The sequence below is a fragment of the Haliotis rufescens genome, unplaced genomic scaffold (genome assembly GCF_023055435.1).
Source record: "Haliotis rufescens isolate VD_foot unplaced genomic scaffold, xgHalRufe1.0.p SCAF_18, whole genome shotgun sequence".
Lineage (NCBI taxonomy): Eukaryota > Metazoa > Mollusca > Gastropoda > Lepetellida > Haliotidae > Haliotis > Haliotis rufescens.
In genome coordinates this window covers 18,627,893-18,750,992 of record NW_025963868.1, presented here as the reverse complement: position 1 = coordinate 18,750,992, position 123,100 = coordinate 18,627,893, and the positions used below count along the sequence as shown (strand labels likewise).

Below are 123,100 nucleotides of genomic sequence, written 5' to 3'. Positions count from 1 at the left end.
CCCGCCGTCATATTGATGGAATATTGCTGAAAGCGGTGTAAAACCATACTCACTCACTATTTTGGGATATCTCGACAGTCATCAATTAACATTTAAAATAAGAAATCTCACTTATGTTTAACTTTCATATATAAAGTACAAAGTCATACAGAACATTTACAGTTTCCATAAAAGAAGCAGTTATCACAATAGTGTGTGGTATTAAACAATAATTATGTATACTGAGTGATATACAAATGTCTCATGAGCTGAGAGATGACAAACAAACAATTACAAAAAACTATTGAAATCAGTCTGAAGATACTTATATTATGAACAAAGCTTACATAATCGAAAGTGACATTTATCTTCGGTTACTCCTAATTATGAATACGCCTTGTTAAATGGTACTGCCATGACATATACCGTATTCTTAATTATGTGTATACCTCGTTAAAGCCACTGTCTGCGTCAGGTGAACGCAGTTTTAAGTTTTAATAACAACATGCGTTGGCTGTAACTTTTTAGCATATATCATTTAGTTTTGACACTGGTATACCTTTTACTTTGAAACCTATGGGCCAGACGGCCATGTCTAAAATTTATCTAATTTATCTACCGTCGCAAATAAACTTTATCTCATAGCATCCATATATACTGTGTTAACGTGCCCATTAACAATGACCGTTCACATTACTGAATGGTATAATATATAGACACATGTACATTTTAGGCATTGCTCTTTAAGTACACATACGTGCTGAAGCTGTTTTACAAATGCATTGTGCTCAGAGCCTCAGACCTATGTGCGTACAAGAGATCTACTTTGTACATCGCTAACGGATTAACTAAATCTATACAAGAGTATAATGGTTGCTTTTACCTCTAGCTTAGTTGTGCTATTAGCATAAATATGTGGGATGTACATACATCATATATACTGAGTCAAATTAAAAACTTCACATCTTTAAAAGTAATCCCATATATGATATACAACGGACAGATGTATCAGAGAAGGTAATTTTTAATCATTAATGTCCAAAGAAGGATTTTAATTTACGGTGGTAACCATAAGTTGTTCCAAGCACCTACGGTATTTGGTAATGACATCAACAGTTTAAATCCTCAGTCCAAAGCCCGAGAATCTGATTGCACACGAGTTCAGTAGCGTATATGGCCACCATGTGCCTATACTATACAGCATAACATAATAAAGCATGTAAATAAAGCATATATACTACTATATTAATCGTTCTTATCGTTATTAAAGATAGAGGTGCCGTTTTCGCCCAATGAGGTGCCGTTTTCACTCAAGAAATCTGTGACGTTTTGCTGGGGTGCCGTTTTAGGCTGCACCCCTCCCAGATCATGGAGAATAAATTACAAAAGGAGTCTAACTCAAGTCTAGTGTTGAATTGACATGTCTATATTGCCCAAGTTCTATAGGTCCTGAAATTGAGAACTGTTCTTGCATGGCTTCTTTCGGATTATATCATTTTTATTTTGTAGTTATGTATTATAAATAGATCTAGATAACTCTATTCTGGGACTAAATGTCAGTCGAGTCAATTCATAACCATTAATCCTCTATTTTTTTAAATGATACTGTATCCGTTTTCGATATTGACGCCTTTTGTGAAAAGAACGTGATTGGCAACAAACTTCATGTCCTTGAAGGTCATGGGTATATATGTCAATTGGTTTATGGAGATAACTTGTTTCGTTCATTGGCTACATGAAACACACCCCCAAAGTTGCGCATGCGTAAAACTATTTACATTGCACGTTGCTTGAATTCGATGTCAACAGAGGAGCTGTACCGGTATTTGCAACAGCACTACTGTTTAACAACCCCTCATCCCAGTCATGAATAATATAGCTAGGAAATGTCTTGGTCTTGCAGGAAAACCATTGGCACTGGCATGTCAGAAATACGCGAGTCAGTTCTCCATAGCTCCCTTCAGTAATGCTAACAGTAGGTGCCCGTTGTGTGGAGATCGCCAGCACCACGATCGTTCTTGCCAGAACACACATGTCTACAAGAATTCCAGGAAATTGTCAGCATTCGCAGGAAAACACCAAGACTTCATATTTAGACAGGCAAGTTGTGAAATGATGTAAAGGACTTTCTTTCGTTACAAACTGGCACAATTCCGTTCCAACTTCTAGCCCCAAAAGTTAGTGTAAAACAAGAGCACTGTTTTTAAAGGGGCACTGACCTCTCACAATTCACCGGGACTGGTTGTTGCCAGAAATCTTGACTAGTTCGTGATTTGTGTTGCGCTAACCATAAGCGCATTTATAGCTTTTATTGATCAGTGACATTGACTAATGATAGAACCAAACAGCTGGAATGCCAATCAAACAGTGACTAATGATAGTTTATTGGCGTACCCAGCGAACAATTGCAAGTTATTACAATATCACAATGTTGTGTATATTACGTCCCTACAACGTTATTTGGTGGACTCCCATTTATGTTGTCACAATGTTGTGGGCTAATGTCATGATACATTATTTTTCATGTCGTCACAACGTTGTGATAACATTGCAGTTTACGTTGTGAGAACGTTGTATTTTAAGTTGTGGTAATGTTGTAATATTACATCCCTACAATGTTATTCTGTGGACTACCATGGGCCAAAGACGTATATATAATCTATATACGTCTTTGCATGGACACTGTCACAATGATGTGAAACAACTTTGTTTTAGAAGGATGAAATACGTTGTGACAATGTTATCACACGATCATACCCTGCGAAAATGTTGTAAAAACATCCCAAAAACATTTCATGACATGTTCCGGAAATGTTTTGGAATATGTTTGAGTCACGTGAATGGGTATGGCTTGAAATACATTTTACCAATGTTTTAAAAACAAACCAGGGCATAAAAAAAATAGCCCAGTTAACAGTTAGGTCGTGTTTTGCTGACAATGTTCAAAGCGTAAAATTTGGTAATAGTTTCATAAAAATCAAAGTTAGTAGATTAGTACATGTACAGTAAAATTTAAATAGTAATGATTTCAGAAATAAGATGGAAGAAAAGGTGATTAATGTCAGTGGATATTTATTTCGCTTGTTTACATCCACATTTATGTGTGACGACAGACGGTGAGTGCACGAGGAATGACGTAATACATTGTGCACCTCGGCATGCAGTTATCATATACACGGCGGAACAAGCCGATTAAACTCGGAATGTTTTACAAATTGCAGCGCCATCTGGCGTTCTTTATTGTCAACATCCTTTCGTGCTCACTGACGTTCTTTATTGAAAACATCCTTTCTGCTCACTGACGTTCTTTATTGAAAACGTCCTTTCATTCTCACTGACATTCTTTATTGAAAACGTCCTGTCGTGCTCACTGACGTTCTTTCGTACACATTGTTCTTTCTTTTCTTATGATGTCTTTTCGTAACATTTGACTATTAATATTGTATTTTGACCTTTAGTAGTAACATTTAGTTCTCTATTCGTAACATTTGGCCTTAATTGCATACTTTTGTCCTTTTTTTCAACTTTGTATTTTTTGACCGAATGGCCGCCCATAGAAAATCATAATGCTGAATAAAAAGGAAAGAAATGCATTACTGCCTTGGTATGCTGACAAAATCAAGTTGATTTTAATGAAGCAATTCTATTCCTAAATATGTCTATCAAGAAGCAAACTGTATAACATTTAATCGTTGTTTCAGAAGTGGTTTCTAAACGTTGGGTGATGTCTGATGCACAACATATTCACAATGTGTAATGTTATTACATAGTGAAAAGACATTACACAATAACGTAAAATCAACGATGTGAAAATGTTATATCATGCCGTTACCAATCCACAACATTAACACAACGTTGTGAAAACATAGTGTCTTAGCGGGGTATCGTCACATTGATCCTAAAATAATTATTCTATTGTGATGTTTTTAAGCCCTGTAACGAATCACATTTTGCACATTGACTGTAACGTAAACACGTCTACAAGCGAAAAGGCTTGCGAAAAAAATGACTTAAATCATTGTTTAGTGGTGGAGATGCTACCCTTCAGTTTGGAAGCTTTCTCTGATAAAGTTGGCATTTGTCACATAATCTGAAGTTTGTTACTGAAGCCACTGTTATGATTACATGGACCTATCCCAGGGTTGGATGTCAAGTAGGATGTACACCTTGGCTTGAAGCATGTTGTACAGAGGTAGGGTTTTGTTTGTTGCAGTTGCTTGACTACAAGTCATTTACTTACACATACTTGCTAGCAGACACTACTACCAAGGAGGCAGTCCTTATCGACCCTGTCATCGAGATGGTGGAAAGAGACTGTCAGATTGTCAGGGACCTGGGCCTCAATCTGGTGTATGCCGGTAAGCTGCCGTCAGATCTTGTGTGTCCAGGCAACCTTTTAATTGTTAGAGATTTTGTGTATCCAGCAAGCAAGAGCCTATCACAATGTCCGAGATCCTGTGCATCTAGACAGGCAATTGTCAAAATGTCAGGGATCTTGTGTATCTAGGCAGACAATTGTCACAATGTCAGAGATCTTGTGTATCTAGGCAGACAATTGTCACAATGTCAGAGACCTTGTGTATCTAGGCAGACAATTGTCACAATGTCAGGGATCCTGTGTATCTAGGCAGGCAATTGTCAAAATGTCAGGGATCTTGTGTATCTAGGCAGGCAATTGTCACAATGTCAGGGATCTTGTGTATCTAGGCAGACAATTGTCACAATGTCAGGGATCTTGTGTATCTAGGCAGACAATTGTCACAATGTCAGGGATCTTGTGTATCTAGGCAGGCAGTTGTCACAATGTCAGGGATCTTGTGTATCTAGGTAGACAATTGTCACAATGTCAGGGATCTTGTGTATCTAGGTAGACAATTGTCACAATAAACGATTGTCACATTGTCAGGGATCTGACCTCAACATAGATGGGCAGTTAAAGGGGTGAAGGCTCGTGTATACTGGCATTCCCAGAGGATCCTTGCCATTCCCAAAATCGTTTGTATGCAAAATGTGTTGTTTCAGTGAACACCCACATACATACTGACCACGTAGTGTTTCAGTGAACACACACGTACATACTGACCACATGTTGTTTCAGTAAACACCCATATACATACTGACCACGTAATGTTTCAGTGAACACACACATACATACTGACCACGTAATGTTTCAGTGAACACACACATACATACTGACCACATGTTGTTTCAGTAAACACCCACATACATACTGACCACGTAATGTTTCAGTGTACACCCACATACATACTGACCACATGTTGTTTCAGTGAACACACATGTACATACTGACCATACGTTGTTTCAGTGAACACCCACATACATACTGACCACGCATTGTTACAGTGAACACCCACGTACATAATGACCATGCATTGTTTCAGTGAACATGGTGAACACCCACATACATACTGACCACGCAATGTTTCAGTAAACATCCACATACTTACTGACCACGCAATGTTTCAGTGAACACCCACGTACATACTGACCACGCATTGTTTCAGTGAACACCCACATACATACTGACCACGCATTGTTTCAGTGAACACCCATGTACATACTGACCACGCATTGTTTCAGTGAACACCCACGTACATACTGACCATGCATTGTTTCAGTGAACACCCAAGTACATAATGACCATGCATTGTTTCAGTGAACACTCACATACATACTGACCACGCAATGTTTCAGTAAACATCCACATACTTACTGACCATGCTATGTTTCAGTGAACACCCACGTACATACTGACCACGTATTGTTTCAGTGAACAACCACGTACATACTGACCATGCATTGTTTCAGTGAACACCCATGTCCATGCTTACCACGCATTGTTTCAGTGAACACCCATGTCCATGCTGACCACGCATTGTTTCAGTGAACACCCACGTACATACTGACCATGCATTGTTTCAGTGAACACCCACATACATACTGACCACGCATTGTTTCAGTGAACACCCACATACATACTGACCACCCATTGTTTCAGTGAACACCCATGTCCATACTGACCAAGCATTGTTTCAGTGAACACCAACATATATACTGACCAGGCATTGTTTCAGTGAACACCCATGTCCATGCTGACCACATCACGGGAACAGGGGAGATCAGGAAACGACTGCCCACATGTAAGAGCATGATAGCGGAGATCAGCAAAGCTGCTGCTGATATCAAGCTGAGGGAGGGAGATCTGATTAAGTTTGGTGCCCATGAGTTGGAGGTCCGCAGCACACCCGGACACACAGACGGTGAGCTAATGAATATGTCGATACTGTCAACTCCAGAAGTAGTAGATGCCACAGAGTATGCCACATATACTAGACCTGGTTTCAGGACTTCAAAGCTTCAGTGACACTACTAAACAGCATTTTTGTGAACAATTTGAAGTTGAAATTAAGAAGGAAACTGGTCCTATACCATTAGCTGCAGCATTTGTAGCATTGTGTTCATCATTACTAAAAGTATTTTAAAAAAAGAACCCTATGTAGTGAGTAATCGGAAAAATAACTAAAATCTGGGATGAGCAAATGTGGTCCCTCACTATGGAGAACTGGAGTATTGCTGTCTACAGCATCAATCAGCCTTTGTTCATCACGTCATGAGCTAATTTTGCAAGAGGCTTGTTGTTGCTTGCATCAGAGACCGTTAGATAGATTGTCTCAGCTTGCATGTTTGCTCTTGATTTAATTAACAAGGCCCTGGACTCCCAGTTATGTGAATTCATATCTGTGCGGATGACTGGTCTGACATTTGTACTTCTGTCATAGGTGTGTACTGATTGATCAGACTATCAGTGCTTCTCAGTTGTACAGCACCCTGAAGATGCTCATCATACTGTTACAATACATTTGATCTAAATTGGAATGTGTGGGGGGCACGGGTGGCCCAGTCGTCTAAGGCGCCGCGATTTGCTGTGCAGAGTTGCGTCCCTTGGGCAAGCCGGAAACCTATGATTGTGGGTTCGAATCCCGGTTCTCCCCGATTATGTTTCTAGGTTTGTCAGCACCATACCCATGCTCGTGGGTTTCACCCAAGTGGTAAACATCTGAGACCTGCATCACTTCGGGCTTTCCTCCCACATTAAGCTGACACGCCGTGATATAACTGGAATACTGTTAAAAGCGGCGTTAAACCCTACTCACTAACACTGGAATGTGTGGTCCAGCTGAGTGGCTTGGTTGACTGCATGTCCTACTGTCAGTGGGGATGCTGTACATAATGTCAGCCTCTGGTTTGCCTGGCCCAGACTTTGTTGTTTACAGGCAGCTGTGTTGTAGCTGAAATATTGCTGACTGCAGCGTCCAACACAAAACAAATGTTGAACTACCTTGGGACTTCATTGTACATGTGTGTATTGACTGTGTTCTGACTGCTGCTTTGCAGGATGTGTGACCTATGTGTGGCAGCAGCAAGGCATGGCGTTTACAGGAGATGCTATTCTCGTGCGAGGCTGTGGACGGACAGACTTCCAGCAAGGTGACTGCCGTTATGACTGCTATCTTGTCACATCTCTTAGAAGCCAGTAACTCACTTGATGGGATCGCATTGATACCACAGATTCAGTTTCTTACATCAAATAAAATACATTTAATTATCACTGAAGGGGTTGTCAATAAGTCATGCGCCTATTTTAACAATGTTACCAGAAAATAGATTGTGCCGTTGCATTTTTCTTCTTGGTCCTGGTGAGGAGTCAATATTCCACAGAAAAATGTTTCTTGTCTCTTCATGGGCGGTGCAAGCACCAGAGAAGCACTGCACTCGAAGCTGTCAGCACAAGGTGGCATCATCTTCATGAAACTCTGTTATTGAAATAGCATTATACCTATTTATTCACTTAGTCCTTGACACATAGGATTTCAAAGCTTATTGTTTACGAAGCGTTACATATTATTTCAAGTGACAAGTGTTTAATCTCAGCTTGTTAGCATGGTCCTACAAGTGTCTTGTGTTCATATGTTGCAGGTGATTCCAGTGCACTGTATGATTCAGTACACAACAAGATCTTTACTCTTCCTGACAATTTCCGTCTCTTCCCAGCACACGACTATACAGGTTAGTGATGTTACGGTAGCATCCTTCTCACCAGGCCTCATTTCATTATGTTGTCTGTTGTGTTCTCAAGACTGTCTTACTGCCAAAACAGTAGGACCTATGCTAGGTAACAAAAGGGCAAGTAACCATGGTAACTGCAGACAGTCATAATAAGTCATAATTCACCATTTAAAGGGTTTGGCTCCAATAACCGCCCCTGATTCTAAACGAATGTGTACTGAATCTTTATAAGCATCCTCTTGTACGTCCGAAAATTTATGTGACCGTTCATATTTTTATGTGTATATTAAGACTTTTTCCAGAAAACAGCAACACAAATTGGTGACATAATAACCAAGTGACTGTTATTGAAAAACTTAAGTTTCATTGTCATTTGACTACTGCTCAATCTTTGACTTTTTGTCTATGGTTTTCATAAGCACACTTCCCTCCCCTTTGTGAGCATCCAGAGCACTTATTATGGTGAGTATTATGGTTTTATTACCCATGTGTTGAAAATACAGGTGGTAAGAAACTAAATCTGTACATCACACGTGTGTTGTAAAAGGTTGACCTCATTTTATTCATTTTCATTGGTTAACCGTGACCTCTGTCACACCGGAACTACTTTTTTTCATTCATAAAGAAATTGCTAGACGTCATTCTATTTGCAACTACAAGGCAGAACTGAAGCAATCTCATGAGAACGAGAGACATTTACGAACACTTTATTAAACCAAACAAGATAGTCACACACATAAAATTTGCTTAGTTATGCACAGAGCTACTACAGACATTATATAATGGAGCTATATCCATTTGCAATGTACTACTACCGATCGATAGATCGAGGGTCCCTATGAGCATGACACACCTAACCACTTTCGCATCTTTCAATTTGATTTAACATAAAAGGATAAGCGTGCTGAAATGAAGTCAATTTAAATCAGGATATATATCTGGACTTACGTTGGATGATCCGGTTGTGTCATCAGTGCCCCCTTGATGCATATTTTGGGGCACTGTTTCGGGAGGTGTTTGTTCATGAATGAACGTACATGACTGCACGACCAGATCACTAAAAGTGAACAGTTCCGATACAAATAATTCGAAAACGCAGTGGAAGAGTGCCTGACTTCTGATTTTGTGGCCCAAAACATCCCAAATGCGAACAATAACATTCCCTAGCATAAAACGCTGTGAGTAGATCACTGTTGCCTTTTCTTACTCTGATGGTGACCTTGCCATCCCTTCGTTGAGTTTGTTGATTTTAAAGTCTTTAGTATAGGGTCCTACAGTTAACATAAATGTCTTTGCCGAGCACTCTGTTTTCAGTCTACCAAAATTGTACAGACAGGATATAAATTCAACTGACAGATCAAGGATCTGAAAAAATTTGATTGCACAGCAGGGACTCCGGCAGTGCGAGTGACCGACTGTTTGTCCGATATTCAATGCGCGGCACTCTTTGACTTTATAGATTCTCTTATAGATGTCCTGCGTATTAACAACAATGTGCTTGAATTACCATAAATTAAAGAAATTCTTAATATAAGATCTTGTGCGTTGATGCTGTCATGTTTGCACACACAACAACAGGAACATGTTGTTAATGCATATGCATAGAAATGTCAACAATGCCCATATTTGGGCATATATGATTATTCATGTGCAACCAGATTTGCAACCGGTTTCAGTTTGGTCTGTCAAGGAAAGAAAGTTTTTATGTATTTAGACTAAAATACATATTTGATGTGGGTAATAAAAATAATACCACACTCATTCTTGTTAGATACCATTGTTACAAAACTGGTGAACTTTCGCTCGGTCAGATACCATAGAAAGTCCACTCATTTCGTAAAAATGGTATCTAACGAGAATAAGTGTAGTATTCTCTCTATATATATGCACAATAATACCAGACCTCTAGTATTATCATTGGCTTTATCCTGTATTTTAGGGGTGTGCGATATCACTGGTATACCGGTATACTGAAATAGAGACTTCAGCCCTATTGATATTTATCGATACAGTCACAGAAGAAATAAACCATGTTAACAGCTCACACTTCACGCTGTTAACATTAACATTCCATATTAATGACGTAACAACTCATTTATCCATACTACCCATCTTGCAATCTGAAGTCTGGATTATGGAATGAAGAACCATTTGAACAGTACAAATATGAATAATTTGGGCCCCAATACATTTTGCAATATATATCTCCACACAGCTCTCTGTATTGCAATATGTTGCAATGTGATTTATGTGCTAAAACGTGAACCTCAGTATTTTTTGCTGTAATCACACTATTACGAAATCTTCAGATTTTCAACAGAACTCCTCTTCACTGTCAACTGTACATGAGTACTATCATTCTAGGTAGTTTTCAGTATTTTCAAGTTGTAATTCAGCTGTTTTTTAAAAGTCATCCATTTTTATAGTTCTACTGTCACTGGGCGCCTTTTAAATCTTCAGAGGGTGAATATTACATAGCCATATGAGGACATAGCTGCCTGCAGCTTTTGCATGTGAAAGGCTGGGAAACACTTTGTTACTGTGTGTGCTAGAGGAAGCATCAACTTTTATTCTGAGTTTCTTTTCTCCAGCACTTTGGTTTTCATACTATCGTTCTAGGTAGTTTTCAGTATTTTCAAGTTGTAAGAATGTTGTAATTCAGCTGTTTTTTAAAAAGTCTTTTTCCAGTAACCTTGTTGTTTTGTTCCTCGTGTAAGTCTTGGTTGGGGGTTGTTGTGGGACTTGGGATGGCATCGTCGTCAGCCCAGTCAATATTACAGGAGGTGCTGTGCTGACAGTTTATGGCCTCACTCTTTGTTGGAAGTGCTGTGAAGTACGATGTACAGACAATAATAGATGTGAGCTGGTCTCATGTCCATGCTGACCACATCACGGGAACAGGGGAGATCAAGAAACGACTGCCCACATGTAAGAGCATGATAGCGGAGATCAGCAAAGCTGCTGCTGATATCAAGCTGAGGGAGGGAGATCTGATTAAGTTTGGTGCCCATGAGTTGGAGGTCTGCAGCACACCCGGACACACAGACGGTGAGCTAATGATTATGTCGAAACTGTCAACTCCAGAAGTAGTAGATGCCAGAGTATGCCACATATACTAGACCTGGGGTCAGGACTTCAAAGCTTCAGTGACACTACTAAACAGCATTTTTGTGAACAATTTGAAGTTGAAATTAAGAAGGAAACTGGTCCGATACCATTAGCTGCAGCATTTGTAGCATTGTGTTCATCATTACTAAAAGTATTTAAGAAAAAGAACCCTATGTAGTGAATAATCGGAAAAATAACTAAAATCTGGGATGAGCAAATGTGGTCCCTCACTATGGAGAACTGGAGTATTGCTGTCTACAGCATCAATCAGCCTTTGTTCATCACGTCAGGAGCTAATTTTGCAAGAGGCTTGTTGTTGCTTGCATCAGAGACCGTTAGATAGATTGTCTCAGCTTGCATGTTTGCCCTCTGATTTAATTAACAAGGCCCTGGACTCCCAGTTATGTGAATTCATATCTGTGCGGATGACTGGTCTGACATTTGTACTTGTGTCATAGGTGTGTACTGATTGATCAGACTATCAGTGCTTCTCAGTTGTCCAGCACCCTGAAGATGCTCATCATACTGTTACAATACATTTGATCTAAATTGGAATGTGTGGGGGGCACTGGTGGCCCAGTCGTCTAAGGCGCCGCGATTCGCTGTGCAGAGTTGCGTCCCTTGGGCACGCCAGAAACCTATGACTGTGGGTTCGAATCCAGGCTCTCCCCGATTATGTTTCTAGGTTTGTCAGCACCATACCCATGCTCGTGGGTTTCACCCAAGTGGTAAACATCTGAGACCTGCATCACTTCGGGCTTTCCTCCCACATTAAGCTGACACGCCGTGATTTAACTGGAATACTGTTAAAAGCGGCGTTAAACCCAACTCACTAACACGGGAATGTGTTGTCCAGCTGAGTGGCTTGGTTGACTGCATGTCCTACTGTCAGTGGGGATGCTGTACATAATGTCAGCCTCTGGTTTGCCTGGCCCAGACTTTGTTGTTTACAGGCAGCTGTGTTGTAGCTGAAATATTGCTGACTGCAGCGTCCAACACAAAACAAATGTTGAACTACCTTGGGACTTCATTGTACATGTGTGTACATATTGCAATATATATCTCCACACAGCTCTCTGTATTGCAATATGTTGCAATGTGATTTATGTGCTAAAACGTGAACCTCAGTATTTTTTGCTGTAATCACACTATTACAAAATCTTCAGATTTTCAACAGAACTCCTCTTCACTGTCAACTGTACATGAGTACTATCATTCTAGGTAGTTTTCAGTATTTTCAAGTTGTAATTCAGCTGTTTTTTAAAAGTCATCCATTTTTATAGTTCTACTGTCACTGGGCGCCTTTTAAAGGCTTCAGAGGGTGAATATTACATAGCCATATGAGGACATAGCTGCCTGCAGCTTTTGCATGTGAAAGGCTGGGAAACACTTTGTTACTGTGTGTGCTAGAGGAAGCATCAACTTTTATTCTGAGTTTCTTTTCTCCAGCACTTTGGTTTTCATACTATCGTTCTAGGTAGTTTTCAGTATTTTCAAGTTGTAAGAATGTTGTAATTCAGCTGTTTTTTAAAAAGTCTTTTTCCAGTAACCTTGTTGTTTTGTTCCTCGTGTAAGTCTTGGTTGGGGGTTGTTGTGGGACTTGGGATGGCATCGTCATCAGCCCAGTCAATATTACAGGAGGTGCTGTGCTGACAGTTTATGGCCTCACTCTTTGTTGGAAGTGCTGTGAAGTACGATGTACAGACAATAATAGATGTGAGCTGGTCTCTTCCCTTTCACTGTCGGCTTTTCTCAAGTTAGCTGAGTCGGTCAAGAAAGTCAAATGTAAGGAAGCAGCCAAAAGACTGTAGATGCACTAGTGTACAAAAAGACGTTAAAAGATGGTACTTGTTGTTTCCCTGTCTGGCTCTTGGCATTAAGGGGCTACAACAAGGACTGTTATTGTAAGACTGGAAGCTGGTGCACATGCAGACAAAACCGCCATCGCTTCCTAGTATGTCCTAAGGTAAAATGCAGTCCTGTGAAGAAGTAAGAATGATTTGTATTGGTTGTCCTTGTTGTGCAGTTGATTCCCATGTGGATCTGTCACGTGAACTTATGTCGTGAGCTTATGTCATGGCCTGTTTGTCCGGTGTCACGCATCCGTTGTAAACAGCTCCTCAGAAACCACTGAACCAGTGAAGCTGAAATTCCTCCAGTGATGTGTCCATGATGACATGTGAATATGGTCAAGAGTTGCGAATCAAATTTCAATATGGCCACCACACGTTCCTATTGAAAAATCTATTTATGGCAATCACTCCATGTTTGTAGTAAATGTAAGACTTAAAAAAATGATGCAAGTTAGTGCTTTTACACTATGAGGCAATGAAAGTGTTCTAGTGTATCTGGACTTATGGTTGTAATCCATTATATTACTTTTGTCCAAGATTTCAATTTTGTTTACACTAATTTAGGCAAAATGTGTACATACTGATCGGCAAATCACAATATTTGGTGGAATATTTACCGATTTATATTTTTTTTATAGAATGGAAATAAAACTGAAAAGTGCAATGAGGCATGGTGCCTGAGAACCAAGACTATTATTTCTTTTAGCCTTATAAAATATGGTTTGACCTTGTTATTACCAGGCTCTTGTATTTTCTCAAAATGCATGTTTTGGCTCTGTAAGCTTCTCTGAAATTATTAGTTGTAAATATGTTTATAATCCGAACTACCTTTTGTAAAATTTCACAATAAGCAATTGGCATTATGCAGTTGATAGAGTGGTAGACATGGTTGACTTTGAAACATGCATGCCCAGTTATGAAAAAAAAAAAAATCCATTTCAACAAAATTTTGAGTCAGCAAATCTGTAAAGCAAGTGTGGCCTTCCCAATGATATGTTTCATCAACATGAGATAGCAGATGTTTCAGGTTGATACATGTGTATGAGATTTTGAACTGGTGCAATAGGGGATATATATATATCATCCGAACACCTCAACAATGTCAGATGTATATCAGATTCAGAACTTACCATGGATGTTGCTAAATTTGCAGGTCAAACAGTGACCACAGTAGCTGAGGAGCGCCAGTACAACCCCCGCCTCACAAAACCCAAGCAGCAGTTCATCAACATAATGAAAGACCTCAAACTGCCCTACCCTAAACAGATAGGTGAGTGTCAGGTGCAAGCAGTGTCTCTCTAACTGAACAGATAGGTGAGTGTCCGGTGCTAGCAGTGTCTCTCTAACTAAACAGATGGGTAGGTGTCAGGTGCTAGCAGTGTCTCTCTAACTGAACAGATGGGTGAGTGTCAGGTGCTAGCAGTGTCTAACTAAACAGATAGGTGAGTGTCAGGTGCTAGCAGTGTCTCTCTAACTGAACAGATGGGTGAGTGTCAAGTGCTAGCAGTGTCTCTCTAACTGAACGGATGGGTGAGGCTCAGGTGCTAGCAGTGTCTCTCTAACTAAACAGATGGGTGAGTGTCAGGTGCTAGCAGTGTCTCTCTAACTGAACAGATGGGTGAGTGTCAGGTGCCAGCAGTGTTTCTCTAACAGAACAGATGGGTGAGTGTCAGGTGCTAGCAGTGTCTCTCTAACTGAACATATGGGTGAGTGTCAGGTGCTAGCAGTGTCTCTCTAACTGAACAGATGGGTGAGTGTCAGGTGCTAGCAGTGTCTCTCTAACTGAACAGATGGGTGAGTGTCAGGTGCAAGCAGTGTCTCTCTAACTGAACAGATGGGTGAGTGTCAGGTGCTAGCAGCGTCTCTCTAACTGAACAGATGGGTGAGTGTCAGGTGCTAGCAGTGTCTCTCTAACTGAACAGATAGGTGAGTGTCAGGTGCTAGCAGTGTCTCTCTAACTGAACAGATGGGTGAGTGTCGGGTGCCAGGAGTGTCTCTCTAACTGAACAGATGGGTGAGTGTCAGGTGCTAGCAGTGTCTCTCTTACTAAACAGATATGTGACTGTCAGGTGCTAGCAGTGTCTCTCTAACTAAACAGATGGGTGAGTTTCAGGTGCAAGCAGTGTCTGTATATAGAAAGAAGGAAAATGAACTTTTAGGGATGACCCACTTTAATATTTGCTGGTGGTTGGAAGTAATTTGAGTGCTTGTTGTTGCAGACCGAGCATTGCCAGCCAACATGGTGTGTGGGGTGTTTTGAGTGGATCCTCATACAATTTCCACCCAAACCATCGTCTCAGATCTACCACAGCCTGCAATCGTGTCTTCTTCATGGTCTTTACTTCTGTGTTGCAATTCCTGAGTTTGACTTCATTCTTTGACTTTTTCTTTATTGTATTCAGCTATACAGCTGCCAGGGTTACTTGATGCAGGCTGAATCAAACAGCAATAGCAGTCTATTTGTACTGTGCTTTTCCCATGCTAGTATGTTCATCTGTGAACGTTCAAGTTTTTCACATCTAAGAAACCTAAACTCATAATAAATCATCCCACAGAGGATTTTTAGAATAATTATGATATAAAATTTAATAAAGAAATCATATTGGAAATGCAATTATTACTCCACAATAAAATTATTTGTTTATAAAAATGTAAAACAAATGTGAGTCACAAAATATTTTGTCAAGGCATCTGTGTATATTAGATGACAATAGTACTGTTTTGATTTTTCAGTTTACATATTTGACCCACTGGAGTGAAAAACCAAGTTTAGTAGAAAATTTATCTTCCCGAGGCAAGAGAGTTAACTGGTAATAGCCACTGGTGACGCTACGGTCGAGCCCAGTAATTCCAGCCTAGTTCGGCTAGGGTGAAAACTGGACTTTTATTATCAGTTAACTCACTTGCCTCGGAAAGATGTAGAAAATATAGATACCTCACAGCTTTATCTTCATGATCTTTGATGAATTTAGAAAATAAAAATAATGAAAATTTCAACAAAAGGTAGTTGTTAACTTTTTAAATACTAATTGATCAAATGTTCTGTGTCATCATGTTCTCTGGACTTGACATTACTATGATGGAAACAAAGGCTATTTGCAGTCATAATTTCCCCTCTCAACTGACCAACCCTAACAGCTGAAATAGTAATGAAAGCAGTGAGTTACAGAAATTCTTTCTGGCTTCGACGTACATAGAGGTTATCACGCGAGTGTGTTTGGGGATGGTAAATATCCTGCATTAGGATTAAACATTGTATTTAGCGAGCCTTGGCGAGCTAAATACATAGTGTTTAACAATTCAAACCTTTTTCGGCCAAATCCATCTATTTTAATTAGTGGAAAAGGTTTCAACCCGCAGAGGTCTACAAGCACAGATATGGCTACTGATCCCGCTTGGCTAGGCCTAGTGCCCTCGCAAAATTGTTTCGAAATTTATATCCAAAAGTTGCCAAAACTTATAAAATGCCTTAGCTACGTCACAGTTAGACACTGATTTTCAGTACATTAGACTGTCCTTTTGATAATGATAGCAATTATCCCTGTAGTTTATCCAGATTCCCGATGGTTAATTCTGACTCGATTGCCAAATGACAAGGGCAACGCCATGTTTGTTTCTAAACACTGAAAGTAGTCCCTACTTGACCTTTGATATTTGCATCTCTATCCGCATATGACCCAAACGGATATCGTTTTTATCTGTTGGCTTTATCCTACCGAGAAACCTACACATTATATGTCATTATATGTGTAGGTTTCTCGGTAGGATAAAGCCAACAGATAAAAATGATATCCGTTTGAGTCATATGCGGATAGAGATGCAAATATCAAAGGTCAAGTAGGGACTACTTTCAGTGTTTAGAAACAAACATGGCGTTGCCCTCGTCATTCGGCAATCGAGTCAGATTTAACCATCGGGAATCTGGATAAACTACATAGACTCAAATCCCAAAACCAATACCTGCAAACAGTGTGTCCCGACAGTCAGATGTGACTCTTATGCAGAATGTTTGGTTGGACTATGTAATTATTCCAGGTATTCCTCATTGCTGCAGCTTGGACTTGGCAGATATGGTTAATGCCATCATGCAGTGTATTTCATATCACAGAGGTGCTGAGTCCAAACTGCAGCAATGAGGAATATCTGGAAAAATTATTATCTTGATTGTCTGATTTTTACAAAAATAAATACTCTTTGATATTGCATTTTAATCTCCCAAATTTTATATTCACAATGTTGCCTTATTATTTTTTCAATAAGAGTTAAAATTATTTCTTATCTTGATATAACCTATTGCAAATTCCTTGTCACTTTCATCCCACAGCCCAGAACCAATACATGCCTCTCCACCAGGTCACCAAGCAGAGTTACAACCCCTTAAAGCCCTTTCTCTCCCATCTTGCTTCAACAGACGTTTCGAAGCCCATTTCATTATTCTTTAACATTGGACGCACAATTTGTTGTTATTGTAACATGTTGGGCTATCCTTTCTTTGAAGGTTCATACATATGATGCTGCCTCGATTTGTTGTGTTGCTTTATGCATTTTTATGATTTTGTTCCCTTCTGGAGGGTGACACAATCGCTCGTTGATTACAGCGTTTTCAATGGGTTGGCATCGGACACGCCTTCAACTCATGTAATGTCTTTTCACCTTTACAGGGAGAATTCATGTGGATTTTGAGAGGCTGCTTCTGTGAGTGGCAGATGTTGTGAGCATCTCTTTTATCCCACACCTTGATCAACCTTCTTTATGGACAAGCAAATCTGAATACACATGCGATGGACCACATCTCAATGGAGTGTATGTTAAATACAATCCAAAGAGCCATTGTTGAGTGGTTTTCAGTAGGGAATGTCGCTCCTCATGTAGGCGGGGCAGACCTGTGAGTCTAGAATACACTCTGTTTTGGGTATCATATCAATATACGTCCATTAAAGACATCCACAATCCCAAAACCTTGTGATCTTGCCAGGGTTTTGCTCAATGAGCAGAGAAGTCTTGCACATCAACTATCTGGAATCTCACTGTGTATGTACTTTGTTTGGTCATATACTGAGGGAAACATTAAATGCTTGTCTCGACGAATGGTTGTCATTGAGTGGGGTGATATAAAAACTTGATCTAGCCGATATTGCAGTGGCAACAAGGACACCCAGCATAGGAGTAGGTTCCTAAGCAAGCCTAGACTGACCCGTCCTACAGGCATGTGGGACACTGACATGAGTGCAGAAGAACCATGCACGTGAACAGAGTTCACAATATTCTCACATGCAAAAACGCGGCAGATAAAGCAAGAGATTCAGTTCCCTCTCATCACCTGGTTGTTGACTCTACAGGGTTGGGAGGACTTCTACACCACAATGGCACACTACATCCACAAGATGGGATCAACCCACTCCAGTCCTATATTGGACAGGAAGTTCAAGTTTTACAGGTTGATCACCAGTTTGTCACTGGAGGCCAGAGCTTATCACATTCCAGGCATCAGCAGTGTGTTGACAGACGAGCTGTTAAGGCAAGGACTGTCCACTTCAAAGACAGACTGCATCCAGGCATCAGCAGTGTGTTGACAGACGAGCTGTTAAGGCAAGGACTGTCCACTTCAAAGACAGACTGCATCCAGGCATCAGCAGTGTGTTGACAGACAAGCTGTTAAGGCAAGGACTGTCCACTTCAAAGACAGACTGCATCCAGGCATCACCAGTGTGTTGACAGACAAGCTGTTAAGGCAAGGACTGTCCACTTCAAAGACAGACTGCATCCAGGCATCACCAGTGTGTTGACAGACAAGCTGTTAAGGCAAGGACTGTCAACTTCAAAGACAGACTGCATCCAGGCATCAGCAGTGTGTTGACAGACGAGCTGTTAAGGCAAGGACTGTCCTCTTCAAAGACAGACTGCATCCAGGCATCACCAGTGTGTTGACAGACGAGCTGTTAAGGCAAGGACTGTCCACTTCAAAGACAGACTGCATCCAGGCATCACCAGTGTGTTGACAGACAAGCTGTTAAGGCAAGGACTGTCCACTTCAAAGACAGACTGCATCCAGGCATCACCAGTGTGTTGACAGACGAGCTGTTAAGGCAAGGACTGTCCACTTCAAAGACAGACTGCATCCAGGCATCACCAGTGTGTTGACAGACGAGCTGTTAAGGCAAGGACTGTCCACTTCAAAGACAGACTGCATCCAGGCATCAGCAGTGTGTTGACAGACGAGCTGTTAAGGCAAGGACTGTCCACTTCAAAGACAGACTGCATCCAGGCATCACCAGTGTGTTGACAGACGAGCTGTTAAGGCAAGGACTGTCCACTTCAAAGACAGACTGCATCCAGGCATCACCAGTGTGTTGACAGACGAGCTGTTAAGGCAAGGACTGTCCACTTCAAAGACAGACTGCATCCAGGCATCAGCAGTGTGTTGACAGACGAGCTGTTAAGGCAAGGACTGTCCACTTCAAAGACAGACTGCATCCAGGCATCACCAGTGTGTTGACAGACGAGCTGTTAAGGCAAGGACTGTCCACTTCAAAGACAGACTGCATCCAGGCATCACCAGTGTGTTGACAGACGAGCTGTTAAGGCAAGGACTGTCCACTTCAAAGACAGACTGCATCCAGGCATCACCAGTGTGTTGACAGACAAGCTGTTAAGGCAAGGACTGTCCACTTCAAAGACAGACTGCATCCAGGCCTGTCTTTCTTGATGTGCCAAGAGAGTTGTCATGAGATTTAAACACTAGCTTCAAGTATTCGTGTCATCAGTCTCCGATCCACCACTAACTTGTATACCAACCATCTTACATGCAGGATTGGATCCACCTGGTGCTCATAATCTACATCAGACTTACTCTGATTAAACAAATATAAAGCATGCCCTGCCCTACCACCATCTCAACGTTTTTCAACTGACCGGGAGAGGATTTTGATATTTTGGACCCCTTCCCTTTTCAGAATGCTGAATCTGCCCTTGCTTTTAGTGGCTTTCAGATGAGAGGAAAGTTAGGGTTCAAGGGTAGGTAACTCTGATCTGTGAAATGGCAGAGAGACATGTTTGGGGTTCTGTGTTAACAGATCGAAGAGAAGAAATTTGCATTAGGCTCTATTACAAACATACTTATCTGCTCTTGATTTGCATGCGCTAAGCAGTATATTTTTAGGCAAACATAACGTTGGTGCGTAAACACTCCAGTTGCTTATAACTCTATTTTCACTGTTGGAATAGTGCAGATAAGCCTTGTTATCGTTCACAAAAACTTAAAATATCTCCATGCCATCTTCTTATCTTGAATATTTAGATTGTTTTACAAATAATGTCTTTTGACTAAGGTACAGAAATATGGCTATCTATTGCCAAATTAAACATGTTTCAATTTGCCAACACCCTCTGTCATATGCTCTCTTGCCGCCTTGCAATGATGTATTATTAAATGTTCATCTAGTGCCTTATTGATTTAGATAGTTTTATATTGCATATTTTTATCAGATTTCCCTTTCATGTGAAGAAAGGTATTGTTTCATGCTGTATGTACTAGTCTGGGGCTGTGTACATTTGTATGGTTATACCTGTTTATAATAGGGCTGTCCCTAATGTTAGACTTAAAGAACATCATTTCAAAATTACAGCTGAAAACAACAAATTGGTCAAGTACACAGCTAATCTCTTGCCACTTCTACTCAATGAATTTATTTTTTTTAATGTTTTGTTCTCATCTTAAAATCTTAACCATGTTCATTTAGAATCACACTGATGCAAAATACCCTTTTGGTGTGGCATGAGTGGCCAGTTGACAAAGTATTTAACATTTGTTGTAATTTGTGCAATTTGCAATCAAACCAACTTTACATTACAAATTGAGACGTAGTTTACAGCAACAAGATATTCTATTAATTATATTGTTATTTATGCACTTTGCTAGCAAATTACATATGAAATTGTCACCATCATCATACAATGGGGAAACATGCCAAGTGAGTTTCATTACAGTTACAGTTTTTTAACCACTGTGTTGACCTGAAAACATTTCCCACATTGATTAATTTAAAATCACAAACCCTAATGAAATCCTATCTAGATAGTCACACCAGGTGATTGTTAAGATCACACACACTATCACAGTCCAACATCTCAGATAATTTTGTGTATATTAATTAAATGTTAGGACTTTAGATAGAGGTATTACAGTTTGGTTAAATTAGTATATTAGCTTGGTGTTGTTGTTTGATACTGTCAGGTAATACTATGGGACGGGTTAGATATCAGCGAACTATGACTAGGTACAGCTGATAGCTGGGAGTTAATTGGTGTAACAATAGGTAGGTCAGGGCAGCTTGGTGTTGTTGTTTGATACTGTCAGGTAATACTATGGGACAGGTTAGATATCAGCGAACTATGACAAGGTACTGCTGATAGCTGGGAGTTAATTGGTGTAACAATAGGGAGGTCAGGGCAGCTTGGGTAATTGGGGGGTGGGGGGCAGTTTAAATACCAGGGCAAGGTAATAATTTTCAGTCAGCCAGAATTAGTAGGTTGTTCTGACAAGGCATGGACTGACATTGTGCAAGGTTTTCACCCTGGTTGGCGTAAGTCTTTTCATTTATTTGTTTCATGTAGGATTGTATATGTTGAGGATAGAATTTTAAATTATGTATTGGTTTTTTATGTGATTATATGCATATATTGATTGGAATAACGAGAAGCCACTCAAAAAACAACCCAAAACAACACAGTGAAATGTAAATGGGAGTATTGACGTATTGTTGTATGTATTGTAAGGTATTGACACGTGCCTCAGTGACTGTAGTTGCAGATATTATATTGTAGTGTCCTGGAACTGGGTGGTCGGTCATCCTTGCAATAACAAGGAGGAAGTTTATGTATATTCATTTTCATATTTAACAACTTTGTAGTTTCCCCCAGATGTATAATTAGTGGTACACATGTTGGAAGAACACCTTCTTAAAACATCCGGACTTCCCCACCAAACATCCTCTTTTTAATTCTTACAACAAATAAGAGTGGAGTGTGGGGCAAATACAAATTCACACTATTTTCAATCATTTGTCCCTCATCATGACAATATTTTAATTTTTGGACAGTCCTTAATCATGTTTTCATTTAATTATTGATCTGCATCCCTTGTGTTCTAAGAAATATTTATTGCCATTAGCTGTGATGCATAGCCTAAACAACTATAGACAATTGCTTTTCCATGATTGTGATAGTGTATCTCACATAACTCTTGACTACTTTCTTTACCATCATATGGTATGGCATATTTAGCATTGTAAATTTCACCATTTCGATGGAAATTATTTGCAATGAACTTTGTAAATTGAGAATACTAATATTGAACGAAACTTTGGTGGGTTATAACTGTTCGCCTCTCATGATTTTCTTAATATTATTTCATATAATACAGAAATCATATTTGCAATTGTAAGTTGTCTCTGTGAGTGGCTGGCTTTTTTTCTATGTATTTCGGTGGTTTCTTGAAGTTTCCTTCTTTACCAGTGATTGATGTAGTATGGAGACAGGATGGTCAGGATGTTGTATATTTCTACGTTAATCCAATCTCATGTGAACACATCAGCATGTATATATATTTACTCAATATGGGTCATCAAGAAAAGGGACCCTGAATTTGTTGATACAAAGGAAAATGCACTTGTCATCCATGAAAAAGTGTCACATATTCATCATCTGTCATGTTTTGTTTCTAATATAGCTAGCTAGGTCCTTGAAGTGGACATTTGTCTGGAAGACAACGCTGTCTAATGTCCCTGAGGGGTTTCTAATATACTCCAGGTGGTATCAGGTTAAGAATACCGATACAATAAATATTCTGATTTATATAATATCCCAAATGGGGCCTTTACACAGGATGGCGACCTTCGTGCCTCCAGTGTTCGACCATAAAATTTGCCAGGTCATCGTTGGAGGCTCAAAGGAGGCAGAATGGTTGCCTAGGTCGTTCAAAGGTGGTACACAGGATTTTCAGACATCACCATGGACGCCGTGAATTTTTGAACATGTTCAAAACAGTCGCACAAAGGTCGCCGAAGACATTGGTTGTTCAAAGGTGGCTCAAAGGAGGCACAAGCATTGCCGTTGTTGCAGAATGAAGGCACAGTGGTCGCCCAATTGTCGCCAGGTAATTTTCCCCGTCAATCTGGGTGATGCTTCTGCCTCCCTTGTGCCTCCTTTGGGCGACCAACAGCGTGCATTGAACGATGACTGTGGCGACAGCCGTGCCTCAATTCGGCGAGCACGGCAACCATTGAGACACCATGGCAATGCTTCTGCCTCTTTTCTGCCTCCTTTGGTTTACATGTAATGCCTCCTCAGCCTGCCTATAAATAGAGGGCTTGTATCTGCAGTGTTGCAGACGCTTAACAACTCCTGGAGCAGTTACATAGAATCAGAATTTTCTGGGTTTAGGCGACCATTGAACATCCCGGCCAGTTTTTGATTGCTCAAAGGTGGCACAAAGGTCGCAGCCCTGTGTAAAGGGGGCTTAAGTTGTTAACTTTATCATTGTGCATTGACAAGTGAAATTTGTTATCTGAGCAACATGTAGTGTTAATATGTTACTCTTTGCACTACATTCAGGATTTGTATTCTTACTGGATCTTTGCACTTACTTTGACCACAGCATTTTGCCAATAACAAGTGAAACTCTGCAAGTACTTGCAACAATAGAAGCAGTCACAAGGTCAAAGAATCATTACATATCGGAAGAACGCAGGAAGGTTTTAAGAACATCCAGGCGCCATTCATGTGCTGATGTAATGTCAAGATGAAAACTCCTGCTTGTTTTGCGATCTTAAATAGAACTCGCTTCACTGCATGACAGTACCATTCTGAACATTGTGTACAAATGCAAATAAATCATTCAATATATTCTGAACTTAAGGTTGAAGTTTTCATACCTCCAAGAATATTTAATAACTAGATATCAAGAGGTATTTGTGAAAACAGAAGCAGCTCTTCACTGCCATTTCTTCAAAGCTCACGAAATCCAGGAATCACCCAGGAATTATCCAAGTCCCAGGACCATACAGGTTAAGGTGCTACAGCAACTGAATGAATGGTAGGTACAACCATATTCCAAAGTAACCTAAAAGATGGTTTGTTTGTTGTTTAACGCTGCAAAATATTCCAGCTATATAACGCCAGTCTGTAAATAATCAAGCCTGGACCAGACAATCCAGTGATTGATATTGTGATCAAGGATCAACGCCTTCAAGGTACGCAGTTGGGATACAATGACATGCGTCAGCGAGCCTGACCACCTGATCCCTTTAGTCGCCTCTTACGACCAGCATAATTACAGCAAACATGGGTTGCTGAAGACCTGTTCTCACCCAGATGTTCACATGTCAGATGGGAATCAGTAACAAGCTCATCTTCCAAACCCAGGTTTTGAAATGGGTGACTTTTGAACAACATGGGCATTGATCTACTCAGTTGGGATACGATGATATGTGTCAGCGAGCCAGACCACCAGATCCCATTAGTCGCTTCATACCACAAGCTTCTTTTACAAGCATGGAATTATAGGAATGCTCACAGGATCTCATTATTGATCAGTTTGTGCAATACACAATCCTGGTACAGTGTAAGTAACGAGACGCAGAGCTCCAGATAACTTTTTGAGCAATTGAGGTTTTACTCTAGGGTTTCTATTTTAATTGGGTAATTACATTTTTCATTACTTTTTCTTTCATCTATTCATCACTCTCTTGAGTTTTTCCCAAAGTTAGGGAACATTTTAAGATTTTAAAAAATGAAATAATATTTTAGATGTACGAGGGGTGTTCATTAAAGATTTCCCCTAAACCACTTAGGGTTATCATATTTGGTTGAAATTTCACATGTGTAATGATACATGTATCTATGGGTTATGTCTGAATTTGCAGCACCGAACTATTAATCTTACCACTTTTACAGGTGTTATGATCGAGTAGGGTGTGACAATGGAGCCAGTAGAATACCGAGCAGTGATTAGGTTTTTATATTTGAAAGGTTGCACACCAAAAGAAACTTTCGATGAAATGAAAGCAACTTATGGGGAAGATGCCCCATCAAATGACGTCGTTAAACACTGGCATCGCCAGTTCAAGTATGGTCAGACATCTGTGGAAACAGCTGCCATTCCTGGTCGCCCCCATTCAGCCATTGATGAGGACACTATCCATCAAGTGGAGACCGCCATTTCGGCAGACCGACGTATAACTGTTCGCCAGTTAGCACAAGAGGTCAAGATCAGTGTAGAGTGTGGAAAAAATCATCCATGACTATTTTAACATGCATAAGGTGTCTGCACGATGGATTCCCAGGTTGCTCACACCTTTCCAAAAGCAGGAACGAGTCATTTGCTCAAAGGATCTTTTGGACATGTGCCAAAAAAACCAGGCAAACTTTTTTGACAGACTTATCACACAGGATGAAACATGGGTCCATCACTGTGATCCTGAGACTAAAGTTCAGTCGATGCAATGGAAGTCACCACCCCCAAAGAAGGCACGTGTCCAACCCTCTGCAGGCAAGGTCATGCTCACGGTGTTTTGGGACCAGCACGGAGGAGTGATGATGGATTTCTTGGCAAAGGGTACCACAATTACAGGAGGTTATTATGCTTCACTGCTGCGGAAATTGCGGGACGCTATCAAGCTTAAGAGCCATGGCATGCTGACCAAGGGTGTCCGTCTCCTGCAAGACAATGCTCCAGTACACAACTCTCATGTTGCCCAGACAGAAGCGCGGTCCTGTGGCTATGAAATCCTTCCACATCCTCCTTACTCTCCTGACCTTGCACCATCTGACTTCCACCTCTTTCCAACCATGAAGTCATTTTTGAAGGGAAAACGTTTCACAGATGATGAAACACTGATTTCTGAAGTCAAGTCCTGGTTTGAGATGCAAAATGAGGGCTTTTACAAGCGAGGTCTCCATAGTTGCATAAAACGATGGGAGAAGTGTGTAACTCTTGGTGGTTCCTATGTGGAGAAAGACTAATACCTATGCCAAGTTTCATTCCACTAGGTCCATCGGAAGTGGGTCAGGGGAAATCTTTAATGAACACCCCTCGTATATAACTGTTCTAAATATATAGGCTTGACTCAGAAAGTAAATTAGCTTGAATTGAGTTTCAGAAATTAGCTTCTTTGTACGCATGCTGAAAAAGCTTCACTGGGTATTTAGGCTAGCTGTTTTTTTTACATTTGAGTATTTCATTCAATGCATGCGTTCTGTACGCAAGTAGATTGAAAGTAATTGGGTTTTGGATATTTTTTTTTGGTATCTTACACACATACGCTGCTTATCTGTAGCTTTGGAGACGTCTCTAATACTCCACCGGGACTGTATTTTACTCTGACATATAATGAATTACTGTACACTCAGCCGACTTTATGACTGTTTGTTTTATGCTATTTTCGTTTTTCAAATTTGATTATGGTCAAGGGTTTGTGATTAAGTATGCCCTAAAGTATTACAATCTGAGAAGTTGCCATGTTAACTTTACTTGCCCATTAAAAGGTTAGGTGAAATGGCATATAACATTGCGTTCCAAGATTATTTCACATGTATAGTGACGTGCATGTGTGAGTCTGCTTGTACTTGTCCGGACTTACAGCCGGTTTTGTAGTTCTGACACAGATACCATGCCACAGTTTAACATGGATACCCCACTCAGACACAGTATACCGACTCCAAATGACCAGTCCTTGTTTCAAGACCCATAATGCAGAGTGCCAGGCAGGGTGAGCAAGGAGTACCAGCTTTTACAATATTTTGGTATGAAGCATCCAGGTGATCCAAACCACTGACCTGCTTACCAGGCTGATACTCTCTCTGATACCATTGACAGACTCCATTGTGAATATCTAAATGTACATATTTAAGAACTGACTGTCACTTTGTTTGAGTTCATTGGAGTATGAACCTTCATAGAGTGAGAGCTAAACTTTCGGAGTTTGTAACATACGTTTAGCCCTCACTCTATGAAGGTTCATACTCCAATGAACGTCAAATATTTGAAGTTTTTATATCACTGTCTTATAACTCGAAGGATGTATACACAATTTCATTTAGTACTTGGGACTTAATTTTAACACTGACAGCCATTAACTACACAACCAGCTGAATCACAGAATTAAATAGTTCCTCAAAAGGAGATGTATGCTCACATTGATCTACAATAACACCTGTTGTACAACAAATAGATTCATGTAATATCAGTAGATGAGAAAGGTCTGTTAGTAACTCAGTCACAGCACTTCGTAATACATTTACATCAAGTACAGGATGTTAAAATGACTTGACACAATAAACAAGAGGGGGAAAATTGAGTGCACCAGTGTTATTGATCATTTATATTTATATAAATGTGTCAAATATTAATCGAGTCATTTAGGGCTGGGACGAGTCCAAATTTACAACCCAGGTACCCACCCACCCTATTACCCGACTGTAGCCCTGGTAAAATGTGTTAAGATACACGCATAAAACGATCTGGTGTATACACTGAAGTTTTATTTTTATTCAAACATATAAAAGTCAGAAGGAATGGGCATAGTAGTCAGAAAGAACTGCGAACATTAGCGACTAAACATAGAGTTTAAGATATATTTTGTCATTAAACAATATATCACGAGACTAACCATGTGCCAAGATAGTCCTGTGGGGACCCGGGTCCCACCTGACTCCAGTTACCCGTCCCAGCCCTTGAGTCATTGTCAAAACCCAAAATGTTTCAAGTTAAGATACTGAGGGTCCAATACCCGGTAAGAATACAGGTCCTCAGCTTGTAAGAGTGACCAAATGCATCAGTGGTTAGGCCCTGTGGCTTGAAACATACAGAGAAGAATGGTTCTGTAAGTTAAGAAGAGATGTGTTTAATGTACAGTCAAGTTTTACAACAGAGCCTCGTTATTCTGATCACAATATGCTGCGCGATTTCCAAACTTTAAATGCTAATCCAAGACAAATAGTGCATCTCGAGTCAAATTTATGTCACATGAATATAAGTATTCATATATTAACCAGCAGGTATGTTATTCAAGTTTCTTTTGGTAGTGAGTATATAGTACATGGGGATGGAGCAAACGTTATTTCTTAAAAAATGCACCTCAAAGTAAACTTTTGTATGGTCTTATACTGAATACATTGTCTGTCATCCTCGATTATTCTCAATAATATTATGATAATAAAAATGAATTATGTTCTTATTTCTTTAGTGAGTTTGGTTTAACGCCGCTTTTAACAGTATTCCAGTTATATCGCGGCATCGCAGCTTAATGTGGGAGGAAAGCCCGAAGTGATGCAGGTCTCAGACGTTTACCACTTGGGTGAAACCCACGGGCACGGGTATGGTGCTGACAAACCTAGAAACATAATCGGGGCGAACCAGGATTCAAACCCACAATCATAGGTTTCTTGTGTGCCCAAGGGACACAACTCTTATTTCTTTAATGTAAACCATTGCAACCATACATTCATAGGGATATCAATGAATTTATCTTAACATTCAACACAAAAGGAAATGAAGTATCTATAAAATGTATTTATTTCATATTACAATTTAAAACATGAATGACATGTCACACAACGTTGACATTATGAAACTTTCAAATGAAACCAAACATAATGGAGTCTTTAGTTGACGAAGAACATGTAACATTATAAGATGACTTGTCACATTTCTGTGATTTACTCCATATATTTCACCACAGTAAGATGGTAAAAATTCATCCATTGCGCCTCAGTATCTTCCATGTCGGTCACGTGACCGTGACCTCCTGCGCTCACGACTACGTGACCTCCTTTCCTTGCTACGGGACCTGCGTCGTTCCCTGTCCCTACTGTTACTGCGATTTCGACGTGTGGGTGGTGACCTTGACCTTGACCTAAAAGAAGAAAATAAAGTCATGTGACAAACAATATAAATATATGGAAAACAATTTGATGAAGAGAATAAGTTTTCTAAAGAAGAGGTAATTAAACTTGATGTTCTAGATTAACTTGGTCATGATTAACATGGTTTCACTGCATCCAACTCCATAAATGATTCCCATTTCAGACTGATATCTTACAGAAACTGGACACGACAAAACGAACATTTCATTATGATACAAGCACTAGTGGCAGAGTGGCAAGTCACATTTTCAGTTAAAATTGGACCGCTATTCTTTGGGACACCATTGTTGGAGATTATAAAGCTGAAATCTGGTGTGTTTATGAACACAGAGGTTTCATGGCCATAAAACTAGATAAATGGGCATGATCACAGTTGAGGCCGTAGCAGCACCCAAAGTCAAAATAAGCAAACAAATGTATAAGTAAATCAAGTTTAAAAATAATATGTACGTATAGGACAAAATGGTTGCTGTCTAAAATCAGATCAGAATATGGGAGTAGCTTTTAGAAACACCATAACTAGGATCGTCCTTACAGCTTTATAGGCCTTGTAGTTTCTATCAAAAATGTAAAGTTTATAATAGAGAGAAGAAAGGACAACATCTAGACAGATCTCTGTGGGGTGTTTATTTGTGTGAAAGAACATGCACTACTGGTTTAATATAACAAACTCTGTCACAAGGTAGTGACCCGAAGTATGTCGCACTGGGAACCCAGGTATCAAGGTCATCAGCACCACAACACAACAAACTTTTAAACATGTATTAATCGGTTTATGAAAATGCATTGAAGTCTAAAACAATATTCCTCCAACTCACCTCTTCTTCCTGCGTCGACCATACAACTCTCGTCTCAGTTCCCGGGAAATAGGTTTCAGATGCATGAAGTTGCAGAATCCTCCACGTGTACACTCACTGAAACAAAATGAGAGATACATCAGGTCATGGGTTGTCTGTAGGACTTAAGAATGTACAAACCTTACTAATCACCCTACAGTTCTTATGCTTTGTGAAAGGAAAATATTACTAACAAACAATGATATCTATATACTCTTCAACATTGACATCAAGACATTGTACCGCAAACCGATTCCCCACTCACCCCATCTCATACTGCCGACAACAGGCCTCTCGGAAGTCTGTCACAGGCGACAGCTCAGCATGGATGGGCCGCCCATTAAACCAGCGATTGTTGAGGTCATTGACAGCCTTGTCAGCATCTTCCTCATACCGGAACTAAAGAACATGATCAACACATAAGTAGAGAAAGCTAAAGTACTGCAAAAATATTAATTTTGCTTCTGGTTCAATAACACTATGGAAGCATATTAGTGCCACAGTCTAAAAAACCATGTAGATGTAAGTATCGAAGTATCATCTACGTATATGTTAGTATCAAAGTATCATCTACATAAATGTAAGTATCAAAGTAGATGATACTTTGATACTTACATCTACGTAGATGATACTTTGATACTTACATCTACGTAGATGATACTTTGATACTTACATCTACGTAGATGATACTTTGATACTTACATCTACATTGATGATACTTTGATGGTAAAATAAACAAAAGGTGAGGTGAGGTGAAATTGGGTTTAACGTCTCCTCCAAGATTATCGCACCTATATAGCGACATGCATGCAGGTGTGTGTGGCTGCTTGTACTAGTCCGGACAGATGCCGATTTATAGCGCTAGCTCACTGAGATACCATGCCGCAGTTTAACATGAATACCCCACTCAGACACAGTATACTGACTCCGAGCCGACCAGTCCTTGTTTTATGCCGGACCTTAGCCCCTTTATCCAGGACCTTCCGCTCTCCGGCAGACGCCCTACCATTAGACCACGGAGGCGGTCCAAAGTAAACAAAAGTCAGGTTAAACAGAACACGTCGGTGTTGCCACATGTAAGTGTTTGGTACCCTTGAGCAGCGTTGTATCCCGGTAGAGGATTAAGGCAATATCATGTCAGACTGTGTTTTTGGGGTCATTTGGGTTACTGGGCACCTCTCCTGTCCAGGAATCCCCATGGGAACAAAGACTCATTACAAAACTAACACTGATAAGAACATATGAACTTACAGGCAAGTAAATCTGCCCTGCAGTCCAAAGGCTAAGTATTCAATGATTCATACCTTGACATAGACATTGCCGACCAGATGATCTCCCAGATTGTCACACACATTCATCTCCTCGATTTCGCCATACTGAAATAAAGACACATTTAACTATGCTGGGACAGTGTATTAGCAATAAACAACATTCTGTACCACTAATGGTTCCTCGACACACTCTATCCTACTTACAGTAATAGATTCATAAAAGTTCACGGCCAAGTGATACAAGGTGATAAATGAAAATTCAAAATTAGGAAATTCATATCACGTCTCCCTCCCTTTAGCATGTTTAAGTGCCACTGTCCCTAACTAACTTGTAACAGTAAACAGGTAACACACCAGGTTCCTATTTAACATGCTCCTGTATTTCAAACATCCAGTCATACACATAACATTCTGCGCTAATTTCAACATTTCCTTAAAAAATTAGGCTTAAAGGAAAGCAATATATGCATGTGTAAATCTTAAAAGTGTCAGGTCTGATTCCAGTTCTCTTGTTTCATTGGTCCAGTCTGACATTAGCTATAGATTAACCCAAAGGTCTACTGAAATGATGTCAAGTAACAGGTTCAGGAAAGTCGACTCAAATGCATTTGGCACAGACAGTTGGTCAAATCTAATTTACAATAACAGTGCAGATCCTGATAAATCGAAGGTTAACAAGGCAAAAAGTTAATTATTTCCCCGACTTCGACTTCGACTTAAACATACCAGTAGTTCAAAGTTCAAAACATGAAAAAAGTAATATTTTCTCAGAAAATCACTTTTGGAATTCTAACTTTGCACTGAACCTCTCTTATTGGTACAGGAACTGAAACCCCAGTTTTCAAGTTATAGGTCTAACAAATGTTGAGGTAAAAAATATATTCTAAGTTCAAAACATGAAAAAACAACAACATTATTTTCAGAAAATACACATATCAGAATCAAACTTTGCACTACATCTCTCCTTTACATATTACAAGCGTCCATAACTTTGAAAAGAATCCTTGAAGGAGTTTCTTAGGTTGTACAAATGTTTAAGTCTAGTAAAATTTTTTGTATTTGTATACTTATCCTGCATTACTCCTCAATGCATTTACTGCTTACTTTTGACAGAAATGTATCTGTGATTGGTCCTTCTGAAGAGAGGAAAAGATTGTTCCATTCCAGAAGTAGGACCCGCAATCACCAGCTTCCACATCAGACCAGAAGTGGTGGTGTCACAGACCTTTCATATTACTGTTGGTCACATGTAACGTGTCTGAAGTTATCTTGGGAAGGCAGGTCTGTGACGGGTGGGCCCTTAGAAATAGTAATGCAGGATAAGTTTACAAATATAAAAAATATCTAGATTTTACTAGATTTTTAAACTTATCCTGCATTACTCCTTAATGCATCTGTATCTGATGGTATGGAGGCGCGGATACCTTCAGATGTGTAAAACTCTCACGACTTGCAGTCTGGTCAGCCGCACTGCGCAAATCTTTTGTGCAGATCGGAAACTGATCAACCAATCGTGTCCACGGAAAGGTAACAAGAGTATGTGTACATGCGGGTAAACAAAACAGTAAGAGACAATAGCGCGCACGAGGGTCTAAAAAATGGATTACCAAGCCATGACTGTGTAAAAGCAGGAAACTGTACAAGAGTAATGAAACTGTACAAGTCTGGTTAGGCTGGCTCTGGAAACGATTAATTGTTTTTATGGTGTTGCTGGTTGGTCACCTGCTTGGTCCAGCCCTGCAGAGATGCAGTGTTGGACAACAATTGATGATGTTTTCTGGGGTAGAACCTTTCAAGTTGAGGCGATACCCGGGTATGAGAGCTTGGGTTGATAATTGCCCAACTTCCATGCACAATGGTCAAGGTTGTGGGATACATGTTTCAGAGCCTCGCATGTTGTCTCGTCTCGAGCTTTAAGACCCTGATATGTGTGTCAGTAATCTGGCCATTGAACAGTATTGTGGCTGACCACAGCCAGCGCTTAAACAAGGAGTCCCAGTTGGACAGTGATTTCGGCTAAAGCCGCCTTGAGGTGATCAATCCTGTTTCAGTGAGGTCTTGGTCCATAGCCTGAGGTGATGAGGCTACTGCCAACAAGGGTTTTAGGGACCACCTGATTTCCGTTTCTATGAAGGAGAAATGGTTGTCAGGGATCTTGAGCCTGTCATCCTATGGAGATCCTCATTCAAATAGTGAGCGTGGTCTGTTACCCCAAAGACGTGTATAGGAAAATCATCCCTTCTAAAGTTTGGTTCCTCAAATGCTGGTGTGACGGTTAATTGAAAAAGTCTTCATCAAGCGCCTTGACCATATCCTTCAACATTGGGTCAGGTGGGATCGAAATATAGTGTCCCTTTTGTCGACAAGGGGAAGGAGCCATCCAGTCTGACATCTGGGCAAGTGTATTACACTCCACAGGGTTGTCGAAGGACCCGGCTAACGACATCTCAGAGGGGTAAATAAGGCACAAGGCGCTGGATTAGCTAGCTGGTAGATAGGCGCCGGCGCCTGAACAAAGAGAGGCGTGTGCGCTTGTTGTAAATAACTGCATCGACATCAGGTCAATGAAGGGCGTCGGTAACACCCAACCTGAAGTAGAAGGTTGAATAGTATTTACCGGGGAGGTAAGCACCCTGGACTCCTGTGAGTCCGACATCCTCTTGAGATTGAGAGAGATTGTTGAGCCAGGGGCTTAGCTGACAACTGCTGATACCTGGTAAAACTTACGGGAGAAAGTGGAGAAAAAAATTACACTTGATTCCGAAGTGCAAAGCTGAGTGCAACTTAAACACAAAGTAAGGATCCCTGGAATCCCCAGCGATTAGTGCAATGCCCAAGCATATACTTGTCAAAACTATTTTGCAGACAAGAAAGGTTTTTTCTTCAATATAATGAATTTATGTTATAATATACACAACGTAACACACCACAGTAATCGAAGGAACTATTTATATGTATGCAACTAGGGTAAAATAAGTATCCAATAAAGAGAACAAACAAAGTTTAAAGTTCACGATAATGGATTCATAACGTTTAAGACATGTATTATAATATAAATGTCAATAGAGAGCTAAAGGTATTTATACGCAATGCTAATACCTAGCTGAACATGAAATACAGAACAACAATTGCGACGGATTGTGACACACAGGAAGTGTGGAAGACCACAGGAAAGCAAAACAGGAAAAAACTGGGGACTAATTTAGCAGCAAATGTCATCTGTTTGGTGACCAACAGTGATATGAAAATTCTGTGACGTCATGAGTTCTGGTATGACGTGGAAGCTGGTGATTGGGGGTCCTACTTCTGGAATGGAACAACCTTTTCCTCTCTTCATTTCTGTCAAAAGTAAGCAGTGAAAGCATTAAGGAGTAATGCTGGATAAGTTAAAAAATTCGAAGTAAAAAAATGAAAAATAACATATTGCACTGCATCCTTCCTGTTGGTATAGAAAGTGTTCACCAAGTTTGAAAAGAATCTAGGCAGTAGTTTTCAAGTTCTAGGTTGCACATAAAAATGCCCGTGGAATAACAGAGGGAATTCCTTGGTATAACTATATATCCACGCCCTTTTAGGTCGGGCGTATAACAAAGTAGGAATATCTAGTGGCACATAACCCATAGGCAAGCTTAATCATTTTAGCAACAATCCGTGAATGAATATGTCCAGATTTCTTTTATGATATATAATTTCTAACATATATTTACAATACAAAAACACTGTTAACAATCTGTTCAATAATCTATCATATATTGTCATTCATAAACATGTTAAACTTAAAGTAATTTATGTTTTAAGCATAATTTCATACAATGAAGTAACTTAGAAACCAGATATAAATACAATGTTAGAGTGAACTGCCCCATTTATCATACAGTGGCATATTCTGCAACCAGGTTTGTCTACAGAAGCACACATGGGGAATCCTTCATCTAAATTATGGGGCAAAGTTAGTCAACAGATTATTGAGCAAGCAGATATTGCACCCATGCATGGAGCTTGAAACCATTTCCCGCTAGGTGACCTCAATTCTATAAATCAGGTTGTACTACCAAGTTCATCAAATTGGCTTACTGCATCGAGAACACTTACATCATATGACAGAACTATTCATTCACAAACATTAAGTCAGGTGTGTTCTTTGTTTGGATACTCCAATACATGTAACAAGGACATATTTAACAATACAGTGACACCAAAGACCTTTTCTTTTATAATACGCATCCTTCAGCCTTATAAACCAATCACCATATTACCATACATTGCATAGGTTCCTGACACCCTCATCTAAACCCAGATAGGAGGTTTTGTTTGTTGTTTAACACTGCACTCAGCAATATTCCAGCTGTATGACACCGGTCTGTAAATAATCGAGTCTGGACCAGACAATCCAGTGATTGATATCGTCATCCAGGATCAACGCCTTCAAGGTATGCAATTTGGATACAATAACATGCATCAGCCAAGTCAGCGAGCCTGACCACCCCATCCCGTTAGTCGCCTCTTACGGCCAGCATAGTTACAGCATAGATGGGTTGCTGAAGACCTGTTCTTACCCAGATGTTCACAGGTCAGATCGGAAGTAAATCAGTAACAAGCTCATCTTCCAAACCCAAGTTTAGAAATTGGCGACTTCTAAACCTGCTTTGAGATTTTACATTTCAATTTTAAGACTTTGGTTTTACAACTGACATGTTTTCAACTGGCCTTTTGATATATTGATTTTTGATTGGTTAAAAGTCACAATTTTTTTAGCAAGAAAATTCCATAACCCACTGAGCCACCAGGGCAGGTAATGAAAAGCTGTTAAATTTTACACATCATGACTCCAGTTGGTCCATGCTGCATGTTTTTTCTCTCGCACGCCTTGATCGAATTCCTTTTATACAGCGACATACTATTTTGTTTTGCTAAGGTATCTTGATGTTTTCTTATTTTTTCTGTTATTTCTTGCATTTAGATGGTTCATAAGTTGGATAAAACACTCCTCCTTGGTTTTGGTTGAAAATGTTAAAACCTGGAGCTCGGGAAAGCCAGAGGGCCGTACATGCAAGTCATCACATTCCTCCCACACCTCTGGCTGGAGGCTGGAATGCATTACCTCCACCTGCAACTCTTGGGTACTACCTCAACAACTTACACTTCATTTATCTGTGAAAGACTAAAAGTGAACGGCCCAAGCACATGTGATGAATGAAGTACACACTCATGCCATGTCTCACTATTCATGCTAAGATAGGCCAACATGGAGTCAACAGCATACCAGGGCCACCACCGCAGTCGACTTACTCACTGAATGCCACAACATAATATGCCCCTCCCACACAACTGAATGAAGTGTAATACAATCAAAATACAACTGACAATTCAGGACTCTACGTCAACTTCTGCATTTTTCATCTTTTTCATTACTGTTTGACTAAAATGAGATCTTAAGTGGGTCATGTGGCAAATAAGTGCTTCATGGTTTGAATCAAAGGTCAATGATGGCCAGTCTTTTTTTCATGTCATACTATAATATAAGAGATGGACCTGAAGCATGTGAAAGTCCTGTCATATCCTGTATATATGTGAACCAGCTGCCTCTACTGAGCTAGAAGCACCTCTCTTATACATGTGACAAAACCTTGGCAAAGCAAATATCTATGGTCACAATACCCCACAGTGCAATAACATATTGCACTATTGCACTCTCATAACATATTTGCCATAGTGTTAAGTGTGTTAAAGATCCTGTAAGTAGTAGTTAGTGCAATATGCCAGCCCTTTGCTGGCCAGCAAGATTGACATGCAGTGGCAGGGAGTCACAATGTTAATAATGTAAGTTGCTGAGGGTAGGGGACGAGCTGCAGCCTACCTTTTCCATTTCAACATAAACTTCTTCAAAAAACTCGTCATAGTGCTGCTGAATCTCAAACTCGTCCATTTGGACTAAAATAGAGCGGGAAAAACAAAAATGGTGGCCATTAATTCACATATGATGACAATGAAATTACTTAGCTATAATCATAACAATACCCTCCGCTGGCTACAAACAGAAACAAAGTGGGTGTTACTGGACGATGACATGGGGTGATGTGTGTGTGACTTGTAGATGACCCCACACAAGGAGGACAGGCTTTGTCCCTCCACAATTTCTTAGATAAGAATTGTGTTTATCCTATGTTTACCGCTTAAGAAAACATGACCTGGATCTCCTACATTGCCTGTCCTCCCATGTGTGGTCACAGACACACAAGACACTACACACAGTACATGAGGCCTGTACTTCTCATGTCAACGATGATGGTGAAAAAACTGTGGGTGGGTCTGGCAGCACTGAAATCAGATGACATATATGAATTACCTTGTCCTCTAATTCAGTAAATACCTCCTCAAAAAAATCGTCAAACTCCTGTTGTGCTTCCACTTCGTCGACAGTTACTGAAACAAAAATGTACATGAATGTCTGGTGTAGCATTGTGTACAAGACACCATGCTTCCATAATGTACCTGCATCAAGTCACTCAACACATACACAACATACATACAGTGACATCTTACACACTGACACAACATACATACAGTGACATCTTACACACTGACACAACATACATACAGTGACATCTTACACACTGACACAACATACACACAGTGACATCTCACACACTGACACAACATACACACAGTGACAACTTACACACTGACACAACATACACACAGTGACAACTTACACACTGACACAACATACATACAATGACAACTTACACACTGACACAACATACACACAGTGACAACTTACACACTGACACAACATACACACAGTGACAACTTACTCACTGACACAACAGACAGTGACAATTTACTCACTGACACAATATACACACAGCGACAACTTACACACTGACACAACATACACAGTGACAACATACAGTGACAACATACACATCTCACACACTGACAACTTACACACTGATACAACATATACACAGTGACAACATACAGTGACAACATACACACCTCACATAGTGATAACATACACACCTCACACACAGTGATAACATACACACCTCACTATCACAACATACACACAGTGACAACATACACACCTCACACACAGTAATAACATACACACCTCACACACAGTGACAACATACACACCTCACACAGTGATAACATACACACCTCACTATCACAACATACACACAGTGACAACATGCCATGTCACCATACACACCTCACATAGTGATAATATAGACACCTCACACAGGGATAACATACACACCTCACTATCACAACATACCATGTCACCATACACACATCACACACAGTGATAACATACACACCTCACACACAGTGATAACATTCACACCTCACACACAGTGATAACATACACACCTCACACACAGTGATAACATACACACCTCACACACAGTGATAACAGACACACCTCACTACCACAACATACGCACAGTGAAATTTACACACCTCACACACAGTGATAACATAGACACCTCACTATCACAACATACCATGTCACCATACACACAGTGATAACATACACACCTCACATACCGTGTCACCATACACACCTAACACACAGTGATAACATACACACCTCACACACAGTGATAACAGGCACACCTCACTACCACAACATACGCACAGTGAAATTTACACACCTCACACACAGTGATAACATACCCACCTCACATACAGTGATAACAGACACACCTCACATACAGTGATAACAGACACACCTCACTACCACAACATACGCACAGTGAAATTTACACACCTCACACAGTGATAACATACCGTGTCACCATACACACCTCACACACAGTGATTACATACACACTTCACACACAGTGATAACATACACACCTCACTACAACATGCCATGTCACCATACACACCTCACATAGTGATAACATACACACCTCACACACAGTGATAACAAACACACCTCACATAGTGATAACATACACACCTCTCATAGTGATAACTTACACATCTCACACAATATCAGAACATATACACAGTGACAACATACACACCTCCCAAACTAACACAACATACACACAATGACACAACATACACACCTCACACACTATCACAACATATACATAGTGACACAACATACACACAATGACTACATACACACCTCACACACTGACACAACATACACACAATGACAACATACACACCTCACACACTATCACAACATATACATAGTGACACAACATACACACAATGACAACATACACACAATGACTACATACACAGTGACAACACACTATCACAACATATACATAGTGACAATTTACACACCTCACACACGATCAGAACATTTTACACAGGAACAACACATACAATTACAACATACACACTAACAGAACATACACACCTCACACACTATCACAACATATACATAGTGACAAAGCATACACACCCTACAGTTACACAGAGTCGACACTGAGAAAGCATCCACAACTGTCAGTGAAAACACACTGACACAACATTCACACCTAACACAGACACAACACATGCAACAGTGACACAACACACACACTGACACATAACAGAATTAACACACAGCGACACAACATACACACAATGACACAACATATACAGTGACAATGTACACACCTGACACAACATTCACACCTCACACAGTGCCACCAAACACACACAGCATCCACACCTCACACACTGACACAACACAGTGACAACATACACAACACACACAATGACACAACATCACACACATCACACACTGACACATTACACGCACTCAATGAATATGCTTTTTCATTTCTCTGGGCTGGGTCCTAGTAAGAAATAATATTTACTGAATCAGGTTTCATTTGAAGAAGTGCTTGACTTATTACTGCACAATCACACAACATGTACACAGAGCTGAGTTACAATCATAAAATTACTACAGTATTCAATTGCAATTCTATCTGTGTCCTCAAAGCAGATGCCTTGTCTTAGAAGTGTATACTATGCATTATCAATCATGTCGACAACCACAGTTCATGTTGTATTTACAACACAGCCCAGTTTACACTAAATCACCATTTCATTATGTTATCATGTCACACAGTGGAGGGATCTCTTCACAAGTGTGTGTGTCTCTGTAATGGAGATGCAGGAGAAAACAGAACTGTTCATGAAAATTACCATGATTACAAGGTTCAGCAATAGCAACATGCAACCTTAGGATCACAGGAAGCATTCATCAATTTTCAAGGTTGGAACCGATGAAGTACTTATTTCAAAATGATTACCTGCAAGCAGTTGTTACAAACAGCAACTGTTTTTTACAGAGTAGAGACGACATGGACAAGGCTACAACACTTATACATATCACACACAACACCAATAGTGACAATAGCAACATGCAAAGTGACAATAGTTACAAAAACAAAACAAAATTCAAGAAAAACACTGGCACTGAAACAAAATGTGAATACTGTTAATAACAGACTGGCTGTAGCAGAATAATGTAATATAATTATCATTTAACAGTACAATTGTCTTGTCAAAAGTAACCAGAAGCAGCCCCTTCACCACCATTTCCTGAAGGCCCCAGAAACCAATACATATCAACAACACACATTACCATGCATTTCCAGACTGATGCCATTACCCTTGGTTTGGGGAAACACTACAACTGCAACTAGTCTAATATAAAGAGTAACCTAACTACATCTCCAGTCTAGTGACATTACTTGTGGAACAAAGAAGACCTGACAACACAAAAACAAAGAAGAAAAACTTCATAACGACTAACAATTGCTGTGACCTTCATGTCAGAGCACGATGAGGCCACTCAAAACTTTACTTCAATGCCCTTTCCTTAGGATGATAATTACTAAATTTCTTCTGACTACAACAAACATGTCTTGACTGAACATGAATATAATACATTTGTGTGTAGTGACTGAGAGATGGAATTTTCACTGTCATTGATAAGGATGTCAAGAAAATTCAGGGCCTTATGAACTAAAAATAATGTCCCTAGGTTGAATTGAAAGTAACAATGAGGTGAGGTGAAATGAGGTGAAATGGGGTTTAACGTCGCGTCCAAGATTATTGCACTTATATAGCGACATGCATGCCGATTTATAGTGTTAGCACACTGAGATACCATGCCACAATTAAACATGAATACCCCACTTGGACAAAGTATACTGACTCCGAGCCGACCTATCCTTGTTTTAGCCTCTTAATGCCGAGCGGCAGACAACATGTACCGTCTTTAAACGTCTTTTGGTATGACATGGCCAAGGATCGAACCCCACAAGGATCGGACACTCTACAACTAGACCACAGAGGCGGTTGAAAGTAACAATGAAACTTTAAAATCATTACAATACCCAGTAGGTCACTGTACCTACTTCTGCTTTAAGATTTCATCACTTACCATCAGCAATCCCCCCATGTAACACAATTACTGTGCAACATGAAAACATCACTTTAACACTTCTGATGGGAAAAACATTTAGTGAAAAAATGCAAACATGTTTTAAGAATGGCCTTCAGATAGTACCTTATACCTGGTTTACTTGTGATGACATGTACCAAGTTTCATTGACCTACACTAACACCACAATCAAATGTTTGAGTTATCATTAAAGGGCAAGTTCACACGGAAATGAACCTATTTTTCTTGTACTTTTTCCACATTAAAAGTGTTAACCTAGTAGTGTCATAGACGAAAATATAAAAATATCCCAATTAATTAACATATTTTTTGTATTAAACCGATTTATATTTTTCACATTTACCAAGTGTTCTATTTCCAGAACAAAAAACACCATGGCTGATGCCCCTTGCAAAATGACGTCATTGGTGCCAATTGATAAACATTATGACGTCATCATGCTTTGTTAGAGCCGCTTCACGTGGTGTAGGTACAGGTGTGTGATTCTAGCGTCTCAGATGCCAGCCAGCATAGTGTTATGCTGAGTCACCACTGCGCCGGAGTGTGTCATAGGCCATGTTGTTTTACCGCAAACCGGTACTTGATATCTTTTGCGTTGAGAATAGACAGGGACCCAGTTGAATTGGCACCAATTACGTCATAATCTAAGGGGGATAACTCAGGCCTGTTTAGCTCGAAAAACTAGGGCTCATAACGACATAGCATTTTCACACTATTGTGAGCTTCCTACTTTCACTGTGAAAAAAATGAGTTTATATTTTCAAACACAGATACTAACTAATTCTAAAATTGCGTTTTGTTTAGAAAAAGAAAGAAAGTGATTTTTGCATGTACACTTCCCCTTTAAACTATTGAGCTATTCAGACTTATGTGTAAAATGACTTCCTAGGGCTACAAACATGATCCAGGAGATGTACACATGATAGGAAGATGTACCGAGATGAACATGCCCTGTGCTATTTCAAAAACACACTGTGGTGGGGGCAGTCAAATTACGATAAAACCTTCAAGCCCTCCCATTTACATGTCCTGATTGGGCTGGTGGATTATCTAAGAAGCATCTGTAATGTACATCTATAATCAGTGATACAACCAAGAAATTTTACATGAAATGAAATGGACTTCTTAGGCCAGAGAACTCTTTGGTAAAACAACATTTTGAAGATAATAGCTGCAGGTCTCCTTCCAAATGTAATAAGAAAGATACAAAATTACAATACTCAAGATATGATCTAACATACAAGTAAAGATGAAAAGGTGCAGAACGTTAACTTATACAATATACCAACAATTCTAAATGGCATGGTATGCTGTGGTCAGGGCGTCACAGGTTGTCCTGAACAAGGAAAGAACAATATAACATGTCACATTCAGAAAGAAAACCATCATCATAAATCACATTACCAACTGACATACTGTCTTCATTCATGCCTACATCATGATGACAACCAATTGTATCTACTGAGGGTGTGCAGTATTACCAGTATATTGGTAATTAAGGTTCATTCTTTCCACTATACATATCACAATATCACTTTTTAATGCTTGGTATATCAGATGATTTCATATAAAGTTTATGTGTTTAATGCTATACACTTGCCTAATACCCAGAGTGTGCATCGGTGCGTATTTATTGAATGAGTAAACATTATATGTTGTACCAGCATCTTGCCTTGTTCCATTTATCAACTTCAATTCATACACTGCTGTTTTTATTTAAATTGTTTCTGAATTCAAAATTTAGATACAATATATCATGATACATATCGCAATATGGCCTTGTGCATGGTAACATATTGTGATACACTTTAAAGGTCCAGTACCCATCCCTAACATCTGCAGTCTGGGAAGAGGCAGTGTAAAGACATCAAGGAAGCAGTCAGACAGATATACAGAGTTAACTGAAGAGGCAACAATTCCAAGTAGAAAAGGAAAGAATGTAACTGCACATTACCATTCAATAAAAAGATGTCTACATAAAAATAAACATAGGATAAAAATCAACTTGAAAACACAAAAATGGCGCCAAGACACTGTAGCCTGAACACCTCTAGTTCCAGGCTAATCCAGAGCCTGGTTGGAAACAGTGGAAATGGCTAACATCCCAGTGTGGTGTAAATTGTTTATGAAGGGATCCTTCTCTGAGGAGAATCAGTAATCATCTCACAGGTCAGGTTGGGGGATCAGTTCATGTCAGAGTTCAGCCAGTACATAACACAGGCTTAATTGAAATTATGTCAAAGTCCAATTTTTTAATGATGCAATTACACAGTTATTAAATGTTATTGCTTTATTTCAGAATGGACATATTTTGGCCTCAAGGGACTGGGTGCTCAAAGGGCCAGTGCCTTAACCTTGGTACAATAATCATCACAACATAAGAACTTGCTTACAAAAGAAGACATGAAGCAAGTGAGCCGCCACCATCAAGACAGACTATGCACAACACAGAGTAGGGGAAACAGGTGGTAGGTACTCACTGTGAGAGCCATCGGCTGTGAGAGCTGCATTCTGGGGGTTCAGGTACAGATTTTGCAGGAGGACCGTCTACATACAGAGATGAGAGCAATGTATATAATACAAGTGTATATTTACAGACGTACTAAAGATAATGTATGATTACTGGCATAAAGATGTACTATCACTGAGGACAATGTATAACTACTGGCATAAAGATGTACTGTCACTAAGGACAATGTATAACTACTGGCATAAAGATGTACTATCACTGAGGACAATGTATAACTACTGGCATAAAGATGTACTATCACTAAGGACAATGTATAATTACTGGCATAAAGATGCACTGTCACTAAGGACAATGTATAATTACTGGCATAAAGATGTACTATCACTGAGGACAATGTATGATTACTGGCATAAAGATGTACTGTCACTGAGGACAATGTATAACTACTGGCATAAAGATGTACTATCACTGAGGACAATGTATGATTACTGGCATAAAGATGTACTGTCACTAAGGACAATGTATAATTACTGTTGTGTCATCGTGTGAAGTGATGTGTGGATGTTGTGTCAGTGTGTGATGTGTGGATGTTGTGTCAGTGTGTGAGGTGATGTGTGGATGTTGTGTCAGTGTGTGAGGTGATGTGTGGATGTTGTGTCAGTGTGTGAGGTGATGTGTGGATGTTGTATCAGTGTGTGAGGTGAGGTGTGGATGTTGTATCAGTGTGTGTGGTGATGTGTGGATGTTGTGTCAGAGTGTGATGTGTGGATGTTGTGTCAGTGTGTGATGTGTGGATGTTGTGTCAGTGTGTGAGGTGATGTGTGGATGTTGTGTCAGTGTGTGATGTGATGTGTGGATGTTGTATCAGTGTGTGAGGTGAGGTGTGGATGTTGTATCAGTGTGTGAGGTGATGTGTGGATGTTGTGTCAGTGTGTGAGGTGATGTGTGGATGTTGTGTCAGTGTGTGAGGTGATGTGTGGATGTTGTGTCAGTGTGTGAGGTGATGTGTGGATGTTGTGTCAGTGTGTGATGTGATGTGTGGATGTTGTATCAGTGTGTGAGGTGAGGTGTGGATGTTGTATCAGTGTGTGAGGTGATGTGTGGATGTTGTGTCAGAGTGTGATGTGTGGATGTTGTGTCAGTGTGTGAGGTGATGTGTGGATGTTGTGTCAGAGTGTGATGTGTGGATGTTGTATCAGTGTGTGAGGTGAGGTGTGGATGTTGTATCAGTGTGATGTGTGGATGTTGTATCAGTGTGATGTGTGGATGTTGTATCAGTGTGGATGTTGTATCAGTGTGTGATGTGTGGATGTTGTGTCAGTGTGTGATGTGTGGATGTTGTGTCAGTGTGTGAGGTGATGTGTGGATGTTGTATCAGTGTGTGAGGTGAGGTGTGGATGTTGTATCAGTGTGTGAGGTGATGTGTGGATGTTGTGTCAGTGTGTGAGGTGATGTGTGGATGTTGTGTCAGTGTGTGAGGTGATGTGTGGATGTTGTGTCAGTGTGTGAGGTGATGTGTGGATGTTGTGTCAGTGTGTGATGTGATGTGTGGATGTTGTATCAGTGTGTGAGGTGAGGTGTGGATGTTGTATCAGTGTGTGAGGTGATGTGTGGATGTTGTGTCAGAGTGTGATGTGTGGATGTTGTGTCAGTGTGTGAGGTGATGTGTGGATGTTGTGTCAGAGTGTGATGTGTGGATGTTGTATCAGTGTGTGAGGTGAGGTGTGGATGTTGTATCAGTGTGATGTGTGGATGTTGTATCAGTGTGATGTGTGGATGTTGTATCAGTGTGGATGTTGTATCAGTGTGTGATGTGTGGATGTTGTGTCAGTGTGTGATGTGTGGATGTTGTGTCAGTGTGTGAGGTGATGTGTGGATGTTGTGTCAGTGTGTGAGGTGATGTGTGGATGTTGTGTCAGTGTGTGATGTGATGTGTGGATGGTGTATCAGTGTGTGAGGTGAGGTGTGGATGTTGTATCAGTGTGTGAGGTGATGTGTGGATGTTGTGTCAGAGTGTGATGTGTGGATGTTGTGTCAGTGTGTGAGGTGATGTGTGGATGTTGTGTCGGTGTGTGAGGTGATGTGTGGATGTTGTGTCAGAGTGTGATGTGTGGATGTTGTATCAGTGTGTGAGGTGAGGTGTGGATGTTGTATCAGTGTGATGTGTGGATGTTGTATCAGTGTGTGAGGTGAGGTGTGGATGTTGTGTCAGTGTGTGAGGTGATGTGTGGATGTTGTATCAGTGTGTGAGGTGAGGTGTGGATGTTGTATCAGTGTGGATGTTGTATCAGTGTGTGATGTGTGGATGTTGTATCAGTGTGTGATGTGTGGATGTTGTATCAGTGTGTGATGTGTGGATGTTGTGTCAGTGTGTGATGTGTGGATGTTGTATCAGTGTGGATGTTGTATCAGTGTGTGATGTGTGGATGTTGTATCAGTGTGGATGTTGTATCAGTGTGTGATGTGTGGATGTTGTATCAGTGTGTGAGGTGATGTGTGGATGTTGTGTCAGTGTGTGATGTGATGTGTGGATGTTGTATCAGTGTGTGATGTGATGTGTGGATGTTGTGTCAGTGTGTGATGTGATGTGTGGATGTTGAGTCAGTGTGTGATGTGTGGATGTTGTATCAGTGTGTGATGTGTGGATGTTGTATCAGTGTGTGAGGTGATGTGTGGATGTTGTGTCAGTGTGTGATGTGATGTGTGGATGTTGTATCAGTGTGTGAGGTGATGTGTGGATGTTGTATCAGTGTGTGATGTGTGGATGTTGTATCAGTGTGTGAGGTGTGGATGTTGTATCAGTGTGTGATGTGTGGATGTTGTATCAGTGTGTGAGGTGTTGATGCAGCATATCTTGCACCTTCATTTACATATTTTATTTTTCAAATGTTCTCTAGTTTGTAAGTCACCTTACCTGGCTAAATGTTGGTTTGTTATGCAGTCTGGAGCATCTCTCACCATGGCGACAAGCTCCAATTTTAAAGTAAAAAGAACAGTTGACTCTGTAAAGGAAATAAACATAAATGTTACATTGTTATATGTATGTTGATACATGGATTGTGATTCTTATATCATAGGCAACCCACCAGGCTCATAGAAATGGTTCAACTTGCAGGAGCTGATCACTGTAATCATGTGACAAGAAACATAACATTTTCAAAGCATTTTGGGCCTTTGGGCCTTTGGGCAAGATGCTGTAAATATTAAAGTTAACGCAAGCATGAATTAAATGCGAAAAATGTGTGTGGTCTTTGCTCGCATTAACTAAACTTCGCATTTATATCAAGTCATTTTTGGCTAGGGGTCATATTTATTTGGAGACACATTAATTTTACGATTTTTAGTTTCTGTTTTGTACCTTGATGCATATACTCATATAAAAAATGGATGGTTAACATGATACATTCAGATATTCTCTGAACACTGGCAACCTAATACACTGAATGAGCGTTTCAGCAGGGGGGTGAACTGTCGTTTTATGTGTCTGTACAACATATTTTGTTTCAACCAAATTAACTACATCTCAAGTCCCAGTGTTTTGGCATGATGTATCGAACACAAGAAATAGTTATATTCATACTGTTAGAATCTACACATTCTTCCTCTGTACATAAAATGTTTACCTGCCTCCAAAATACCATTAAAAGTGTCATTTAATGTCAGCATCTGACATTTGGTTATGTTTGACGATGAGCTGGAGTAAACTTCGGAAATGTTAAGATCACACTTTTTTTCCATATAATTATGGGCTGGGGAAAAAGATAAGCTGGGTACATTAAATGTGTCAACAAAAAGACATTTTCTATTGTACTGTGGCAAACTGAAAGTGATAATGACTACAGTGTAAACTTGTACGCACAGCCTTACTCACCAACTACATACCTGCATACTACAAACATCCATGACATGTTTCTGAACAAGGTGAAGGTGATGCTGGATGACATGTTTTTGTATCCACCATCACAATTTCAGGTGACAACCTAAACTTAACCTATCAGTGATCCCTCTTGTAGAGGTACGATGTATTACCACTATACCACAATATAAATTACCATTAACAGGCCTCAAAGTTACTACTAAAATAGCCAAATGACTACCTTGAAAAATATCTTGTGGCGACTAACTTCTATTGCTACACATATGTAGACATAAAAATAAACATTTGTGCTACAAATTGTACTCGCAAATTCCTCCAACAATCAATACATAAATACAAAAATATTAATGTAATTAGTACTTTATTTTAGTTGATAGTTTATTGGATAAGCAAAGATATACCTATGTAATCTAGTAATATAAATTGCATCATTGTTTGAGTCACAAATAACATACTCAAGTACAGTTTCCACTAATATACAATTCCAAAAGTAGTGCTATGACTTGTACATGAAATAGTTATTTGATAAAAGATAATTACAATTGCTTTTGGCTTCCTACAATATTGGCTTGACTTCTTGATTTTACCACTGGCTACCTGGAAAAAAATCCTTGTTTGGTTACTTGGTTAAAATTAAACTTTGAGGCCTGAATAAATATGTATCACAAGATGCTTGGAAAATACTGGTATATTAGTTTTTCAAAATCATGCATATTTCATCTTGTTGGCAAAGGTTATATAACTATAAGTGAACAGTTGAACAGAAATTATGAAATTCAGAAATTTGCAAGTGATTTCAGTGATCGAAAAAGTATAATCGTGGCCAGCTTTCTTTATAATGTGTGTCTATTGTGGCCATATAGCAAATTCCAACAACATGGTTGACAACTACATTGCAAATATGGGTAATATTTGACAACTTACAGATGAAAGAACGCATGCAATACATGGTGGTATGTAGGGCTGCAACGAATACACTGTGAGACGAATATGATTCGTATCACGAATATAGGGTAACGAATATGAATAGCAATTCACAAATACAATAACAAGTCAGCAGTTGATGTATTATTTGTTGTAATCAGTGAAACAATAACAACATAAATTATTTGACATGGTTTGTTAATTATTAATATATTAAACATTTATATACTGCACTTATCCAGGAACTAGTATCTGCACAAATGCGACAATGACCAGTGACCACAATACTGTCAAATTAAACATGTTAAATATTATGAGAGTGTTGTCTTGTGAAGACATCTATGCATATAATATGTTCTTATGGAAATTTTTAGGTACAGGGTATGTAAATGCCCATGACTGCATATTCATAAATATTAGATTCTAGTGGCCACAAATAACGAGTTCAATTCATGAATGGATACGGTTTGATTCACCGAATACGCGAGTGAATAACAGCCCTAGTGGTATGTATCGCATTTATTAAGAACATAAACGCACAGTGCACATGATTTATTTGTGGTATTGTTATTGTTTGGGGAAACTAAACTAGGCCAACTAGACTACTAAAGTACTGTTGGAAATGCTAGAAAAATGCTTTTCTGGCTTCATTTAAAAAATATGAATCATAGCGCTATGAAAACAAGAGTTTGCCACTAACGTGGCTATATCCCCAGCCCCTGTTGCAGAATTTATGACATAATTAAATCTAAACAAACCCTTACCTTTTTTAACCGAGGTGGAACTTGTCATGGAAATTGTAGAAAAAAAAAGAGAGTTGGAACCTAACTCCATCTTGTTGCCATGGAAACGTAAAAAACAAAAATTTCTAAAATTTCTAAATAGCAAAAGGCACCAGTTCAGCATGTACCTGACAAACCTGCAAAGTTTCATGAAAAAAAATTGAACGGTTTCTGAGTGATGCTCTGGAAACAAAACGTGACGGACGGACGGACGGACGGAGCCCGTTTCTACATCCCCCGCCAGCTTTGTTGGGCGGGGGATAATAACAGATATCAAAAGATTGCAAATCTACCTCATCTAGTCTGCTCTAACTGACACTGTGATTAGCCTAAAAAGGTACTTTTATGGGTAAAATGATGATAAACGTAGAAAAAATGTGTGTTGTCATGCACCTATGAAACAGCTGAGGTAATTACCTGACACCTGTTCCGAGGTAATGACCTTACACAGTCCCATGCATTCTAACAGGTGCAATGACATCTGAATTTGGGCTGGCCTCAATATATTGCTGTTCTTGTACATGTTTTGGATATGTGATGACGGGGTTAACAATTAGAATATGTCCTGCATTATATTTGCTTGGGAAAATGGTGAAACAGTTAAGAGCTATGAAACAGGAGGGGTATTGGATGGTTGCAGTTTTTGAATCAAGAAGTATTTGTTGTACTCCAGAAGATGACATCTCTGAATCTGTACTATCACCCAAAGGTATGATAACTGGTACAAGGTTGATATCTACTCCGCCATGTTAGCGGTACTACCGTTCTATGTCCAGAACATGACCACCCCTATATCAAACACGTATATGCACTTTCAGTTCTGTCATTTCTTGCAATCTGTCATTTCTTCCCCAAAATACAATTTTGAAACCTATTTGATCTATATTTCTGAAAATGCATAACCTGTATATATCACGAAATCCATAGTACATAGTGTTATGGATAAGCATGTGTAGATTGAATTTGGTAAATATTGTTTTTTGTCAGTTTGCAGACTACAAATTGATATTAGCATTTCTTAGTAATTTTGATGAATAAAACAAGAGGCCCAAAGAGGGTGTTTCACTCAGCTGGATATTTATGTAATCATTACAAAAAGATTATTTGCATTGTACATGTATATAATACTTCGTAATTTTGACTCTGTAAGCATTTAAAATGGGTGGATGGCAAATCTGACAGCATGAACGTGTAGATACAAATGTAACAAAGATCTGAACCGTTTCCATGTTATGATCCAGGATAAATCATATTAAAGGTATTATTCTCTTCAAACATAGACAAATGTATACAATGTACCTGTTTATTATAGGGTGGGGATAATATCGGTTTGCATGTTATGGTCAAGATTCTAACTCCTTTGGGAGTGCTGTACAGATGAACAGAAGGGCCAGTTCTGGTAGCATATGTGCATTCCTCTCATTATACTCTCAATTGTACATATGGTTATGTAGTGGGAATCTTAACTGTGTTCAAGTTATAAACTCTTTTCAGCCCCGCCCCTTAGTCCCCGGGGGTGGGGGTGGGGGTAGGGTTCAGCCCCTCCATTTCTCCAATTTGAATCCCCACCACTGGAGATTGCTTCCAATCAAATATGGTTGATAGCTATCTCTTAGTTCCAGAGTAAAAGTCATTTGAAGCAATATAGCCAAATTACCCCTATTTGGCCCTGCCCTCAGCCCCACCATTTGTACAATTTTGAATCCCCACCACCTAGGCATGCTTCCAGTCAAATGTCGTTAATTTCCTATTAGTGGTTCAGAAGAAGAACTCGTTTGAATAAATTATTGACGTACGGACAATGGACGCCACGGTATGGCATAAGCTTATCTTGGTCCTTCGGACCCGGTGAGCTAAACATTAAGTGCGATACCCAAGATACAAAAAAATGTAATTTGTATAACTGAAGCGGTGCGCATGATCACATGGCACATGCTGTAAAGATAATGGCGATAACTGGTACAGTAAGTCGACGGGAAAGTTCTATTTCCACTGTTTTGATTCCCGACCGTAGCTTCATGACAGAAATCAACTAATCTAAATCTTATCCCACGGACAAAAATAAGCGCATTTGCTTATAGTTTCACAAAAATTAAAGTTGGTACCGTCAACTTTGTACATGGAATATGTCAGAAATAACATGAAAAAAAAGGCGATATATTTGGATAACTGGTCGGTGACCATCCCATTATTGTTATTACAACCCAGTCACATGTGCCAATTTCTAGCCTTTTTTAAACTCAGGGTTAGAAATTGGCACTAGTCCTATAGTCCTTGCCAAACTACCCAATAGTAAAGGTATCCTAAGGACTAGTAGAAATTTGCCATTTTTAAAGGTTTTGCTATTTGTTATCATTATAAGGACTAGTGGACTGAAACTGTTAGTTTCTACCGCTGAAACCTCCCTCATTTGGCTAAATAAGTCAGAACTTGCTGTTTCCGTTCGAATTTTTCGCTAGTAAATTTGTCGTTAGGACTCATTGTGATGGAAAGACTTTAAACCACAGGTAGGTAGATCGGTAGTTACTCAATATTACAAAAGCAACAGTCTGTGAAACATTCTATGTTGTTTTAACAGGCAAAAAGCATTTTTCTAGTACTTCTGACAGTACTTTACTGTATTAGTCTACTACTCCAACGGTAGCAAGAACAACAAACTGATAGGATGCTAATTGTTTTATCGATAGCCTGTTACCCTTGAAATTGTGGGTTGCGTTTTAGACCGTGAGCCTGCTATCCAGCAAAATTATGGGGTGGGCTAGTGATGGATGATGGGCTACAGTGGTAAGACTTCCGCCAGTATTGCCCCTCAATATATATATACATATATAGTTGGAAGAAAAACGCTATACGTAAATATATATAACTTTTGGAGTGGGGATACGGGCGGAAGTCTTTCCTATATTTCTAGTGTGACATAATGAGATTCATTTGGTCTTTCTAGCTCACTTGTTTCTGGACGAGCATTGCCTTCAGCTCTCCTACAGTCACGCGTTGCCGAAATATACACGTGGAGGAGTCTGCTTTCACGTGAATCCCAAAACGGCAGGGTAAAGAATGTAAATATTCATCAAACTAAAAACAAAAACAAAAGGACCCTTACTTATCTTTCTCTGTTCCAAAAATTGACGCCAAATACTCAGCCATGTTGAACCTCAGCCAGTATTACTCCTTACAGTGCTCTTAGCCTCGTTTGGCCTTTGTCCAATCCTACAGAAAGGTTTCGCTTCTATACAAAAGTAGAGGGGAGAGTTTTGGAATCGTCCAATGGACGTTTATTATTTTTATTTATATCTATAATAAAACCCATGACTCACGTATAGCGTTATATATGGCTTTAATAGAATATTAAAATAACGAGAACATACTTATTGCTATTCTCAAAATTTTCAAGTTCACGTCAAACTGTATCTTTCTATAAATTGCGCAAGTGGTTCCGGGCGCTAAAACAGTGACGTTTAGCACACGTTACGGTGACATCACTTGGTAAATACGACGGAAGTTGTGAATCAGTCTTTTCAATGCAAAGTTAATGAAGAGAGAGAGCAATTCTAGTTAATATTTGCATTCTGTTGGTAAGTATGTGTAAATTTCGTACTGAATTAATTTGACAGAAAAACTGATGTCTGCAGATTTTGTGTGAATTGTCTGAACGCGGAAGTTCGATGACAAGCTTCCCATGTTGAATTGTAGTCAGTATTAGTCAGTCAACTGCCCAATGTAGGGACTGTGCCCCATGTAGGAGAGTGAAAGTACCCTTGAAACTGCCGGAGAACATAATATATTCTACATTCAAAAATGGCTTCAGACAATTTGGAGAAAATGGTCACTAATTTTAGTGAAAATGGCTACCAATTTAGGAGAAAATGGACCCAAATTTTGGGTAAACAAGACAAACATAGACATTGATTTATTTCAGTAATGTAAGGCCACAGGCACATAATAGATTTCAAGAGGTTGTTTTTATTCCAAGTGTAGCCCGGGTGGTGGTGCTAACTCTGAATGAGTTAGCCACATAAGTATACTTGGACCCCATGGTACCGCAGCATTCATCGTATCGCGACATTTGTGATTTCCGATAGTTCACGCGGGACACGCCTCTTAGCGGCTGTCTATTGATGCAAATCGGTAACCAGGAAATGCTCACTTCGTAAACAATTTCAATTTCCTCGGAATGTTCCATCTGCTGTAAGTAAGGAGTTATTAATGCGTTGATACATATTTCTGGCATCTGTTGTAATATTGCCTTACCCCCATCTGTCAATGGCCAACGATATAACCCGCAGTTCCCCAAGTAAACTTTCTATATCGACCTGAACTAGATCATCTGCATATTCATGGCGACTAATGAGGTAACGGAAGTTACGTAGTCCGCACATTTTTTCCCGCTCTGTGCCCAGAATTTATTGGGAGATCATAAGGGCCATAATGCCAAACTTAGAAATACGTTCTTCACTAGTAACCAAAAGATAAATACATACTTTGGGCATACTGGGAGTGCTTTTTATATATTTATTGTTTACTTTTAACATTTTTCCATTTTGTGACAAATTATTGTCATCCAATTTTTTTTAAACAATCTTAAAATATCATTTCTGATATTTTGTTGTTGACTTGTAAAAATATTTTTCTCTTACTTTTCGGTAAAAATGCATTGAATACCTATTGCTGATGGCACATTTAGAATTTTGCTTGTGCTGTCTTTGCACTTGTCTTGACAAATCACTGATGTCTGGCATGATCATACCAAGTGGTTGGTAGAATTATGCCCTCTTTTTGTCCAATTCAGACCTCCATTCACAACTTTTCTCTGTACCGCGATACGATGGAGTTCTCTCCCTTGTCAAACAGAGTGCGAGACCCGGCTTTTACTCGGAGCTACTAATGTAAATAATGAACTTTTATCAGTAAAATATGCATTGTTTGATAATATGAATGATATGTGATACAGAGAACACGAATAATCATAAAGGTTAGTGAGTGCATTTTGTTTTGTTCAGCGTACATGACAAGTACCGCGATACCCCGAGGTTGCAGGATACCATTATATATATCCTCGTGTCATGGAAGTTCGATCACTTACGAAAAGTCACTGAATATTCTTAGTAATATTCATCTAATCTATTTTTAAAGTATATTACCTCTAAACTTGTTTATTCATGTCAAACATTTACAAAATCCAGGTATTTCCACAGAAATTGACACTCGCAGCTTCACATGGCTTCCCTCTCACTGTCAACAGAAGTGACCCAGAAAGCTACTTCACACAAGTTCGATCATTTGATTGGCTGACATGTCGCATAACCGGGATGACATGTATGGATGGTCTCTTGTGTCAAAATCCGAATTAGTACAGTCCACAGTTGTTTTATGATATCTTTGTCCATGAAACGTTCATTTTATGTTTTAATATTGAAAAAAAACGTTGAAAAGTCACAAATATCCAGTTTATTTACAAGGTTCATGGAGGGAGTTATTCTTCAGGCTCATCAACACAGGGGCACCAAAACTCAGAATGTCGATGCACAACACGAACTGGTGTGCAGAAATGTGAATGTGTCCAATGCTGACATGTTGGGTGGGTACATTGTGCCCAGGTTGTAATTATCAATGAGACACTAGCACGAACCTCATCAGGTACAAATTGGTTACATTTGCAGCAGAGTTCGCCATCACTTGTCCCACCACTATCGTACGAATCAAAACTAGTGTCCTGATGCGCGTTGACGGTGAAGTTCAAGAAGTACTTGCATTCGTCGCAGTGACAGTAGGTTTTTTTCGAAGATTTACATGGTTTAGGTGCTTGCTTTCTTTTTTGGGTGCCGATTTCACAGTCTGGTGGGAAATAATTTTATTCAGAATGACATCTTCGGTGATGGCCTTGCTCCCGACAACAGCACTCAAAACGTTTCTCTTTTTAGTAGGCACAGCTTTCTTGAAAAGTACAGTCGTCTTGTCTTTAAAGAATCCAGCTACATCATTGCCCTCAGTTATGTGAAGTGACAACCTTGTCTCCAACTGGCACACTTGAACCAATAAGACCAGTATCAGGATGCAGCGTTTGTTCAATCAACTTAAAAACTGTTGATGGCACAAACTTTATATTGGAGGTAGTAGACTTGTCCATTTGGTAGACTCCGAATTTCCTGAAAGAGGATTGCAAATTTTTTGGTGTCAGCAACAGGTTATAAGCTCTACAGCCAAGTTCACAAACTGAATGTTTACCAACTGAACTTGTGGCATTTTCCGCATATACATATGACGGAGGTTGTTGTAAATTTTAGCTAAAGGTCCAAAGCAACCAACATCCATTGGCTGTAAAACATGGGACGTGTGTGCAGGCAGTATATACAAAATAATGCGATGCAGACGTGCCCATTTGATCAGGGGAATAGATCTGTGGGATCTATGACCATCGTACACAATAAGAAGTACACTATCTGCAGACATGGCTACAGCATGCTTCAGGAAATGCTCTGTCAGATAGTGTTGAAAAATCTCCATGTTTGACCAGCCAGAGTCACTTACAGTGCCTACTGTTCCAGGGGTACTTCCTGAAAGGAGTTCTTCCTGCATCCTCTTGCCCTTGAATACAAGATACGGTGGTATAGAACTACCAGACGCATTGCCGCAACCTATAACAGTTGTAGTACTTGATCTTGATGTCACTGCAGCTGGAGTACTCTCACTCAAGGTGACTACTGATGGTGAGGTATGATTCTCCATAAGTCCCGTTTCATCATCATTATAAATTCGATGAGGGCGTGTCTTCAGGTTGTACTTATCCACTTATTAAAGGTCATTAAAATAATTAGTGACAGTCTCCCCTGAGGTAGGTTTCGCTCTCTGTATCTCAAGGGATCGTGGCTTCTTCACTGATAGATCAGGTCATCGTTTCATAAATCCATAGAACCACTGAAGTGATAGGGGTTGTTCATCCTTTGACTTCTTTCCAAGATGAATTGCTAGATCTGTGGCTATAAGAGTAACCTCAGCCCTAGTATAGCCATACCATGGCATCAGTATTTGAAACAAGTCACTGTTCTTCTTCTATGTACAATAGTGGTTCTCTACCAGTGGTTATGCATTCAATAGAAATTTTCACACTAATCCTGTCATGAAGTGTAGCAAACGGAACAGCAAAGGTAGTGGCAGCTTTCCTAATTGCAATTCCATCCAAAACAGCATCATGTGCCTTGTCTAGGGCAGCAGACAAATATTGCCTATATTGGCCTCTTCTGGTTGGTTCACCATTGGTCCAAACCTGTAAAAATGAAGCTTTATTTTTAATATCGTCAAAACTACAGAGACAGAAGTTCTCAAAAAGCATTTAGTTTTCAATAAGAAATTACCCTTACTTGTTTGTTTCCATAGTTTTAAAGTTTTACGTGGACATCACGTGTCTGGTCACGTAACATTTACACCAGGAAAGTAAACAAGCAGACAATAGGTGTGCCGTCAATTTACATGTGAATTTATTACAATTGACATTGAGCTTATAAAGTTACATTAATGATCTAGGGTTAAAACGCAGTTGTTTGCTGAATATGAGCTATAATTTACGTTTGGTAACATGACACGAAGCATTTTCCGGTCCAAGCGAACTAAAGCGGTGTTGCCAGAAGATCAAAGCTGCAGGTAATGTAATTTCTCGTTACATATCGCGAGAATTATCATGATAGAACTATTTGTGCATTATTGTGTGGTTGGATTTTGGTTTACGCATGAATTAGTCACATGACACCACCTGCATGTCTTTTTATCCCCCGCCGCGCGAAAGCGCGAAGCGGGGGATATAGTATTCACGACCGTCCGTACGTCCGTCCGTACATCCGTCCGTATGTCCGTCCGTACGTCCCACCTGTTTGTTGCCGCGATATCTCAAGAACTAAACACTGGATTGTCTTCATATTTGGAACTATGGTGTATATACAGACTCCGCAGACACCAGTCGGTTTTGGTGACCTTGATCCCATTTTCAAGGTCACAGCAGACAAATCTGCTTTTAGATCTCGAAAACGGTGTTGCCGCGATATCTCAAGAACTAAACACTGGATTGTCTTCATATTTGGAACTATGGTGTATATACAGACACCGCAGACACCAGTCGGTTTTGGTGACCTTGACCCCATTTTCAAGGTCACAGCAGGCAAATCTGCTTTTGGAGTTGGAAAACGGTTTTGCCGCGATATCTCAAGAACTAAACACTGGATTGTCTTCATATTTGGAACTATAGTGTATATACAGACTCCGCAGACACCAGTCGGTTTTGGTGACCTTGATCCCATTTTCAAGGTCACAGCAGGCAAATCTGCTTTTAGAGTTGGAAAACGGTGTTGCCGCGATATCTCAAGAACTAAACCTCTCGATTGTCTTCATATTTGGAACTATGGTGTATATACAGACACCGCAGACACCAGTCGGTTTTGGTGACCTTGACCCCATTTTCAAGGTCACAGCAGGCAAATCTGCTTTTGGAGTTAGAAAACGGTGTTGCCGCGATATCTCAAGAACTAATAGCTGGATTGTCTTCATATTTGGAACTATAGTGTATATACAGACACCACATACACCTGTCAGATTTGGTGACCTTGACCCCATTTTCAAGGTCACAGCAGGCAAATCTGTTTTTGGAGTTGGAAAACGGTGTTGCCACAATATCTCAAGAACTAATCGCTGGATTGTCTTCATATTTGGTACTATGGTGTATATGGCGGGGGATATTTCGTCACTCTGTGACAAATACTTGTCTAAAGTTGTCTCTGAGCAAGGTGCTTATATGGTGTTTTTTTAATGTTCCGAACAAGAGTCAGTTTTGTTTATCTTTTTTTTGATAAATAATTATCTCTTCTAGTGAAAACGAGATGCGATGATTCGCTCACTATGAGGGGGTGTTGGCGATGTGCTCCTTAGCAATAACTTGTCTTTAACCAGTATACATCTTTAAGGAATCATTGACAATATCACCAAATTTGTCTTTTTCACAACATGTATATTAAAAAAACACTAGCATATCTATCTATATATGAAGAATTATTTAATCTGAAGTTAACACGATATACAGCGTTTCCATTGGATGAGAGGTCAGTCACATGAAATTGAAATTCATAAGTGTATGAACGACACATTTGACATTCATACGGTTTTTTTTACGAGACCGTGTTCTTGAAATGATGTAAACACTGATGGACTACTTCCACATTCCTGGGAATTTGGACCCTTTAATCATGAACTCAGCATTTTAGTATACATTGAGAAATGTCAGAGAGGTTGACTGCATGATCGTTCACAAATATCCTTGGTACGACCCATCCAAGTGAACATTGTGACTGACATACGGAGGTAGCTCTTAACAGACCTTTCTCTTCTACTGGTGATATTATTTTCATTACATGTGTTGTGTGAGATGTTTCTGTAGAGCAAGTTGTGCATACATACGCTCACGTCACCTCTCTTTTTGGGGAACTATTTTATTCCACGATACAGCTGGGTGTTGTATGGCCGTCAGTTTAAACACGAAGTCACAAGTACTAAACAAAATTGTGTATAGATCTCGGCCTACATCCTGACTCGCGAGGGCCAAACTCTACAAGTCACTCTCTAAAGTCTCATACTCCAATGAACTCACACAAAGTGAAAGTCAATTCTTAATTGTTCATTTGTATGGGAGAGATCTTCATAATACACTTGTTTTACACCAATTTCTTTATTAAATAAATTTGGTTCAAGCCATTATCCTCAGTAATCCTCACTTCTCCCAAAGCTCTCCTTAAGTATGGTTACTGTAAACAAAAACCTAAATAACAATTAATACATGGGACCAATTCTCCAGTACCGGTATGTGTCACACATCTTCGAGGTGGAAATCATATGCATTCCTTCACTGATGTAGGTAAATGGTGTAATCTTCAGTTATAGTGTGAAATTGACTAGTGTTGTTTCTAAGGAAGTTGGAGGTGACCCTCTCTGGCATATCTGGCTTTTTAGTGACAATGGTTACTACTGCTAATTCAAAAACAAACAATAAGTTTTATTTGGGTCCATTTTCAGTTCCATTTTCTAAAAAAATTGGGGCCATTTTCTCCAAATTGCTGGGGCCATTTTCTTCTGCACCTATCTGTGTACGCACTGTTCCTCTCTGAGACTTCACTCTATAGTAAGACATAGTTGTCATCATGTATATCAAGTACAAAGTATATTTATGATTGGCATTGATCGTTTTCCCTATTTTTGAAAGGTTTAGACATCTGACGACATTGCTGAAATTTTAAGGTATGAGTGAATCAAATTTGTGTTCGTACCAGTAGGAGATGTCTTCATCCATAGAATTCGGCATCTAAATAAAGTTCCTTGATACAAGGTGTGATCTCCATTGCCTGGTCTGTAAGTTTGAGCTGCGCCATGTGCCCTTGTGTGGCGTCACCTGTTTTCAAACACCTGATTGTCTTTGTACTTTTGCAGAGTTTCCATGAATGAACAGCTGTGGTACACAGTTCTCAACACAGTTCTCAACACAGTTCCTGCAGATCAGCATTAAAACTCCAGAATTAATTGAATGTTTGAAACCTATTCCCAAAGTATGAATTTTTTGTCAAATTGTAGTGGTCACACTATTTTACTCTTTTCATCATGACATACAATGCTGAATGAACTGTTCTGACAGGTGTACAGTACGAACACGAACCCATTGACAGGCCAGGTGTGTGCAGCTTTAATTACACCTCTCATTATGATGAGACAAAATCAATATCAATATAGCTGATATATACTCTTAAAAAACAAGTAGGGGGTCATGAATATATATGTTAATACCAAGTATTAGCACAAAGATAAGTGTTGACGACAAACATGCTATGCAAGAACATTTATATCTGTAAAACTGAACACCAAAACACACCCAATGGTTTGCACATACCTCACGCAGTAGCGGTACATACGTGAGAAGGGTGTCATTCCTGATTTTCACACGTTCAAGGAAGGTCAGTTAATCTCTGTGGACCATTATTTCTGTCATCTTATTTATTTTCCTTATCATACAGTTGTGATTTACTTGATTTCTATCATTGTTTGAAACTGGCGATGAATACAGGATTGATAACCCAAACCAGGCAGTATCTTGGTTGTTGTGATGTCAAATGCTTCCACTGTTTTCATTGTTGTATAGACTCCAGGTTTCATCCATAGCCTGAAATCATTATAAGAACCTTTGTGGATGATCTTCAGACAGAGCCAGATTATCTTGAGACATGTTGTGCCTGGTTCGTATTTGACCAGATGTCAGAAGCTTTGGAACCTATCCTATCTGAAACTGGTACAAAGTTTCTATAATGATGGAATGTACTCTCACCTGGGAATTACCTACAGAACTGGCAATATGACACTCAGCTATTCCCTGGTCAGTCATCATATCGTGGATTCTCTGTATCATTTCTGGTGTTGCGGATGTCACAGGCCTTCCAGACGGGGGTCGTCTTACAAGGTCTGCCTGCCACACTTAAACGCTGCTGCCGACCTCTTGACAGTGGCAAGGGAAGGGGCATTCTTCCCTTTTGTCTTCATGAATGATTTATGGTGATAAGCCCTTATTCTGCAAGTACTTGTTCATGGCATGTTCATCATGTTTGTCCATTTCCCAAAGGTCACATACCTGTGCTTATTTTATTGACTTGTTACAACAAAACAATTTGTTCAGTTGTCAATGACATCTCTGACATCATGTAATGTCCACAACAAAAGATTTCACTATCACACAATTCCTTTTATGTAAGGCCCAGAATTTGTCAATGAACCCTCGTATGGTTTTTCAACCTGTTTTCCGACCACCTCCGTGGTCTAGTGGTAGAGCGTCTGCCCGGAGAGTGAAAGGTCTGGGGTTTGATCTATGGTTGCATCATACCAAAAGATGTTAAAAGATGGTACTTGTTGTTACCCTGTCTGGCACTCGGCATTTAGGGGGTAAAACAAGAACTGGGTGGCTTGGAGTCAGTATACTGTGTCTGGATGGGGTCTTCATGTTAAACTGAAGCATGGTATCTCAGTGGGCTATCACTATTAAATCGGCATCAGTTCAGAGTAGCACACGCACGCACGCACGCACGCACGCGCACTTACACACGTGTGCATGCACGTCACTATAGAAGTATAATAATCTTGGATGCAACTTTGAACCTCATTTCACCTCACCTCACTACAACCAGTTCTCTGCTGGTCTGTTCTATGCTGTGTTGATCAGATATACTGGGATATACAGTAAACTTCATTTATAACGCACACACTTATAAGGTACTGATGGATATAACAAACTTATTTTTTGGTCCCAGCTATTTGCTGTATATATGCTTATAACAACCAGTTGTTATAACAAACTAAAATTAGTGGTCCCTTTGAGTTCAATATAACCATAGTTTTCTATATGCAAATGAGATGACAGGTGCACCGCTTGGGGTCAGTTTTTATCTTGGGACTAGCGCACAGTTTAACCCTTGGGATCTGGTGGTCAACAACATCAATGGGGATGGGGCTATGCCTTGTGGGTTTCAGCATCAGCCTCCACCCTTTTTTTCCAGAATCAGGGTGACAATTGGATTTACAACCTGGTTCCTTTGGTCTTATGGTTTAGGTGGATGTTGACCGAGACTGCTGTACCATGGACGTTATCTACACCGGTCGTACTGTCTTTCCAGTACCTGGTGTGCCATTGGTAGTTCTATCATTTTGGAGGAATCGAACATAGAGGAATGGAGGCCTACTTCGGCATGGGACACAGCTCTATGGCGTATGATTCTCAGTCTAACCATTCTTCTCTGGCTTGCTACCAACCAGGGCTACTGTACAATTACACTGTGTTGTGTCAGTATTCCAATATCATGTAATGTTCTTGTTGGTGAGAAGCACCTTTTTACAGGAAATAAACTACCCATGAAAAAATATGTAGAAACTCAATTTATGATGTTTTTGAAAGACTGAAGGTGTCAGTAATTAGAATCATTACTACATTCCCTACACCATTCAAAAGAATGCTGAAATCACTTATGCTTTGTATGAAATTAAAAGGTTTTAAGTGGACCGCATCTCGCCGAACAACGTCAAAAGATGATACTTGTTGTTACCCTGCCTGGTGCTTGGCATTGAGGGGCTAAAGCAAGGACTGGTCATCTTGGAGTCAGTATACTGTGTCTGAGTGGGGTATTCCTGTTGAACTGTGGAAGGCATGGTATCCCAGTGGGGTAGCACTAGAGCTGGGACGCTACAGTAACAGCAACTGTGTGATCTGATACGTATCACGATACCTTGCTCACAATCCAATACGTATCACGATACTTCCATGTGCTCTTATCTGTGGTGCGTAAGCCATCTTACACTGACAATTTAAAGTTGGCAGTGTCAAGTATGGCACAATTGATGAAAATATTTACGTCTTCACTACTAATTATACCAAGTATATAGCTATACTAAGGTTCCGTCTGTCCGTCAGAACTTTGTCCGTGCGATTTCTCTTAAACTATTCAGTGGATTCATCTCAAACTTAGTACATATAATCTGTGTCATATGGAGGGATGCAGTCAAAAGAAAAAATTGTTTTTATTATTATTCCATTTTTTTATGAATTTTTCAAACCCTAACCCTATCCATTTTCTAATGATACAGAGTGACTTCCATCAGGCATCTCACACAGGGCAAGTTGAGCGGTTATATTAGTACTGTGAAAATAGCTTGCATGACTAAAGCAGAGTTGACACTGAAAAGGTTGAAGTTGGAAGTATTAGTAAGCTCTGCTTACTTTTTCACTTTTTCCATGTTTTCAGTTATTTCACTGAAACTTGGTATTTCCAGGTGGGCTACAGGGCCACGCATGGCACTATTTTTAAGCTATTTAATTTGAAACTAGTGACACACTAGGCGGGTCGGGGGTATTAGTGAGCCATGCTCACTTTTGCCCTTGTTACTGTTTGATGCAACAGTTATTAAAGCCAACGTTTGAGGTAAGAATCAATATTATTTATGTGCGACTGTGTTCGATACTTGTATTGAGAAGTAAAAACACGCAATCCACTGATACATTGGTGTGTCGCCCACTACAGGCTAGCACTATAAAATTGACATTAATCCGGACTAGTACAAGTAGCCACATACACACACATACGCATGCATACGATAGTGCAATAATCTTGGAACCTCATCTTTCTTACAGTCAATTTATTGTAATGCATCTCTTTGGATTTATTTAACATATGTTAGTATTGCTTGAAAGCCAAAGAAAATTGTTTCTGATATGAATAATGAAGCCTTGGTTTCATGTCAGAATTGCACACAGAAGAACATCAGCTTGATCAGTCATGTTTTCAGCATCATATCTCACAGCCTCTCTTTTCAAACCACCCTGACAATCCATGGAGGTATCACAAGTTTCTCAGGGACCTCACACATCAGTGAAAGATTGTTGTATCATATCAAAGTGTTGGGATGTATGCTGTGAAGTCAGTTTTGCTAGCCTTAGGCAATCTTTGGAAAGAAAAACCCCCAATGTCAACCCAGCTGAGATCAATTGTGCATTGTCAAAAACGTGATTTGACCTTTCCTTTTCTCTGTTTTGGAAATAATGATGCCTGTTTTTTTAGATCAGGGATTTTAACAAGATTGATACTTTTTCCTCAGCATGTCATAACATAATGTTATACAATGTATTTTGTGTCACAGGTTGGAAGTTCCCACTATGGATTTGCGGAGAGTGAAGAATGAGGATAAACTAGACTTGTGTAGAAAGTACTACCATGGTGAGTTCTGACACTTGATAGTGAGAGGGGTAGACTAGAATTGTGTACAAAGTACAGCCTACCTTTAGAATACAGTACCACAAACCTTTCGAACATGTCACAATACCCTATTACGTAATTTATAGTATTTTGTTGCCTGTCAGTGTCACACTGGCGACACAATGCCCTGTGACGTCAGGGGTCATCAAGTGTGCATAAGCTCCTCCCAGTGATCTATGTCATTGAAGAAGCCCAGCAATGTTGAGTTTTTATATTTGTTTACTAAATATAGCCTGCCGCGGTGCATTTTACAGCAAGCGCTAGTTTATGAAAGCACTTTTATATTCTTTATTTCATTTTTTTTGTAATTCAATTGGCTAAAATGATTATAAATGGGAACTAATATACATATATTATTTTTTTCTGATTCATTAATTTTCATTATCATGCACAGGAATACAGTTTATTAGGTATGTTATATTGGCACTGAACACATCCAAATGTCTCCAGTCTCCCATTTAAGATCAATCGCCCCTTTACGATCCATTAGGGTTAGGTACCCATTTAGTGGCTATTAGATTACCCGAACTCTATTCTTAGCCCTTGGATTCCCTTTACGGTTTATCAACCCGAGTTTTATGATCATTAGGATTAGGTATCCATTTAGTGGCTAGTATAGATTCTATAGCGACTCCTAATATTCGTCACACAAAAAGCCGAGAAAGCAGGGTGAAATGGTTTAGTGTCGAATATTTTGTCTACTGGAAACTGTCCTGGAACTTTCACCCGTTACATTTTTTCAGTACTGATTCAAATGTGAGCTCACCCTTGTGTCGTCACGAGCCATGCTTCTGCCTTCCTCATTCCTAACAATTATCCACATGATCCTTACAGTGTTCGCTACCAAACTTATCTGTCACAGAAATCACCCTACAAATGATTAAATACCATGCATTACCACTCGGTTTCTTGAAGATTTTGGACGAGTGTGCCAAATAGCATCGGGATCACTTTTAAGTGTCCATTGACTACAGTCACAAGACACCATGCCTACCCGTAACCTTCGTAAGTGTCTGTCACCTATTCGACCCTTTTTCATTCAGTACCGAAAAGGCATAGCTGTCCAGCTAACAATCCAAACATTCGCCTCTGACAGATTCTCACAAAAACTAGTTGCTTGTCTTTGAGACACGGTACCTACGGCAGAGATCGTTCTCACAAGAAGTTGTGGCACTGTATTCTTAAGGTGCTCCCAAATATTACATGGTGAGTTCTGACACTTGATGTGGGACTAGGAGTGTGGAGCAAGGGTAGACTATACTTGTGTACAAAGGACTACCATGGTGAGTTCTGACACTTGATGTGGGACTAGGAGTGTGGAGCAAGGGTAGACTATACTTGTGTACAAAGGACTACCATGGTGAGTTCTGACACTTGATGTGGAACTAGGAGTGTGGAGCAAGGGTAGACTATACTTGTGTACAAAGGACTACCATGGTGAGTTCTGACACTTGATGTTGGACTAGGAGTGTGGAGCAAGGGTAGACTATACTTGTGTACAAAGGACTACCATGGTGAGTTCTGACACTTGATGTGGAACTAGGAGTGTGGAGCAAGGGTAGACTATACTTGTGTACAAAGGACTACCATGGTGAGTTCTGACACTTGATGTGGGACTAGGAGTAGGAGTGTGGAGCAAGGGTAGACTATACTTGTGTACAAAGGACTACCATGGTGAGTTCTGACACTTGATGTGGAACTAGGAGTGTGGAGCAAGGGTAGACTATACTTGTGTACAAAGGACTACCATGGTGAGTTCTGACACTTGATGTGGGACTAGGAGTGTGGAGCAAGGGTAGACTATACTTGTGTACAAAGGACTACCATGGTGAGTTCTGACACTTGATGTGGGACTAGGAGTGTGGAGCAAGGGTAGACTATACTTGTGTACAAAGGACTACCATGGTGAGTTCTGACACTTGATGTGGGACTAGGAGTAGGAGTGTGGAGCAAGGGTAGACTATACTTGTGTACAAAGGACTACCATGGTGAGTTCTGACACTTGATGTGGGACTAGGAGTAGGAGTGTGGAGCAAGGGTAGACTATACTTGTGTACAAAGGACTACCATGGTGAGTTCTGACACTTTATGTGGAACTAGGAGTAGGAGTGTGGAGCAAGGGTAGACTATACTTGTGTACAAAGGACTACCATGGTGAGTTCTGACACTTGATGTTGGACTAGGAGTGTGGAGCAAGGGTAGACTATACTTGTGTACAAAGGACTACCATGGTGAGTTCTGACACTTGATGTGGGACTAGGAGTGTGGAGCAAGGGTAGACTATACTTGTGTACAAAGGACTACCATGGTGAGTTCTGACACTTGATGTGGGACTAGGAGTAGGAGTGTGGAGCAAGGGTAGACTATACTTGTGTACAAAGGACTACCATGGTGAGTTCTGACACTTGATGTGGAACTAGGAGTGTGGAGCAAGGGTAGACTATACTTGTGTACAAAGGACTACCATGGTGAGTTCTGACACTTGATGTGGGACTAGGAGTGTGGAGCAAGGGTAGACTATACTTGTGTACAAAGGACTACCATAGTGAGTTCTGACACTTGATGTGGGACTACGAGTGTGGAGCAAGGATAGACTCTGATCAAGGTCTTACCTCGTAAAGTGCATCAAATTTCATGAGCACCTTGATTAATAACATTAAAAGATTTGGAGATATGTCGATGCCCAGTTGATGGTACACGGACATAGCCTTGCAGGTCCTGCAGTCAGACAACATCTGCACTGCAGTCGCCGTATTGTTTACGAACCGGATGTTGATTTCATTAAGCTAGTTTGTTGGGCCTATGCAAGACTAATAGTCGAACCAAAATATTACTTCAAAATCGTAGCCTAGTTTGGCAAGGGTAGAAACTGGAATACATGGAAAATACATGGAACCTTGACTTACTTTTTGTGTGCAGATTCATCTGTCACTAAGCAATATGTCAATGATTTCAAACCGTATTGAACTATCACGTTCATAATCCTTGGTAAGTTGGAAAGTACTGTATTTGTATATATTTCTGCTTATTTTACTAAAATATACTGCAGTAGAATATACAAGTAGAAAATGTCAACATGAACATTGAAATGCAGGTACATGTGGTCTTTCACCCAGATCATGGTGTGCAATGTGTTGTTTTCTTCAGGAGGTTTTGCATTGCTGCCATTTCTCTGGTTCATCAACTTCTTTTGGTTCTTCAACGAAGCCTTCAGGAAGCCCCCATATGAGGAACAGAAGCAAATCAGAACATGTAGGTGTAATTTGACAGTGTCATTTAGTAAGATGTCATTCAGATTGTTCATAAATTCAGTGCCTGTTTCTTACACCCATAAACACCCACCTTGAACACTAATAATGAACACACTTATAATGAACTGACGGATAGCAAACTCATGTTGTGGTCCAGTGTGTACCCTGTACAGTGACAATGTTTATGTTTAGGACAAACTGTCAATCCCTGAGCTGCTCACGTATCACCAATCAGCCGATCATTGATGTGTCTGTTCAAAGCAGTCCTAAACAATTGAAGGCAACTGGAATACACCCTCAATTGACAATAGTAAAACAGTGATTAGTCTGTGGCCTTTGAAATGGATATATTCTGTCTTTGCTGAGAAGCTGGGACATTATGACTTTAGTGCCAATACCGGCTGGCTGGAGAGATTTAACAAGAGCTGTGGCATTTATTCTAAACAAATCATGGCAAGAGTGTATCAGTTGACCACGAGCTTAGGGGTATAATGTTACGAGATTAGATTATTTTTCTTACAGTGTTTACAGGCATCAAATCAACAAGTATGACAGTTACAAATATAACTGAATGATTGTGTTGTGTCATATGTTCCAGATGTGATCCGGTCCCTGATAGGGACGGTAATATGGACGGCCGCCCTCATCACGTGGGTAGTCATCTTTCAGTTGAACCGGGCATCATGGGGAGCAACGGCTGATTACATGTCCTTCATCATCCCGAAAGGGGAGCCGTAGTAGGCCCTGTTGCAGGATACGCTGTGGTGGTGGATACACTGAAGGTTGCTGCAGGTACAGTGGAGAAGACTTGCTCCTGATGTGATGAGTGGGACAGTCAATTCCTGTAGATGTTCCATGTCAGACATCATGAAGCGATTGACGCAACTGTATATAGATCTATCATCTAAGGAATGAATGTGAGGAATGATACACTGAGAGTTATATATATGTATATATATGTGACCATATCGACAAGAGCAATGTTTGGCCTGTGAACTTTGTATCCTGGTATATTACTTGGCCACATGTGTCTTTTAAAGCACAATAGTTTGAACTGAACATTTTCAAGAGGTTACCAACGTATATAGTTTGATTATTAATGTCTTCACCACATTGTGTCTCACGAGTTAGACTGTTGTAGTTTAGAGTCACAAGTATAGGCCCCTGAGGCCTATCTGATTCATTTATCCAACATTTGGGGATGGGCTATTTCCCCCTGAGTGGACCTAATGCTGTTATCACAAAGTTTGGAAGGCAAGATATTCTCTGTTATTACCATAAAATAATAATTAGTGTGTGTATATATAAAATATTACATACAGTAGCAATTGCAATAATATTGCTATGTTTAGGTACCACCATACTCAAATATAATGTTGAAAGACCATTTTATCAATGAGAGTCACGAACAGAGATAGTTTAATACTTGTCCTATCATTTCTTGCATTTAACTTTATGCAAATTATTACCCAGGTATAAATATCATTGGTTGAATTTGACCTTTTTTGGGTATGATGAATCCTTGCGAACTCCAGACACAGAGGGAATGGGTGAACTATTTTTGAATGCTAAGCAATTGCCTACAGCGGGTATTTAGTTTTGAAATTTTTCGACATCACAATACAATTCTTAGTGTTCCATATTGTTGCCAGCTGACTCATGTTTGCCTGATCACACACGGAATAATGTAGCCTCATATTGACAATTTACTTCTAAAATTACGATACAGATTTACATATTCTCACCACCGAAAGAACCACGAACCATAGAAACATATAGAGAAGAGATCTTTCCAGTGTGTACCAATTAATGACAAAACTAACTACCGTATTTTCTTGAGTATAGTGCGCACCCATGTATAATGCGCACCCCCTCTAGCGGGTTCAATATTTTGGAAAAAAAGAAATTTGAATATTATGCGCAGAAAAAATTTACACCGTACCCTTTCAGGGAAGTCCGGCAAACGAACGGGTGCTGAGAAACTTCGTCAGTACAAATTCGAAATTTGAGATAAAAAATCACCAGTCATGTTTATTTACTGTTTATATAGTATTTATTGTTCTGCTAGGCATTGTTTTATATCTAGGGATTAAGATTACCTTGTGTATTTTCTCGTAAACTATGCCGGAAACAGCAATCAGCTGTACACACGTTTTCTTGGAATCGACCGGTGATTTGGTCAAGACACACCCAATGATATAACTTTATAGGATTTTTAATGCAAGGATCGGCAACAATTGTATCTGAAACTATTTTTTTTTTTTTATCAGGAATAATATATTCCATTATTTTCTTAATTACATGAGGGGTGGTCGGGTAGCCTAGTGGTTAAAGCGTTCGCTCGTCACGCCGAAGACCCGGGTTCGATTCCCGACATGGGCACAATGTGTGAAGCCCATTTCTGGTGTCCCCCGCCGTGATATTGCTGGAATATTGCTAAAAGCGGCGTAAAACCATACTCACTCACTCACTTAATTACATGCAGCCTTTACTTAACATATTTAAAATAATAATAACCCTAAGCGAAGCAGCTGATCGCTATTGCCGGGTATTATTTTTTACATGGAACCAGTCTGACCAGTCACCGTCAAGGCTCACGCGCACGTGATCGAGAGAATTTCATGTTGACATAGAATCGTCAAACAAAAACAAATATGACTTTTAACGAGTCAAAGTATGTCATTTATGATATATGTATCCATTCTCTGTCAACTAAAGTTCGTTTCAAGGCGTCAATAGCGGTATTCTGACCGTGGTTGCTGTTAATAACGGTGAGTTGTGCGATCTTCCGATCGCTTCACAAACGATTTCGCCGAAATTAATAAAAACAATATTATAAGAATTTTGAATAAAATTAATGAAATAAGTTACAAACATAAGTCCTGATATACAAAGAACACTTTTTATAGCCAGACAGTGTAATTACATGATTATTTTGCGTACTTCAGTATGGATTTGTTGACATGGTATTTCCGGTGTTTCGTGCTCACGGTAATGTCTTTGCATGGGGGAAAAAAACATCCAAACTCATAATTCAGGTATAATGCGCACCCCCTTCTACACAGCTGTGTTTTTTCGAAAAAAAGTGCGCACTATACTCAAGAAAATACGGTATCAGTCAAGTTTTACTTCAGAGTGTCTTTATTCTCATCACGATATGCTGCACATCCTGCACGAGATCTTGAATATGAGTAATACTTCATATATTAACCAGCATGTATGAGTGGTGAGTATTTTTATGAATAATCGATACGATTACCCAACAGGTGTCATTCATATGTGATAGATTTGGTTGATTGCCCTTCCTGAATTGTCTCGGTTATTTGAGACTGCTAAAGTATCGAAGTGACTATGTTGACTACATGTCCAAGTGAGCTGCAGTGCTGTGGCACTATTTTCATAAAGCCAGAATATGTTTTCAGGCACTGCTTTAAGATATATATATTTTTTTTTTTTTATATAGACCGACGTTGACTTCATGTATATATATGTATGTACATACACTTTCATAGCTGGAATATGGCTGAGTAAGATGTATTATATATTTATGTCAGAATATTATATATTGTTTTAACCTTATGTGAAGCAGTTACTTTTTCCCTATAGTATATATTACCACACTTGCTATAAATAATCTACGACTCACAACAGTGTTTCACAGTGCAACATCAGCATTCTAACTTGCCCATCAGTGGATTGGAGAAAGAAGTGCTTCCAATCAAATACTTTCATCTGTGGTGATGTCGTCTTCTTGATTCAATACTGCTGGCAGGACAATGACTGATTCTTAATTGTCATGGTAGAATATGTGCAAGATTTACCTCCCTTTTCCCCTACTTTCACCCTTTACAATTCTTTCTATATACTTGTTTAGGTTCTATTTTGCATTATGATGTGTCTTCTTGATATCACTTTCAATGTCTTGCAGTTGCTTTCAATCACAGAATAAATATTGTAAGTTGTACTCAGCCGGACGGATGTTTTTCATGTTTTAGAGTAGAGGTTCCATTGCTAAATATTCTCATTGCTATTGTCTTTTTTTATCACAATTTCGTCATCAAGAAATAAACATGTTTGTATATAAATACTATGTGTTTGGTGTTTAATAAACTTTATAGTGCTGCTAGGTGTAGACCTGTAGAAGTGGTACAAAAGCACAGCGTAAGGCCGACGTCTGGCGTGTGGTTATAGTGCAAATGGTTATAGATCTATAAAATTGGTACAAAAGCACAGCCTATGGCTGACGTCTGGTGTGTGGTTATAGTGCAGATGGTTGTAAAAGTGGTACAAAACACAGCGTATGGCCGACGTCTGGTGTGTGGTTATAGTGCAGATGGTTGTAGACCTGTAGAAGTGGTACAAAAGCACAGCGTATGGCCGACGTCTGGCGTGTTGTTATAGCACAGATGGTTGTAAACCTGTAGAAGTGATACAAAAGCACAGCGTATGGCCGACGTCTGGTGTGTGGTTATAGTGCAGATGGTTGTAGACCTGTAGAAGTGGTACAAAAGAACAGCGTATGGCCGACGTCTGGTGTGTGGTTATAGTGCAGATGGTTGTAGACCTGTAGAATTGGTACAAAAGCACAGCGTATGGCCGACGTCTGGTGTGTGGTTATAGTGCAGATGGTTGTAGAAGTGGTACAAAACCACAGCGTATGGCCGACGTCTGGTGTGTGGTTATAGTGCAGATGGTTGTGGACCTGTTGAAGTGGTACAAAAGCACAGCGTATGGCTGACGTCTGGCGTGTGGTTATAGTGCAGATGGTTGTATAACTGGTACAAAAGCACAGCGTATGGCCAACGTCTGGTGTGTGGTTATAGTTCAGATGGTTGTAAAAGTGGTACAAAAGCACAGCATATGGCCGACGTCTGGTGTGTGGTTATAGTGCAGATGGTTGTAGACCTGTAGAAGTGGTACAAAAGCACAGCATATGGCCGACGTCTGGTGTGTGGTTATAGTGCAGATGGTTGTAGACCTGTAGAATTGGTACAAAAGCACAGCGTATGGCCGACGTCTGGTGTGTGGTTATAGTGCAGATGGTTGTAGAAGTGGTACAAAACCACAGCGTATGGCCGACGTCTGGTGTGTGGTTATAGTGCAGATGGTTGTGGACCTGTTGAAGTGGTACAAAAGCACAGCGTATGGCCGACGTCTGGCGTGTGGTTATAGTGCAGATGGTTGTATAACTGGTACAAAAGCACAGCGTATGGCCAACGTCTGGTGTGTGGTTATAGTTCAGGTGGTTGTAAAAGTGGTACAAAAGCACAGCATATGGCCGACGTCTGGTGTGTGGTTATAGTGCAGATGGTTGTAGACCTGTAGAAGTGGTACAAAAGCACAGCATATGGCCGACGTCTGGTGTGTGGTTATAGTGCAGATGGTTGTAGACCTGTAGAATTGTACAAAAGCACAGCGTATGGCCGACGTCTGGTGTGTGGTTATAGTGCAGATGGTTGTAGAAGTGGTACAAAACCACAGTGTATGGCTGACGTCTGGTGTGTGGTTATAGTGCAGATGGTTGTGGACCTGTTGAAGTGGTACAAAAGCACAGCGTATGGCCGACGTCTGGCGTGTGGTTATAGTGCAGATGGTTGTATAACTGGTACAAAAGCACAGCGTATGGCCAACGTCTGGTGTGTGGTTATAGTTCAGATGGTTGTAAAAGTGGTACAAAAGCACAGCATATGGCCGACGTCTGGTGTGTGGTTATAGTGCAGATGGTTGTAGACCTGTAGAAGTGGTACAAAAGCACAGCGTATGGCCGACATCTGGTGTGTGGTTATAGTGCAGATGGTTGAAGAAGTGCTACAAAAGCACAGCGTATGGCCGACGTCTGGTGTGTGGTTATAGAGCAGATGGTTGTAGACCTGTAGAAGTGGTACAAAAGCACAGCGTATGGCCGACGTCTGGTGTGTTGTTATAGTGCAGATGGTTGTAAAAGTGGTACAAAAGCACAGCGTATGGCCGACGTCTTGTGTGTGGTTATAGTGCAGATGGTTGTAGACCTGTAGAAGTGGTACAAAAGCACAGCGTATGGCTGACGTCTGGTGTGTGGTTATAGTGCATATGGTTATAAAAGTGGTACAAAAGCACAGCGTATGGCCAACGTTTGGTGTGTGGTTATAGTGCAGATGGTTGAAATAGTGGTACAAAAGCACAGCGTATGGCCGACGTCTGGTGTGTGGTTATAATGCAGATGGTTGTAGACCTGTAGAAGTGGTACAAAAGCACGGCGTATGGCCGACGTCTTGTGTGTTGTTATAGTGCAGATGGTTGTAAAAGTGGTACAAAAGCACAGCGTATGGCCGACGTCTGGTGTGTGGTTATAGTGCAGATGGTTGTAGACCTGTAGAAGTGGTACAAAAGCACAGCGTATGGCCAACGTCTGGTGTGTGGTTATAGTGCAGATGGTTGTAAAAGTGGTACAAAAGCACAGCGTATGGCCGACGTCTGGTGTGTGGTTATAGTGCAGATGGTTGTAGAAGTGGTACAAAAGCACAGCGTATGGCCGACGTCTGGTGTGTGGTTATAGTGCAGATGGTTGTAGAAGTGGTACAAAAGCACAGCGTATGGCCGACGTCTGGTGTGTGGTTATAGTGCAGATGGTTGTAGACCTGTAGAAGTGGTACAAAAGCACAGCGTATGGCCGACGTCTGGTGTGTGGTTATAGTGCAGATGGTTGTAGAAGTGGTACAAAAGCACAGCGTATGGCCGACGTCTGGTGTGTGGTTATAGTGCAGATGGTTGTAGACCTGTAGAAGTGGTACAAAAGCACGGCGTATGGCCGACGTCTTGTGTGTTGTTATAGTGCAGATGGTTGTAAAAGTGGTACAAAAGCACAGCGTATGGCCGACGTCTGGTGTGTGGTTATAGTGCAGATGGTTGTAGAAGTGGTACAAAAGCACAGCGTATGGCCGACGTCTGGTGTGTGGTTATAGTGCAGATGGTTGTAGACCTGTAGAAGTGGTACAAAAGCACAGCGTATGGCCGACGTCTGGTGTGTGGTTATAGTGCAGATGGTTGTAGAAGTGGTACAAAAGCACAGCGTATGGCCGACGTCTGGTGTGTGGTTATAGTGCAGATGGTTGTAGACCTGTAGAAGTGGTACAAAAGCACGGCGTATGGCCGACGTCTGGTGTGTGGTTATAGTGCAGATGGTTGCAAAAGTGGTACAAAAGCACAGCGTATGGCCAACGTTTGGTGTGTGGTTATAGTGCAGATGGTTGAAATAGTGGTACAAAAGCACAGCGTATGGCCGACGTCTGGTTTGTGGTTATAGTGCAGATGGTTGTAGAAGTGGTACAAAATCACAGCGTATGGCCAACGTCTGGTGTGTGGTTATAGTGCAGATGGTTGTAGACCTGTAGAATTGGTACAAAAGCACAGCGTATGGCCGACGTCTGGTGTGTGGTTATAGTGCAGATGGTTGTAGAAGTGGGACAAAATCACAGCGTATGGCCGACGTCTGGTGTGTTGTTATAGTGCAGATGGTTGTAGACCTGTAGAAGTGGTACAAAAGCACAGCGTATGGCCAACGTCTTGTGTGTTGTTATAGTGCAGATGGTTGTAGAAGTGGTACAAAAGCACAGTGTATGGCCGACGTCTTGTGTGTTGTTATAGTGCAGATGGTTGTAAAAGTGGTACAAAAGCACAGTGTATGGCCGACGTCTGGTGTGTTGTTATAGTGCAGATGGTTGTAGAAGTGGTACAAAAGCACAGTGTATGGCCGACGTCTGGCGTGTGGTTATAGTGCAGATGGTTGTAAACCTGTAGAAGTGATACAAAAGCACAGCGTATGGCCGACGTCTGGCGTGTGGTTATAGTGCCGATGGTTGTAGACCTGTAGAAGTGATACAAAAGCACAGCGTATGGCCGACGTCTGGCGTGTGGTTATAGTGCCGATGGTTGTAGACCTGTAGAAGTGATACAAAAGCACAGCGTATGGCCGACGTCTGGCGTGTGGTTATAGTGCAGATGGTTGTAGACATTCAGAGCTCGCACAAAGGCACAGGTTTTATCAGAACAAAATATTTTCTTCCCAACAGTATCCAACAAACTATTTACTGACTATCAACACACGATTTTTTACGTTTGTGTATTTTCCACTAAAGAAACTATTAATTTGATTCACCTCTGCCAACAAGCTATCATTTGGGGCATATTTCACCCCTCAGACTTTGTTCAGAGTAAGTGCAACTGTATACTCGCACACCTACCTTCTTTGACTCAAAGTCAAAATAACACTAACACACACACACACAATTTATATATATATATATATATATATATATATATATATATATATATATATACAGCAAAAGTTCCTGTGACATTGAATAAGATTTAATGCAAAGTTATGTTTTTTTGACCAAATCTGAAACAATTTCCCATACTGACTTCAGAAAATGAGAAAATGAGCATGAAAACATGAACATGCATTCGTCTGTTGCCAACGTTGCCATAAACACGAAATGGTGTTTCTGTGGACGTTAAATTGTCTTGCAACATCACGTTGACTCGATCCTGCTTCAAGCATACCAATGGCTCGCAGATCCTCATTTACGGACAGGCGTGGCATTTCGTAATGTTGAATAATTTCGTAGTTTTGTTGTTTTTATGAGCGGTTGTTGTCAGCACGATGCTAAACAATGCATATGGAATCCCGTTAACGCACATGTTTTTATACCCATTCTTGCATAAAAGTCAACCTTTGCATGCATGCTTTTCTGTAGCAGTTGCGTTTTTGTGCCTTGATTCCATACATGTACTACAATATTGAAAACCAAACTTTACTAGTTTGAAAAATACACCAAAATATTGGTGTCACAGGAATTTTTGTTGTTGGGCGCGCACGCGCGCACGCACGCACGCACACACGCACACGCACACCATTGTCTGGTTTGCTGACGTTGGTGCCAACAAGACAATAATGTGATGCTGGAAACCACCAACAGTTACTCAAGTCAGGTACATATAACAACAAACCAACAGCACCAACAACGTTTATTTATTGTAAAATAAAAAAAAATACTAAGAAGAAACAGGTCCAGTGTGACATTACTGAACAACACGGCTTTGCAAGTGATAGTAAACTTTCACCCATGCACCGATCGTCTGTATTATTCAGACATTTGCGTGTACAGATACATTCGATGAAACACCAAGAGGTATCATTTTAATACAACACCCCCCATGAACTTCAATATTCCCTGCAAAGTCAACCCATGAGAAATGCATATTTCTTCGACGAAATTAATAGTGAATTTGTAACAATGGTAACACGCTCGTGAATTGCGTACATGATCAGTTGAATAACCTGAATATGTTTTCATGAGTCAACATATAAAACAAATCATAAAAAACATATTCACTGAATAAAGCATCGAACTTATCACAGAACTGTTTTGAAACTGTACCGATATAACCAGCACTCATGGCAGGTACATATTGCCGGCATGACTGGGGCGGGCCCTCGCGTCTGCTTCTCCTGCCGCTACTTGTAAGCAAATAAATCTTTAACAAAACTTGAATACGAGGAAATGAAAAGTGTGTACTTTAGGCAGTTACATATGTTACAACAAAAACATCCAGGACAGACGACATCATTCGCCTTGATGTAAGAACATATGCGGTATTGCTGTTGTGCGCCTTCAACATGAGTAAACACTTGTAGAAGAAAGAATGTGTCTATCACAGTAGTTGTCATGCATTGCTGTACGTCTGCTGCTATAGGAGTGAAGCTGGAGTAAATGGAACTCAAAAGCGGAAGAAAAAGTGGATCCGGATATTCCACATCGTTTTGTATGGTGGCCACAGGCTTGCGCACTTGGCTTCTGACACGAGCTGTTGTGGTCTGGAGACACGCAGACACCTGCTGCAACAAAAACACGGCGGTATTCAGGCTGATTTCATGATTATTTACCGATCTATTCATATCATTCTTTTCACCATATTGGTAGTTGTTTTCATTACATCATGACAAGAATTAATGATATGCTATCTAGGTGCTAATATCGTTTACTTACAGTAGTAACAGCTATCGTACATAGAATTACTGATGTACTCTCCATGAGGTAGGGGATCATGGAATATAGACGTTCAGATCAGTCGTCAAAAGAAATGACAGCTCGAGATAGAATTTGGTTCTGAAACCGTACTAACGCACCAACACCGTGCATGTTGGTTGGTTGGTTTGTTGCTTAACGCCGCACTCAGCAATATTCCAGCTTTATGACGGCGGTCTGTAAATAATCGAGTCTGGACCACACAATCCAGTGATTAGTATTATGAGCATCGATCTACGCAATTGGGATACGATACCGTGCATGTGGGATGGGGGTCATTCTTGATTTTGATACTTCAGTGAAAGTTCGTCCAACTCCGCGAGATGTAGCCAATATGTTCTATGTTTCTCAGTTTTAGATCATGTTTCCTCACACACACAGTTTTAATGATCGGCCCCACACAGGCGCCCTAGGTCAACAGCAATAGTCTAAGATCGATTTCGCAGAAACCAGGCTGGAATAAATCCAACCCAAACAACCAATCAAAGCGCTGTTCATTTGTTTAGGTTACAGACCAAACGATTAGATCGTCAGCATGGAACTGATAGGCAAGGTCGGCGACCAAGTGTTGTACTATCGACAACAAATCGACACATCGTTGTGAGACGCCAATAGTGTTTATATAGGAATGACATCAACCAAGTCAACGAGTCTGACCACCCGATCCCGACAGTCGCCCCTTTCGACAAGCATGGGTTGCTGAAGACCAATTCTAACCCGGATCTTCTCAGGTTCACTGAACTACTACCGCGGGTATTCTCCCAAAACGCCTACATGCCAAAAGGCCTACATGCCAAAACACCTACAGGTATAACAACAAAGTTCACAGTTGAATTCACACCTAATCCCCTGCCTGTTACCTTGGTCATTTTAACGGAATAACCCCAAGGACACTTATATACATTTTATTTTACTAATCAGTCAGATGATAATCACAATAAGTCACTAGCCAGGTTTCAAAAGATGACCAACAACATCCAAGTGTTCTCCTGGGTCAAACCTTCTTTTAAGCGGCACAAGCGATCCTCTACCTCTCGGTAGACTCGTTTTCTACACCTGAGGGCAGCACCAAATTCGACCTGCGAAATCTTGGCCCGATCTTCATGTTCTACCTTCTTGATGACTTCACTGAAGCAGTAGATGTTGGGATGTCGATGAAGTAGTCCACGGTTCAGTCTGCTGTGGAATCGTTCCAGACTTTTTGTTTGTTCTCGGACCTATCGCTGAGTGATGGTTCCACAATGGCAGCGGGAATCGCGCTCCTTCGTCAACCAAGTCCTAATACAAGTCTGTCTGTCTACGTTCTTGGTGTGACGATATCCATTAAAGAAAAGTTGCTGTGCAGAGTCGCGTCCCTTGGGCGCGCCAGAAACCTATGTTTGTGGGTTCGAATCCCGGTTCGCCCCGATTATGTTTCTAGGTTTGTCAGCACCATACCCGTGCTCGTGGGTTTCATCGAAGTGGTAAACGTCTGAGACCTGCAACACTTCGGACTTTCCTCCCACATTAAGCTGACACGCCGTGATATAACTTGAATACTGTTAAAAGCGGCGTTAAAAACAACTCACTCACTCAATATTTCGGTTCGTGTTATCATTGATTCAGTCATGATATAAGACTTTCTGTTCATGATATCCCACATTGCTTTTGCATTACTTATATCAATAAATACATCCGTTGAAACTGATTGATATGAACTACTCCCGTTTTACCATGATTGTGAATATATGGACATAATTAGACAGGTATATATGGTTGTTGACAGATACAACTTGAATGTGACTATCTTGTCAACATTAGGTATGTGACAATTTGTTTATTGATATCAGAAACTCAATTACTGATATCAGTATTTCATTTACTGATAAGATCAACTGATTTGATGACAGTAATGGATATCTAGGATATCAGTATTCATTGTGTATGGAAATAGAACAGTTTTTTACTGATATAATTAATTCGCTGCAATACAGTACTAATTCATTTCATGACATCTTTAATTTCTTTGACCTCATTAATTATTTCCCCGGCATCAGTATACGATTAATGATATTCAAAACATTTTAATTATATCACAGAGAATGCTGATCAGGAAAAGAAAAAATACCAGTAATAAATGTGAAAATGGCACCACCCGCCCCCACATAGGTACCGTGGCGGCATATTTCTAAAACAAGCGAAACTTACACAAGGTCCAACCCTGTATAAGCAAACCTACCTGGGGTTTCGTTGTTTGGACAGAAATCGTCTGATAATGTCAATAGTCGGGTTCTCAATCGCTGCGTCGTGCACTCTGTAATCCAGGGCGGACCTTGTAAAGGGAGGTAGAGCGTCCCGCCCTACAGAGCCACTATCGCGTGTCTGCCAGTCCGTGCTGTGCTGCAGCCGGTGTTTCAGTAAAGGTGGCGCTGTTGCTAATTGTACGGTTGTGCTTGAAGTCAGGCTGGGTGGAGGACAGCCACTTGTTCCATTCACGACGTTGGCGTGGGCAGATGCTGCAACATTCCCCCGAGATGTTCTTATGGAACCATGTACGTGTATAGTTTATATGTTTAAAAAGTTCTGCTGATGTTAAAGGCCTGCACAGAACACTTCCATGTGACGTAGTGCGTCTTAGAAGAAAGCTATGACACATGGAACACTCCCTTACACCACTGTGACCCCTGGAGAAGATACCGGGTACAGTTTCAAACGGTTGAAAGCGTGCATAATATATGCTTAATTTCAGGCTGAGTCTAGTTATACTGCCTGGAAAACCATTTATATCTTCATATGACCAGGTAAGGTACACTTAAGGTAAGGTAAATCATAATTTGCAATTAAGGTTGACGGAATAACAGTTATTTATTACCTTCATATCATCACTACAGTGTTCTGTCCCTTAGCAGAACCTGTTTGAGAAGATTTGCTCTGGTGGTCAGTGGAGCTGTTGTGTTGGCATGTGCTCCCTTGTGTTCAGTGTATCTTGACGCAACCGACTGCCTCGCTGCAACGTGCTCGCCTTCCATCACGATGTAGATGAGCACGCACTCACACGTCATCATGACGAGAAGGAACACTGCTAGACGCCATTGATCACGACGACAGTGGGACATCCTGTAACATCAAGGCACGCCAATCTTGTCACGTCCATAATACACACACAAGTACACACTGCAAAGCAAATCTTACATTTCGTGACAATAAAACAATACATACATACACCAGTACAGACTGTTATGATCTCTACTGTCATGGTTGATAAATGATTTGTAATGACAAAATAGATTGACTAAAAGAGTAATAGTGTACCAGAAAAAAACACTTTTATTGTACTGTATATGAACATATTTGATACTGTTCTCTGTATGCATAGATTTAATACAGTAACTCATATGGAAATATTTGATACTGTACTGTGTAGGAATTGCTCTCCTACATGTTTCAGTTTTATCTTCTGTGTAGTGTTTCAACTCGAGGCTCAAACATCAGACCAGACATTCGCCATTGCCGAACACATCCAGAACCAAGACCATTCCATCCTATATGGGAAGCTACCCGTCCAGTCCACCACCACCAGCTGGTGTCAAAGGAATCTACAAGAGGCTAATTACCCATTGCCTACTACCAATCAGTGCTTAATGACCCCTGTCTTCCATTTATCCATTGTTTATCACCATTCAGTGCTGCTTTAACTCTAGTTTTCATTTGTCCATTGCTAATCACCAATCATCACCAGTTAAACGTTGCCTCCCTTGTTCACTTTCCGCCTTTGCTCTTATTACTTTTGTGGTTTTACATGTACATATATACTGAACCGCAAAAGAAATGTCACCACTAGTAACATTGCATGAAAAGTTGTCATTTAAATATCTGGGTGATTTTTGTCAAAGTTTCTAAAATTTAACATTACCTTGTCCGGTAAAATGAAATTTGATGATAAAAAAACCAAGCAGATGACAATAAAACCGATCGCCCAAACGCATCACGGCAACGGCCATGGTAACCCGATGCACGTGAGTTCCGTGCAAATTGAAATGCACATGCGTTCCCCAATTTCTTGCCCTATAAAAATCCACCCAGATCGGATAACATTCATTCGTTATTGAATTGCTACATGCGAAGATTGACAAGAAATCAGTGACGCCAAGCCCTTGGGCGATTTCAAGCTGGACAAACCGCCCGGCAAGTAGCAAATGCATTTCACGTTCATGTAAGGACCATATACAGGCTCCAGCAACGGTACAAGACCACCAACACTACAGATGACCGACCACGTAGTGGAAGACTAAGGGTCACTAGCCGACGTCAGGATCGTCAGATTGTGCAACAGTATCTTCAAGATCGCTTTGTTACTGCTGCGGAAACTGCTCGACAGAGCATGGGGACACACAAGCGACACATTAGTGCGGATACCATGCGTCCATGTTTGACGAGCAGACACATCCACTGTCACAGGACACACCGAAGACCCATTCTGACACCACGTCATCCCCGGGACCGTCTCCAGTGGGCAACACAGCACCAGCATTGGCTCCAACAGCAGTGGAGAAGAATCCTCTTCTCAGACGAGAGCCGTTACTGTATCTCAACAGCAGATGGCAGAGTCTGATTCATTTGGGAACGTTATTCGGATGCTTGTGTTGTTGAGAGAGACTCGTGGGGTGGTTCGAGCATCACGGTGTGGGGGTGGAATTGGTTTTGCACAGACGGTCGGCCCTGTGATCTTCCAGAACATCGGTCCAGGGAGAGGCAATGGTGTCACAGCAGCTCGGTACATTGATCAAGTCTTGAGACCACAGGCCATACCTCATTTGGCACGTCGCCGCAACCACGAGTTTCAGCATAACGCCCGTACCCACACTGCGAGAGCAACAAGAGACTACTTCCAGCAGGATGGCATCAGAACCATGCAGTGGCCTGCCCCAGTCCCGATTTAAATCCCATTTGGACGGGATTCCTAGACGGCTGAATGATGTCCGACCAAAGCCGACAACTTCAGCTGAACTGCGTCAGACGTTCCTCTGAGTGTGGGCTCAAGTGCCTATGGCCTTCATCAACCGCCTCATCCATTCCATGTATCGACGATGCCTGGCAGTCATCAATGCATATGGCGGACACGAGATACTGACTTGTGATGCCATTTTCTCAGAGACTAGTGTTGTGTTTCACTTTAAGAACATTTGACACTTTAATTGATGATCAGTTTTGCCAAGTTTCATCTTTTTAATGTCTCAAAGTATGTTTACAGTGTTTGGACAAATAAGGTTTCTCATACATCTATCCATGGTGACGTTTCTTTTGCGGTTCAGTATATATGCTGTCTGCATCCTTGCATTCATTCACCTGATGAAGGAGTAAGCATATACTCCGAAACGTTGTGTGTGTACCTCATAATAAGGGGCGGTCGTGTAGCCTAATGGTTAAAGCGTTCGTCACGCCGAAGACCCGGGAACGATTCCCGACATGGGTATAATGTGTGAAGCCCATTTCTGGTGTCCCCTGTCGTGATATTCCTGGAATATTGATAAATATAAAACCAAACTCACTCACTGACTCCTCATAATAAAGAAGATGACATCTAAAAAGACTCTTATGTGTAACACATCTAAATGTCATTCAATGGCTGTAGATCATGTGTTAGAATAGGTCTTCAGCAACCCATGCTTGTCGTAAGAGGCGACTAACGGGGTCGGGCGGTCAGGCTCGCTGACTTAATTGATGCATGTCAGCGTATCAAGTTGCGTGGATCGACGCTCACGATGTCAATCACTGGATTGTCTGGTCCAGACGCGATTATTTACAGATCCCTGTCACACAGCTGGAATATTGCTTAGACAACAAACAAACAACCTGTGGTGACTTAGCTACGTGTTTTCTGGCTTACAACAACAGTTTTGTAATATTCCTTATTAAACAGTTGTTTTCAAGTGAGGATCAGATTTACAAAATGTAGGCGATTTCATACTTGCATCATATCGCGTTAAGATTTTGAATGTAAAAACACACGAAGAACTGCAGCGTCATTTACCGACTTAGGATCGCATCCACTAAGTGTTTTGTTCCCTGTCACAACATGGAGACACCCAATACACTTCTTCAGTGAATGAACCATGTACGTCTTTGACTTACTCCTGTAGTTCATATCGCGACGATGACAGTTCAAACATGTAGACACAGCTCAGTATTCCTCAATACAGGCATCGAGTCAGTATCTGCGTGTAATATTAACATACAACTCAGTCTCTAAGCTCTCTATCTGTAGTTTATGTACTTCCTATGTCGTTTCGGTTCATTTAGTTCACATGTAATGTTGGTTTGTTGTTTAACGCCGCACTCAGCAATATTCGAGCTGTACGACGGCGGTCTGTAGATAATCGAGACTGGACCAGACAACCCAGTGATTTACATTATGAGCATCTGTCTACGCAATTGGAATACGATGACATGCATCAACCAAGTCAGCGAGCCTGACTACCCGATCCCATTAGTCGTCTCTGACGGCAAGCACGGCTTACTGAAGACCAGTTCTAGCCCAGATCTTCACGGGTCTCACATGTCACTGTACTCGGAGCAATCCGGTCGATAACCCCTTAAATGAATAACCCATTACACCCCAGAGAATTACTACACTTCCCTCCTCGTTCTCAACACGCCGATATCAATGACGCTGCTCTGTAGACTCTCTGTGGCAACAAGAAGTATACGTCTCAATCAACACATAGGATACAATAAGCAGAAGCAAGATAACACCCATCTAGACGGCAGCGACACAGGCCGGCCAGTCAACTACCGCTGGACACAGTTCGATAAGATAACATACCAGTCTCGAAGATGGCGGCTGACGCTTGGTTGTGTGGGACACCCTGTCTCAGTCTGGCGGAGAAGTGTTCCCTTCCCGCCTGGAGGAAGACGTGGCGGCCGGTGTGATGCACATTGATCCGCTTATCGATCACTGCAGGCTGGGCACGTTCTTCGCGTGCAGATACAGCGAGGCGTGCAGAAGGAGAGTTAACGAAATTCTCATCACGCCAATGCTTGCTATGCTGAGCTGACACAGCTGTTGGAAATGTAGCGTGGTATTGTGTCACATTAACGACGTGTATATTGGGGGACATGTATATAACCACTTGTGCGGCGAATCTACGTGGCTAGTAATGTATTTAAGATACCTTCATTAATTCAGACAACATGGCGTTCTTGCCGTTACAACAGACGGAAACGGTCTCTGACGGATGCAACCTGTCTGATTTGGTGTAACGTCGACGCAGCAGAGTGTACTCTCACTGTCGACCGCAGGCCATGACTGTGTGGGTCGCTGTAGGGGTCCGTATTCATACTTACATGATACCTGCCATCGATGAATTTGTTTTCTCACAATTTTTTCTTGTGATGTCATCATATTGGTCTGTGTGTGTGTGTGTGTGTGTGTGTGTGTGTGAGAGAGAGAGAGAGAGAGAGACCTTCATAAAACTCTGCACGAGGCAAAGTTGTGGTAGGTGCGCACGTGCAACTGTTGCGCGGAGCAAAGGGCCACAGGTTGCGTATTAAGCGTGAATCCAATAACTGTTGTAATAGTTATGTCAGAAAGACGACGAAAGCATGTGTTCGTGAACATAACACGAGAACGCGAACTGCCCGAATGCATTAACTTCACGAATACAAGATTTCGAGGTCTTCCTCGTGCCATCCAGACGTCAGTGAAGTATTTATGTTAAACCACACTGTTTGGGTATACAAAGACAAACATACACGTAGTGAAGATGATTGTAACTGATCACAGAACTCGACCAGTCAACCCACCGATAACGATTCACACTACGTCCAGCTCTTACCAAAGCGTTTATTCATTTTGTAAATTTTGCTCATTGTTTAATTAAGAGTATTTATAAATATTTAAACTTTACTCTAACGCGTGCGGTTTCCAAACACCTTAACTGGAAATACAGCAGGTTCATCATCTTAATGACATCATCATTACGTCATAGGGTAATTACCCGAGACCCTTGAACAAAATCGGTGTCGTCAGGATGCCGCGAGTGGGTGAATGCTTAATGTTCTGTCCTCACCAGGGCAGTGTTCTGTGCAGTACAGCGACGAGATGTTTCTCCCCACCAGGGCAGTGTTCTGTACAGTGTAAGGTCGACATGTTTCTCCTCACCAGGGCAATGTTCTGTACAGTGTAAGGTCGACATGTTTCTCCTCACCAGGGCAGTGTTCTGTACAGTGTAAGGACGACATGTGTCTCCCCACCAGGGCAGTGTTCTCTACAGTGTTAGGACGACATGTTTCTCCTCACCAGGGCAGTGTTCAGTACAGTGTTAGGACGACATGTTTCTTCCTACCGAGGCAGTGTTCACTACAGTGTAAGGTCGACATGTTTCTCCCCACCAGGGCAGTGTTCTGTACAGTGTTAGGACGACATGTTCCTCTTCACCAGGGCAGTGTTCTGTACAGTGTTAGGACGACATGTTTCTCCTCACCAGGGCAGAGTTCACTACAGTGTTAGGACGACATGTTTCTCCCCACCAGGGCAGTGTTCACTACAGTGTAAGGTCGACATGTTTCTCCCCACCAGGGCAGTGTTCTGTACAGTGTTAGGACGACATGTTCCTCCTCACCAGGGCAGTGTTCTGTACAGTGTAAGGTCGACATGTTTCTCCCCACCAGGGCAGTGTTCAGTACAGTGTTAGGACGTCATGTTTCTTCCTACCGAGGTAGTGTTCTGTACAGTGTAAGGACGACATGTTTTCCCTCACCAGGGCAGTGTTCTGTACAGTGTTAGGACGACATGTTTCTCCGCACCAGGGCAGTGTTCTGTACAGTGTAAGGTCGACATGTTTCTCCCCACCAGGGCACTGTTCTGTACAGTATAGCGACGAGATGTTCCTCCCCACCAGGGCACTGTTCTGTACAGTACAGAGACGAGATGTTTCTCCCCACCAGGGGAGTGTTCAGTACGGTATAAGGACGAGATGTTTCTCCCCACCAGGGCAGTGTTCACTACAGTGTTAGGACGACATGTTTCTCCCCACCAGGGCAGTGTTCTGTACAGTGTTAGTAAGGCATGTTCCTCCTCACCAGGGCAATGTTCTGCATAGTACAGTGACGAGATGTTTCTCCCCATCAGGGGAGTGTTCCGTACGGTGTAAGGACGACATGTTTCTCCCCATCAGGGCAGTGTTCTGTACAGTGTTCGGACAACATGTTTCTCCCCACCAGGGCAATGTTCACTACAGTGTTAGGATGACATGTTTCTCCTCACCAGGGCAGTGTTCACTACAGTGTAAGGACGACATGTTTCTTCCCACCAGGGCAGTGTTCTGTACAGTGTTAGGACGACATGTTTCTCCCCACCAGGGCAGTGTTCACTACAGTGTTAGGACGACATGTTTCTCCCCACCAGGGCAGTGTTCTGTACAGTGTTAGGACAACATGTTTCTCCCCACCAGGGCAGTGTTCACTACAGTGTTATGACAACATATTTCTCCCCACCAGGGCAGTGTTCTGTACAGTGTTAGGACGACATGTTTCTCCCCACCAGGGCAGTGTTCACTACAGTGTTATGACAACATATTTCTCCCCACCAGGGCAGTGTTCTGTACAGTGTTAGGACGACATGTTTCTCCCCACCAGGGCAGTGTTCACTACAGTGTTATGACAACATGTTTCTCCCCACCAGGGCAGTGTTCACTACAGTGTTAGGACGACATGTTTCTCCTCACCAGGGCAGTGTTCACTACAGTGTAAGGACGACATGTTTCTCCCCACCAGGGCACTGTTCTGTACAGTGTGAGGACAACATGTTTCTCCCAACCAGGGCAGTGTTCACTACAGTGTTAGGACGACATGTTTCTCCTCACCAGGGCAGTGTTCACTACAGTGTAAGGACGACATGTTTCTCCCCACCAGGGCACTGTTCTGTACAGTGTGAGGACAACATGTTTCTCCCAACCAGGGCAGTGTTCACTACAGTGTTAGGACGACATGTTTCTCCTCACCAGGGCAGTGTTCACTACAGTGTAAGGACGACATGTTTCTCCCCACCAGGGCAGTGTTCACTACAGTGTAAGGACGACATGTTTCTCCCCACCAGGGCAGTGTTCTGTACAGTGTTAGGACGACATGTTTCTACCCACCAGGGCAGTGGTCACTACAGTGTTAGGACGACATGTTTCTCCCCACCAGGGCAGTGTTCACTACAGTGTTAGGACGACATGTTTCTCCCCACCAGGGCAGTTTTACTCTGTACAGTGTTAGGACGACATGTTTCTCCTCACCAGGGCAGTGTTCACTACAGTGTAAGGACGACATGTTTCTCCCCACCAGGGCAGTGTTCTGTACAGTGTGAGGACAACATGTTTCTCCCCACCAGGGCAGTGTTCACTACAGTGTTAGGACGACATGTTTCTCCCCACCAGGGCACTGTTCTGTACATTGTGAGGACGACATGTTTCTCCTCACCAGGGCAGTGTTCACTACAGTGTAAGGATGACATGTTTCTCCCCACGAGGGCAGTGTTCTGTACAGTGTAAGGACGACATGTTTCTCCTCACCAGGGCAGTGTTCACTACAGTGTTATGACGACATGTTTCTCCCCACCAGGGCAGTGTTCAGTACAGTGTTATGACAACATGTTTCTCCCCACCAGGGCAGTGTTCTGTACAGTGTTAGGACGACATGTTTCTCCTCACCAGGGCAGTGTTCTGTACAGTGTTAGGACGACATGTTTCTCCTCACCAGGGCAGTGTTCACTACAGTGTAAGGACGACATGTTTCTCCCAACCAGGGCAGTGTTCTGTACAGTGTTAGGACGACATGTTTCTCCTCACCAGGGCAGTGTTCACTACAGTGTTATGACAACATGTTTCTCCCCACCAGGGCAGTGTTCTGTACAGTGTAAGGACGACATGTTTCTCCCCACCAGGGCAGTGTTCTGTACAGTATGAGGACGACATGTTTCTCCTCACCAGGGCAGTGTTCTCTACAGTGTTAGGACGACATGTTTCTCCTCACCAGGGCAGTGTTCACTACAGTGTAAGGACGACATGTTTCTCCCCACCAGGGCAGTGTTCTGTACAGTGTGAGGACGACATGTTTCTCCCCACCAGGGCAGTGTTCTGTACAGTGTGAGGACGACATGTTTCTCCCCACCAGGGCAGTGTTCTGTACAGTGTGAGGACGACATGTTTCTCCTCACCAGGGCAGTGTTCTCTACAGTGTTAGGACGACATGTTTCTCCTCACCAGGGCAGTGTTCACTACAGTGTGAGGACAACATGTTTCTCCCCACCAGGGCAGTGTTCACTACAGTGTGAGGACAACATGTTTCTCCCCACCAGGGCAGTGTTCTGTACAGTGTAAGGACGACATGTTTCTCCCCACCAGGGCAGTGTTCTGTACAGTGTGAGGACGACATGTTTCTCCCCACCAGGGCAGTGTTCTGTACAGTGTGAGGACGACATGTTTCTCCTCACCAGGGCAGTGTTCTCTACAGTGTTAGGACGACATGTTTCTCCTCACCAGGGCAGTGTTCACTACAGTGTGAGGACAACATGTTTCTCCCCACCAGGGCAGTGTTCACTACAGTGTTAGGACGACATGTTTCTCCTCACCAGAGCAGTGTTCAGTACAGTGTAAGGATGACATGTTTCTCCTCACCAGGGCAGTGTTCACTACAGTGTTTTGACAACATGTTTCTCCCCACCAGGGCACTCTTCTGTACAGTATAAGGACGACATGTTTCTCCCCACCAGGGCAGTGTTCACTACAGTGTTATGACGACATGTTTCTCCCCACCAGGGCAGTGTTCACTACAGTGTTATGACAACATGTTTCTCCCCACCAGGGCAGTGTTCTGTACAGTGTTAGGACGACATGTTTCTCCTCACCAGGGCAGTGTTCTGTACAGTGTTAGGACGACATGTTTCTCCTCACCAGGGCAGTGTTCTGTACAGTGTTAGGACGACATGTTTCTCCTCACCAGGGCAGTGTTCTCTACAGTGTTAGGACGACATGTTTCTCCCCACCAGGGCAGTGTTCTCTACAGTGTAAGGACGACATGTTTCTCCCCACCAGGGCAGTGTTCACTACAGTGTAAGGACGACATGTTCTCCCCACCAGGGCAGTGTTCACTACAGTGTTAGGACGACATGTTTCTCCTCACCAGGGCAGTGTTCACTACAGTGTAAGGATGACATGTTTCTCCCCACCAGGGCAGTGTTCTGTACAGTGTGAGGACGACATGTTTCTCCTCACCAGGGCAGTGTTCACTACAGTGTTTTGACAACATGTTTCTCCCCACCAGGGCACTGTTCTGTACAGTGTAAGGACGTCATGTTTCTCCCCACCAGGGCAGTGTTCACTACAGTGTTATGACGACATGTTTCTCCCCACCAGGGCAGTGTTCACTACAGTGTTATGACAACATGTTTCTCCCCACCAGGGCAGTGTTCTGTACAGTGTTAGGACGAGATGTTTCTCCCCACCAGGGCAGTGTTCTGTACAGTGTAAGTACGACATGTTTCTCCCCACCAGGGCAGTGTTCTGTACAGTGTTAGGACGACATGTTTCTCCTCACCAGGGCAGTGTTCTCTACAGTGTTAGGACGACATGTTTCTCCTCACCAGGGCAGTGTTCACTACAGTGTAAGGACGACATGTTTCTCCCCACCAGGGCACTGTTCTGTACAGTGTGAGGACAACATGTTTCTCCCCACCAGGGCAGTGTTCACTACAGTGTTAGGACGACATGTTTCTCCTCACCAGGGCAGTGTTCACTACAGTGTAAGGATGACATGTTTCTCCCCACCAGGGCAGTGTTCTGTACAGTGTGAGGACGACATGTTTCTCCTCACCAGGGCAGTGTTCACTACAGTGTTTTGACAACATGTTTCTCCCCACCAGGGCAGTGTTCTGTACAGTGTAAGGACGACATGTTTCTCCCCACCAGGGCAGTGTTCACTACAGTGTTATGACGACATGTTTCTCCCCACCAGGGCAGTGTTCACTACAGTGTTATGACAACATGTTTCTCCCCACCAGGGCAGTGTTCTGTACAGTGTTAGGACGACATGTTTCTCCTCACCAGGGCAGTGTTCTGTACAGTGTAAGGACGACATGTTTCTCCTCACCAGGGCAGTGTTCTGTACAGTGTTAGGACGACATGTTTCTCCTCACCAGGGCAGTGTTCTCTACAGTGTTAGGACGACATGTTTCTCCCCACCAGGGCAGTGTTCTGTACAGTGTTATGACAACATGTTTCTCCCCACCAGGGCAGTGGTCACTACAGTGTTATGACATCATATTTCTCCCCACCAGGGCAGTGTTCACTACAGTGTAAGGACGTCATGTTTCTCCCCACCAGGGCAGTGTTCACTACAGTGTAAGGACGACATGTTTCTCCCCACCAGGGCAGTGTTCACTACAGTGAAAGATCGACATGTTTCTCCCCACCAGGGCAGTGTTCTGTAAAGTGTAAGGACGACATGTTTCTCCCCACCAGGGCAGTGTTCACTACAGTGTTAGGACGACATGTTTCTCCGCACCAGGGCAGTGTTCACTACAGTATAAGGTCGACATGTTTCTCCCCTCCAGGGCAGTGTTCTGTACAGTGTGAGGACGACATGTTTCTCCTCACCAGGGCAGTGTTCACTACAGTGTTAGGACGACATGTTTCTCCCCACCAGGGCAGTGTTCTGTACAGTGTTAGGACGACATGTTTCTCCCCACCAGGGCAGTGTTCACTACAGTGTTATGACAACATGTTTCTCCCCACCAGGGCAGTGTTCTGTACAGTATAAGGACAACATGTTTCTCCCCGCCAGGGCAGTGTTCACTACAGTGTTAGGACGACATGTTTCTCCGCACCAGGGCAGTGTTCACTACAGTGTTAGGACGACATGTTTCTCCTCACCAGGACAGTGTTCACTTCAGTGTTAGGACGACATGTTTCTCCCCGCCAGGGCAGTGTTCACTACAGTGTTAGGACGACATGTTTCTCCGCACCAGGGCAGTGTTCACTTCAGTGTTAGGAAGGCATGTTCCTCCTCACCAGGGCAGTGTTCACTACAGGGTAAGGTCTACATGTTTCTCCCTACCGAGACAGTGTTCTGTACAGTGTGAGGACGACATGTTTGTTCCTACCGAGGTAGTGTTCAGTACAGTGTTAGGACGATATGTTTTTCCTACCGAGGCAGTGTTAAGTAGAGTGTTAGGGCGACATGTTTTTTCGTACCGAGTCAGTGTTCACTACAGTGTTAGGACAACATGTTTCTCCTCACCAGGGCAGTGTTCACTACAGTGTAAGGTCGACATGTTTCTCCCCTCCAGGGCAGTGTTCTGTACAGTGTTAGGACGACATGTTTCTCCCCACCAGGGCAGTGTTCTGTACAGTGTTAGGACGACATGTTTCTACCCACCAGGGCAGTGTTCACTACAGTGTAAGGTCGACATGTTTCTCCTCACCAGGGCAGTGTTCACTACAGTGTAAGGTCGACATGTTTCTCCCCACCAGGGCAGTGTTCAGTACAGTGTTAGGACGACATGTTTATACCCACCAGGGCAGTGTTCACTACCGTGTTAGGACGACATGTTTCTCCCCACCAGGGCAGTGTTCACTACAGTGTTAGGACGACATGTTTCTCCCCACCAGGGCAGTGTTCACAACAGTGTTAGGACGACATGTTTCTCCGCACCAGGGCAGTATTCACTACAGTGTTAGGACGACATGTTTCTCCGCACCAGGGCAGTGTCTACTACAGTGTAAGGACGACATGTTTCTCCGCACCAGGGCAGTGTCTACTACAGTGTTAGGACGACATGTTTCTCCTCACCAGGGCAGTGTCTACTACAGTGTTAGGACGACATGTTTCTCCGCACCAGGGCAGTGTCTACTACAGTGTAAGGACGACATGTTTCTCTCCACCAGGGCAGTGTTCACTACAGTGTAAGGACGACATGTTTCTCCGCACCAGGGCAGTGTTCACTACAGTGTTTTGACAACATGTTTCTCCCCACCAGGGCACTGTCCTGTACAGTGTAAGGACGTCATGTTTCTCCCCACCAGGGCAGTGTTCACTACAGTGTTATGACGACATGTTTCTCCCCACCAGGGCAGTGTTCACTACAGTGTTATGACAACATGTTTCTCCCCACCAGGGCAGTGTTCTGTACAGTGTTAGGACGAGATGTTTCTCCCCACCAGGGCAGTGTTCTGTACAGTGTAAGTACGACATGTTTCTCCCCACCAGGGCAGTGTTCTGTACAGTGTTAGGACGACATGTTTCTCCTCACCAGGGCAGTGTTCTCTACAGTGTTAGGACGACATGTTTCTCCTCACCAGGGCAGTGTTCACTACAGTGTAAGGAGGACATGTTTCTCCCCACCAGGGCACTGTTCTGTACAGTGTGAGGACAACATGTTTCTCCCCACCAGGGCAGTGTTCACTACAGTGTTAGGACGACATGTTTCTCCTCACCAGGGCAGTGTTCACTACAGTGTAAGGATGACATGTTTCTCCCCACCAGGGCAGTGTTCTGTACAGTGTGAGGACGACATGTTTCTCCTCACCAGGGCAGTGTTCACTACAGTGTTTTGACAACATGTTTCTCCCCACCAGGGCAGTGTTCTGTACAGTGTAAGGACGACATGTTTCTCCCCACCAGGGCAGTGTTCACTACAGTGTTATGACGACATGTTTCTCCCCACCAGGGCAGTGTTCAGTACAGTGTTATGACAACATGTTTCTCCCCACCAGGGCAGTGTTCTGTACAGTGTTAGGACGACATGTTTCTCCTCACCAGGGCAGTGTTCTGTACAGTGTAAGGACGACATGTTTCTCCTCACCAGGGCAGTGTTCTGTTCAGTGTTAGGACGACATGTTTCTCCTCACCAGGGCAGTGTTCTCTACAGTGTTAGGACGACATGTTTCTCCCCACCAGGGCAGTGTTCTGTACAGTGTTATGACAACATGTTTCTCCCCACCAGGGCAGTGGTCACTACAGTGTTATGACATCATATTTCTCCCCACCAGGGCAGTGTTCACTACAGTGTAAGGACGTCATGTTTCTCCCCACCAGGGCAGTGTTCACTACAGTGTAAGGACGACATGTTTCTCCCCACCAGGGCAGTGTTCACTACAGTGAAAGATCGACATGTTTCTCCCCACCAGGGCAGTGTTCTGTAAAGTGTAAGGACGACATGTTTCTCCCCACCAGGGCAGTGTTCACTACAGTGTTAGGACGACATGTTTCTCCGCACCAGGGCAGTGTTCACTACAGTATAAGGTCGACATGTTTCTCCCCTCCAGGGCAGTGTTCTGTACAGTGTGAGGACGACATGTTTCTCCTCACCAGGGCAGTGTTCACTACAGTGTTAGGACGACATGTTTCTCCCCACCAGGGCAGTGTTCTGTACAGTGTTAGGACGACATGTTTCTCCCCACCAGGGCAGTGTTCACTACAGTGTTATGACAACATGTTTCTCCCCACCAGGGCAGTGTTCTGTACAGTATAAGGACAACATGTTTCTCCCCGCCAGGGCAGTGTTCACTACAGTGTTAGGACGACATGTTTCTCCGCACCAGGGCAGTGTTCACTACAGTGTTAGGACGACATGTTTCTCCTCACCAGGACAGTGTTCACTTCAGTGTTAGGACGACATGTTTCTCCCCGCCAGGGCAGTGTTCACTACAGTGTTAGGACGACATGTTTCTCCGCACCAGGGCAGTGTTCACTTCAGTGTTAGGAAGGCATGTTCCTCCTCACCAGGGCAGTGTTCACTACAGGGTAAGGTCGACATGTTTCTCCCTACCGAGACAGTGTTCTGTACAGTGTGAGGACGACATGTTTGTTCCTACCGAGGTAGTGTTCAGTACAGTGTTAGGACGATATGTTTTTCCTACCGAGGCAGTGTTAAGTAGAGTGTTAGGGCGACATGTTTTTTCGTACCGAGTCAGTGTTCACTACAGTGTTAGGACAACATGTTTCTCCTCACCAGGGCAGTGTTCACTACAGTGTAAGGTCGACATGTTTCTCCCCTCCAGGGCAGTGTTCTGTACAGTGTTAGGACGACATGTTTCTCCCCACCAGGGCAGTGTTCTGTACAGTGTTAGGACGACATGTTTCTACCCACCAGGGCAGTGTTCACTACAGTGTAAGGTCGACATGTTTCTCCTCACCAGGGCAGTGTTCACTACAGTGTAAGGTCGACATGTTTCTCCCCACCAGGGCAGTGTTCAGTACAGTGTTAGGACGACATGTTTCTACCCACCAGGGCAGTGTTCACTACCGTGTTAGGACGACATGTTTCTCCCCACCAGGGCAGTGTTCACTACAGTGTTAGGACGACATGTTTCTCCCCACCAGGGCAGTGTTCACAACAGTGTTAGGACGACATGTTTCTCCGCACCAGGGCAGTATTCACTACAGTGTTAGGACGACATGTTTCTCCTCACCAGGGCAGTGTCTACTACAGTGTAAGGACGACATGTTTCTCCGCACCAGGGCAGTGTCTACTACAGTGTTAGGACGACATGTTTCTCCTCACCAGGGCAGTGTCTACTACAGTGTTAGGACGACATGTTTCTCCGCACCAGGGCAGTGTCTACTACAGTGTAAGGACGACATGTTTCTCTCCACCAGGGCAGTGTTCACTACAGTGTAAGGACGACATGTTTCTCCGCACCAGGGCAGTGTTCAGTACAGTGTTAGGACGACATGTTTCTCCGCACCAGGGCAGTGTTCTGTACAGTGTAAGGACGACATGTTTCTCCGCACCAGGGCAGTGTTCAGTACAATGTTAGGACGACATGTTTCTCCGCACCAGGGCAGTGTTCACTACAGTGTAAGGACGACATGTTTCTCCGCACCAGGGCAGTGTTCAGAACAGTGTTAGGACGACATGTTTCTCCTCACCAGGGCAGTGTTCACTACAGTGTAAGGACGACATGTTTCTCCTCACCAGGGCAGTGTTCACTACAGTGTAAGGACGACATGTTTCTACCTACCGAGGCAGTGTTAAGTAGAGTGTAAGGACGACATGTTTCTTCCTACCAGGGCAGTGTTCACTACAGTGTTATTACAACATATTTCTCCCCACCAGGGCAGTGTTCACTACAGTGTTAGGACGACATGTTTCTCTCTACCCAGGCAGTGTTCAGTACAGTGTTAAGACGACATGTTTCTTTCTACCGAGGCAGTGTTCAGTACAGTGTTATGAGAACATATTTCTCCCCACCAGGGCAGTGTTCACTACAGTGTTAGGACGACATGTTTCTTCCTACCGAGGCAGTGTTCAGTACAGTGTTATGAGAACATATTTCTCCCCACCAGGGCAGTGTTCACTACAGTGTTAGGACGACATGTTTCTCCCCACCAGGGCAGTGTTCACTACAGTGTAAGGACGACATGTTTCTCCTAACCAGGGCACTGTTCTGTACAGTGTTAGGATGACAGGTTTCTCTCTAACGAGGCAGTGTTCACTACAGTGTTAGGACGATATGTTTCTCCTCACCAGGGCAGTGTTAAATAGAGTGTTAGGACGACATGTTTCTCCTCACCAGGGCAGTGTTCACTACAATGTAAGGACGACATGTTTCTCCCCGCCAGGGCAGTGTTCAGAGAGAGAGAGAAGGGGAAAGGTCCATAGATTCAAGTAGGAATTGCAAAAAATAAATAATTCTTTTATTGAATGGGACACTGTGGCCTTGACATATCAATGAAACACATTTGGAAGAGTTAGGTCAGTGTGCAGACGAGGCGTCCATGTGCGTCATACACTCTGTCGGGATGACATGCAACAATTTATGTCAATGTCACCAAGGGAAATTACAACATGTGATTAGCACTGATATATAGAACGGTAACGCAATAGAAGCTGTATGAATACTGTGTGGACACCCTGGTGACTGATGTAAAATATATAAATTAAATTTGATCATAAAGGTAAAGCCAAGCAACATAATTAAACGGGAGAAATGTCCGCCAGTGGCCTTCAGTCTTGAGTTTACCAGAGCATTCTAAGCTGACTGATATGTCCTACATCGCCACTGAGAAAATTGGAATATCAATAACAGCCTATCTGAGACAACAATTATTCACCTATTACATTTGATAGGAGGAAAACCCAGTGGCGCATGATAAATGACGTGCCGTATGTTTCATGTGTTGACACACTTATTCCCATCAGACGCTGTACAGCACAGACAGAAGCACATGATTGACTCCATTATCTGTAACATGAAACCAGGAGACGTCGGGTGGGGCACAGTGGGGACAACAGCTCCTGACAGCTAGACGTACTTGTCACTGCTCCGACACATGCACATGGACAACACGATGACCAGCAGCTGAAACACAGGCGAGGACGTTCAAGCGGAGATACACGTGTACATAACAACAGTGCCAAGATATAAGTGTGACACGTGCATCTATAGTGTGACAAGGGTATATTAAAGTGTGACAAGGGTATATTAAAGTGTGACACACGTATATATAGATGTGACATATGTGTATATAGGTGATACGCGTACATATAGAGGTGTGACATCTGTACGTATAGATGTGATATCTATAGAGAGGTGTGACATGTGTACGTATAGATGTGATATGTATATAGAGAGGTGTGACATGTGTACGTATAAATGTGATATGTATATATAGAGGTGTGACATGTGTACGTATAGATGTGATATGTATATAGAGAGGTGTGACATCTGTACGTATAGATGTGATATGTATATAGAGAGGTGTGACATGTGTACGTATAAATGTGATATGTATATAGAGAGGTGTGACATGTGTACGTATAGATGTGATATGTATATAGAGAGGTGTGACATGTGTACGTATAGATGTGATATGTATGAAGAGAGGTGTGACAAGTAGAGATGCGCTTTACTGGGGATGGTCACACACCATAAGTAGAGATGAGCTACACCAGGGATGGTCACACACCACAAGTAGAGATGCGCTATACTAGGGATGGTCACATACCACAATTAGATATGCGCTATACTAGGGATGGTCACATACCACAATTAGATATGCGCTATACTGAGGATGGTCACACACCACAAGTAGAGATGAGCTACACCAGGGATGGTCACACACCACAAGTAGAGATGCGCTACACCAGGGATGGTCACATACCACAAGTAGAGATGCGCTATACTGGGGATGGTCACACACCACAAGTAGAGATGAGCTACACCAGGGATGGTCACACACCACAAGTAGAGATGAGCTACACCAGGGATGGTCACACACCACAAGTAGAGATGCGTTATACTGGGGATGGTCACACACCACAAGTAGAGATGAGCTGCACCAGGGATGGTCACACACCACAAGTAGAGATGCGCTATACTGGGGATGGTCACACACCACAAGGAGAGATGAGCTACACCAGGGATGGTCACACACCACAAATAGAGATGCTCTTTACTTGGGATGGTCACACACCACAAGTAGAGATGCGTTATATTGGGGATGGTCACACACCACAAGTAGAGATGCTCTTTACTTGGGATGGTCACACACCACAAGTAGAGATGCTCTTTACTGGGGATGGTCACACACCACAAGTAGAGATGCTCTTTACTTGGGATGGTCACACACCACAAGTAGAGATGCTCTTTACTTGGGATGGTCACACACCACAAGTAGAGATGCTCTTTACTGGGGATGGTCACACACCACAAGTAGAGATGAGCTATGCTGGGGATGATAACACTTAAGGTGAAATACTCAAAATAGGCTAGGTAGGTGACTTTGGGCACTGACGGTCCATGGAGACATACCTCTATGAGGAAGATGGTGACACCAACTCCAATGGCTACGTATTTGTAGTTGTCAAAGAAGTCCAATAGGTTGCTATAACAGCCCTGGAAAAAAACCAAATGATATCACTCACAAACCAGTAAGACATTGTCATGTTTGTACTCAAAAACTGTTAACACATACTCTTGTATACACTCACCAACCAGTTAGACATACTCTTGTATACACTCACCAACCAGTAAGACATACTCCTGTATACACTCACCAACCAGTAAGACATACTCCTGTATACACTCACCAACCAGTAAGACATACTCCTGTATACACGCACCAACTAGTAAGACATACTCCTGTATACACTCACCAAATAGTAAGACATACTCCTGTATACACTCACCAACCAGTAAGACATACTCCTGTATACACTCACCAACCAGTAAGACATACTCCTGTATACACGCACCAACCAGTAAGACATACTCCTGTATACACTCACCAACCAGTAAGACATACTCCTGTATACACGCACCAACTAGTAAGACATAGTCCTGTATACACTCACCAAATGGTAAGACATACTCCTGTATACACGCACCAACTAGTAAGACATACTCCTGTATACACTCACCAACCAGTAAGACATACTCCTGTATACACTCACCAACCAGTAAGACATACTCCTGTATACACGCACCAACTAGTAAGACATACTCCTGTATACACTCACCAAATAGTAAGACATACTCCTGTATACACTCACCAACCAGTAAGACATACTCCTGTATACACTCACCAACCAGTAAGACATAGTCCTGTATACACGCACCAAATAGTAAGACATACTCCTGTATACACTCACCAACCAGTAAGACATACTCCTGTTTGTACTCTCAAAATAGCTTAATAGTAAAGAGTGTTTGTACAGTATATGTACTAGTATATGCATAGTAGTGAGTGTCCTCAAAGTACGCATAGGCTTAGTACTTTTGGTTTGTGTTTTTATCTACACACTCAGCAATATATGAATTTGGTCAGTAAATAATCAAGTCTGGACCAGATAATCTATTGATTGACACCATGAACATCAATCTAAACAATTAGTATACGATGACATGCATCCACCAAGTCCGACCCCGTCAGTAGCTTGTGTACTTACATTGGATATAGGCATAACTATGTACTCACATGGGTGTAGGCGTACGTGTTGTCCATGTCGGTGATACTCAAACACTTCTTTATGTCTCCATCAGTGAACGTAGTGTCTGAAATATGTTCGTAATTTGTCTTCTTGCAGCACGCCACGGGGATCTTATGTAATGGGTTCCGCGGGTCCCAGTTGGTGTTGATGTCGGCATCTTGGAAGTCGGTGTAGTTGTCCACGCCGCAACATTGGAACTGCATGCACACATTGAGTTATCTATTATTCTTCATGAAGACGACCGAGTATCTATACTCTGCATGGAATGTGTACATGTTACAGCGGGACAACGCCAATGGATACAAACAGTATCCGTTGGGATCATTAACGAATAAATATGCAAATATAAACGGCCAAGTATGGACTATATCAACAAATACGCCCTGGCACTTGTCTACCTCCGATCGAGCCAGAATTGATGATCGGGGACCTGGACAAATAACGAGAATAATTTGTTATCATTATCAATCTATGATATCATACCAAGATTCGGTGTCTACAGTGGGCGTAGCTGAGGCCTCTCTCACACGCGTAGGCGAAAATAAATTGCAAAGAAATTAAGCGAGGACGGTCGGGATATCAATTTCCATATCTGTGCTTGTTGACATCATGGGTTTGGGGTATTTTCCCGAATAACTTTGGATTTGACTGAAATAAACTGATGGAAACGAATGAGGGAACAATGAAAAATATAGAGAAACAAGTTTTACTGTCGGTACATTTGACATAGCGCGCATACAGAATCAAATGTTGACATGTGTTTGTGTGCATTGTTTCCAACGCCTATTTGGTAGACAAGGCTTCGAACCCATGACAGCATATAATTTTATTGTGTCTAAAACTAAGTGTTCCCTTATTCATTCCCCTCAGTATCAGTCCGAAATTGTACCGAATTAATTAATTAAAGTTTTAAGCCCCTCGGTTCACTTGTAGCTACTTTACTTTACAACAGCCAAACACATGCTTGATTAATACACTTTAGACTGGATGTCACCCTACCAAGGGCGACCACTTCTTCAGTTATCACGAACCGCCTTGAGAATATATAATTGACAGTGAATGTAGCTAGCATTAGCAGCAACTATTTCAAGAATATTCCAATATGCGATCCAGCATATAAACAAAATATGATGTCCTTACATGGAATGTAACAACGAAAATATAGCATCTGCTAGTCATCCACAGTTGGTAACCGTGACATTTTTCTGACATCATAAGATGATCAGCACTTCTCATAGCTGTGAATCTAATGATATGACCACTAAATGCATACGACTTCCTATAACCTTGACCTTATACTACCTTTTCCTATTTCCGCCCGCTCTAAGGACAACATTGACCGCCAGTTGACCCGCAGCGAGTTAGTAATCAAACCCTTTCCAAGCTAAGACCTTGAGAATGATCTGGACCCATCCATGTAACATCCCGAGGGCAGTAAAGAAGATATACATGGTAGGATATCAATGAAACCTTAAAGCATCACCTGCTCAGTGATACCACAGTCAAGGGTAAACAGGTTTACTATGTGTTATGCAGGTGTCATCAGGACGCCACCCACTATTCTGTGAAGACAATTATCTGTGAAAGAAATATTTAATTGATTCAAGGAAGAAATTCCATAGATGAGGCACACATAAAGTTTTCCCAACTAGATTCACACACATCTCCACTTGACTGAAGAGTGCAAATGCTAGTGAAGAATGTTACATAATGCTTTATGAAAAGCAACAAAACAGTCAGCTGAGTGTTCCCCCAAACCACAAGGTACAAGACTAAATGACAGCACTTGATCACAAGGGTGGAAGTTTCCCCGGGACAATATACATCAGTGCTCCAAGGAACGTTACCAAGACGAATGGCGGACAACCTGATACCCAACATATACAGAGCAACTGAAGAGAAACCAGACAGATAGTCAGCTCGATACACCGTCTAAGACGTTTCAGACATTGGAGCCGACCTAGTTGTTATCGACGCTGTGGCACTCCACTAGTCTCACGCTGCGGATAACTCGGTGATAACCTCAGGCAATAATATATCGTGAGATGGACGGAACCTTCTATCTTGCAGCTAAATACCAGGGACCAAGATGGTCCATCACACAAACGAAGTCAACACTATTTAATGTTGAACTACTTACGGTGGAGAAGATGGCGTCAAAGGATTGATCTTTGGCAGTCTTATTGGAGGCGTTGTCGTCGTAACCTTTCAACGCATTTCTTAAGCCTTTGTCTAGGACCTCGTCTGCCTAGCAACACAAGAAACAGGCGGGTAGTTGGCAGCAGGGCAGTGATAATTGTATACTCCAAGGTATTACAAGACGCTGGTTAGTAAAGTACAGTCGGAAACAGAAATACATTTTCAACTAAGTTATTACCAACTGTGGCTTGAAAAGCATAGTTTGCAACAAGTAGAACAGGACAAGTTACAGGAGTGAAAAAAGGCCAAGTTCAGAGGCTGAAATACCAAAACATTTGTTTGTTGTTTATTGTTTAACGCCACACAGCAATATGTGTGGCATGTGCATACACTTTGTCAGGAGTACTCATGATGACCCTGAAACTGCATGTGCATTCCGGTTGCATGCACGCATAAAATCCCAAGTTTAGAAATTCGTCACATATTCACAGTACACGTGTGACCAAGTCACTTCAAACAGAATGAATCGTTGAAGCGTTTTAACTATGAAAAGCAACTTTGTTGGCTAAACCTGGTAAACGTTATGCCACGCCTGTCTGAAAATAAGTGTCTTCGTGCAGTTGTCTTGCTTGAAACCAGAATTGCACATAACAGGGGCCTCTAATGGTCATCAATGGCAACTTGACAGGTGTACAGTTACATGGCGAAGTTATCCATCCCCACGTCCTCCCGTTCCTTCAGACCCACGTGACACCCCGTTACAGCAGATCTGTCGTGATGACGTTTACAGAGGACATGTTGACGTTGTTTCATTGAAATCAATATATTGTTTATCGTATATATCATGGTATAACAAGAAACTGGTTAACGGTTGACAGCAGAAAAATAAAACGTTTTGAAATACATGACTTCGAAACGTCACCTACTGGCCTTGAATGAATTCTGTTAAACATCACAGGTTAACACAGCGGGCCGTAAATAACAGGCTTGGCTGGCGAAGTCAGTGATTGCCTGTAATTGCATCATACATGGGAAACAAAATCGCACCCATCTTAAGCGTAATGATACCTACCTTACTTCCCTTAGCCAGGACTACCGCCACAGCCACGATCTCCGCCAGCAGGATAACACCGACTACGACGCCATACTGTAATATAGTTCTACACATATACATGATTTCGACAATAACGCACCACTGTGACGCAGTCCTATACACATACATTACGTTGACAATATCGCGTCACTGTATTGCAGTCCCATACATGTACATCACACCGACAATAACGCGCCACTGTAACGCAGTCCTATACACATACATTACGTTGACAATATCGCGTCACTGTATTGCAGTCCCATACATGAACATCACACCGACAATAACGCGCCACTGTGACGCAGTCCTATACACATACATTACGTTGACAATATCGCGTCACTGTATTGCAGTCCCATACATGTACATCACACCGACAATAACGCGCCACTGTAACGCAGTCCTATACACATACATTACGTTGACAATATCGCGTCACTGTATTGCAGTCCCATACATGTACATCACACCGACAATAACGCGCCACTGTAACGCAGTCCTATACACATACATTACGTTGACAATATCGCGTCACTGTATTACAGTCCTATTCATATAAGTCACACAGACAATAACGCGCCACTGTAACGTAGTCCTATACACATACATTACGTTGACAATATCGCGTCACTGTATTACAGTCCTATACATATATTTCACAACGACAATAACGCGCAACTGTAACGCAGTCCTATACACATACATTACGTTGACAAAAACGCGTCACTGTAACGCAGTCCTATACACATACATTACGTTGACAATATCGCGCCACTGTATTACAGTCCTAAACATATATGTCACACCGACAATAACGCGCCACTGTAACGCAGTCCTATACACATACATTACGTTGACAATATCGCGTCACTGTAACGTAGTCCTATAAATATACATTACGTTGACAATAACGCGCCACTGTAACGCTGTCCTATACACATACATTACGGGAACAATAACGAGTCACTGTAACGCAGTCCTATACACATACATTACGTAGACAATAACGCGCCACTGTAATGTAGTCCTATAAATATACATTACGCCGACAATATCGCGTCACTGTATTACAGTCCTATACATATATGTCACACCGACAATAACGCGCCACTGTAACGCAGTCCTATACACATACATTACGTTGACAATATCGCGTCACTGTATTACAGTCCTATACATATAAGTCACACCGACAATAACGCGCCACTGTAACGCAGTCCTATACACATACATTACGTTGACAATATCGCGTCACTGTAACGTAGTCCTATAAATATACATTACGTTGACAATAACGCGCCACTGTAACGCAGTCCTATACACATACATTACGGGAACAATAACGAGTCACTGTAACGCAGTCCTATACACATACATTACGTAGACAATAACGCGCCACTGTAACGTAGTCCTATAAATATACATTACGCCGACAATATCGCGTCACTGTATTACAGTCCTATACATATATGTCACACCGACAATAACGCGCCACTGTAACGCAGTCCTATACACATACATTACGTTGACAATATCGCGTCACTGTAACGTAGTCCTATAAATATACATTACGTTGACAATAACGCGCCACTGTAACGCTGTCCTATACACATACATTACGGGAACAATAACGAGTCACTGTAACGCAGTCCTATACACATACATTACGTAGACAATAACGCGCCACTGTAATGTAGTCCTATAAATATACATTACGCCGACAATATCGCGTCACTGTATTACAGTCCTATACATATATGTCACACCGACAATAACGCGCCACTGTAACGCAGTCCTATACACATACATTACGTTGACAATATCGCGTCACTGTATTACAGTCCTATACATATAAGTCACACCGACAATAACGCGCCACTGTAACGCAGTCCTATACACATACATTACGTTGACAATATCGCGTCACTGTAACGTAGTCCTATAAATATACATTACGTTGACAATAACGCGCCACTGTAACGCAGTCCTATACACATACATTACGGGAACAATAACGAGTCACTGTAACGCAGTCCTATACACATACATTACGTAGACAATAACGCGCCACTGTAACGTAGTCCTATAAATATACATTACGCCGACAATATCGCGTCACTGTATTACAGTCCTATACATATATGTCACACCGACAATAACGCGCCACTGTAACGCAGTCCTATACACATACATTACGTTGACAATATCGCGTCACTGTATTGCAGTCCCATACATGTACATCACACCGACAATAACGCGCCACTGTAACACAGTCCTATACACATACATCACACCGACAATATCGCGCCACTGTATTACAGTCCTATACATATATGTCACACCGACAATAACGCGCCACTGTCACGCAGTCCTATACACATACATTACGTTGACAATAACGCGCCACTGTATTACAGTCCTATACATATAAGTCACACCGACAATAACGCGCCACTGTAACGCAGTCCTATACACATACATTACGTTGACAATAACGCGCCACTGTATTACAGTCCTATACATATAAGTCACACCGACAATAACGCGCCACTGTAACGCAGTCCTATACACATACATTACGTTGACAATAACGCGCCACTGTATTACAGTCCTATACATATATGTCACACCGACAATAACGCGCCACTGTAACGCAGTCCTATACACATACATTACGTTGACAATAACGCGCCACTGTATTACAGTCCTATACATATATGTCACACCGACAATAACGCGCCACTGTCACGCAGTCCTATACACATACATTACGTTGACAATAACGCGTCACTGTATTACAGTCCTATACATATAAGTCACACCGACAATAACGCGCCACTGTAACGCAGTCCTATACATATACATCACACCGACAATATCGCGTCACTGTATTACAGTCCTATACATATAAGTCACACCGACAATAACGCGCCACTGTAACGCAGTCCTATACACATACATTACGTTGACAATATCGCGTCACTGTATTACAGTCCTATACATATATGTCACACCGACAATAACGCGCCACTGTAACGCAGTCCTATACACATACATTACGTTGACAATAACGCGCCACTGTATTACAGTCCTATACACATACATTACGTTGACAATAACGCGCCACTGTATTACAGACCTATACATATACATTACGTTGACAATAACGCGCCACTGTAACGCAGTCCTATACATATATATCACACCGACAATAACGCGCCACTGTATTACAGACCTATACATATATTTCACACCGACAATAACGCGCCACTGTATTACAGTCCTATACATATAAGTCACACCGACAATAACGCGCCACTGTAACGCAGTCCTATACACATACATCACACCGACAATATCGCGTCACTGTATTACAGTCCTATACATATAAGTCACACCGACAATAACGCGCCACTGTAACGCAGTCCTATACACATACATCACACCGACAATAACGCGCCACTGTAACGCAGTCCTATACACATACATTACGTTGACAATAACGCGCCACTGTATTACAGTCCTATACACATACATTACGTTGACAATAACGCGCCACTGTAACGTAGTCCTATAAATATACATTACGCCGACAATATCGCGTCACTGTATTACAGTCCTATACATATATGTCACACCGACAATAACGCGCCACTGTAACGCAGTCCTATACACATACATTACGTTGACAATATCGCGTCACTGTATTACAGTCCTATACATATATTTCACACCGACAATACCGCGCCACTGTATTACAGTCCTATACATATATTTCACACCGACAATACCGCGTCACTGTATTACAGTCCTATACATATATTTCACACCGACAATACCGCGCCACTGTATTACAGTCCTATACATGTACATCACACCGACAATAACGCGCCACTGTAACGCAGTCCTTTACATACACTACATTCTACAGGTACCATACTGTACGCCCGTTCGATTATTTAAATTTGAGGGATTAGAGTCCACGGAAATTAAACATGAATAAGGTCGGTACCCGAAATATGATCCATAAAGTGCAGCCTCAGATATAATACAAAATGGCTGCCGGGAGAAGGAGAAACACAACATCCATGTGTATGACTATATCACACAACTGTTAGAAGTCTTTCATTTCATTGCACAACTCACAATGCCAAGCATCACTCTCCATTGACAGCAGGCTCCAAGACAGCCCAGGCCTGCGATCAGAATGATGAGGCAACCGAAAACAATGACGACCAGTCCGAATGTCTCGCCAGCATACTTCAGGTTGAAGTCAATGTTTCCACTCGTCTCCACCAAAGCATCTTTGAAGACGTCAAAGCCAACTTTGAAAACGATCCCAGCAATCAGGATGGCTAGCCCAAAGATCTGGAGGGATAGAACATTTAGATGCATAGAATTGCGTTTCTCATGTATTTGCATTATATTTTACTCTGAAGAAGTTCAAGAACAACCGATGTTTTTATATCTAGTCGGTATAGCAACACACAACCTTCCAATTGAGGGTGTTCTTCAGCGTGTTTTGAGTATAGTATACATAAATACAGTCAAAGGCCGTTGTGTCGAACATTGATGACCAAAAGCTTGGTCCCTGCGTATTCCTTCTTTATTCATCATTTTTCGGTTGTGTCGAACTTCGGATAAATCGAAGTATTTACGTAGGTCGCGTCAATTTCGACACAAAGGTGTTTGACTGTACAGCAAACAGCGCCATAAAAGTTTCGGATGTTCACACCGCACATAACAGACAGCATGACGCTAAACACAGGGCACATCACGGCAACATGACGCTAAACACAGGGCACATCACGGCAACATGACGCTAAACACAGGGCACATCACGGCAACATGACGCTAAACACAGGGCACATCACGGCAATATGACGCTAAACACAGGGCACATCACGGCACCATGACTCTCAACAAAGGGCTGAGTGAGTGAGTGTGGTTTTACGCCGCTTTTAGCAATATTCCAGCAATATTAAGGCGGGGGACACCAGAACTGGGCTTCACACATTGTACCCATGTCGGGATTCAATCCCGTGTCTTTAACGACGAACGCTATAACCACTAGGCTACCCGACCGCCCCAACAAAGGGCTTAACTATACCCACTGTGATTTGATGTACAAGACGAGACTGTGAACCGACTGTGGTAGACTGATACCAGCTGTAGGAAAACCCATGATAAGTTCAGGTAATCTTCTTGTCTCGACCTTGGCCCTTGACACAGTATTGGCTGCATTAATATGTGTCTCTCGTGTAGACTGCCCAGACGGTTTGCCATAAAACTACGTGTCTCTCGTGTAGACTGCACAGACGTTTGCCATAAAACTATGTGTCTCTCGTGTAGACTGTACAGACGTTTGCCATAAAACTATGTGTCTCTCGTGTAGACTGTACAGACGCTTGCCATAAAACTATATGTCTCTCGTGTAGACTGCACAGACGTTTGCCATAAAACTGTGTCTCGCGTGTAGACTGTACAGACGTTTGCCATAAAACTACGTGTCTCTCGTGTAGACTGTACAGACGTTTGCCATAAAACTATATGTCTCTCGTGTAGACTGCACAGACGTTTGCCATAAAACTATGTGTCTCTCGTGTAGACTGTACAGACGTTTGCCATAAAAATACGTGTCTCTCGTGTAGACTGTACAGACGTTTGCCATAAAACTATGTGTCTCTCGTGTAGATTGTACAGACGTTTGCCATAAAACTATATGTCTCTCGTGTAGACTGTACAGACGTTTGCCATAAAACTATGTGTCTCTCGTGTAGACTGTACAGGCGTTTGCCATAAAACTACGTGTCTCTCGTGTAGATTGTACAAACGTTTGCCATAAAACTATATGTCTCTCGTGTAGACTGTACAGACGTTTGCCATAAAACTATGTGTCTCTCGTGTAGACTGCACAGACGTTTGCCATAAAACTATGTGTCTCTCGTGTAGACTGCACAGACGTTTGCCATAAAACTATGTGTCTCTCGTGTAGACAGTACAGACGTTTGCCATAAAACTATGTGTCTCTCGTGTAGACAGTACAGACGTTTGCCATAAAACTATGTGTCTCTCGTGAAGATTTACAAACGTTTGCCATAAAACTATGTGTCTCTCGTGTAGACTGTACAGACGTTTGCCATAAAACTATGTGTCTCTCGTGTAGACTGTACAGACGTTTGCCATAAAACTATGTGTCTCTCGTGTAGACTGCACAGACGTTTGCCATAAAACTATGTGTCTCTCGTGTAGACTGCACAGACGTTTGCCATAAAACTATGTGTCTCTCGTGTAGACTGTACAGACGTTTGCCATAAAACTATGTGTCTCTCGTGTAGACTGCACAGACGTTTGCCATAAAACTATGTGTCTCTCGTGTAGACAGTACAGACGTTTGCCATAAAACTATGTGTCTCTCGTGTAGACAGTACAGACGTTTGACATAAAACTATGTGTCTCTCGTGAAGATTTACAAACGTTTGCCATAAAACTATGTGTCTCTCGTGTAGACAGTACAGACGTTTGCCATAAAACTATGTATCTCTCGTGTAGACTGTACAGACGTTTGCCATAAAACTACGTGTCTCTCGCGTCGACTGAACAGACGTTTGCCATAAAACTACGTGTCTCTCGTGTAGACTGTACAGACGTTTGCCATAAAACTATGAATCTCTCGTGTAGACTGTACAGACGTTTGCCATAAAACTATGTGTCTCTCGTGTAGACTGTACAGACGTTTGCCATAAAACTACGTGTCTCTCGTGTAGACTGTACAGACGTTTGCCATAAAACTATGTGTCTCTCGTGTAGACTGTACAGACGTTTACCATAAAACTACGTGTCTCTCGTGTAGACTGTACAGACGTTTGCCATAAAACTATGTGTCTCTCGTGTAGACTGTACAGACGTTTACCATAAAACTATGTGTCTCTCGTGTAGACTGTACAGACGTTTGCCATAAAACTATGTGTCTCTCGTGTAGACTGTACAGACGTTTACCATAAAACTACGTGTCTCTCGTGTAGACTGTACAGACGTTTGCCATAAAACTATGTGTCTCTCGTGTAGACTGTACAGACGTTTACCATAAAACTATGTGTCTCTCGTGTAGACTGTACAGACGTTTGCCATAAAACTATGTGTCTCTCGTGTAGGCTGTACAGACGTTTGCCATAAAACTATGTGTCTCTCATGTAGACTGTACAGACGTTTGCCATAAACTACATGTCTCTCGTGTAGACAGTACAGACGTTTGCCATAAAACTATATGTCTCTCGTGTAGACTGCACAGACGTTTGCCATAAAACTGTGTCTCTCGTGTAGACTGTACAGACGTTTGCCATAAAACTATATGTCTCTCGTGTAGACTGTACAGACGTTTGCCATAAAACTACGTGTCTCTCGTTGTAGGCTGTACAGACGTTTGCCATAAAACTACGTGGCCCTCGTGTAGACTGTACAGACATTTGCCATAAAACTACGTGTCTCTCGTGTAGACAGTACAGACGTTTGCCATAAAACTATGTGTCTCTCGTGTAGACTGTACATACGTTTGCCATAAAACTACGTGTCTCTCGTGTAGACTGTACAGACGTTTGCCATAAAACTACGAGTCTCTCGTGTAGACTGTACAGACGTTTGCCATAAAACTATGTGTCTCTCGTGTAGACTGTACAGACGTTTGCCATAAAACTATGTGTCTCTCGTGTAGGCTGTACAGACGTTTGCCATAAAACTACGTGTCTCTCGTTGTAGGCTGTACAGACGTTTGCCATAAAACTACGTGGCCCTCGTGTAGACTGTACAGACATTTGCCATAAAACTACGTGTCTCTCGTGTAGACAGTACAGACGTTTGCCATAAAACTATGTGTCTCTCGTGTAGACTGTACATACGTTTGCCATAAAACTACGTGTCTCTCGTGTAGACTGTACAGACGTTTGCCATAAAACTACGAGTCTCTCGTGTAGACTGTACAGACGTTTGCCATAAAACTATGTGTCTCTCGTGTAGACTGTACAGACTTTTGCCATAAAACTATGTGTCTCTCGTGTAGGCTGTACAGACGTTTCCCATAAAAATACGTGTCTCTCGTGTAGGCTGTACAGACGTTTGCCATAAAACTATGTGTCTCTGGTGTAGACAGTAAAGACGTTTGCTATAAAACTATGTGTCTCTCGTGTAGACTGTACAGACGTTTGCCATAAAACTATGTGTCTCTCGTGTAGACTGTACAGACGTTTGCCATAAAACTATGTGTCTCTCGGGTAGACATTGCAGACGTTTGCCATAAAACTATGTATCTCTCTTGTAGACTGTACAGACGTTTGCCATAAAACTATGTGTCTCTCGTGTAGACAGTACAGACGTTTGCCATAAAACTACGTGTCTCTCGTGTAGGCTGTACAGACGTTTGCCATAAAACTACGAGTCTCTCGTGTAGACTGTACAGACGTTTGCTATAAAACTACGTGTCTCTGGTGTAGACAGTACAGACGTTTGCTATAAAACTATGTGTCTCTCGTGTAGACTGTACAGACGTTTGCCATAAAACTATGTGTCTCTCGTGTAGACTGTACAGACGTTTGCCATAAAACTATGTGTCTCTCGTGTAGATTGTACAGACGTTTGCCATAAAACTACGTGTCTCTCGTGTAGACTGCACAGACGTTTGCCATAAAACTACGTGTCTCTCGTGTAGACTGTACAGACGTTTGCCATAAAACTACGTGTCTCTCGTGTAGACTGTACAGACGTTTGCTATAAAACTACGTGTCTCTCGTGTAGACTGTACAGACGTTTGCCTCAGAAATAAATGAACATGCCAGGTACAGAGTAGAGGTCAGTGGGGTGTGAGCAGAACTCACCAGAAAGATGACGTTAATGATGATAAGAAAGATCTTCGAACAACCGCCTTCCATTGTAAATACTGTCCCTTGTACTGACCCTGAAACACAATACACTGCAGAGCTGTACACAGACATAAACTGAGTATGGGAAACACTATCGGGCCAGAGTCGGTTGTGTCGCAACCCTGACGCACGAACCGGGGTCACACGGACTGCACGGGCGGCTCTGCTCGTCTGTAAAACACACTCGGAATACCTCGTCATTGAGAGTGTTAGAAAGAAACTTAAGATATGTTTTAGCTTATTATAATCTGACACAATGCATATCAACTGAAGACAAAATCCCAATTATTTTGTTTTATAATATAGAGACGAACAGAATCTGGAATTAGCTGTGTGTGCCTACTCTTTGAGATTATTCTACCGATATTCCATAACAGCAACACACTCACCGACATAGCAGAACAAGGTAACACATATAGCAAGTCGCTTTATAGATCGTGTGAATAAAAGTAAGGAGGAAATTGTTAAACTTACAGGTGATCTGCCTTCCACTTGATATCCAGTGACAAATGGCGTTTAAGTAATGAGCGCTTTTGTCTGATCACGAGAACCTACGTCACAGCAACTTATCAGGTGTCGGAAAGTTGACATACAAATTATCAGGGCCACATTGGCTGTTGGTAAGGACCTTTCCGAGCATACATATACTGTTTGATAATACTGATGTGACACTGAGTCACTCTCTGATGACCCGATACGTGAACGTGATCAATGTTGTGAAATAAGTTCAAGTAATTATCATGCAATTGTTTACTCTTCAAGGTGTGGTCACGCAGTATATCAACAGTAACTTTCCATGCTGTGGTCTGTGCATCACTGGTGCAGGTGCGTGCCCTGACGCTGGTGTATTGGAATAAATAGTGAGTGATTGAGTGAGTTTGGTTTTACGCCGCTTTTAGCAATATTCCAGCAATATCACGGCGTCGCATCGCATCGCATCGCATCGGCATTATTACAGCCATATAACGACGAATCAAAATACTGTATTGCCCTGACTACCCTGGTGCTGGGTGTATTGCTGATTGTGTCAGTGAATATACTATATTGCCCTGACCAACCTGGTGCTGGGTGTATTGGTGATTGTGTCGGTGAATATACTGTATTGCCCTGACCACCCTGGTGCTGGGTGTATTGCTGATTGTGTCAGTGAATAAACTGTATTGTCCTGACCACCATGGTGATGGGTGTATTGGTGATTGTGTCAGTGAATATACTGTATCGCCCTGTCCACCCTGGTGGTGGGTGTATTGCTGATTGTGTCAGTGAATAAACTGTATCGCCCTGTCCACCCTGGTACTGGGTGTATTGGTGATTGTGTCGGTGAATATACTGTATCGCCCTGTCCACCCTGGTGCTGGGTGTATTGCTGATTGTGTCAGTGAATATACTATATTGCCCTGACCACCCTGGTGCTGGGTGTATTGGTGATTGTGTCAGTGAATATACTGTATTGCCCTGACCACCCTGGTGCTGGGTGTATTGGTGATTGTGTCAGTGAATATACCGTATTGCCCTGACCACCCTGGTGCTGGGTGTATTGCTGATTGTGTCGGTGAATATACTATATTGCCCTGACCACCCTGGTACTGGGTGTATTGGTGATTGTGTCAGTGAATATACTGTATTGCCCTGACCGCCCTAGAGCTGGGTGTATTAGTGATTGTGTCAGTGAATATACTGTATTGCCCTGACCACCCTGGTACTGGGTGTATTGGTGATTGTGTCAGTGAATATACTGTATTGCCCTGACCGCCCTAGAGCTGGGTGTATTGGTCATTATGTCAGTGAATATACTGTATTGCCCTGACCACCTTGGTGCTGGGTGTATTGGTGATTGTGTCAGTGAATATTCTGTATTGCCCTGACCACACTGGTACTGGGTGTATTGGTGATTGTGTCGGTGAATATACTGTATTGCCCTGACCACCCTGGTACTGGGTGTTTTGGTGATTGTATCAGTGAATAAACTGTATTGCCCTGCCCGCCCTAGAGCTGGGTGTATTGGTGATTGTGTCAGTGAATATACTGTATCGCCTTGTCCACCCTGGTGCTGGGTGTATTGCTGATTGTGTCAGTGAATATACTGTATTGCCCTGACCACCATGGTACTGGGTGTATTGGTGATTGTGTCAGTGAATATACTGTATTGCCCTGACCACCCTGGTGCTGGGTGTATTGCTGATTGTGTCAGTGAATATACTGTATTGCCCTGATCACCCCGGTGACGGGTGTATTGGTGATTGTGTCAGTGAATATACTGTATCTCCCTGACCACCCTGGTACTGGGTGTATTGGTGATTGTGTCAGTGAATATACTGTATTGCCCTGATCACCCCGGTGATGGGTGTATTGGTGATTGTGTCAGTGAATATACTATATTGCCCTGACCACCCTGGTGATGGGTGTATTGGTGATTGTGTCGGTGAATATACTGTATTGCCCTGTCCACCCTGGTACTGGGTGTATTGGTGATTGTGTCAGTGAATATACTGTATTGCCCTGATCACCCCGGTGATGGGTGTATTGGTGATTTTGTCAGTGAATACTGTATCTCCCTGTCCACCCTGGTACTGGGTGTATTGGTGATTGTGTCAGTGAATAAACTGTATTGCCCTGACCACCCTGGTGATGGATGTATTGGTGATTGTGTCAGTGAATATACTGTGTTGCCCTGACCGCCCTAGAGCTGGGTGTATTGCTGATTGTATCAGTGAATATACTGTATTGCCCTGACCACCATGGTGCTGGGTGTATTGCTGATTGTGTCGGTGAATATACTGTATCGCCCTGTCCACCCTGGTACTGGGTGTATTGGTGATTGTGTCAGTGAATAAACTGTATTGCCCTGGCCACCCTGGTGTTGGTGTATTGGGGATTGTGTCAGTGAATATACTGTATTGCCCTGACCACCCTGGTGGTGGGTGTATTGCTGATTGTGTCAGTGAATATACTGTATTGCCCTGACCACCCTGGTGGTGGGTGTATTGCTGATTGTGTCAGTGAATATACTGTATCGCCCTGTCCACCCTGGTGCTGGGTGTATTGGTGATTGTGTCAGTGAATATACTGTATCTCCCTGCCCACCCTGGTACTGGGTGTATTGGTGATTGTGTCAGTGAATAAACTGTATTGTCCTGACCACCCTGGTGATGGGTGTATTGGTGATTGTGTCAGTGAATATACTGTGTTGCCCTGACCGCCCTAGAGCTGGGTGTATTGCTGATTGTATCAGTGAATATACTGTTTTGCCCTGACCACCATGGTGCTGGGTGTTTTGCTGATTGTGTCGGTGAATATACTGTATCGCCCTGTCCACCCTGGTACTGGGTGTATTGGTGATTGTGTCAGTGAATATACTGTATCGCCCTGTCCACCCTGGTACTGGGTGTATTGGTGATTGTGTCAGTGAATAAACTGTATTGCCCTGATCACCCTGGTGTTGGTGAATTGGGGATTGTGTCAGTGAATATACTGTATTGTCCTGACCACCCTGGTGGTGGGTGTATTGGTGATTGTGTCAGTGAATATACTGTATTGCCCTGACCACCCTGGTGCTGGGTGTATTGCTGATTGTGTCGGTGCATATACTGTATCGCCCTGTCCACCCTGGTACTGGGTGTATTGGTGATTGTGTCAGTGAATAAACTGTATAGCCCTGTCCACCCTGGTACTGGGTGTATTGGTGATTGTGTCAGTGAATATACTGTATTGCCCTGATCACCCTGGTGGTGGGTGTATTGGTGATTGTGTCAGTGAATATACTGTATTGCCCTGACCACCCTGGTACTGGGTGTATTGGTGATTGTGTCAGTGAATATACTGTATTGCCCTGACCACCCTGGTGGTGGGTGTATTGCTGATTGTGTCTGTGAATATACTGTATCGCCCTGTCCACCCTTGTACTGGTTGTATTGGTGATTGTGTCAGTGAATATACAAAAATTGCATACAATTTTTCACCTTTTCTCGTCATGTATTTGTGAATAATCGCATTAAGTACGAAAATATTATCCGTGGTTGAGTACCCTTGTCTAAAACCTGCTTGTTCTTCCGAAATTTTATCTTATGAGTCTGGCCAAAAAGTGAGCCTTTTATTGATAATAGAAACAAATCGTTTGCTAAAAACACTCAGAAGGGTAATTCCTAGATAATGTTTTGTATCGGTACGTGATCCTGATTTATGTAGTGGAACAATCACACCGATAGTCCACTCTTTTGGTAAATAAGACATTTCTAAAATCATTCAAGGTATGGGAGTAGAATATTTACAGAATGTTTAAAAAAACTCGGGAATTAAACCATCTATGCTGGAACTCGTGCTGTTTTTCGAAGATAGAGAGTAGATAGCTTTTTGATTTTCAGCTCTTTCCTCTGGCGAGTCAAGAATTGTAGCAGTTATGTCATTGTCACATGTTTCCTGACCTGATAATTCAAAGAAGGTATCATCCCTAAAACCATTACCACTAAACATATTTTTGAAATAATCATACCATTTATCAATTTCAATATTATTTTAAAACTCAAAATGTGGATTTAGCTTTTGGAGGGTTGTCCAAAATTCTTTTGACGACTTAATGTTATCTTCCAAGTATTGTTTTTTCTTTTCAAGAAATATAATCTTCTTTTCCCTGCACGTGGTTGTGTAAAGATTTCTAATTCTTGTAAACTGACGTCCAAAAGAAACTTTACCAGAGTTTGAAATCACTCTTGCTCAAAAACAACAAAACATACATGCATGAAGTAAAGTGTATTGAGAAGATCAATATATCAACATAATCAACACTGAAATCATACCGCGACCGAGAATGACCGAGAATGACGTCAGATCCCCCCAAAGTTGGGTGTGGTACAAAACTCGAGCTTTCAGAATCATGGACAATTGGCAGAGTACATAAACAATCGCTCACGTTCAATAACAAGTCATTAGTAGTGTGTATGACAACCAAATGCCTCAATACACGCAAAAACTCTTCAACGCACAGAAAAAGTCAGTCGTCTGATGAAGTCACGTGGGATTTGACACCATTCTTCTTGGAGGGCCAAGATCAGTTCTTGCTGGTTGGCTGGAGAGTGTGGTCGTTGTCGAACACGACGATCTATCAAGTCCTAGAGGTGTTCTATGGGGGACATGTTGGGTGAGCATGCAGGCCACGGCAGGACGTTGACGTTGTTGGCTGCGAGGAAGTTAATGACAATTCTGGCTGTATGGGCTCTAGCTGTGTCATGCTGATAAGTGACACCACGTGGCTGCTGTTGGAGAAATGGTCGAAGAATGTTATCCATGTAACGCTGAGCTGTCAAGTTTCCGTCAACGATGACCAGCGGTGTCCTCTCCTGCCCACAGATCCCTCCCCACACCATGACACACCCTCCACCATTTGGTACGACCTCCTGCACGCAACACGCCGCCGTTCGTTCACCCCTTCGGCGGTAAACACGTTGTCTTCCATCAGCCCTAAACATACAGAATCGACTTTCGTCAGTGAAGACAACCCTCTGCCAGTCACGTCGTTGCCAACGTCGTACAGTCCGGGCCCATCTCAATCGACGACGATGTTGCGCTGTCAATAGCTGTCCTCTGTATGGTCTAAAAGCCCTGATTCCATGAGCCCAGTGTCTCCTGGCAACTGTCTGTCGACTAACCCTGTGACCTAAGGCATTTGTCGCCGATGACGTCACTGTCAGGAAGCGATTTCGGAGGTGCAAGGTACGCAAGTACCGGTCATCATGGGGTGTGGTCACCCTAGGTCTGCCTGTTCTTGGCCTGTCAGCGGTCCGCCCTGTCTGTCTGTCATGTTGCATCAAGTTGGTAACGGCAACAAGGGAGCAACCGAAGGTTCGTGCAATATGGGCATGGGTGGCTCCCATCTGTACCAGTAGTATAGGTAATGGGGGTTCTGGACCACTTCCACTGGAGCTGGATTCATATACCTATACCGCTACTACAGGTGGCATTTTTTATGCAAAAATGACTATGCATTTCAATGATAGTCATGAGATTCAGTTAAATTGGCTCTAGCTCACCAATACCTGGGGCCAATCATTGCTTTAGATGAGCCTAAATGGTAATAAAAATATTCTTCATTATTTTTATCGATAAAGCGATATTCAACATTTTTATTAAGTTCTTCGTTCTTTTACTAGGAGACCAGACTATATAACTACACTCTTCTTGTAAATTGTTTAGAAACAATTGATAACCGTATTTGGTTGGTTTGACATCACTGATATAATAAAAACCTTGTGGTAATTCTCTCCATTTAATAGCTTTTTCGATTGTTGTGTTGTAATTCTCCATTATTATATATGTATGTAAGCATTTGTATAAATGTGATCAAACGATAGTAAGCAATCTATTTTTAATCTCAAACCAGTTCTTTGGTTTTGGCACGGAATAACTGACGCGCTTGTTGCCTCCCCTGTTCTATGAACTTTTTTTTCTCGTCTTCGCTAATACCACTGGTCTTATGAGATTTTGATCGAATCTCCTGCTTCATTGCATTGTATTTGGTGAGTTCCGACAGCACTAAACGAAACTCATCCTCGGATATCTTACAATCGACCATTGCTTGTGAAATATGATCCTCAATGCTGTTCAACTTTGCTTCGGCGAGTATCCGAATACTATCGTGTTTTAATGCTTTCTTTTGTAACCTACGAGAAATGAATTTTATCGCTATTCCTGTCAGTACCGAGACTCCGGCGGCTATTTCAATGCCGAGCACGATAGGCGCGGCGATTATAGTTGATAGTAAACCGACACCAGCTACACCGAGTCCCATGCTAGCCGCTACAAGAGCGGTGTCAACTCCGTCCAGAGTATTCACGGCTCTGCGATACTTTTTATACAATCCAAGTCTCAACTCCCTATCCTTCTCTATTCGATGTTTTATGTCGCTTATTTGATGTAATCGAAATCCATCAACAGTATCCATCTTTTCAAATGCTTCATCGAGTGCCGGATATAAACTCATAGTGTATATTACGGTCATATAATAGTCTTTAATTGATCTTGCTTAAATGTTTTGAGAGTATACATCAACCTTATCAAATGAATATTATACGGCAAGAATATCTTAGTAAGAGAAATGCTGTCACTTTTAATAATTTGGACCCCCTCGAGGGTTGCAACGGGTGATGCTCCGATATGAATAATACTGCAACGTCGATGTTGGTGTTTCTTTAGCCATTTAATCGATAGACCTGGTAATATTTTGAAGGCATTTTCCGGTGCATCTCCGAACAAGACTTCAATAATAAGCGTAGAAATATTAGGTATTGCACTCAAGTTAACTTTAATATCATCGAATTCAGTAACCAAATTTAAACTAACGTTTTGGATTGCCTAACGACTATATAACATATGACCTGGGTTTTCTGGCAGGGGAGTGACTAACACACTTTTTCGTTTTGATGGGATATAAGCCGCGAGTACGATGCCACTATTTATTATCTTAGTTAAATTATGTCCCTTACCCATCATCACATAAGGTGGGGTAATGACGATATTCAGTAGCCACTCGATGTTTGCTTCGACCATAGTCCATTTATTCTCGCCGTTGAGAATAATATTGTACGAAGTGTTTTTAATGAGTCTACTAACGTCGACATCGCTTAAATCTTCTAGATTACCCGTGAATGTGACTTCTTTCCGCTTGTATACATTATCGTGTAAGTGTAAAGCGTATAACTTACCATTGTTACTGGGTTTATCGAATCCTTCCGTGTCTCCGAGATCGGAAAGTGCAATTGTATTACATTGTCTGAGTGTTCCAGGGCTTGATGCATCAACCATTATTTTTAATATGGAGTGTTACACTTAAGTATCCTATATGTACAGGCTGGTGTTTTACATCTAATACAGAAATTTTGAGGTCTGAAATAATACCACGCTTCAATTTTTTATATTGTAATGGTGAGAAAGATTCCGTTCTACAGCTATTATATTTTTCATTTTTCACTGGAACACATCTGAGCAAAGTTGAAGGACTTTCTAGTTGAATATTATTCGTCTTGCTTATTTGATCAAGATGGATGCACAACTCTTTATAGGGAACTAAATCGGGTAATGTATTTCCCTGTGTTGTTATGTTGGGTTGTATAGGTTTGTAGAGTGTAAATCCAAATTTAGGTGCTAAGTTGTCGGGAATAATTACACTTTTTTCTCCAGTGACTAATTTCAGCATCCCATTTGACTCATTTTGTGTGAGACTCATTCCATTAGGCTTAAAAATTTCATCATTGAGTGAGCATACGCTGTAATGCCCATCAGGTATATTAATGGATTTGTCAAATGTATATTCGTTTATCAATATAAATATATCATTATTATATTTTGTAACCTTTATATTGGTCCACAGCGGGTAATACGTTACATCGCATAGAGCTACTTCGAGTTGTCCATCCGAGTTATCGATAGTACGAAGCAGTTGAATAGACTGACCATTTGTTGTTCCCAGGAGTGTAACATACATATCAAATATACAAAGATACTATATCATAACTTAAATATGGAATCAACCATTATTTATAATATGGAGTGTTACACTTAAGTATCCTATATGTACAGGTTGGTGTTTTACATCTAATACAGAAATTTTGAGGTCTGAAATAATACCCCGCTTTAATTTTTTATATTGTAATGTTGAGAAAGATTCCGTTCTACCACTATTGTATTTTTCATCTTTAACTGGAACACATCTGAGTCGAGTTGAAGGACTTTCTTGTTGAATATTATCCGTCGTACTGATCTGATCAAGATGGATGCACAACTCTTTATAGGGAACTAAATCGGGTAAAGCATATACAGTCACTGGTTTGTTGGGTGGTAATAATACTGACTGTCCAAATCCAAGTGTAATTGCTAAGTTCCCGCCAATAAGTATACTTGTTTCTCCAGTGTATATTTTCATTGTCCCAGTCGCCTCATTTTGTGTGATACTAATTCCATTAGACTTAAAAATTTCATCATTGAGTGAGCATACGCTGTAATACCCATCAGGTATAATAATGGATTTGTCCATACCCCTGTTTTCACCTGGTATAATTAATCATCTCATTATTTCTTTTTGCAGCATTTATATTGGTCCACAGCGGGTAATACGTTACATCGCATAGAGCTACTTCGAGTTGTCCATCCGAGTTATCGATAGTACGAAGCAGTTCAATAGACTGACCATTTGTTATTCCAGGGAGTGTAACATACATATTAAATATACAATGATACTATATCATAACTTAAATATGAAATCGAGACAGATTACTAATCTATCGATTATGGTAAATTCCTATGGTGATGATTTTTTCGTTAAATTACCCGATATCTTTGAAAAGTACAGGGTCACGGCAACTAGCGATAAAATGGTGCATGATTGGTTTCACAATCCTATGCAATTTTGGCAGAATCAATTAAACTTTGCCGTATGGTGTGCCACAACGGGATGTGGCGTATCTGTTAATGCCCCAGGATTTAAACTATATAAGTCTGTTTTATTATTTCACGTGTATTATCAGATTAGACGTATACTTAAAGAAATTAGTGCTCCATTACCGCAGGATCGAGCGTGGAATTCCACAAATAATAATTATGATAGGTCCGCGTATGAGCGTATTTGTCAGGAATTTAATGTTTCTACGAGTAAAGATTGGCGCATTAAAGGAGCAAACCATGGTCTAGGTGTTCCTTACACAGAGGAAAATATATCCGTCAAAGAAGATAAGGTTATGTATATAAAGAACTTAATAAACTTCATGTTCATTTTGATAAGTTGCGGCAGGACAGCAAACTTTACTCAAGATTATATGATAATCGGTATAAAACCGGTCATTGGTATAAAGGCTGGGAACTTTATAGTAACGATTGGAGAGGGGATATTATGAGTTTTAAGAGTGGTTTAATTTATATTGTTAAAAAATTTGTACAACTGAACGATGACGATTGGAATGAATTTCTTAATGATAAAACGGAAAATAATTTTACTAACCCAGGTTTTGTAAGATTTAATGAATCGATAAGAACTTATGTGTGGGCAATTCTCGGTGCACAATTGCAAACACTAACGTCCATTATCGGTACTGGGACGGCGTTCGATGCGCAAAAACAGTTTGTCGCAAACGTGGAGGACGCCATTAATTCACCAGTTGACATACCATCGTCTATAAAGCGTTTTCAAGATGCATTACAGTACGCTCAATCCAAAGTGGAGTACGTTTATGCGCCGGGACTATACATGTCTCCGAGTAATATGGAACTTAAGATTGGTCAAGTGATAGGCTATAATAATAAAATTGTTATCGCTAACAATCAACAAAAACCAGGTATAAATTCAGATATTAACGTCGAATTAATAACGCAAACAATCACGGGTGAAAAGGGAATAGTCAAGCCACAGTTATCTACTAACACATCTTTTAATACACAAACATCTACTAAAGCACAAGTGCCACCGCATATTAAGGCTAAAAATCAACAACATATCGATGAAAAAACAGCGCTTGTATTAGGGGGAGTCGCGGCTGGTTTACTCATGATTTGGTTAGCGAACTGATTTGGTTAAATAGTTCTTAGCGAACTGATTTGGATAAATAGTTCTTAGCGGATACGTACAACAGCCCTGCAATTGCTACGATCAGTGCCCACAAGTTTTGACTTAGCCAAGTGGTTGTCTTAGCTAATAAATTCAATAGCCAGGAAACTATACTCCCTATTATACCGAGAAGTGCGGCCGCGGCTTTTTCAGCGAGCTTTCCCAGTGCTGAACCTAATGCTTTTAAATGCTTTTTTATCCACTCTTTTATACCTTTTTTATCACTAGGCGGTGTGGGCGGTGTACCACCACCTGTACTGCCACCGGTTAACGCGAGAGTCAAAGTTGATATAATAAATCCCAACGCGGTTAAAATACTGGCAATTCAACTGGTTATTCCCTGTTCTCTGAACAATGTTTTAATTTCTATCGGCCAGTGTAGTGTCATCGTTGAGGACTCGATCGATAGTTTCTCGAATACGACTGATTTGCGAACGAAGTGCCTCTTTATTAGTGGAAGCAGCCTCGAGGTGGGCCGATCTTTCATCTTCTAAGTTACGCAATCTTTCCGCTACGCGGCGTCTACTGAATTCATCGCCCGCCTGTTCAAGTTTTGTTTTCTCGTAAACTATATGCTTGTCGATTTCAGATATCTTGGCCATATTATTGGTGAGTTCTCCCCGCATTGTTCGCATTGCCTTGTCAAGACCTCGTAATTCCCTAATACTGAACTCCGAATATGGTGATACACTGACCGTGGAATTATCGTAGTATGTACCCAAGATTTCTTCGCGTCCGTCC

General features: G+C 41.6%; 4 protein-coding genes and 3 long non-coding RNA genes across 10 annotated transcripts; 3 read left to right on the top strand and 4 right to left on the bottom strand.

The window, feature by feature from the left end:
- The first annotated feature begins 1,744 nt into the window (after nucleotides 1-1,744).
- LOC124124924 (persulfide dioxygenase ETHE1, mitochondrial-like) lies at nucleotides 1,745-16,025 on the top strand. The gene is made up of 7 exons (XM_046488216.2): nucleotides 1,745-2,079; nucleotides 4,193-4,337; nucleotides 6,075-6,260; nucleotides 7,396-7,488; nucleotides 7,978-8,067; nucleotides 14,182-14,298; nucleotides 15,248-16,025. The coding sequence occupies exons 1-7, from the start codon at nucleotides 1,846-1,848 to the stop codon at nucleotides 15,286-15,288; spliced, it is 906 nt and encodes a 301-aa protein (XP_046344172.2). The 5' UTR covers nucleotides 1,745-1,845; the 3' UTR covers nucleotides 15,289-16,025.
- A 626-nt stretch (nucleotides 16,026-16,651) lies between these two features.
- LOC124124919 lies at nucleotides 16,652-23,930 on the top strand. Its single transcript, XR_007221852.1, has 2 exons — nucleotides 16,652-21,238; nucleotides 21,358-23,930. It is a non-coding gene; the product is annotated as an uncharacterized LOC124124919 (long non-coding RNA).
- A 4,651-nt stretch (nucleotides 23,931-28,581) lies between these two features.
- On the bottom strand, nucleotides 28,582-52,802 carry LOC124124925 (splicing factor U2AF 35 kDa subunit-like). 2 transcript variants are annotated; one of them, XM_046488217.2, is made up of 8 exons: nucleotides 52,648-52,802; nucleotides 46,876-46,963; nucleotides 43,972-44,038; nucleotides 37,403-37,479; nucleotides 31,090-31,161; nucleotides 30,051-30,184; nucleotides 29,768-29,863; nucleotides 28,582-28,939 (listed from the first exon to the last, which is right to left on the bottom strand). In XM_046488217.2, exons 1-8 carry the CDS (start codon nucleotides 52,689-52,691, stop codon nucleotides 28,795-28,797), a joined length of 723 nt encoding a protein of 240 aa, XP_046344173.1. In that variant the 5' UTR covers nucleotides 52,692-52,802; the 3' UTR covers nucleotides 28,582-28,794. The 2 variants fall into 2 exon arrangements, with proteins under 2 accessions (XP_046344173.1, XP_046344174.1); XM_046488218.2 differs by lacking the exon at nucleotides 37,403-37,479 and adding an exon at nucleotides 36,914-36,987 and having other exon boundaries at nucleotides 52,648-52,801.
- Nucleotides 38,174-39,171, bottom strand: LOC125381529. 2 transcript variants are annotated; one of them, XR_007221851.1, is made up of 3 exons: nucleotides 38,979-39,171; nucleotides 38,744-38,922; nucleotides 38,174-38,549 (listed from the first exon to the last, which is right to left on the bottom strand). It is a non-coding gene; the product is annotated as an uncharacterized LOC125381529 (long non-coding RNA). The 2 variants fall into 2 exon arrangements; XR_007221850.1 differs by having other exon boundaries at nucleotides 38,174-38,653; nucleotides 38,770-38,922.
- Nucleotides 52,803-52,968: 166 nt separating the features above from the next.
- On the top strand, nucleotides 52,969-69,494 carry LOC124124926 (gamma-secretase subunit pen-2-like). 2 transcript variants are annotated; one of them, XM_046488219.2, is made up of 4 exons: nucleotides 52,969-53,119; nucleotides 64,242-64,318; nucleotides 67,505-67,609; nucleotides 68,207-69,494. In XM_046488219.2, exons 2-4 carry the CDS (start codon nucleotides 64,258-64,260, stop codon nucleotides 68,344-68,346), a joined length of 306 nt encoding a protein of 101 aa, XP_046344175.1. In that variant the 5' UTR covers nucleotides 52,969-53,119; nucleotides 64,242-64,257; the 3' UTR covers nucleotides 68,347-69,494. The 2 variants fall into 2 exon arrangements, with proteins under 2 accessions (XP_046344175.1, XP_048254263.1); XM_048398306.1 differs by lacking the exon at nucleotides 52,969-53,119 and adding an exon at nucleotides 60,100-60,121.
- Nucleotides 69,495-76,600: 7,106 nt separating this feature from the next.
- On the bottom strand, nucleotides 76,601-84,776 carry LOC124124920. The gene is made up of 4 exons (XR_006859573.2): nucleotides 84,478-84,776; nucleotides 80,527-80,771; nucleotides 79,894-80,170; nucleotides 76,601-77,485 (listed from the first exon to the last, which is right to left on the bottom strand). It is a non-coding gene; the product is annotated as an uncharacterized LOC124124920 (long non-coding RNA).
- An 11,542-nt stretch (nucleotides 84,777-96,318) lies between these two features.
- Nucleotides 96,319-112,395, bottom strand: LOC124124921 (tetraspanin-9-like). The gene is made up of 8 exons (XM_046488212.2): nucleotides 112,249-112,395; nucleotides 111,730-111,809; nucleotides 107,009-107,230; nucleotides 102,842-102,916; nucleotides 101,771-101,878; nucleotides 99,618-99,827; nucleotides 98,453-98,536; nucleotides 96,319-97,000 (listed from the first exon to the last, which is right to left on the bottom strand). Exons 2-8 carry the CDS (start codon nucleotides 111,781-111,783, stop codon nucleotides 96,944-96,946), a joined length of 810 nt encoding a protein of 269 aa, XP_046344168.1. The 5' UTR covers nucleotides 111,784-111,809; nucleotides 112,249-112,395; the 3' UTR covers nucleotides 96,319-96,943.
- Between the last annotated feature and the right edge of the window lie 10,705 nt (nucleotides 112,396-123,100).

Coding starts and splice junctions, on each gene's coding strand:
- LOC124124924 (XM_046488216.2), top strand. CDS start 1,846: ATGAATAATATAGCTAGGAAATGTCTTGGTCTTGCAGGAAAACCATTG. Junction 4,338..6,074: donor CCTCAATCTGGTGTATGCCG/GTAAGCTGCCGT, acceptor GCATTGTTTCAG/TGAACACCCATGTCCATGCT. Junction 14,299..15,247: donor GCCCTACCCTAAACAGATAG/GTGAGTGTCAGG, acceptor TTGTTGTTGCAG/ACCGAGCATTGCCAGCCAAC.
- LOC124124925 (XM_046488217.2), bottom strand. CDS start 52,691: ATGGCTGAGTATTTGGCGTCAATTTTTGGAACAGAGAAAGATAA. Junction 46,964..52,647: donor TTTGGAACAGAGAAAGATAA/GTAAGGGTCCTT, acceptor TTTCCTTTACAG/AGTCAACTGTTCTTTTTACT. Junction 37,480..43,971: donor CACAGCCGATGGCTCTCACA/GTGAGTACCTAC, acceptor TTTTTGTTTCAG/TAACTGTCGACGAAGTGGAA.
- LOC124124926 (XM_046488219.2), top strand. CDS start 64,258: ATGGATTTGCGGAGAGTGAAGAATGAGGATAAACTAGACTTGTGTAGA. Junction 64,319..67,504: donor GTGTAGAAAGTACTACCATG/GTGAGTTCTGAC, acceptor TGTTTTCTTCAG/GAGGTTTTGCATTGCTGCCA. Junction 67,610..68,206: donor ACAGAAGCAAATCAGAACAT/GTAGGTGTAATT, acceptor CATATGTTCCAG/ATGTGATCCGGTCCCTGATA.
- LOC124124921 (XM_046488212.2), bottom strand. CDS start 111,783: ATGGAAGGCGGTTGTTCGAAGATCTTTCTTATCATCATTAACGTCATC. Junction 99,828..101,770: donor TTGACGCCATCTTCTCCACC/GTAAGTAGTTCA, acceptor GTGTGCATGCAG/TTCCAATGTTGCGGCGTGGA. Junction 98,537..99,617: donor ACACGTACGCCTACACCCAT/GTGAGTACATAG, acceptor GTTTTTTTCCAG/GGCTGTTATAGCAACCTATT.